The 137,522-nt window shown below is 37.7% G+C and overlaps 8 protein-coding genes and 1 long non-coding RNA gene across 28 annotated transcripts; 5 read left to right on the top strand and 4 right to left on the bottom strand.

The window, feature by feature from the left end:
* Positions 1 to 2,938: 2,938 nt before the first annotated feature.
* Positions 2,939 to 9,926, bottom strand: lgi1a (leucine-rich, glioma inactivated 1a). Its single transcript, XM_027174575.2, has 8 exons — positions 9,438 to 9,926; positions 9,094 to 9,165; positions 7,858 to 7,929; positions 7,666 to 7,737; positions 5,120 to 5,191; positions 4,857 to 5,026; positions 4,592 to 4,756; positions 2,939 to 4,449 (listed from the first exon to the last, which is right to left on the bottom strand). The coding sequence occupies exons 1-8, from the start codon at positions 9,617 to 9,619 to the stop codon at positions 3,632 to 3,634; spliced, it is 1,623 nt and encodes a 540-aa protein (XP_027030376.1). The 5' UTR covers positions 9,620 to 9,926; the 3' UTR covers positions 2,939 to 3,631.
* Positions 9,927 to 16,399: 6,473 nt separating this feature from the next.
* On the bottom strand, positions 16,400 to 18,030 carry LOC125145251 (free fatty acid receptor 4-like). The gene is made up of 3 exons (XM_047816668.1): positions 17,407 to 18,030; positions 17,181 to 17,312; positions 16,400 to 16,756 (listed from the first exon to the last, which is right to left on the bottom strand). Exons 1-3 carry the CDS (start codon positions 17,929 to 17,931, stop codon positions 16,400 to 16,402), a joined length of 1,014 nt encoding a protein of 337 aa, XP_047672624.1. The 5' UTR covers positions 17,932 to 18,030.
* A 711-nt stretch (positions 18,031 to 18,741) lies between these two features.
* LOC113660752 (centrosomal protein of 55 kDa-like) lies at positions 18,742 to 25,000 on the bottom strand. Of its 4 annotated transcripts, none has more exons than XM_027174520.2 (7): positions 24,852 to 25,000; positions 24,435 to 24,599; positions 22,799 to 23,035; positions 21,870 to 22,026; positions 21,265 to 21,416; positions 19,304 to 19,429; positions 18,742 to 19,207 (listed from the first exon to the last, which is right to left on the bottom strand). In XM_027174520.2, the coding sequence occupies exons 2-7, from the start codon at positions 24,588 to 24,590 to the stop codon at positions 18,995 to 18,997; spliced, it is 1,041 nt and encodes a 346-aa protein (XP_027030321.1). In that variant the 5' UTR covers positions 24,591 to 24,599; positions 24,852 to 25,000; the 3' UTR covers positions 18,742 to 18,994. The 4 variants fall into 4 exon arrangements, with proteins under 4 accessions (XP_027030321.1, XP_027030322.1, XP_047672359.1 ...); XM_027174521.2 differs by having other exon boundaries at positions 21,876 to 22,026; XM_047816403.1 differs by lacking the exon at positions 24,852 to 25,000 and adding an exon at positions 24,790 to 24,815.
* Positions 25,001 to 25,092: 92 nt separating this feature from the next.
* LOC113660751 (serine/threonine-protein kinase ICK-like) lies at positions 25,093 to 37,678 on the top strand. Its single transcript, XM_027174517.2, has 14 exons — positions 25,093 to 25,272; positions 25,484 to 25,653; positions 26,699 to 26,940; positions 28,303 to 28,357; positions 29,968 to 30,089; positions 30,182 to 30,261; positions 31,476 to 31,608; positions 31,744 to 31,915; positions 32,030 to 32,197; positions 32,464 to 32,721; positions 34,816 to 35,021; positions 35,451 to 35,593; positions 36,526 to 36,639; positions 37,288 to 37,678. The coding sequence occupies exons 3-14, from the start codon at positions 26,840 to 26,842 to the stop codon at positions 37,443 to 37,445; spliced, it is 1,710 nt and encodes a 569-aa protein (XP_027030318.2). The 5' UTR covers positions 25,093 to 25,272; positions 25,484 to 25,653; positions 26,699 to 26,839; the 3' UTR covers positions 37,446 to 37,678.
* Positions 37,679 to 41,778: 4,100 nt separating this feature from the next.
* Positions 41,779 to 55,196, top strand: LOC113660791 (serine/threonine-protein kinase ICK-like). 4 transcript variants are annotated; one of them, XM_047816400.1, is made up of 15 exons: positions 42,203 to 42,386; positions 43,187 to 43,197; positions 44,019 to 44,194; positions 44,507 to 44,561; positions 45,482 to 45,603; positions 45,686 to 45,765; positions 46,273 to 46,405; positions 46,609 to 46,780; positions 46,873 to 47,040; positions 47,318 to 47,566; positions 50,715 to 50,872; positions 51,114 to 51,262; positions 53,387 to 53,473; positions 53,665 to 53,763; positions 54,784 to 55,196. In XM_047816400.1, exons 3-15 carry the CDS (start codon positions 44,094 to 44,096, stop codon positions 54,939 to 54,941), a joined length of 1,731 nt encoding a protein of 576 aa, XP_047672356.1. In that variant the 5' UTR covers positions 42,203 to 42,386; positions 43,187 to 43,197; positions 44,019 to 44,093; the 3' UTR covers positions 54,942 to 55,196. The 4 variants fall into 4 exon arrangements, with proteins under 4 accessions (XP_047672357.1, XP_047672356.1, XP_027030385.1 ...); XM_047816401.1 differs by lacking the exons at positions 42,203 to 42,386; positions 43,187 to 43,197 and adding an exon at positions 41,779 to 41,802; XM_027174584.2 differs by lacking the exon at positions 43,187 to 43,197 and having other exon boundaries at positions 42,204 to 42,386.
* Positions 55,197 to 80,196: 25,000 nt separating this feature from the next.
* Positions 80,197 to 87,375, top strand: LOC113660677. 2 transcript variants are annotated; one of them, XR_007143412.1, is made up of 4 exons: positions 80,213 to 80,271; positions 81,440 to 81,540; positions 82,381 to 82,536; positions 86,217 to 87,375. It is a non-coding gene; the product is annotated as an uncharacterized LOC113660677 (long non-coding RNA). The 2 variants fall into 2 exon arrangements; XR_003444852.2 differs by lacking the exon at positions 86,217 to 87,375 and having other exon boundaries at positions 80,197 to 80,271; positions 82,381 to 84,568.
* A 5,079-nt stretch (positions 87,376 to 92,454) lies between these two features.
* Positions 92,455 to 118,993, top strand: vit (vitrin). 11 transcript variants are annotated; one of them, XM_027174569.2, is made up of 23 exons: positions 92,455 to 92,525; positions 100,438 to 100,524; positions 100,739 to 100,801; positions 100,906 to 101,062; positions 101,201 to 101,334; positions 101,458 to 101,535; positions 102,034 to 102,180; positions 103,196 to 103,234; positions 104,029 to 104,067; positions 104,154 to 104,207; positions 105,928 to 105,990; positions 107,890 to 107,952; positions 109,526 to 109,600; positions 109,745 to 109,810; positions 111,335 to 111,391; positions 111,988 to 112,050; positions 112,356 to 112,403; positions 112,541 to 112,579; positions 112,946 to 113,093; positions 113,182 to 113,285; positions 115,289 to 115,515; positions 117,017 to 117,530; positions 117,940 to 118,993. In XM_027174569.2, the coding sequence occupies exons 2-23, from the start codon at positions 100,491 to 100,493 to the stop codon at positions 118,116 to 118,118; spliced, it is 2,391 nt and encodes a 796-aa protein (XP_027030370.2). In that variant the 5' UTR covers positions 92,455 to 92,525; positions 100,438 to 100,490; the 3' UTR covers positions 118,119 to 118,993. The 11 variants fall into 11 exon arrangements, with proteins under 11 accessions (XP_027030370.2, XP_027030369.2, XP_047672545.1 ...); XM_027174568.2 differs by having other exon boundaries at positions 92,457 to 92,607; XM_047816589.1 differs by lacking the exon at positions 103,196 to 103,234 and having other exon boundaries at positions 92,457 to 92,607.
* A 2,391-nt stretch (positions 118,994 to 121,384) lies between these two features.
* Positions 121,385 to 126,829, top strand: si:ch1073-291c23.2 (uncharacterized protein LOC799862 homolog). Of its 2 annotated transcripts, XM_027174581.2 has the most exons (7): positions 121,386 to 121,537; positions 123,484 to 123,602; positions 124,027 to 124,137; positions 124,690 to 124,746; positions 124,958 to 125,113; positions 125,318 to 125,431; positions 126,303 to 126,829. In XM_027174581.2, the coding sequence occupies exons 1-7, from the start codon at positions 121,399 to 121,401 to the stop codon at positions 126,339 to 126,341; spliced, it is 735 nt and encodes a 244-aa protein (XP_027030382.2). In that variant the 5' UTR covers positions 121,386 to 121,398; the 3' UTR covers positions 126,342 to 126,829. The 2 variants fall into 2 exon arrangements, with proteins under 2 accessions (XP_027030384.2, XP_027030382.2); XM_027174583.2 differs by lacking the exon at positions 124,958 to 125,113 and having other exon boundaries at positions 121,385 to 121,537.
* A 6,494-nt stretch (positions 126,830 to 133,323) lies between these two features.
* On the bottom strand, positions 133,324 to 137,067 carry LOC113660678 (zinc finger protein 883-like). Of its 2 annotated transcripts, none has more exons than XM_027174349.2 (3): positions 136,895 to 137,067; positions 135,148 to 135,535; positions 133,324 to 134,920 (listed from the first exon to the last, which is right to left on the bottom strand). In XM_027174349.2, exons 1-3 carry the CDS (start codon positions 136,910 to 136,912, stop codon positions 133,725 to 133,727), a joined length of 1,602 nt encoding a protein of 533 aa, XP_027030150.2. In that variant the 5' UTR covers positions 136,913 to 137,067; the 3' UTR covers positions 133,324 to 133,724. The 2 variants fall into 2 exon arrangements, with proteins under 2 accessions (XP_027030150.2, XP_047671614.1); XM_047815658.1 differs by lacking the exon at positions 136,895 to 137,067 and adding an exon at positions 136,652 to 136,735.
* Between the last annotated feature and the right edge of the window lie 455 nt (positions 137,068 to 137,522).

Here is a 137,522-nt window from a genome sequence, read left to right as displayed (position 1 = left end):
GGAATAAAATAAGCATTTTACGGCTGTTAAAATGACATTGAATTTGTAAACTCACACAGGTGAAAAACACCTTATATTTTGGAACTGGGATATTAGAATATATTCGAACAAGTCTGAAGGTTAACTTTGCAAAAAATGTCACAGCCCTATCTGGGTACATCTTTAACAGGTTTGCATATCTGGATCCTGAGATCTTTGACCAAAGTTTTGTTTATTTGCATGAAGATCAGTTTATGGTCATTTTCTTGACATAGATTCTCGATCTGTTTGAATCTGGGATTTGGCTAAGACACTGAGTGGTGTTGAATCTTTCCAGTGTATCCTAGATAAGATGCATTATGTTGTTATCCTGATGGAAGATAGACATCTGCTCCAATCTCGTCTTTTGCAGACAGGTTTTTCTCTAATTTTCAGGTCATTTTTGCCCTTGACCTTGACCACTTTCCCAGTCCCTGCTGAGGAAAAGCATCCCCACATCATCATACTACCACCACCATGCTTCACTGTGTCAATGGTGTTCTCAGGGTAGTGAGCAGTTTCAGGCATCAGCCAAAGACAGCGCTGTGTGTCAAGGCCAGAATGTTTAGATATCATCAAAACAATCTTTTTTTTTTAAATAATCTTTTTCCACAAACTCATGCATGTCTTTTAAGTTACCTGTTACACCCCCCCCCCCACACACACACACACACACACTTTTGTTCTCCTCATTGTGGAGCCCCCGAGGTTTGTTTATCCTGTGAAGAGAATTACTTACACAATCCACTTACTTTTATGCATTTATTTGGAAATGATTGAGTAAATAGTTGAGGCATGGAAAAGATCAAGGCGGGTCACATGTACGCAAGGCATTGTATAGCAAGAGTGTTACGCTCTGTCATCAGAGTTAATAGGTTTGTGTACATTCTGTGCAACAGCCATCTTTAAGGGAACGGGGTATATTACTTTAAGTGTACAAGTAGGAATCTATTAAAATTAAGGCCATAATTAAGATGACAAAGACAAAAAAACTCATTTAAAAAAGTTCAATATTTGTATCCTCGTTTGTAATATACATGACCAAAAATGCCAACATTGCTACACATTAATGAAAGCTAATGGTCACCAGTTAGTATTATGCAAGTTCTCCTGTGCTACTTCATAGCATTTCATCGTTATTAGGCACATTCGCATTTTGACTGCAGGTACATTCCCAAGTTTTATCCACATGTACTAAGGGAATAATGTGCTACATGTTTAATAGCCATTTTAAAGGTTTTCTCTTGTTCACCGAGTTACCAAATAAAGAGGACGGATTTTCAAAATGTACAGTTTAGTACATAGAGAGACACGGCTATTTATTAAAGACTGTATTATACCAATATGCATACGTCGTCCTGCAGGTGTGGTACTGTATGAATGTTCTGAGTGCTGTACAGGATGATGTTTGGGTACATTTTTTATTACATTGAGAAGCCATGGAAGAGAAACTGGGGACTTCATAACAAGGACTTGTTGCACTAAGTATTAAATTGGGTGGTATAAACCCTCTAATTGCACAACCTGTTGACACTGGAGAACTATCGAGAGCTGGAGAAAACATTTGAAACACGTGATCGTATAGTTCATTTTCTTTTGCTCTTTTGTGCTGAATATAACTTAGCCTTTCTTGTATTTACTGTATTCCGTTACACTATGCCTTCTATGTGCTGCTTTGTAGTAGAGAGGCATTTAGTGTTTGATAAAAGAAAAAAAAACGAGAAAGGAATTCTATTTGTTTTTATTTTTGTTTTATGGCTATGCATTGCCACCTGCAATAGTGTACTTTATGTCGGATATTCAGGTTTTGCCATAGATAAGGGGAGAGATTCCAAAAAATTAAGAAAAGGAGAAATGTTTGACATGAAATAGAAAGCAAAAAAGATTGTACTGTTGTTAAGGATTACATTTGAATAAGACGCTTCATAAATGTAGTGAGTAACGCATCAATTTGATCACCTATGGAACCGTGACCAGAACAGTTGACAAGCTGTGTACGTATGTGGATACTGTATCTGTGTCTCATCGACAGTTTGAAATACAGAAACACATAAAAATGGTCTCTGTGTTCTTGCAGCTAGGCACACGCTGGTTTGCAACTAAAAATCTGAAGTGTTAAAAAATACAGTCTGGCATTTGTATGTGCACGGCTCTTGTTTAGGACCATCTGAATCCATTTCACTAGTGCACAATATTAAACTTACTTGAATTAAACGCAATATGAAAGTGTGTCCATGACCATTTTTACTCTATATAAATGCTCCTTGTATGTTAATCACTGCTGCTGACATTCAACAACTGAAAAAAAAAAAAAAAGGTTGAGCCCCATGACTGTTTGATTCAAAATAAAAATTTATCTTGGGACAAATATCTGATGATATACCCAAATTGTACAGAACATACAGAACGTGTGCATACTGGTTGTTGAATGTAGCCCCCAACTGTTTTGTGATGTATTATTATCTGTGAAAATAAGAGATTCCTGCTACACAACAGCAGATGCAGCCCCCTGTTGAGGCAGTTTGGCAAATGCGTTGCTCTGGGCAACATGAAATGAGCTGGAATCCTTCAAAAACATTCAGGCCAGAGCATGGAGCTTTCATGAACTTCTCCTGCCCTGCCAGTGAATCATGGCAACAAAGCCAGTATTGTATGTGCTGATTAACACATGACTATCCAAGGAGTGGCAGGCAAAGCTTCAGAGACACAGGAAAACATTCAGACTTTCCAAGACACAGGAGTTCAAAGCAGACCCTGTCTGTCCAGAAACCCGAAGAGACTGGACAACAAGGAAAGAGGAACAAGGATTAAACAAAAACTCGCACAGTCTTATAAAACAAGACACGCATGACTACCAATCAATCCCCAGTATCATGCTGGCTACCGTTTTTATTTCACAAAGGTAAACGGAAAACACAAGTAATGTGTTGGAATTTTTATTTCAATTTAAAACCATGGCTTCAGTTTACACCTTTGGTTTCAAACAATGCAGGCATAATAAATTGAATGAACGTGAGCGTGGAAAATGATTGTTGGTCCAAATAGAGCAATGTATTATGGTCTGTTAAAAATTTGAAATCACATAACTTTTACTGGAGTTAATTATTAAAACAGTGTCTTTAGTTGCGTTTACATTATCAGATTATACAAACCAACATCAATAAAAAAAATTATTTCAAAATCCTATCAAATTCTTTTGCTGGTTTGGCCCCACATCTTACAAAAGCGTAATACACATTCAGTTTACAAATGGAAAGCAGGGATAAAATGTAAACATAGAATTTAGCGTATTTGCTTGTTTCAGAGAGGATAATAAATAGAATAGAATTAAGGTCTATTTTCAGTAGCTGTGTTTACAATAATCAACAAAATCTGAAATCTTTTAGTTACGATAACAAAACACTCAGTGAAGTGTTAGAGCATGGCTTGGCTGAATAGTATGGATTTCAAGCGATGGTGGACACCTACCTAAAGGCATTGGCATGCATATGTGCTACCCATGTGGTCCGTTCTGAAGCTGGGAGGCATCTCTGTTTTCTCAGCACCTTCTCCGTATTTACCCACAAAGTGGAAAAGTATCACTGGTAACTCGTTCACCCTCCCTTTTCCCCATTCAATCACTTAAGTCAAGAATCAAGTGTTCATATATGCGTGTTTGCCCCTTAAAACTGGAAGCCAGGAGGAACTCTCGATTATCAATGGACACCAGCAAGAAGGCTCGTGGGGCCTGGATGTTGAGCTCTTGGAAATGAATGAACTGGCTTTTCTTGGCATCCCAGCGGTACACCTGAGTGAAGGAGTAGTCGCTGCCTAGGATGGCGTACTGCCAGTCCGCCACAGTGAAGGGCTGGAAGACCATGGAGCCTCGCGATGGCACACTCTGGACCTCTTCAAACATGGTGCCGTCCCATTTCATCACTTTGGAGTCACCAATGAAGCGTGTTAGGCACACATAGAGCTCAGCCTTCACTTGAAAGTGCTTCACGGCATAGACATCCTCCATCTCGGGTATGTCGGTGCGTCTCTCAAACAGCTTGGAGCTCCTGTTCCACTGGTAGATGACAGGCCGCTGCGAGCTGCTGGATAATATCAGGTGTGGCTTGCCAGAAATTTCTAGATATTCAACATCCGTGTCACGGTACCATGGGTGCAGCGACTGGTGTGAGTAAAAGCCGTTGCCGTTCCATTTGTACACAGTGGTAGAACCAGCTTTGGAGCTGTCGGCAATGACAAAGAAGGATTCTCCATCCAAGCGAAACACCTCAACGTCGTTAGGTTTGCGGATTTTTAGGATGTCAATGTCTTGGAGTTTGATGAACTTGTTGGCAGAGATGTCACGCTTATAGATGTGGGAGCCTCCAAAGAGCTGAGCCACTATGACAAACAGCTGCTCATCGATCACCAGAGGTTTGCAAATAACAGTGGAGGTGCCTGTTAGAGAAATAAGCAGTATTCCTAACTTCTCATAATCATTTTGTGTCTAAAGTTGTGCTAATTTTAAAGAATTATCCTGTATATATGTTACATTTATTAAATAAGTCATAGTTGGATAATTTCATTGTAAAGCACATACTTGTTATATTGTCAAAATTCCGAAATTCCATTTGAACATGATCCCATTCCATGAAGCTACATCTTCCGATGAAAGGCTGGGCGAATACCACATACTGGTCACCACCGAAAAGAAAAGCCTCCACTGAAATGGACTGAAACTCGAGAGACTTCAGTAAAGAAAAATCTGCAACAAAAGGCAGGGTTAATTTTGTAATAAAAATCCCAGATCATGGGATACATATTTAACAACTACTAACACCACACATAAAACAATATACACTGACCAGTAGTTATGCAATCAAATGACTGTGGAGTAAGATCGTTGATTTTCTTTCCTTGATAGGCTGGAGGGCTGTTGCAGTATATCTGGTCTACGGTTGCATTCGTGTGGTAAATCCAGTCCACCAGCCACTTCAGTTTGCAATCGCAGGTGAACAGATTTCCACGCAAATCACTGAAGAGCACACAAAAAGTAAGCAGTTTTATCATCAGCTTATACAATAACCTGCTTGTCCAGAGTCAATCTACCTGCTCAATTAATACATACACTTTTGTCAAGGTGTCCACGCCTTTAAAGAGATCTTTTGGAAGAGTTTCCAGATTGTTGAAGGCAAGGCTCCTGTGGAGAAATTGTACACGTTTTTAGCCTCATGAAAATATTTAATTTGTAAAAAGTAAAGCATTTGATATACAAATAAATCGGTCTGAATGACACTGTGGTTCAGCTTGATAGTGAACATGACATGTAAGTGTATATAATCATACCTAAATTACTATTATTTTTAATGCACCAATCTACCAGTCTTTATCAAGAAAGTATTTTTATTCATTATCTGTTACAGTATGTTAGTAATTAGTTTAAATCAACTTAAGGCAGCTCATCAGACCAGAGACCAGCTACAGGGCTAGAGACATTTGTCCATGAGGGAAATCAGGTTCTCATCAGGTTTTCACAGAACTGAAAACATGGGTTGTATTTAAAAAAATCATAAATAAATATACAGAAAAGTATGCATATATTTCTGCTTAAAGTTGCATCCATTGTGCTAGTCAAAAATGGTAGGTTTACCTGCTATAAAACAAAACATAACCACCAGATTGCTGCCATATCCATAGATACAAACCAATCATTACTATAATCTAATAAATCTTTTGAACAACAGTTCTGTTATTTTAAGGAATGTTACGTAATCAGTCGTTAGTAGAACTTTTTTTATAGAAGATATTGTTGATATGCCGATGACTTGCGTTCCCCATGCTTATTGTTAAACACATTCAACAATGAGGCCTTTGCTGTCCAACTCAATCAAGTTTTACACTTCCACTGAATTATTACTGGATAACTACAACCACATGTTGGATCATTGTGCAGTTAATCAGTGTTGCCTCTGTTCTCTCAGACTTTTGAACTAAAATGTCAGATGGGATACTTTAGGCTGTGCTATAAAATGCTACAGGCCAAATCAGACAGGAGGGACATCTTTTTATAAAACCACACATGCTGCTTCTTGTCCAGCTGTTTATCTTTCTCTGAACTGTTATAACATGTTATAAACAGTCCAGCTTCTTTCTTAACACTGATTAAAACCAGAAAGTCAAAACTACAAGGTACACAAGTCATATACTGTAGCACAGTGAGATCTTATTGTCAGTACTGATGGATCAGAAGGTGTTGATATATTTTCCATAATGGCACACGTCAGAACTGTCAGGTTCATGTTGTAATGCAGCCGTGGTAATCATCTATTTCGACAGAAATATATATATATGCTGTACACATGGAATTTTATGGAAGATGCTACGCATGAACGGATTAGATGCTTTGTGTAATTGTTGCCATGGTGCCGTTTTCTGTGAGAAGATTTTATATATCTAACATTTGTGTAAGGAATCTCTAGTCTGTTCCTTTATTAGGTTTTGTGAGAAAGAGGGAGAAACATGCACTGTGGCACTTTTATTGTCAAATTGCTGTGGTATAACAGGAGTAAAACAGTTCAATGTGCTGTTACTGAAAAAATAATCACCAGCCCTCTGTATCCCACCATCCTATTAGATCAAATGGATTGCTATTGATGAGATGAACGTACATCTGCCTACTGATGACTATGTCGTGGGACTAATTGACTAAAAATATCTGCTCTCTTCAGGAATTCATTAAGACATATCTAATAAACATCACACGGTTACACAAATGAATGCAATATAACTGAAAACTTGTTTTTGAGAGTTTGATTTGTACTTCCTGAATATAGAAGAATATACTACCATTAATCTGAAAAGCTGTCTGTTCTTCCTCTAAAGGTGTGTGGGATCTGCAGCAGCCATGCTGATTCTAACTCTCTTAGGTTAGAATATTATTATTATTATTATTATTATTATTATTATTATTATTATTATTATTATTATTATTATTATAGCACAGAATCTTGTAATTATATAGAGTAATCAGGGTGCATTTGGTGATGCAACTCAGCCTTACAGTGTTAAAATGAAACCCAGAAGCCCCTTTCCCAGAACTGGAGAAGGACATCATTGTGAGAACTGTTAAGAACATTTAAATGACTCAGATGATGATTGCTTTAAAGTCTTTTTGTGAAACAGCCCAGACTGAACTGCCTGTCCTCGGCAGAGCACCTCACCCCATCCCCAATGAACACAAGGGAAATTCTGGGATTATTTCAATTCAGTTGAGACCCTGATCACATGACTGTCCTCTCTCTTGCAACAAATCTTTTGAATAATGTGTCAGGCACGAATAAAGAGTTGTTTATTTGTGAAAAGCTGCAATTCTTTCTGAGGACGACAAAACAACCTAATCTGCTAGGGCTTTCACTTGTTGGCAGGCTGAGAGACTAAAACAGCCTTGGTGTGACTGCAACACTCAGTAACACCTTGGGAAGCATTAAACGCCTTGTTTTTGCATCTTACATTTGCAGTTGCAAAATGCTAACTGACCACACAATCGATCTCAAACCCTCTCAGGAAAGAATTAAGCACTCCTTTCAGCTATTTCTGAAAATAAATCCACAAAAACATCTTCAATGGAAAAGAGCTTACAGTTACTGGGCACTTTATACAGATTTCAATACTCACAAGTGTATTAAGGACTTGAGACCTCGGAAGGCAAAAGGTGATATCGAATTGATCTGATTATTTTCAATAAACCTGTAAAAGAAGAAGTAGACAAAATATAACTTCGCTGGACATTTTAGACATCGGGATACAAAACGTACATCCCACTGAATACTTCTAAAATCTTTCAAATCAAAGCCAGTGGATACTTACAGGTATTCCAAATGTGGAAGACCAAGGAAGGCGTCCTCACTGATGGACTCAAACGAATTGGCTGTGAAAAGTCTTCCACAAAGGAAAAGACAAACACTATTACTGATTTGATATGACCTTCTTCAGGAGTTTTACACCTCTGATCATTTCAAAACTCTATTAAACTGGAAGTTTGTGAAATCAATAAATTTAACGTAAACGTTCCTCAGATTTTTATCAGGGCAAGCTACAGTAGATAATAGCTAGTTAAATAGATAAATAATATACTAAAATATTAAAATAATAAACAGAACCCATTTATTGTTATTGAATATTTTGCTTGTTTATTAGAACTTTTAAGGTTTCTATGCCTGAACTTTAGATCCAAAGTTGACATTATTTATAACTAAATAAAAAAGATTTCACCAACCCCTCCTGGCACTGCAACATGACAATCTTAACTCTACTGTTATATATCGATATGACTCTACTGTTACATATCTATATGAGGCTACTGTTATATATCTATATGACTCTACGTTTATTTATTTATATGACTCTACTGTTATATATCTATATGACCTGACTGTTATTAATCTATATGACCACTGCTATATATCTATATGACTCTACTGTTATATATCTGTATGACTCTAGTGCTATATATCTACAGTATATGACTCGACTGTTATATATCTATATGACTCTACTGCTATATATCAAAATGACTCTACTGTTATATATCTATATGACTCTACTGCTATATATCTACAGTATATGACTCTACTGCTATATATCAAAATGACTCTACTGTTATATATCTATATGACTCTACTGCTATATATCTACAGTATATGACTCTACTGTTATATATCTATATGACTCAACTGTTATATAACTATATGACTATACTTTTATATATCTATGACTCGATTGTTACCTATCTATACGACTATAATGTTACATATCTATATGACTTGACTGTTATATGTCTATAAGACTCGACTGTTACATATCTATATGACTCTATTGTTACATATCTATATGACTCGACTGTTACATATCTATATGACTCTACTGTTACATATCTACTGTATATGACTCGACTGTTATATATCTATATGACTCTACTGTTTGGCTACCAATTACATAAGAGCGAACATACTTTACGATACTGAAATGAACAACATTTTTACTTAAATTGCACATTATTGTTATCATCATTAGTAGCAGTTGTATTAATATTATTGATCTTACAGGAGGTGGAGTGCTGGGATGTGAATGAAGCTCTCCTTGGGGATTTCGCTGAAGCTGGACTTCACGAAGGATCTTTATGATGATAAATAAATCAATAATTGGATAAAGAAGCAAAGATGAAGGATTTTACAATGAAAATCATGTGAAGAATAAAAAAAACATTAGAGCGTTAGAAATAAGCAGGGATTCGCCTTATTTATTCTTCCACTGTTTATATTTAACATGAAATGTAAAGTGGTTTTATGTTTATTATAAGGCTGTATGTCAAAGTAAACGCACACGTTTGTTGATCAGTGAGAAGGAAAAAAGAGCTAAAGATAGCCATGTTCTAGTGATGGACTTACAGTGAGATGACGTCGGGAGGGAAGCCGCGCGGAATGGGGGAGCTGCTCGAGCACAGCGCGGTGTCTTTGGTGCACGTGCAGCTCGCGGGACACCGCGTCGTCCGCCTCCTGCCTTCAGCTACAAGCAGCACGAGCGAGACGACGCAGAACAAGCAAAAGCTTCGCGCGCCAACCAGCTCCATGTTAACGCGCCAGCCAGCTTCCGACCCGCGCGCACGATATCCGCGCTCATGAAACGGAGAGAGTTTGGGGAGGGAAAATTAACACCCTGCGCCTGTGTATATCCTCTGTGCAGTCGTGTTTTACCGTGAGATTGCGGCGCAACACGCTCGTTTCCCTCGTTCGCTCGCTTGTCTCTGTCGGTGATGGAGATTGGGGAAAAATTCCGTGTGTAAAGACAGGTGCACGCAGTCGGAGATCAAAACCGCAGAGATGAGCTCTCTCTCTCTCTCTCTCTCTCTCTCTCTCTCTCTCTCTCTCACACACACACACACACACACACGCGCGCGCGCGCGCGCGCACACACACACACAGCCACGCCTTACATGTAACAACGGGTTCCCTCCGGCGTGGTGGGGGTTTGCTGCGTAACGCATGGAGTTATCCACATGATGCGCTCTGAGACGGGTTCTCCTGTGGGTACTGTCCTTGCAACACACACATATATATAACCCATGTATATACATTATATAAAGGGTAATATTTATTTATTGGTATAAATATATATATATATCATTTACCTTTTTTATTTTAATGACTAGGGGGGACGCGCACAACTGCATCGCCGCACCATCACCCTCTGCTTCAACACTGGTGGGCGTTTCTTTCAAGTCTCTATGGAGACAGTGATGGGCGTTGCTATGGAAATCTCAAACACTGTCGAACATGGTGTTTGTACAGCATCGCTGTCTGTACACAGTCTGACCTGATGTTAAGTCTTGGATCTTGAGTCTGGTTTCTTGCCCATTAAAGATCTAAATATAAATCTTACACCTAGATATCTGCATGGATGGATGGATGGATGGATGGATGGATGGATAGATAGATAGATAGATAGATAGATAGATAGATAGATAGATAGATAGATAGATAGATAGATAGATAGATAGAACTTTATTGTCATTGCATATCTACTAGGAGTATATGTACAGCATGTGATATTGCATAGAACTTTTGTTATAATGTTTGTTGTACAGATAAATTATTACTGTCCTGTATTATTACATTTATACTGCAGCAATGTTGAATTCTTGATTGGTCTGACAGCACAAGTAGTTTTCTATAAGAACAGACTTGACAGTATTTTAAGTAAGTATATGTCCTATACATTATATTTGTACTGGGAGATGAAGTTGATTATATAATAGATGATTGCTGCTTGCAATCTGAGCTGAGTTTGTCCAGTGACTTCACCTGGAGTGAATTAGCCATGTTTTATTTTCTGTCAGTTTGAATTTATTCACATAAAGTCAACAAAATCCAGAAGTTAACATACTCAGTTTCTAAAACATAAATAATTAAATAAATACAATAAATGGCTGGATAAAGAGCTTTCACTAACTTTGCAATAGTCAGCAGTTAAGCTATTTTGGTTTTCCACCCCAGGGAAGGCTGGTGAGAAATGATGAGATATTATAGCTGCTTTAACGTAAATGAATTTTTGTGGATGTTTAACAACATTAAATTTAATTAAAAGTGTCATTCTGTAATTAATAGCATTTGTTGACAGACTGCTATGGTATAAGGGGAATAAAACACTACAGGGTGTGCTATTATAGGAAAATAATCAAGTGGTAATAATAATATAGTGGTAACGACCTCCCAGCAACTCCAAACTTATAAGCAAAAGCTTATCTTATAACAGGATGCCTTGTCATGTTTTATTCCTAAATGACATTGAAGACAAGAATAATAATAACCTGTGAGGGTCTTTTCAGTTGGGCGTTCAAGTGGGGACCCTTAAGAATTAAGTAGAAGCCAGAATTAGTGGTTTTTCATTAGAAAGGCCCACTTTTTGAATACTAAAAAAATTTAATTATCCAACAAACCATTAAAGACCCAATACTGAAGCCTTTTCTGAGAATATACTGACAGAAAGATAGTTTTTACCATACTTTAGGTAAAGTATTTTAAGTATTAATTTTTTATATACATCCATTCATTATTTAGCTGAACAGATTTGATTACACACTTTACACCATATCATCTCTATTTAGTACAGACCAGAAAATGGTCTATTATGTAATTGTCTATGGGCAATAAAAATAAAAATATTTTCAGAAGGGAATTTTATTTCTATGATGATTGTTTTTCTCTTTTTTTTTTCTATTCATGGGAAGGAGGTACGGGCTTTAGATCAGTTTACAGTACTTACTATTTTATAAACACTTCAGGCAAGACATGTTTCTTACTGCAGTGCTGTTATACACAGTAGAGGAAGCAAAAATAGAGAGCGGTTGAGGTTGTTTGCAATAAATGTGGGCTGTAATTTCACTAGTTTTACCAATACATTGGTGCTCCATTCGGCTGCATAGAAACAGACTTTTGGGATTTTTTCCATATTCTGTTTTTACCTAGTAGACTTGGTAAAAACAGAAATTACATTACGTTTTACATTTTCAGTATTTGCCATTATCTCATTTTTATACAACTGAGTAATTGAGGGTCAAGGGCCTTTCTCAGGGGCCCAACCGTGGCAGCTGGGTGGACCTGGGATCGAACACACAACCTCCCGATTGGTATCATCTACAACACACCACACACAATACGTATGAAAAATTACAAATTCCTAATTTTCTACTTTCATATAAACTACTGACCACCACTGTGGAGTGTGTTTTTTTTTTTTGTAACTCAGTTATTGTTATTCATTCATTTATTTTTTCACACTCTCACACACTCACACACTATGGACAATTTTCCAGAGATGCCAATCAACCTACCATGCATGTCTTTGGACCAGGTGAGGAAACCGGAGTACCCGAGAGGAAACCCCCGAGGCACGGGGAGAACATGCAAACTCCACACACACAAGGCGGAGGTGGGAATCGAACCCCCAACACTGGAGGTGTGAAGCAAACATGCTAACCACTAAGCGAACGCCCCCACCCCCACGCCTATCCAGTTTTCATTTTTAAAAATTATTATCTGAATAAAATACTTCTTGAAAGAAAACACAGACCAGTAAAAAAAACACTGCTCAGACTGCACAGGAACAATGAGAGGTAATGCATAGAGGCATAGAGATATTACAGATGTGGAGGCCTGTTGTTTTTGCAGCCGCTGCTGACATAGTTACTGCGAAACCCAGCTCATAGTTTGCTGGTTATGCAATTTTTCTAAATAAACAAGCATATACATTTTTCTGAGCTTCACATCCAGAAACCAAAACCTGTAATATCTCTGTTTTATTTTGTGATCGACAGAGGGGTAAGCATGCCTATTGGTCCAACCACAAATTATACATGTTTTTAATGTGACCAGGATGAATTAAATAAAAAAACAGACATTTGTTGGTTGCATAAATATTTAGCCCCCAGGGTCAGTAATTTGGTTGCAGTAATTAGGGTTGTAGCTTTTCTGTGATCTTTCTGTCTGCTTTGTATATTTAGATCTTGATCTGTCTAAAAGCTCTGTCAGACTGGATGGAAACAGTTTCTTAGTTACGGGGTGTACTGTAACTGGGCCATTCCAACATATTTATGTTCTTGATTTGGAATCACTCTAGTTGGATAAGTAATTTGTAATTGTGATCTTGAGCAGTATTTTTTATAGGGTTGTCCTGCAGTTGTCTCCATAAATATTTCGTTCCAGATTCCCAGTCACTGGTATTTCCCAGTCACCGGTAGAGTCACTGGGATTCCCAGTTACAATGAAAAGCATCCCCACAATGCAATGCTATTGACACAATGCTTAACCAAATATAGGAATCTCTGTCTTGTCTTTGTATGGCTTTTTTCAAATGGTATCATTCTTCTCACCAGTCTTTAATCAATTCCAGCTCTGTGGAGTGTCTGGGCTATCGTTGTCCCTCCCCATTGTCGAAGAGCCACGTATATGCTAGTTTTAGGGAGTGTAGTCTCAGGAGTCAGATTTCTAACTTATGCACTGGGAGCCATGGGCAGTGGTTCTGATGATGATGATGATAGAAGTAGGTGTGTTCACACATGTTCCTGATTAAAGCTAAATGGAAGGGAGAGGGGGAAGATAGTAATTCATTTAAAAAGTTAATTGAAAACAGTTATTTGACACCAAAGCCTAATTAAAGGTAATGCACTGGCACCTTTAAACACCTGACAGTGATTCTGTTTGCCTGAAAGCTATAAAAAATCCTTGTAATTAGCCATTTGGAGCTAATTTAAAGCCCGCTACCATCTGCTGTCAATTTACACCTTTATTTTATTTATTTATTTATTTATTTATTTATTTATTTATTTATTTATTTATTATTATTATTATTATTATTATTATTATTATTATTATTATTATTATTATAAAGGCTATATATGTGTTATTTCTGTTATAACAAATAAATCATCGGATAACAAAAGAAGAAAAGAAAATGTGTAAAGGGAAAAAATGCTTTTTAAAAGCACTATAAGTGGTATATTACCAGTTAATCCCACTTTTATTATTATTATTATTATTATTTTAAAAACTGATTATATAAATATTTTCAGTAGATTAAGATGGTTTGTAAACCATTCATAATTAAACTAAAATAATACTAATATAGTTCTCAACAAATTAATTGGATACTAGGTAAAATATATCAGAGAGTTCAGAGCTGGATGGAAGATATTTTAGTATTATAAAAACAATGAAATTGCTCAATTAATAGCAATCAATATATGTGTTATTCTTATTTATAATCAGATAAACATTATCAGATTTCTCAACTTCATGCTTGCCAGATTTAAAGTGAGAACTATCTGAGACAGTGAAACCTGAGACCTTATCCCTAGAGGTTCGAAGCCATCGTGCCCACACGGTGAAGCAGACCAATGAATGTAATCACAGTCTTGTAGTCTGAAAATGTAATACAGAACAGTCAAAGTTTCACAAACAAGTAAGATTAAGACATTCAGTTTTACAGCCATCTTTTTTTTAACATCTTAATCATCCACATACAAACAGAACACAATCTCACATCATTCAAACTTCACTTAGTGATCATAGGGGAGCTAAATTGCCCTATGCTTGTCCGTATACTATATGCACTATATTGTATACATAACTCTTGACCATCACAACAATTTATGCTTTTTGAACATCACATTCAGTAATACAATCAATCCCCTTTTGCTGTTTTATCAATCTTCCAACTTCTCTGAAGGTCTTACAGTAGATGTTGGAATGTGGCTGTGGGAACTGTTCTACTACACCAGGCTTGGCAAACGTTGTCTTCATAGAGCTTGTTTTGTGCACAGGGGCTTTGACGTGCTGGAACATGTATGAGCCCATACAATTTTGTTTCCAAACATTATACAGTACTGTGCAAAAGTTTTAGGCAGATGTGAAAAAATGCTGTAAACAAAGAATGCTTTCAAAAATGGAAGTGTTAAACGTTTATTTTCATAAATGAACAAAATGCAGTGAATGAACAAAAGAGAAATCTAAATCAAATCAATATTTGGTGTGACCTCCCTTTGCCTTCAAAACAGCAGCAATTCTTCTAGGTACACTTGCACAGTTTTTGAAGGAACTCGACTGGCAGGTTGTTCCAAACATCTTAGAGAACTAACCACAGATCTTCTGTGGATGTAGGCTTTCTCACATCCTTCTGTCTCTTCATGTAATCCCAAACACACTCAATGATGTTGAGATCAGGGCTCTGTGGGAGTCGTGCCATCACTTCATGCTGGTTTGAAGGCAAATGGTAGTAACACCAAATATTGATTTGATTTAGATTTTTCTTTTGTTTGCTCACTTTGCATTTTGTAAATTGACAGAAATAAACACTCATTAGTTATATTTCTGAAAGCATTCTTTGTTTACAGCATTTTTTCACACCTGCCAAAAACTTTTGCACAGTACTGTATATGTAATACATAATAGTTTGTGGAAGACCCACATATGGATATGATTTGTCAGGTGTCCACAAACCTTATAGTCATATATTGTACATGATAACTTCCTCGAATGTCAATGACTTTGCAGAACAGATCACGCAATCTCTAAAATAAACTGAAATGGAATTGCTATTTCCTATTATAGGAAAAGTTATTGAGGTAGCTTACTGAGTAATGAAATTACATGCAAATAGACTAATGGAACATCTCTGTCATAATCTATAACTCAAAATGAATTTATTCACAGCTTATAAAATATACCCACTTGTATTATGGACAGAGAAGAAGCATTGCTGCTCTCACTGTACAATACCACCCAACAAGCCAGCCTAATAAATTAGCTTCTTATAAAAGGTTAAAATGTCAACACTTGTCCATAAAACGTTTTGTTTTTTTTTACTAAAATAATCATCAAACACCATCTACGACATCATTTCCGTTTTTCTAATAGCGTGTGACAGATAAGCCAAAGATTGTAACCACAGTTTATGGTGATTTTATTGTTAGAATTTTTTTATTAGACTACAAACTATAGCAAGCTTGTAATTCACAGTTATAGCACGCTACCAACATTTACATAAGCTTATTATTTTCTTTTATTGCACCTTGATAGCACATGTGCTATAATGAAAGGAAAGAAAATGGCATTAACATTACGTATATTAATAATAATGTGAACTTTTTTTTTTTACAAACTGTAGCCATGGGAACATTTTTATTTCTGTTTGGTTAGTTGCTTGGTTCTTGCAGTATGGTTCTTGTTGATCTATGTAAGTACTTCTTATGAGTTGTATATAATAAGAAAAAGAATTGTCACACATTTATTTAATCAAGTTATCCTAAGAATCACTGAATTACAAAAGAAATGACTTAGGCGTAAGATAAGTACAATTATTTCCCTACTGAGTAACAGCTCTTTGACCTGGTGATCGCTGTGGCACAAAAAAGCCTTTGCCATCTGTGCCTCAGCTGGCAAAGGCTGTAGAGGACAGGATTCAGGGCTGAGTTGGCCATGGTGAATGTCAGCACCCAGACAAACATAGAGGAGGTAATAGGAAGATGGACTTGGGTGTTGTGTATGAGAATGAGAAAGGTGAAGATATAGATGGGACTCCACATGATGAAGAAAGATATCATGAGAATAAGGAGTGTACGGAAAAGTTTGTAGTCCTGTTTAGACACTGTGCTTGACTGTGCTTGTCTTTGTGATGTGGTCATGTGAAGTCTTCTTTTGGAACGCCGCTTGATCTGTGTTCAGCAACAATTAAGTGTCATGTATTACTATTATTGTTATTATTATTATTATTAGTAGTATTACTACTACTACATAAAACATTACTTCTCAACTTGAGGCTTTGCAAACCAGTGTTTTGTTTAATTTTGAGTTTATCACTATCACACATTTTCATGACACCCTCTGGTCCCTCTTTAGATAAGAGAAAATAATACAATTATTATTATTAATAATACAATAATAATAAATATATTTTATTAAAATATAAATAAAATAAATTAAATTATTTACAATGTCTTCTACAATGATGATATAAAATCAATGATGAAAACGAATGCTAAAAGTGTTGACTAATATGTTCTTGTCTATACTTCCTGTCAATATTTGATACATATTTAAGTTAAATGGAAGAACTGTTTACCGTACCGTATCTTTTACCTGTAAGATTTGGGTGTAACTGAGAACAATGCTAAAACCCGGTACCAGGAAGCCTAATGCAAGGAAGATGGCATACCACAAAATCTCGACCTTTAAATTCGGCCATATAAGAGCGCATATGGTCATTTCTCCCTGTGAACAAAGACATAGAGCTGTAATACATTCTCAAAACCTGCTAGAGCAACATTTAAAAAAAAAAGAGTAAGAGAGAGAGAACCGTTATAACCTGTTGTGGGGAGATGGCTGTTATCACACTGGAGAACAGTGACAGAGGTAACATTGCAATAGCAGAAATGAACCAGATAAGAAATATCACTCCTTGTGTCCATCTGGGATTTAGACTGTGTGTAGTTTTCATCTTCAATATTGCAAGCAGTCTCTCCATACTGATGGCAGCCAGTGTGGTGCTGGTAACAATACCACTCACGCTGATGAAGTACATGATCAAGTTGCAGGCAGCGGAGCCCAGCTTCCATGCCTTGGTCCACCTCACAGTAATCACAAAAGGAACAGTGCTGACAAACAAAAGATCCGCCAGGAAAAGGTTCATGGTTAAGTTGGTTGTGTTCGCTAGTTGTCTTTCTTGCAAAACCAGGACAAGTGCACCAATGTTGCCAACCACTGAAATTAAAAAGAGGATCAGTAGAACCATGGTCTCCATTACTGGCACAAACCAGTATGAATGATGCAGCTCGGAGAAGAAGGAGAAATGGGAGAAGTTCTGCCCAGGAAGATGGGATGTAGGTTCCATTACGAGTAACGTCGTCCCTCAGTGACACATGGATTATGTCAGCAGAACTGGGATCTTTTGTAGAGTTAATCTCCTTGCGTCATTCCTTTTAGTACTGTATAACCCACAAAAATTACGACTTCCTCGTTCCTGCAGCTGTTTGCGGTGATACAAGACTGTGCCCTGTATCCTATAAACTAATTTCTTCATATATAAAGACTTTACAGCTTTATTTAGGGGGCTGGAGGAAACTAGACTCTCAGTCAAATTTCTGTCATTAACTCTCTGTCTCTGTCTGGCTTAATTATTCACTCACTACTTCCCTTGTAATCTTCTGTGGCATTAATGCCATGAAAACCTCCTTGACAACAGAGGTGTTTAAAAAGTTACTATAACACTTGCCATCTTGGGTAAATACACTAGTCTTCCTGTCCTTTTATTCATTTCATAGTGCTTGCACAATATTTGCGCAAGTCCATTTAGTAATCAGTAAATTTTCCGTTACCAAGAGCTTTATTGAGGAGCTCCATCTACTGACTACATATTTAAAGGTACTCGTTTTTTCAATCTACAAAACCGTACACAGTTCATATTATTGATTGATTCATTGATTCATTCATTTATTTACAAATTGATGTTGGGACAGAACTACAGTACTTTGCTGACAGAACCAGCTCTTTTGTGGTGACAGTTGACAATTCACTTAGTGTTTGGGGTTATGTGAAGCTCACCTGACATCCTCATTTACCTCACTTATCACCATACTTTTCAGAATTTGATATCCATTCATGTGTCTGTGATAGTTTTTAGAAGCCAAACACAAATACCTTGTGACTAAAGTCAGGTTAAACGGTTTATTGGTCATTTTGTCTAAAAACAGACGTTTACAGTAAGTGTTTAATTGAATGAACATGGAAATAGTTAACAAATACAGTACATATAGCAGAGGATATTGAAATATTTAAGCATAACTGAAAACTAGGATTTAGTGAATATGTAATATATCAAAATTCCATTCGGTTTTCTTCAAAAGCCTTTCAGTTGTCTTCAAAATCAAAATGTTGTAAACTTTAATTGGATGATATCAATCTGAACCAAAGCAGTGATCAATATGTACCAGCAGCTCTCTATGGCCATTAGTTGGATATTTAGCTCTACAAACTGGACACTCCAGAAAACTTTTGTCAAGGAGATTGAGACTTCCAGGAGATGATGAAAAGCTCGGAGGACTTTCTTTGGGAACTCTTTCCAGGTCAGCGTAGGCTTTTGACACAGATGATGACGTCTCTCTCTCTTTCTGCAGTCCACAAGGCACAGCATGACTCGACAGTTCAAACTTAATATGCCATGATCTGTGTGGTGGATGTACTGTACTGTGACTTGTGAGTCTTACCTCAGATTCTAATATGACCACTTTTTCCAAAGCCTTTTTCAGCTTCTTTAGAACTCTGTGAAGTTGCAGTTGGAGATGCTGATTTTCATGATTCACGTCTTGAAGGTCTTTGGCAGACAGGTGAATCTGAGGGTGGCCAAAAAAAATATTATTGTTGACCGTGATAACACACTGAATGAATGAATTAATGAACAAAAAATAATGTAAATGTAAATAATGTCCTTTCTACAACAGTTTATAGTCAACCTGAGGAACTAATAGGTCAGTGTAATGTCTGAGTTCATTACAGACTTAACACTAATTCCTTCCCGTTGAAGTCTTCAAATGTTCACCGATGAAGACCATCCGACGCAACGGCAGTTCGACAGTTCAATCGACAGTGTGACAGTCTCCGAGTGGTTCTATTGACTGCAATCCCATGGGTCACAGGCAGTCCATGTAGATCTACAAACACTACTATTTTCCCGTAATGACACTACACTACTCTCGCTATTGCTAACCCTCTCTAGCATTTGGATGCATACCTCTTAAGCTAAAATCTCTGTCAGTAAGCTATCTAACAAATGAATCCGACAACACAAATACTGAGGAAAAAGTGAAAATTAAATGGTAGAATTTAAACGGCAACACAAACATAAAGCTTGATAAAACACAGTATGGACATAAGAAGAACGTTCAGCTAGAACAGTGGTCCCCAACCTTTTTTCTCCGCGGACCGGTCAATGTTTGATAATTTTACCGTGGCCCCCTGGGGGTGGGAGGTGGCGGCTATACAATTAAATTAAAATGAATAATTTTAATTTAATTGTATTTAAACATGCCTTTTTAACTCACTATAACGCTAAATCCATGAGAACCCTGAGCTTGTTTCTTTGCAACGAGACGGTTCCATCTGGGGTAATAGGAGGCAATGACACCCGAAGTGTGTTGCTTATGTCCAGTTTATTCCGTTGTTTTGTTTTGGTTGCTGTAACTGCAGGAAACCCCGCTTCACACAGATAGCATGTCGGAAATGGAAATAGGGATGTAAGGGCTGTGGTGACAATCTCAGGGTATTCCGCCATGACTTTAATCCAGAACACAGGCAGAGTTTCTAACTTTCTAACGACGTCTGTTTCGTGCTCATTTTTGCTAATTTGTGGGTTAAATTTGAGCAAACACAATATACACGTACACCAAGCACTGTTAAACATGAGCAAGTACCGGTGAACAGAGAGAAGAGCGATAAACACCTTCTCTCCACCAAAGCTACAACGCCACTGCCGCAACACCTAAACCCGGCCCGATATCATGATATTTGTTCGGTATTGGTGCGGCTTTAGGTGACGTCTCTCAGCTCCCGGTTAACCTCTCGTTCATGGAAATCCACACAAACCCAAAAGAAATACACCACAGTAAATAAAATGTAAATAATTTAATGTTCCTTGGGCGGCCCAGTACCATTTGGTCCACGGACCGGTACCGGTCCGCGGCCCGGGGGTTGGGGACCACTGAGCTAGAAGAAGTAAAGATTACAACAATTCAAACTTTAAATACACGATAACTACATACTGTATAATTTAACGAATGCAGTAACCAGCATAAACATATGCTCAGACATTTGTCCTAAGTTCTATACCAGCTTAAACTCCACATCTGGCCAGATGCAGTTCCACAATATGTACTACAGATGTACTACTGGGGATGAGGATAATGTTTGAGTGAATCTAAATTTCCTGGTCATTGCCAGATCTCTGGGAAGCATCAAAATATGTCTGCAGACACGAAGCAATCCTTGTCATGGGCTGACAGGATATTTGAAATTGTTGTCCATATTTAGCATTCCCAATACAAATGTAGGTAGGATTTGTTGTTAAAATAGAAGACATTCCCAAATCTTAATTACGCAAAACTGTGTTAGATAATTGCCTATGATTTCAAAAACTTTACTACAATCTGTTAAACCACTGTTAAACCTCTACCTGCTGTTGAAGCTCTGCTGACTTCAGCCTCTCCTCTACCAGTTCCTTTCTGATCTGATGGTGTTCAGTTAGCAGCTGCTGACCCTTTTGTTGTTCTCTCTCGAGCTCGTCTACAAGCTTCTCATAGCACTGCTGTATCTCCAACTCTCGCTCTTTTACCGGAAAAGAAAATAATAATAATGAACTTTGACTGTATTAACAGTAATAATAAAATAGGAATTACATGCAAAACTACACACACTCACACCTCAACTAATGATTGACTGTTTACCACAAAGCTCTGACGTTACAACACTTCTCGCTGAGCAACCAGGCCACCGTTAAGGTAGATAGTTCGATTTTGTTCTAGCACATTATATCAGATTTTCCATTTCTTTAATGTTACCACTTTAAATCAAGTAGCTTGTAAATAGTTCAACTATCAACCAAATTGCAGAGTGACATTAATAAACTGTGCATGGCTTAATTTTTGGTATCGAATATATATATACCTATATCTATATCTATCTATATATATCTATATCTATCTATATATATATATATCTATATATATATATATATATATATATATATATATATATATATATATATATATATGAACACACCTTCACCTTCTGTATCAACCTTTATCTCTTTCTGTAGTAGGGCATTTTTGAACTGATGTAACTCCTGCTCCAGTTGGCACCTTTCTGCTAGCACCACCTTTACATAAGCCTCTCTCTGCTGGTCATACATAAGCCACTGCTCGTTCTTCTCTATGACCTTTTCAACAGCAAACAGAAAGAAGAAGACAACAAACAGTTTCTCTTGCAGATCAAAGATGTCTCAAAGATGATGAGCATGTACCAACAGATCAGTTCAGTCACACTAACAGGATGGCTGCAGTTACGCAAGAGATGGAACGGGTGAGGAAGCACCTTGGGACCATAACATCACACCTATATCTATAAGCTGTTCCTGGATCATCGTGGAGTTCCCGGTGGCAGTTTGACCATCTGCAGTGCTCTGTCTACAAATAAAAGACTGTCTAATCAAACGAGTTCATTTCTTCTATAATCCTAATGACAATATTTGACGTATTGCAATTAAAAAACATTAAATATTATACTGCGGTGGCCAAAAGTTTACATACACCTAGGTTAAAGGCATTTAAGTTGTATTAGCTATACCCAAAGTTTACCCGATGCCCCTGACTGATTTTCCTCCTTTTCTTTTCACAGGAGAAACCCAGGACTCAAACAAAGAGCTGACATTCAGAGCTATTTTAGATGACTATTTATACGAATAAAATTGACAGTGACAGGCTCATATATTGCATGTGGAAAAAAGATTATAGTTCCTTTATGATCTTTATTTACAAATGCTGCCATCTTGGGTGCAAGCTGTGAATTGCAATTGGAAACACAGTAGTGTTGAAAACATGATTTAGATTAGTGTGTGTGTGTGTGTGTGTGTGTGTGTGTGTGTGTGTGTGTGTGTGTGTGTGTGTGTGTGTGTGTGTGTGAGAGAGAGAGAGAGAGAGAGAGAGACCTACTTTACTTGTTTGTTGTAAGACAGCTTCCACTTTTTTCTTCACCTCCTCTGTCTCCTGTTTGAGGCTGTGATAGAGTGTCTCTCTTATTTCAGCCTCTGCTCTCAGCTGGATGATTTGGGTATGAAGGCTGGTCACAGTTTCCGACCTCAGCATCTGCCAAAGGTAGGCGATTTCCTGATCTCTGGCCAGGATCTGCTGTGAGTTTTTCTCCCTCAGCGTCTCCAGCGAAAGGATTCTCTTCAAAGTTAAAACATCATGGGGGAAAAAGAGACCTTTGGAAGGACTGTTGCAGAAAACATTAATATGATCCTTATAACTAACATGTGATTTTGAAATGGTGTCCAAGGTTAATTTGTAATAAAACCTTAATGTATTTCAGTTCAGAATGGATTATGTTTTCTATGTTACCCACAATGGCATTTGATAGTGATGCCAGTGGGAACCTGCCCTCACTTCATCAACTTCACTGATGCAGCAGCACAATTTTTTCCTCACCATAACACTCACATTTTGTCATTTGCTGACTCCAAACCTACTGCAATACATTTCTTAATAATTACATCTAATGTCACTGAAAAATAGTAAGGGAGAAAATATTTTTAGGAGATAACAGTGAACACGAACATTATATATATATATATATATATATATATATATATATATATATATATATATATATATATATATATATATATATTATATATAACTTTTTTTTTTTTTGTTCCTTCATCTTTAGTAATGTTTTTATCCTAATGGTGGCAATGAATCTGGAGCTGTGAGGAAAGCCCAGTGAACATGGTGAAAAAACAGGAAGCACAGCTCTGCAATGAAGTGAGGAGCCTGGAGCTGTGAAGCGAGAACGCTACCCACTGCTTATACTTCTGGTAAAGCAATTTAACCTAAACAGAATATTCCATATATAGAAGTTCAGTAATACCTGCAAATTATATGATTTGAAGTCCAGGTTTATGTTATTTGGTCTCTTACATGTAAGTTCACATGTATAACAAAAATACTGCTATCACATGTGTAGGTGTGCTTACAGATCCCTTTCTTTTGCACAATGGTCCATACAGTTTGTAAACTGGTTGGTGCTATTTTCTCTCCAGACAATAATGCATGCTAAATGGCATTTTGTTGATATGAAACCTGTACTATGCAATGACAAAGCTGTACTGTCCTGACCTCCCCTATCCTGTCCTGTTCCTACCTCACCTGACCTGTCCATTCCTCACCTCCCCTATCCTGTCCTCACCTGACCTGTTTTTACTTCACCTGACCTGTTTTACCTCACCTGTCCTGACCTCACCTGTCCTGTTCTTACCTCACCTGACCTGTTCTTACCTCACCTGTCCTGACCTTACCTCACCTGACCTGTCCTCACCTCACATGACCTCACCTGTCCCATCCTGTCCTCACCTGTCCTGTCCAACCCTCAGCTGTCCTGTCCTCACCTGTCCTGTCTGCACAGTCTTTTGGTTTAGCCATGGCTGTGTTATTTTCTGTAGCTATTTGTTGTCCTTATGTAGCACCATGCTATATAATAACCACATGCTTATAAACTATTTACAAATACATCTGTCTGTATCCAGGTTCATAAATGAGTCTCGATGCTATTACTGAAGTTCCAATTTACCTCTAAATAAACGTGGTTTTCCTGGAAGACGGATGGCGCCCCCTTGTGGTCAGAAACTTCATCAGGAGTCTTTCGTAAAGAAGTATTTTCCTCCCTTCGTTTATTAATGTCCCCTTCGGAATAACTCCTGGAATTTCTAGAAAGTTTAGACGCCATTTTCCAGCCCTACAAAACAGCACAACTTTAGATCAAATCCTTTCAGTCAATTTGTTTGCTAATTTTATATGCTAACGGTTTTAGCCAGAATTAACGTCACTTATAACGGATTGAGCTAATTATAAAAAAATAACACATTCTTGTCTAATCTTCAGCTGTTACGTTTATATGTATGTGACATGAATATATAACTATTAACCTGGCCTTATATCGGTTATAACAACATTATTATTTGGGAAACTTTTTAATTCGCGCGCTTACCTTCGCACGAGCCGTTTATTTATTGGCCACGTCCCAATCTGCATACTTAACGGTAAGTAGTGCACTTAATTTATGACGGTAGCACACAGTTTAAACGCAGCCCTACTCTTCAATCCTTTTCCTATCCGTATTGCAAACATGTAGACATATTGATGTTTGATTGGCCAGTACCGTCGTGTTCTGTGATTTGATTGGTTGGTAGTCAGAGCTTAAGGCAAGGTTTACCCAATCATATCGAAGGGGGCGGGGTTTGTAGGAATACGGGTGGGTCGAGAAAACGGTTTGTTTGTTTTGTACTTGTTTGTTGTGCGATTCACTCGGCAGTTGTTAGGGACAGCTTCATGTTGTTTACACTGAGATGTGCAGATGGGATTAGAGTAAGGTTATAACCACAGACTGGACTGGCTGCGATGTACGACAGGTAAATATCCTGGGGCTTAAGTGTCGCACTAAAGCTTGTGTAGCTACCGTTAGCTTATGGGTGTATTCATAAATCGTAGAAACTCTGAATTAAAGCTAACAACAGTCACACAGCAGTGATGTTAATCACCAAGGTGTTATACAGTCAGGAAATCGATCACATACGTGTTATTATATTTACCACTATATTGTTATTTGTTATTTTTTGATAGCTTTAGCTTAGCTGATAGCTAAGCTGCCCTGACGTCACGAATGGGGGCGTGGACCAATTAGGACCGGATTAGGATTAGTTTATCGTGGTCACGTGATCATATAATCAGACTCCATCCTCAACATGACACACAAGCAACTCGAGCCAACGTTACAGCAACAATCAGAAAAGGTAGTTATAATAATAATAATAATAATAATAATAATAATAATCACAAATCAGGAAGTGTTTCATATCCAGGCAACATCTGCTTCTATGCAGATGTTGCCTGGATATAACATTCTCTGTATTAAGCTTAATCCAGAGAATGTTATAATCTTTTCAAAGGACTTGAAAGCCACCAACATGAGCAATCTGGTCAGAAACTGCACATCCATAACGTAGGACCCCGTGTAGATGTAATCCTTTCTTGATAGAGCTAATGGTGCTTAAAAGCAGAACAAAATGAGGAAAACATTTTTTCCCAAAAAACCGAGGAACGATGACGAAGTCAAAAGTTCACGATGATGTGCTGAGTTACAATAAAGCCCCACTTTGACGAATGAACAACCTGTAAGATGATCAGCATAAATGGTGTTAAGATTTGGAACATGCTTTGTGTGAGGGGGTGAATAGTCTAATATTAATAAAGTGCTGATGCATCGCCCTTTTTAGGTAAAGATGGCGTACGGGTTAAATCCCACTGGCAATAGTATTATAGGGCAGTCACATGGCGCCATGGCTTTATCACATAACCGTATAAGGTCATTAATGCAGGATTTTACTTTAATGGTATTTAAGTTAAAGAATATTTAAAAGTAAAAATGCCTGCAAGTACACAGAGATATTTTTGAGTTTGTAGTCTGCAAGCACTGAGACCTGCATATGACCTTTGCCTGCCACTCTGTGTGTTTATCTATAAAGTAAAAGTTAAAATAGAAAACCTTTATTTTTTAACATTTGACAGCAATTGGCAATTATTATTGTTGTACTCAAAGTGTATACTTTGTAGAAATGGAAAAAAAAAGGTAATCAGAATAAAAGTCCTGGCTTTCATACCATTACGGTCTGCATCCATTTTTTTAATAGTAGTTCTGTCATTTGGATCGTCTCAATTTCAGTCCACTGCAATTGCACAGCTTAAAACTGCTTTAAAGATCGTTTAATTTCAGATTCTGGCATCATTGTGTGTGGAGTTGTTAATAATCTGTTTATGCTGTCATTCTGTTCTTTGTAGGTGGTGGCGTGTACACGAACATCATGACTTCCCAGCCTGTCACTCAACTCCGCTGTAACCACAGACCCTGGCTGCATTTGGGCGGCCATCGTACAGGTGACAGGCGCCACTGTGTGTCATACTAAGAAAGAATAACGCACTATGAACCGATACACTGCCCTACGGCAGCTTGGCGATGGCACCTATGGCTCAGTCACACTGAGCCGCTGCCTGGAGTCTGGTGAGCTAGTTGCTGTCAAGAAGTGAGTCAAGTTGTTGTAAAGCTTTTCTGTGTTTGTAGCGGAATGTGTATGAGGATCATGTAAATATAAGATATGAGATAAATGTAGTTACTTAAGAAACTCAGCTGTAGCTGTGAGACTGCTTAAGTATTGGGCTACAGACTGTGACTAGCCAAGCACATGGCAGCAGACACTGACTAGCCGAGCACAGGGCAGCAGACATTGACTAGCCAAGCACATGGAAGCAGACCGAGGCTAGCCGGGCACACGGCCGCAGACCGAGGCTAGCCGGGCACACGGCCGCAGACCGAGGCTAGCCGGGCACACGGCCGCAGACCGAGGCTAGCCGGGCACAGGGACGCAGACCGAGGCTAGCCGGGCACAGGGACGCAGACCGAGGCTAGCCGGGCACAGGGACGCAGACCGAGGCTAGCCGGGCACAGGGACGCAGACCGAGGCTAGCCGGGCACAGGGACGCAGACCGAGGCTAGCCGGGCACAGGGACGCAGACCGAGGCTAGCCGGGCACAGGGACGCAGACAGAGGCTAGCCGGGCACAGGGACGCAGACCGAGGCTAGCCGAGCACAGAGCTGCAGAACAAGTAACGATATAAGCCAAGTGCAGAGATCAAGCATAAGATCAAGGCTATTGTGTTTGATGTTGACAGGATTTGTGAATTTCTGTGAGGTCATGACTTCAACTCATATCACTTGAAGCATTATGTGTTTGCAATTAAGCAGCTGGTGATTGGCATCGCCTTTTCAGTAAGTGTGTACAACAATGTACAGTATAATGTTCAGACCAGTCACGTAGCCTGTTTCAGCTGCGGTGGATCCCAGGGTATAAAGCCTTCCACTCTGGTGATTATGTAGACATCTGTGAGGCTTCTGAAAGCCACAGTTAATGCATGCTCTATTTTTAACTTGAGCAGGATGTTGTTATGAGAGAGGGGACATTAACAGGAGTGTTTTATTGATTTAAATTAACAACGTATTAAGGAAATTGGTTTGGCAGCACATAGTCATCTAATCTGTAAAGAATGAGCAATCTGTAAGAATTATATAATGAAAAAATACTACTCTGCAAAATGCATCAACAAGGTAATCAGAGCCTTTTTGGTAAACTGTTGAGGTTCATCTGATGTTCATGTCTAAAGACTGCTAAAATCACGGACTGCCAAGCAGCTCCAGAGTTCATGATCCACCACAGGGAGACATACAAGGAAAACACAATCGTGACTATTTGTATTTCTTTTTGTCCTTTCCTGCAGGATTTGTTATTTGCAAATTGTATCCTCATGGTTAATGAATTTACCGTTGTATTTTTAGCGTCACAAATCAGTATGTGTATTTATATTGAATTTTGATTCATTTCCTTACGCAGAATGAAAAGGAAGTTCTATTCCTGGGAGGAGTGCATGAATCTCCGTGAGGTCAAGGTACGCACAGTCGCTGTCATGATAGAAAAGTTTTCATAAAATCATAAAATATCATGCTTTCATCTCTCTTCATGCTCTCTCCCACATAGGGTTGGGTATCAAAAGAAATTTTCCGGTTCCAGTTCTGCCTTACGATTCCCGGTTCTGATTCTGAATCATTAATAAAAGAAATGTGAAAAATAATGCATAATACTTGAAAAATTCCATTTGTGTTTATCAATCACTCTTTAAATATTTTAAACAGAGCATTTCAATTCATATTTGAAATGAATCAATTTAAATAAATCCAACATCAAATTTAACATCCAATTACAACTTAGCAAAACAGTTAGCAATTTTTCTGAAGAAAAATGAACATGTCTGCTTTCTCTGGGAGAAGACGAGACCTTTCCTGGCTTATTGTATCTCCAGCTATGGAGAAAACCCTCTCAGAGGGGGTAGATTTGCTTCATTGTTGTAGCTTTGGAAATGAATCCACACTTTAGACTTTTTTTTTTTAGACATGTTTAACACAAAGCGTACTTCAGCACAGCAGCGCGAGTGACTGATTTCTGTGGTAAGCTGCGTTAATTTGGTTGTGTGACTGTAAACAGTGTAAACAATTAATATTCAAGTTTAAGTTGACCGCTCCCAGCGCTTTGCCCGTCATCGCATCGCATCGGAACCGCGTTTGGAACCGAAACTTAAAAATTCCGGGCGGTTCGGGTTCCTGTTAAAAAACAGAACCGGTTCTGAATAAGAACCGGTTCTCGGTTCCCAACCCTACTCCCACATACAAGTCATTACTTATAAAATATGTTTGGCTTCAGCTGCTCTGAGGGGGGGTGGGGGGTTACATGTCCTTGCATTTCTTATGATTGTTTTGTCACTTTTTTGTCCATAATTGCTGGCATACTTCATTAAAAAAAACTAAAAAAATATTCTGCAGCAGCATTGTGAAGATAGTAGGTGACTCGTGTGTGTGTCTGTCTGTGTCTGTCTTGATATTGCAGTGTTTCTAACTCTACTTGTCCTCTGTTTAAATCCTATTTAAAAATTAAAAGCATGCTATCAAGCAGGAAGCCTACAGTATCAAGTACATTTACTAGATGTTGATGATGATGAATCTTTTCCAATGCATGGAATTATTGAACTGAGAGAGATTAAGAAGTCATTCAAATTTGCAAATCAAATCTGAACTATAAATATGAGAACAAATTCCAAGATATCGTCACACACGTAGTATAGTCGTATATCAGCACATGTCGTCTTACAGATGGTGTTTTTACCCTAACAATATACTCACTGCACACTTTATTCGGAATACCAGTTTTATTACAGAGAACTTAGCTAATAAAATGGCTGACGTGTGTGTTGCCTATTTTAAATCCAGGGCTCAAGCTCTTGTTTACAGGCTCCAAAGGACACACTTCGATTTGATAAAAACATTTAAACAGTTCACCAGCATCAATCATCAGCATCCTGTTGTTGTTGCCCCCCCCCCCCCCCCCCTCTTTTATTTAACCCTACGGCATGTCCATACTAACCTTTATTTTTATTTGAAATAAACTATTCAGATTCAGGAGTTTAAGTTTGTCGGTCGGTAAAACAGTGATTTCTTTCACTCCCAGTCCCTGAAGAAACTCAGCCATGCCAACGTGATCAAGCTGAAGGAGGTCATCCGGGAAAATGACGAACTCTACTTCGTGTTCGAGTATATGAAGGAGAATCTGTACCAGCTAATGAAAGAAAGGTAACCAAGAAAAATGCACTGTGGACCACAGACTGTGAGCTTCATCGCATCCTCAGAGTGTCCTACACACCTGTATATTTATTTTTTTCCAGAACACGCATGTTTCCAGAGTCTGCAGTGAGGAATATTATGTATCAGATTCTTCAGGGACTTGCTTTCATTCACAAACATGGTATATTTTATTTATATGTTTATACTAACAGATAAATAATACTAAAAGATCTGGTCCTGTATTCATTAAAAAGTCTCAGCGCATAGAGTTGCGCCTAGTAAAGAAATTTTTAACTCTAAAATCAGCTCATAAAGCAGAACAGTGTTAGCAGTAGAGAGGAGGACTTTTAAGTGGTGTAAGAGATCCTTTAACAGAGGAGAAAATGACTGAAAGGTGAAGAGGGAGAAGAAATGTATACAATATTTAATAATGATAGTGTTAATACAATGCTACAGCGTAGATTGTGTAGGGATTATTTTCGACCAATCATATTAGCGATACAGCGCCGATATGCTAACATCTCCGAAACAGAGCCAAAATGCCATAGCGCCAGAAATGATCAAATTTGGCGCTATGACATTTCTGAACTGTGTCGGAGTACATATACGTTACAAGGTGACTGTGGCAGATCCAGTTGTTTTCCACTTCTTAAAGATTGCGGATATTCAAAGAGAAGTTACGAACTCCATGTGGTCTCTGAGGACAACAACCTCCTAATCAGTACACAGACTGTATCTGACCGTAGAAAGAATATTATTCTTAACACTCTTTGGTGTTTATAACAGTTTATAATCACACCCTCCAGTGTCATCCAAATGACGATGAGGTTCCCTTTTGAGTCTGGTTCCTCTCAAGGTTTCTAACTCTTCCACCTAAGGGAGTTTTTTCCTCACCACAGTCGCCTCAGGCTTGTTCATTGGGGATGAATACAAACACATTTAAATATAAGTCTCATATATACATCTCTAATATGATCGGTCATGAATGTAATCCCTACATGATATAGCCTCTATTATCTTAACATGGAGACAAAGTGAAGGCTTATATTAGACCAGATTTTAAAGGTGCACCTTTTTTTTTATTAGACAACCAATCAGAGTCTTAAAAAGAATGTGTCATACTTCGCATCAGGGTCAGCCCAGCCTTCTCTCTAAGATAAAAAAATGTGTGTTTTTCTTGCTCATAGCTGCTCTGAGATTGGTCCTCAATCACTCTTAAGCTAAGATTCCTAGTACGAATTTTTAAGCTAAATTAGGAGCTCTTTAATTAGGAGATATGATTAGGAGAATCTTTATAAATCCAGTCTCTGATTGTGTGTGCGTGTGTGTGTGCTATTTGTAGCTTTGTGTTTAATATCCAGAAGTTCCTGCTTAACGATTTTGCCTTTCTTCTAGGTTTTTTTCATAGAGACATGAAACCAGAGAATCTTTTGTGCATGGGTCCTGATCTCGTGAAAATCGCAGACTTTGGACTGGCACGAGAGATCCGATCTTGTCCTCCTTACACTGACTATGTGTCGACAAGATGGTAAAGCCCCCCCCCCCCTCTTTTTTCCTTCTCTTGTGATCATATGAATGATAGTTTGAATAAGGAATGACACAGAATATACAATGCAGAATTGCTGACTCAAGACGTAAATGCCTTTTTCCCTCATGACAAAAGGTACCGAGCTCCAGAAGTACTTCTCAAGTCCACAAGCTACAGCTCACCTATAGACCAGTGGGCCATAGGCTGTATCATGGCTGAACTCTACACGCTCAGGCCGCTGTTTCCTGGCTCCAGTGAGGTGGACACTATTTTCAAGATCTGCCAGGTTTTGGGAACTCCAAAGAAGGTAGTACATAAATAACTATTATTACAGATAGTAAATTAAATGATCTATTTAGCTTGAAGTTAATTTTTTTTTAGTATTTTTGTAAATGTTTGATTGTTTGTCTTGACCATATAGAATGACTGGCCAGAAGGATGCCTGCTGGCAGCTTCCATGGGTTTCCGCTGGCCACAGTGTGTGCCCACTAACCTAGCCACCCTGATCCCCAACGCTAGCTCCGAAGCCATTCAGCTGATGAGAGACCTGCTGCAGTGGGACCCCAAAAAACGGCCAGCAGCCAGCCAGGTAACACAGTTACAAATACTTGTAAATATGTAAAAGGTTTGTGTAAACAAACAGTATTCAAACCTGGCAACCTTAAGAAGTTTCAGAAGATCCACCCCTTCCCCGTCTTACATTAATGGTGTTTTAGCCGGTTCTTCAGCTCGTGCTTCTTCTTCATGGTTGGCAGGTCTGAGTTATAATACTGCAAAACAACAAAAAAAACTGTGACACTAAAATCACCATTCCTCATGTTCTAACCCCGTCTCATGGTACTCTTTGAATCTCAGGCCCTGCGCTATCCCTACTTTCATGTGGGTCAGGTCCTTGGTGCACCACAGCAGATTAAGGACCAAGGAAAAACACAGCCTCCGCAACTCAGGCCAAATCCTTCTCCTCAGATCCCAACCCTCCCTTTACCCGATACAACCTATCAACCTCTACACCTTCCAGAGCCACCGAAAAGGCCAGGAAAGACAGCGGTCAAGACAGACAGAGCGGTGCATAGCCGCTTCCCTCAAATACATGACAAAGGCTTGCAGAGCAAGGTGAGCACTGCCACAGTGTTGTTGTAAAGGTGAAAAAAATCTATTTTCAAAATTGAACACATTCTACACTAAATTGTCATTTTAATTAGAACACCTATACTCCTTCTCATTCATGCTATTATTCAGTTTTCGAATCATGTGACTGCAGTGCACATGATATAGGATTGAATATTCCAGAAATCACGAGATTTTTCACAGTTTCTAGAGTTTGCTCCGACCGGTGCATTGGGTATTGTGGGTCCTGGGCACAGGTTCACGCAAAACTGATCAGTTGAAGATTGGAAATACATCATCTGGCCTTTTTATAAACTTCCCCTAAGCCAGTTTTACATACTCTACCTGATTGAGCCTGTTCTCTCTGAAGCCTGAAGCTCTGATGTGTGTCTACATGATTTTATGCACTTGGGCTGCTGTTGCCACACAACTGCCTTATCGGATAATTGCATGCATTAGAAAATACATTGGTCAGATAGTGTATGATCAAACTATATTGTATATTATATAATTGTTTCAGTTATAGTAACTAACGAATAATAAACAGCTGAATTCATGTGCAGACTGTTAGCATCTTATTCATAGTAGGTTCAACGACCAGACAAAGAAAATAAATTTATTGCTTATTGATCTGCGCCATGTGTTACGCAGGTCCTGTGACATGCCTCAGTGCACTAACTGTAGTCTGTGCTACAAACTAAATCCCCAGCACCTGCTAAACCACAATAAAAACAATGTAATCAGCAGGACAGTATTCTCAGAATTACAAGTACAGTGTTGTGAAAGTGTTGGCCCCCTTCCTGATTTTTTATTATGCCGTTTTTAAATGAAGGTTGAGCAAAAAGAACATAAAGGCTCATCTCATATTTGCCAGAAAACATCTGGATGATCCCCAAGACTTTTGGGAAAATACTCTGTGGACTGACAAGAAAAAAGCTGAAATTTTGGAAGGTGTGTGTTCCATTACATCTGTAAAAGTAACACTGCATTTCAGAAGCAGAACATCATACCAACATTAAAATATGATGGTGGTAGTGTGATGATCTGGGGCTGTTTTGCTGCTTCAGGACCTGGAAGACTTAAATGTGTGCTGTGATAAATGTAACCATGCATTCTGCTGTCTACCAAAAAATCCTGAAGGACAGTGTGTGGCCATCTGTTCGTGACCTTAAGCTGAAGCGGACTTGGGTTCTGCAGCAGGACAATGATCATATACACCAGCAAGTCCACTTCTGAATGGATAAAGAAAAACAAAATGAAGACTTTGGAGTGGCCTAGTCAAAGTCCTGACCTGAATCCTATTGAGATAACCTCAGGCTATTAAAGGCGGTTCATGCTCGAAAACCCTCCAGTGAACCAAAATTCCTTCACAGCTCTGTAACAGACTCATTGTACGTTATCGGAAAGGCTTGATTGCAGTTTTTGCTGCTAAGGGTGGCACAACCAGGTATTAGGTTTATGGGCAAGCAGTTTTTCACACAGGACCATGTACAGTAGGTTTGGATTTTTTTCCCCCTTAATAATAAAAACCTTCATTTAAAAACTGCATGTTGTGTTTACTTGTGTATATTATCTTTGACTAATATGTAAATTAGTTTGATGATTTGAAACATTAAAGTGTGGAAAAACCTGCAGAAAAATAAAAAATCAGGAGGGGGGCCAACAATTTTTCACACCACCGTATGTGGAAATCCTGACAAAACCAAGCAAAATAGTGCAGCACATATAACTCTGATGCTTACCACATGGTCACCTTATGTTTTAACATGTTAATAGTAGCTTTTTATTTTATATGCCAGGAGGGAACACCCCCAATGTGTTTCCAGCCCTGACAAAAAACAGCAGTCGTGTATTTGTTTGTTCTCTTTAGTCTACAATATTGCACTTAGTTAGCTAAAATAAGCTTGCCATATGTTATTACATTATGTTTGCTGCCATTAGGCACACTAAGGTTTTCCTTGAATGCGGGGCAACTATTACATTTGTTTTATTTGCACCCGGTGGAGCAAATAAAATGACTTCGTTTCCAGGTAACATAACATGCTAATCAATATGAAATATCAATTGATGTGTGTGTGTGTGTGTGTGTGTGTGTGGCAGCTAACTCTAGAACCGGAGAATGCAAATTTGTCTAGCAGTTTATCGAAGGCCAAAGGAGGCAGAAGGAGGTGGGGTAATGTGACGGGGGTCTTAAAAGGTGAAGACTGGGATGATTCTGAGGACACAGACTCTACAAACACAACACTGAACAAATCCATTTTCACCAGCAATGAAAAACGGCTACAGGGTGACAGCAGCATGAACAGGTGATTACATTTACAGTATTTGGAAGACGCCCTTATCCAGAGCGACATACAAATGTGCTCTATTATTCTCCATTATTGAATACATTAACTCTGGTTCAATAGGTCACAGACTTAAAATAAGATGAGCCTAAATCACTGTTCAAAGTTTTTTTTTTTTAAATAAACACACAACAAACAGGGGAGAAAGTGCTCGCATGCTAATGTTCTGAAAGAAAATTCTTAATATTTTAAAAACAAGAAACATGATAGTTAGTGTTCATATACTGTAGTTGACTTGCATTCATTTTTTGTGAAGGACTGCATAAAATGTCCTTACAGACACTTTAAAATCTAAAATTGATGCAATGGATCAGCTTTGCAGAGAGATCTGTTTCATTTACTTTCTAGTTTTCATTCTAGTTTTTCTCTTTTATATACTTTTTCGTGCAGGCAGGGAAATGCTTTAGATTTCAGTCTATCCAACGTCAGGAAGGATGGAGTCACAAATATAAACAACACGCTGCCCTTCCAGGAGTCGTCCAGGACAGCATCAGCCAAACAGCATTACTTGAACCAGTCAAGATATTTACCAGGTATTTACACATGCCATCAAAGCTAAAGCATTCAGGATGTTTTTCCAAAATTAAACTCTTACCTGGAAATGTCAAAGAAAATAAATATTTGAAATATTTTATCATATAACTCGGTAATGAAGTTTTCATGTAAAAGTATATGTTTTATATTATGTATATGTTTTAGATAAATGGTTTCAAAATGTAAACTAAACTAAAGTATTGTTTTTATGTCACACTCCACACAGCGGTGGTTAATGGCTCATATGAATATGGAGGCAGGATCCTGTGTTTTCATTGCATTGGCCAGGGTTGGATTTTTTTTAGACAGGGAGCTAACCCAACCACTGAAGCATCAAGTCTCAGTGGTGGTCCCAAACCCAGATAAAACGGAAGGGTTGCAACAAGAAGGGAATCCAGTGTAAAATCTAATATGCAGACCACGTGATCTGCTGTGGCGACCCTGAATGGGGATCAGACAAAAGAACAAAAAAAAAGAGCTTTAAAAATGCTGCCACAATTCAACAACCAGCTATTCTTTTAAATCTCACAGAGGGAATGTCTTTTTAATATCAAATCATAGTCTAATCAGGACAAGGCAGAGAGTGGCATCGCATGGAAGGAACTAAAGTATGAGTTTGTTCAAGTGCGTTTGAGTAAGTAGTCTATATAAAGTATATAGCTAAAGCCAAATAATTTGGCAGCATCTTGGTAGTTATTTACAGACTGTGCTGTAGACGAACTTCATTGTTTTATCATTTATACTGTCTATGAGAGGGTGTTGGTGCTCCATCAGAGAGCCAAAATTGCTCTAATATAAAGCTGAATTGGGCTATAATGTTTGTAACTAAAGTGTTACAATCAGAACAAATAAAAATCCTGATTGTATTTAATTCATCCTCAGATCGTGCTTTATGTAATAAACTTGTGTATGATGTGTTTGCATATGAAAGGGTTAAGCACAAAGAAGAATGTAGCAGTAAACACAGCAAAGGACTACAGTGGAAACCTGTGGGAGGGCAGCAGAGTTCCTGTCGGAGTGACGCTCCCTAACATAGGCAGCCATGGTAAGAGACAAACACTACATTTTTGTCGTACTTGATGTCAGTGAACATAAAATGTTGTTAATAGATAACATCAGGTAACACTCCCAGTCAAATAATAGCCTCATCAGCATTATAAGTAGTTTTAGTACTTTTCTTGGAGTATGTGGCCTTTTTTAAGCTTTTTATGTGGGAAATGTGCTGCAGGTACACGTGCAGGTGGTCGTAAATATTCAGTATCTAAATTCATGCAGATATAAATATAGGCTTCTTCAAAGCTGTGCTCTGACCCAAACACATATATATATATAATGTAAATAACGTTGGGATGTCACTATGCTGTAAATGTATATGTGACAAAAATAAAGGCTTATTCTTCAAATGTAATTAGTTAACAGCTGGAAAAATGTAAATACTTATAAATTATGCAGTGTTTAGTTTTTATTTTTAAATTATTCCAGAGTCATCTAAATAATGTGTAGCCATGCTCTTATCCAAAATTAATCCACACTACAGGATTTGATTTTGTGTTTCTGCACTCTGTCCATATTGATGTCTTTGTGTTGTGTAATTATTGCATTTCTTCCCATATATTCGCATTTATTCGTGTTTCCCCTGGGAGGACTCCAACTGTATTTAATACCTTTTCATGTGAACTTTGTCATTTCCCAGATTATGCACCATGGAAATCAAGCAGGTCAAATAGTCATATGGGCACGTCGTCTTACGTGCCGTCTCCCACCACGAGCACCCACAGCACGCGATCTCGGCCTTCAGTGCAGCCCGTTCACGGCCGCACAGACTGGTCTGCCAAATACGGACGTCGTTAGGCCAAATCCAACACGCTGCTTTCTCTACCCTGTGATTTTTTTTTTTTATTTTAAATCTGTAATTTCTTATACAGCAATAAACTTTTACATTCCTCTGTGTAAACAGTTTGTGTATAGTTTTCATATGGACTTTGCAAAATATGCAGAAGAATCTCAGTGCTAGTGTCAATGTTTCTGTTGTACATTTCTCTTATTCCGCATAATAAAAACAAACAAAACATTTCATGCATTAATATATGTTCATTGGATTTGGTGATGTTACATCCCTAAAGTTGGACTAGAAGTATTAGTGGGACGTAAGCAAAAAAAAAGTGAAAAGAAAGTGCATCAGCAACCACATTATCGTCTACCCTCTTGTGTCTGATTTCAATATTATAATTTTGGACTATCAGAGCCCATCTCATTAGACTTTGATTTTGATTATATATCTGACACAAAAATGTAAGAGGTTTGTGGTCGGTTTATAAAATCACTGGACATGCAGTAGCCCCAACATCTACCTCAAAATTTTCTAGCGCTAGTACTAATGCTAATGCCTCTTTCTCAATTGTAGAATAATTGTAATGGTGTTTAGTAAACTTCTTAAACAAATAACAGATGGGGTGAACAATACCTTCTACATCTTCTTGTAAAAAGACCAGGGCCTACTCCCAACTGCGCTGGCATCCACCTCCAACTTAAATGGTATTGAGAAATTTGGGGCAGACCGAACAGGAGCATTACACAACAACTCCTTAATAGTGAGAAAGGTATTTTGATTATCAGATGACCAAATAAATAGTCAAAATAAGAATGTCCGTCAGGGGCTTTGCAACTACTGAGAAGTTCCTAAAAAACGTCTGTAATAACCTGCCATACCTGAAAATTCATCCTCAGGTCATGCCGAGTCCATGGTTCCCAGGAACTCCTTTATGGCTAGGACTTTAGTGTTCACAGGGCAAACTTGACCTTCCACCACTTGCTTACCTAGACACATCACCGTAGCTTTGCTCACATTTGGCCAAATTCAAAGTCAGTAAAGCCTCAGAAAGTCGCTGAAGGGTAAGAGAGACACATGTTCCGATCAAGTAGACAAATAGACCACTAGGTCATTAAAATAAACACTGCAGTTCTCTAGACCTGCGAGTACAGTATTAACAAATTGCTGAAAAGTTGCCTGTGCATTTCGGGAGTCAAGAAAGCAGATATTTCGGATGCTCGTGGTGTCAATGGCGCTTGCCAATAACCTTATCTAACCTAAACATATCTAATTTGCTAACAAATTCAGCTGGGCCCACATTATCGATGCAGTCCTCCATCTTAGGTAATGGAAAACAGTCACAAAATTAACGTTACTATAATCACTATAATTACTATAATAATAAAAGTTACTATAATTACTATTTCTGAAAAAAAAATCCATCTGATGAACACTTAACATACATCTGATGAACATCTAACATGCACAGAACAAACCCTATTCTTCATTGTTTACACGTACTCATTTATATTTCAATTTGCACATTTTTTGTCACTGTACATACAACTGTCTATTATATATGTGTTAATTTCTTATCATTGCCATTCTGTTTACACTGTGGAGCTCCTGTACTAAAACAAATTCCTCGTATGTGAAAACATACTTAAATAAATAAAGACCTTTCTGATTCTGATTCTTTTTCTGATCAGTACAAAATCGCATCGTACCATCAGCTTTTGCCACCAAAACACACAGAGAACTCCATGGGCTAATACTAGGTTTAGCAAAACCCATCAGAATCAGAAAGTGCTTTATTGCCAAGTATTCTTATGATGAGATTAACAAAAATACACCTGTAAAAAATTAAAAAATAAATAAAAAAATAAATTAATTTTTTGTACAGATGTGCTATAGATGAAAAAATGGAATAGAATAGAATGAGATGCAGGGATGTACTAGGATGAAGGTGGTAACAAATACATTTAAGTATGAGGCTAATATGCATTAGTTATTTATGTACATTAATATAGATTAATTATTTTATGTTTTATTTATGCCACACATGCTCCTCCTCCAAGATTTTTCTCAACATTACTCCCTTCTCTGAGACTGTCAAGTCTCACTCTCACCTACTTAGTTCTCTCAATTATATGTTTAATATACTTCCATATTATTCAAATTAATTGCTTTCAATTGCAGCGTTGGTGGTGGGTAGGAGGACTGGGCATAGCTGTGCCGGCACAGACAGACAAACGGCAGACACAACAGTACACAATATTACAATAGTGTTTCAGAATAATCTACTTTTAGTGACAGGGTGTCCGAGGTCGACTCATACACAAGATCAGTATGTTGCACAGATTGGCCAAAGAGGGAATGAATAGTTTTGTCAATAAGGCTGCGAAGCAGAGGTATGCCACAACACAAAAGCAATCACAACAAGGATAATGAGAGGAATCATGCTTAAGTGCATTTAGCCAGTCACCCAATCGCCTGAAAAAGCCAGTGGTACCATTCAGTTTCAGGTCCAGGGTTATTGTGTACCATCGCGACTAGTTTACATCTGGTCCAGAATGACAGTCAGCAGGCCAAGGTGGCCAGTGTGTAGAGGAATAATAGCATAGCATACAGTTCCAAACAGCTTACATACCCTGTTTTCCGGACTACGCTGGATATCAATGATGAAAAGGATTCTGTACAGTCATAATAGTCATAGCATGGAGTTGTTCGGAAAGTAGGCCAAGCGCAGCTATTGTGTGATTAATAAAGCTTTATTGATTATACCATAAGTAGTTTCATCCATTTCAGGTTACGGTGTATTTGGACACGAGGTACAAGCACTGTGCATGCAAGGGAAGATGACTCCAGTTGAGCCCCATGTTCCTCTGGAATACCTATTGGTTCTCCCTTCCAATCTACATAAACCTTAGCATCGGCACCCCAGTTCGGAAGAACTGATTAGTTTGTAGAGCGTACAGTATGTATTTGGAAATATCGTGGTTTAGGGTAACATGGTCTAAAAGGTGCTCAACATAGTCAAGGTCCAACGCTAATACCGTCAGATGGCCTTCTAGACGTGGGGCACATAGACGTGGGGAAAGTTTTCATTTAGAGTAATGTTACATGCAGTTTTGGGCAGATTACACATTTCTTGTGCTTCGTGTGACTTTTAACAATACGGAAAGTAAGTGTCAGAGCTCATGCAGACCTTAAAATTGGTGTGGAGCATGGTTTGCATGATGAGCTTAGGGTGCTGAGCCAAGCTGAACCATGAATCTTGGCAGCTGAACCTAACAAACACAAAGCAGGGCAAAAATGTGTGCTATTGTACGTAGATTTCTGGCATTCGTCCAAGCCACAAAGAGAAAAAGCTCTGCCCCCTTCTGTAGCCTTTTGTACTTGAGGTACTACCAAATAGCCTGCACCTTTTGATTGAAGTATACATGACAGATCGTAAAAAAACCAAAAGGTCACTCATGTACTGTGGCGCATGATTAGTAAGTGCTTAATAGTTGAGTAATAGTATTTTATAATCAATGATATAATAATCAGTGATATTATCAGTGAGCTTCAAATGAGAGACCAGTATCAATAATCACACCAAGGTCTTTTACTGCTGCACATGATGTAATAGAAAGACCATCCAGAGTTACTCTGTAATCAGAAAGCTTAATTCTGGCTGCCTGTGGTCCTAGTAAAAGCACTTCTGTGTTGTCAGAGTTAAACAGGAGGAAGTTAGTAAGCATCCACTGTCTAATGCCCTTCACACAATTTTTAGTCTTAAGTGACTCACAACTGACAGCTGTAACATATTGCTGCATGTCATCAGCATAACAGTCTAAGCCAATACCATGTTTATGAATAATTGCACTAAGGGGTAGCAATGGGCCTAAGACAGAACCTTGCAGTATTACACGAACCGACACCTTATCTCCCTGTACAAAGCATCGTGTAGTACCACATTGTCCACAAAAGTCGATGCCCACCTGGGTTACATTGCCATTGGCATCTTGCCCAACTAGTATATGCGTATGGGTTAGCTTAGGGGTCATGCCTTGGTATTGGTTTTTACTGCTAGGCCATGGTGTCCCACTATAACGTTCTGGTAAGTGGGGCCGGAAGATTGTGTAAAATCTTTCCTAGCAAAGTTATAGCTGAAAAAGTTTAGAAAGTTTAGACAAGGAACATTACAACTCCAGCATAAAACGTCAAGCATATCAACACGGCCAGAAGGAACTGTTGGGTTAAAATGCATGTGGGGTGCGTCTAGGTCCCCTGGACTGTCTAACGATGGAGGAAGTAACTCTGAAACATTGGGAGTATCAAGAGGCAATAAGTCAGGGTGCGGCAGTGACAAAACTACATCTGGGTCTACTGTAAAGTCTGGAGTATGTCCAGGTGGGTCTAGTGTAAAATCAATATCGGCAGGTGGATCTGGAAATGGCTGTTCAGTGTCTGATTCTAAGTGTCTACATGTCTACATGTCTAAGTGTGCTTTAACTCTCTTTATTTGAATATACTGTCTTCTGGTAAAATAGGATTTTGACTTTTGTGTATTATCTGCTTAACTCACTTTGTTCTAGAGCAGTGTGAATCAGCAGATAGTATAGCACACCTGTACATACAATTTATTTATTTTTCAATGATTTTTTTTTGTCTATTTGTGTTTAGATATGTGTATATTTTTTTAATTCTAACTTTATTTTTATTGTCTGTGCGAACTGGAAGTGTAGGACACAGACAAATTCCATGTAAACTCAAGCATACTTAGCAATAAGTTCTGATTCTGATTCTGATTCTGGTGTACGTAAACGCTATATACTAACTATTAACCTGGTCTTAATTATGCCGACTTCTTTTTTTCGGCATTTGGACATTTTTTCAAATCGCTCGTTTACTTTTACACGAACTGTCGAAAGCTAGTTAATGGCCACGTCCCAATCCGCCTTCTACACACTAAACAGAAGAGTACAAATACAAAGGTAAGGTTGTACAAAACATAGGTACAACTTCTCTTTCTTTTTTTTTTTTTTTATCGTTTTCCTACCTGTAATGAGCGCAAACGCGGATTTGTACGCATTTGCGCTCATTACAGGTAGGAAAACGATAAATCCTAATGTGTTATTATTCAGTACCGTCACATACTTTATTTACATTTGTTAATAGTTAGAGCGTATAGTAACGTTTACACAATCATAATGAAGGTGGTGGGGATTAGGAATACAGGTGGGTCGAGAGAACAGTTTGTTTATTTTTATTTTTGTTTTGTTGACCAAATCACTTCTTGACACTTCTGGGGCAGTGATGTTCATCACCAAGGTGTTATACTGTCAGGAAATCGATCACATACTGTATATGTTATTATATTTATCACAATAAATGTTATTTGTCACTTATATAAATCACTTCTATACGTCCCCTTAATTATATATTTGTGTCATATATACATACATAAATATATGCATAAATATCTCTCTCTCTCTCTCTCTCTCTCTCTCTCTCTCTCTCTCTCTCTCTCTCTCTCTCTCTCTCTATATATATATATATATATATATATATATATATATATATATATATATATATATATATATATATATACTACAACATGATAAAATACACCATGATAAATACTACACCATAAATATATTTCATGTGTTTATTAATGCTGCTCTGAAGCTCCATTACATTATCCCAATTAGGGCCAGATTAGTTTATCAGGGTCATGTGATCATATAATACCAACATGACACCCAAGCTTCTTTTCTCTTTTTCTTCTTTTTAGGTAAAGTTAAGGTAAGGATAAATCCTACTGGTAATAGTATAATAGAACAGGGGGGCATAGAAGCCTTTATTATTGCCACATATACCTTACAGCACAGTGGAATTCTTTTCTTCACATACCCCAATTGAGTAGGTTGGGGTCAGAGTGCAGGGGCAGCTATGATACAGCGCCCCTGGAGCAGGGAGGGTTAAGGGCCTTGCTCAAGGGCCCAGCAGTGGCAGCTTGGCTGTGCCTTGAACCCCTATCCTCCCATCAACAACCCAAAGCCTTAACCAGTTGAGCCACCACTGACCCATATGGCAGTCATAGGGCAGTCATAGGGCAGTCATAGGGCATCATGGCTTCATCACATAATCACATAAAGTCATTAATGCAGGGTTTTTTCTTAAATGTTATTAAAGTTAAAAGAGAGAATAATAAAAAAAAACATGACTGCAAGTACACAAACTGCATGAGGGATGTTTAGTTCATGCATGCACTGAGACCCACATATGTCCTTTCCCCTTGCCTGCCACTGAATATAATCTATAAAGTAAAAGTTAAAATAGAAAACCTTTATTTTTGCAATTTTATTACAACGTGCTGTTATTGTTGTTCTTATTAAGTGTATACTTTGTGGAAATGAAAAAAGAAAGGTAACTCAAAATAAAAGTCCTGACTTTTGGCATCCATTTTTTTAAATTGTATGTCTGTCATTTGCATCGTCTCAATTTCAATCCACTGCAGTTACACGGTTTAAACTTAAAAAAAAGGTCATATGATTTCAGATTCTGGCATCATTGAGTGTGAAGTTGTTAATAATCTGTTAATGCTGTCATTCTGTTCTTTCTAGGTGGTGGCATGTACACAAACATCATGACTTCCCAGCCTGCCACTGGCCACTCATACTAAGAAAGAAAAACGCAATATGAACCGATACATTGAACTACGGTACCTTGGCGAGGGCACCTTTGGTTCTGTCACACTGAGACGTTGCCTGGATTCTGGTGAGCTTGTCGCTGTCAAGAAGTGAGTCCAGTTGCACAGATGCACTTTATGTGGCTAGGAATAACTTACTATGTCCTTAGCTCTGTCTTTGTTTTATGTAGCTTCATGGTCCTGGAGAAATGTTGTCTCATTTAACTGTGTACTGCAGCTATATACTGTATGGTTGAAATGACAATAAAAGCTTCTTGACTTGTCTGGACTTGACTTGAAGCTGTTCTAAAACCTTTCTGTGTTTTAGAAAAGTCATAGATTCATGAATAATCTCCTAATCATATAAATTGATTTCATAAATAATTAATTGAATTAAGAAATTGATTCATTTTTTTTACACAGAATGAAAAGGAAATTCTATTCCTGGGAGGAGTGCCTGAATCTCAGAGAGGTCAAGGTACGCACTTCGCTGTCAAGATTTCATAAAATCATAAAATATCATGCTTTCTTCTCTCTTAATGCTCTCACATATACAAGTCATTTCTTATAAAGTATGTTTGGCTTCAGCTGCTCAGTCGGGGTGGGGGTGGGGATTTGGATTGGCTACGTATGTATGAGAGATACATGTCCTTACATTACTTATGATCGTTTTGTCATTTTTTTGTCCATAATTGCTGGCATACTTCATTAAACACACACACAAAAAAAATTCTGCAACACCATAGTGAAGATAGTAGGTTAATAAAAACATGCTATCAAATGATAATGATGATGATGATGAATCCTTTCCAATGCATGGAATTAAAAAGCTTATAAATTGGCACGCGCTAATGTATGATTCTTATGACGTATGTTTGTTTTTTTAAATTGGTTTTCAATTTCATTCCATTAAACTTCAAATTGAACCAAAAGAAAAAATTCCACAGCATTGTGACACACACTGGATACTGAATAGATGTATATTAGCACACGCCTTCTTACAGATAGTGCTTTTACCCTAACAATATACTTCCTGTACACTTTATTAGGAACACCAGTTCATTCGTGCAGTTTTTCTTTCAGCTAATCATGTGGAAGCAACACAGTGCATGAACTCTTACAGCTCCAGCATCCAACCAAGCATTAGTGTGCTGTTCCTAATAAAATGGCTGACACCTGTATGTTGCCTACTTTAATTCTAGGTCTTAATCTTTTGGTTTTAGGCTGCAACGGACACTTCTGTTTGATAAAAGCGGTTAAACGTTTCCCTAATGCATCTTCGGCATCTTGTTTTTCTTTTTGTCTATGATAACTTTTTATCTTTATTTAAAATTTTCCAATTCAGGGGTTTGTTAAAAGTTTGTCGGTCAGTAAAACAGCGATTTCTTTCACTCCCAGTCCTTGAAGACACTCAAACATGCCAACGTGATCATACTGAAGGAGGTCATCCGGGAAAATGACGAACTCTACTTTGTGTTCGAGTATATGAAGGAGAATCTGTACCAGCTAATGAATGAAAGGTAACCTTTCTGTCTCCAAAGCTTCATCGCATCCTCAGAGTGTCATACACACCAGTATATTTTTTTCTATTTATTTTTCCAGAACACACATGTTTCCAGAGTCTGAAGTGAGGAATATTATGTATCAAATTCTACAGGGACTTGCTTTCATTCACAGACATGGTATATTTCTATCTTTTACAAGCATAGCATTTGTGGTCTTATATTTTGGTAACAGAATTATACTATTAGATAATTAATACTAAGAGCTGGTTCTGTATTCATGAAAATTCTTAGTTGTCAGTTTAAAGATAAGATTCTAGTAAAGATAAAAGTTATTCATAAAGTATCTTAGAGCTCCCCAAGTCAAAAAGTGTTAGGAGTAGGGAAAAATGGCTGAAAATAAGGAGAAGAAATGTATACTATATATATATATATATATATATATATATATATATATATATATATATATATATATATATATATATATATTAAACATTTTAAAAGCACACTTTTTTGAATTTTGCTCTGAGACTGAATCACTCTTAACTAAGTTTCCTAGTTAAGCTAAAATAGGAAATCATTCTTAGAATTTTTATTTATACAGGCAGGCCCTGATTGTGTGTGCTATTTGTAGCTTTGCGTTTAATATGCAGAGGTTCCTGTTTGACAATTTTGCATTTCTTCTAGGTTTTTTTCATAGAGACATGAAGCCAGAGAATATTTTGTGCATGGGTCCTGATCTTGTGAAAATCGCAGACTTTGGACTGGCACGAGAGATCCGATCTTGTCCTCCTTACACTAGCTATGTGTCGACAAGATGGTAAAGTTTCTTTTCTTCCTTTTAGAAATCTCTTGTGATTATTTGAACGATATTATGAAAAAGTAATGACACAAAATATACAATGCAGAATTGCTGACTCAAGACACAATTAATTTGGCACAATACATTCATTTCAAATTTCAAATTCATTTCTATTGATGAATTTTTTTTTCTCATAAATGTCTTTTTTCCCATGATAAAAGGTACCGAGCTCCAGAAGTGCTTCTCAGTTCCACAAGGTACAGTTCACCTATAGACCATTGGGCTGTAGGCTGTATCATGGCTGAACTCTACAAACTCAGACCTCTGTTTCCTGGCTCCAGTGAAGTGGACACTATTTTAAAGATCTGCCATGTTTTGGGAACTCCAAAACAGGTAGTAAAGAAAATTATCTATTTTGCTTGAAGTTAAAACATTTTTAGTTGTGCATTTTTGTGAATGTTTGATTGTTTGCCTTGACCATGTAGAATGACTGGCCAGAAGGATGCCTGCTGGCAGCTTCCATGGGTTTCCGCTGGCCACAGTGCGTGCCCACCAACCTAGCCACCCTGATCCCCAACGCTAGCTCCGAAGCCATTCAGCTGATGAGAGACCTGCTACAGTGGGACCCCATTAAACGGCCAGCAGCCAGCCAGGTAACACAGTTACAAATACTTGTAAATATGTAAAAGGTTTGTGTAAACAAACAGTATTCAAACCTGGCAACCTTAAGAAGTTTCAGAAGATCCACCCCTTCCCCGTCTTACATTAATGGTGTTTTATACGGTTCTTCTTCATGGTTGGCAAGTCTGAGTTATAATACTACAAAACACCACTACAGTGTTATGAAAGCTTATTCTCTTTGAAAATGTGACACTAAAATCACCATTCCTCATGTTCTAACCCCGTCTCATGGTACTCTTTGAATCTCAGGCCCTGCGCTATCCCTACTTTTATGTGGGTCAGGTCCTTGGTGCACCACAGCAGATTCAGGACCAAGGAAAAACACAGCCTCCGCAAGTCAGGCCAAATCCTTCTCCTCAGATCCCAAACCTCCCTTTACCTGATAAAGCCCAAAACAGCCCAGAGCAATCTAAAAGGCGGGGAAGGACAGAGGTCAGGACAGACAGAGCAGTGCGCAACCGCTTCCTTCAAATACATGACAAAGGCTTGAAAAGCAAGGTGAGCACTGCCACTGTGTTGTTGGAAAGGTACTTGTTCAAAATTGAACACATTCTACACTTAATTGTCATTTTAATAAGAACACCTATACTCCTGCTCATTCATGCTATTATTCAGTTTTCCAATCATGTGACTGCAGTACACATGATATAGGTTTGAATTTCAGAAACTGTAAAACTCATGCGATTTTTCACAGTTTCTAGAGTTTGCTCTGAATTGTGTGTGTGTGCGTGCTTGCATGCGTGCGTGCGTGTGTGTGTGTGAGAATGTGCATGTGTGTCTTGTACTTTTTGTGTGTGCGCGTGCGCATATGTGTGTGTCTAGTACATTTTGTGTGTGTGAGATGATGATGGATCAGAGGAAAATGGTCAGAATGGTGCAAACTGACAAGACAGGCTAAAGTTTTTCAAATAAAAACTCTTTACAATCATGGCGAGAAAAGCATCTCTCCATGGACAAAGCATTGTCCAACATTATGGCAGACGGGCAAAAGATTACATCGGGTTCCTATTCCTTTAGCCAAGGACAGGAATGTGAGGGTGCACTGGGCACAGGTTCACATGAAACTGATCAGTTGAAGATTGGAAATACATCATCTGGCCTTTTTATAACCTATTAACCCCTAAGCCAGTTTTACATACTCTACCTGATTGAGCCTGTTATCTCTGAAGCCTGAAGCTCTGATGTGTGTCTACATGATTTTATGCACTTGGGCTGCTGTTGCCACACAACTGACTTATCGGATAATTGCATGCAACCTCTTAGGGATCTCGCCCCCTATTGCAGGTTTTTCGCCTACATGACCTACCCAACAAAAAGTGGTACAGCTCCCACATACTTTGACACACAGGGGTGAGTCATTGGAAAGAAGAGATTCTCTAGTTTCAGATACAAGTGTCAGATTGATTCTAGGCCTTACTGGCACAAAGTTACAGAGGCTAGAATGGAAGGTTTTCATTTCCGCCTGAGCTGTTTACCTGATAAACTGATTAATCTTATTTCTCTGGAACATGTTAGGGACCAAATAACAACTGAGGGTCATAGCCACATGTCTTGGCTTTCACCAAAAAAAAAATTCAAGTCAAAAGACCCAAAAATGGCTTCAATAAAAATATTTTTCTACGGACATGTCTGTCCGGTCATGTGTTTCTTGTGTACTTGTTTACTGTATAACTTTGAATTAAAAGACGGCATGCTCAGTTTAAAAGGCCTAAAACACACAGAGCCTCTCTGTGTACAAGTCTGCTGTGAAAAAAGGCCTGTAACCTGACACCCTGAGCTGTGAGAGTGTGAAAAGGTCGAGGATTGCGCAATAAATCCTTTGCGCACCTTTTTCACGCAGCATCAGGCCTCAGAGACGTGGCATATTGCATACCGTTGGAATCGTCTCCTTATTTGCTAAAGAGCTGTAGAGGTCCCCGACCATTTCATTGCTATTGGAAGGAGTAATTGTCAGTCAAAGGCGGGTTCCCAAAAATGATGTCATGACATCATTGGCTTCTCAGCCGTCTATCTCTGCAATACAAGCACCGATTGGCTCAAGTGAGGGCTTGTTTGATTCGTTAGGCCCTGGGCTATATATAACGTAAATTTAGAAATTTAGAATTTTTGAAACCCCCAATGAGAAATTAGAGCCGAAAAACAAGATGGTGGCGCACTACTGTTTCCAGTTTTCGGAACACAAACGGAATATTTGCGAGGCGACCAAAGCGTTTTGGATTAAAAGGCTTACAGATTCCAGTTCCTTGGACCTGTGGGGATTTTTGTGGAATATTTGTTTTGGAAAATATTACCCCAGTGAAGAAAGGGAAGGGTCTAAAGGTAAGGGAAAAACTGGTCTAGTGCCACCTAGGTCAGTTTACTCCAAAATTTTTTTCAAATAGTATGACTATGAATCATATTATGCTTTGTGTGTGGGCTTAAAAAAATCTTGAGAGTATAAACTTTACTAGGTAAATAGGTTTTTTCGTGTTAGAGGATTTAATGCTTTAAAGCTGCAATGAAGCTTGTTTCTGGCTCATCCCCTAGTGGTCACTTTGCACGGCACGGCGATCCGTAAAATACATTGGTCATATAGTGTATGATCAAACTATATGTATATTATATAATTGTTTCAGTTATAGCAACTAACGAATAATAAACAGCTGAATTCATGTCCAGATTGTTAGCATCTAATTCACAGTAGGTTCAACGATCAAACAAAGAAAATACATTTATTGTTTATTGATCTGCAAAAACATATGTTTTCATGTGTTATGCAGGTCCTGTGACATGCCTCAGTGCTCTAACTGTAGTCTGTGCTGCAACCTAAATCCCCAGCACCTGCTAAACCACAATAAAAAAAAAAGTAATCACCTTTGAATGTGAAGGCAATTTTCTCAGAATTACATGTAGGTTGAAACCCTGACAAAACCAAGCAAAATAGTGCAGTGCCTATATTTACAGTGGGACCATTGAGAGCATCCTGAGCAGCTGCATTAATGTTTGGTTTAGGAATTGCTCCATCTTGGATTGCAAAATCCTGGATAATGAGGACAGCTGAGAAGATCATTGGAGTCTCTCTTCCCTCTATTACAGACATTTACACCACATGCTGCATTTGCAAAGCTAACAGCATTGTGGGTGACTAAACACACCCCTCACACACAGTCTTCACCCTTCTGCAGTCTGGAAAAGGGTACCGAAGCATTCGGGCCCTCACAACCAGACTGTGTAACAGTTTCTTTCCACAAGCCATCAAACTTCTCAAACTCAACTGTGTGAACTGCACTGACCTGCACCAACGATACACTCTTCCAACCTACATCCATGTCTACAGCACCACCCATATCAAACTCTTTATGTGCTGTTTTGCACACTGCAGTTGGCACCGCTTTTGTATATTGTTTTTTTGTGTATTGTCTTGCTGTGTTTTGTATTGTTTTTTGCACCAGGTTGCACAGATGCACTTTATGTGGCTAGGACTAACTTACTTTAACTTTACTTTAACTTTAAGTCCTTAGCTCTATGTTACAAATACAGCTACAAAGTGAAATATCACTATGAAAGATTCATATTGTGTTTGTGTGTGTGTGTGTGTGTGTGTGTGTGTGTGTGTGTGTGTGTGTGTGTGTGTGTGTGTGTGTGTGTGTGTGTGTGTGTTCCAAAGCCCAAAGGAGGCAGGAGGAGGTGGGGTAATACGGCGGGGGTCTTAAAATGTGAAGACTGTGATGATTCTGATGACGCAGACTCTACAAACACAACACAGAGCAAACTCTTTTTTACCAGCAATGAAAAACCGCAACAGGGTGACAGCAGTGTGAACAGGTGATCAGGTTTCTGTCTCCAGCAACATTCTGAAAGAAAGATTTTGACATTTTAAAAACAGCAGTCAGATAAATCTGAAACCATGATAGTTCGTGTTCATATATTTGACTTGCATTCATTTTTTGTGAAGGAATAGATTAAGTGTCCTTATAGACACTTTAAAATCTAAAGATGACATAATGGATCAGCTTACAGACAGACTTGGCATTCTAATTTTTCTTTTTTTATACTTTTTATGCAGGCAGGGAAATGCTTTAGATTTAGGTCTATCCAACGTCAGGAATGATGAAGCGATGGAGAGAAATATAAACAACACGCTGCCCTTCCAGGAGTCATCCAGGACAGCATTTGCCAAACAGCATTACTTAAAGCACTCAAGATATTTAACAGGTATTTACACGTGCCATAAAGCTGAAACACTACAAAATTTACCACAAAAACACCACAAAAACACTTACCTTTCTGGAAATGGCAAAAAAAATATTTGAAATATTTCATCATATAACTCAGCCGTATGCCAAAGCTGACAAAGCTTTTGGAAGCTACATGTTGAGAAAAATATAAATCTTTTTACCAGAGGGCGATTTGCAGCTGTATCAGTGATGCCCTTTTTTTATTATCATGTCACACACCACAGTGGTGGTTAATGGTTCATATGAAAATGGAGCTTTAAAGCTTTAAGAATATTTGAACCTCCTGGTGGTCAAGCAGCAGGATCCCTCTCACTGCCATTGCCTGGGTTTCATTTCCAGGCAGGGCGCTAACACAACCACTGAAGAGTTAACTCTCAGTGCCGGGCCCAAGTCCAGATAAAATGGGAAGGTTGCATCAGATCTAATACCTCGTGATCCGCTGTGGTGACCCCGAACAGGAAGCAGCTGAAAGAACGAAAACAAAAACAAAAAAAGATGTTAGAGAATTTGCAGTAATTTCTTTTTTTTTTTTTTCATAGACTACAACTCAAATTCTGGAAATGTTGGGATGTTTTTTGAATTTTAATAAAATGAAAAAAAAACAAAACAAAAAAAACTAAAAGGCTTTCAAATCATGTGAGCCAATATTTTATTCACCATAGAACTTACTGTAGATAATATAACACATATTTAAACTGAGAATTTTAACACCACCAAATTTTAATCCACTAAATGAGCTCATTTCATATTTTGAAAAAGTTGGCACTGGGGCAATAAATGGCTTTGAAAAGATTCAGCTGGGACAGTATCTGCTACTAATAAAGCCAACTAAAGCTCTATCATGCAAAAAAGAAGGCATATGTGAACATAGTCCAGAAGCGCCGGCATGTCCTTTGGAACAGACTCGTTTAAAATAGACTGTTTCAAAGTGGAAAAGTGTTTTATGGTCAGACGAGTACAAATTTGACATTCTTGTTGGAACTAACAGACGCCATGCCCTCTGGGCTGAAGAGAAGGGAAACCTTCCAGCGTGTTTTCAGTGTTCAGTTCGAAAGCCAGCATCTCTCATGGTATGGGGGTGCATAAATGCATGTGGTATGGGCAGCTTTCATGTTTTGGAAGGCATTATGAATAATCAAGGTATATAAAAGTTTTAAAGCAACTCGTGTGCCCCTACAGACAACATCAGTTTCAGGTAAGGCCTGGTTTATTTAAGCAGGACAATGCATCCTAGGCATCAAATTTGAAATGAGCTTATTTAATGAATAAAAGTATAAAATTTCTCATTTTAAACTTTTATGTTATCTATGTTCTATTGTTAAATTTTATTTACATTTTAAAAACATCCCAACGTTTCTGGAATTCGGGTTGTACTGCAGGCAATATTTTCATAGAAAAGCTTACATAGTTTGTTTTTATATCCTCAAATTAAATGCTTAACAAAGTTGTTTTAAAGTAATCCAAACGTTGGGACAAAATGTCTTCAAGACGTCAAATCTTTAATTAAATGTTAGGGAATTTTCACATATGATTTCATAACAGCCGGATGGTTCATGGTAGGATTTGGTGGGGGAAAAACCCTTTGGATTAGGATTTTGGTGGAAAAAATTTTTATTTTAGTCTCTATTTAGAAAATACAGTATTTACTGCTTATTTGGTTCCATACTAAGTGAACCACAATTGGAGCAGCAGCATTATTCTATACCACATTTCAGCCACAGTAACTGCATTAATTCACATACAGTATCACTGAATAAAATACATCTATTATCTCTGTACAATAAAGAAGTATGGGGGAAATCTGTGACATCTTCCAGCCTTGTATTTATAATCTCACTCCCTGGTGTCACCCAAATGATGATGGGTTCCTTTTGAGACTGGTTCCTCTCCAGGTCTCTTCCTCCTATCATCTAAGAGAGTTTTTCCTTGGCACTGTCTCCACAGGTTTGCTCATTAAATAGCAAAGAACTAGGAACAAATAAGCATTAATTCAAGTAAATTTACTTAAATGTAAATTAAAATCTGATTGAAATTAATTCATTCTCAGATCGTGCTTTATGTACTGTCATGAACTTGTATATGATGTGTTTGCACATGAAAGGGTTAAGAATAAAGAAGAATGTAGCAGTAAACGCAGCAAAGGACTACAGTGGAAACCTGTGGGAGGGCGGCAGAGTTCCTGTCGGTGGTAAGAGACAAATTCTGCATTTTTGTGGTGCTTGATGTCAGTGAACATACAGTAACATGATGTTAATAGATAACATCAGACAACATACATAGTGAAATAAAAGCATCATCAGCATTGTTAGTAGTTCACTTTTTTGGAGTATGACGCTTTTCTTAAACTTTTTTATGTGGCAAATGTGAAATGTATCGCAGGTACGCATGTAGGTGGATATGTGCCCTCAGCTAATAAGAAGGAGATTGATTCAGCTGGCCAAAAAGTCCAACTCCGACCAGTTGAATCAACAATGTTGAGTAAGTTTCAGAACTGGATGCTAATTATTTGTTTATGTGAAAATGGTCACATCATTAAGTAAGAAATAAAACATTAGCTTTTTGTCACTATTAGAGAAGAGTAATACTCTTGTACTGAAGAGTTTCAGTTTATTGTTCACGTCAAACATCAGAAGGGGGAGAATGGGATCTCTGGGACTGGAGTGTTTAATGACAGATGGGCTGATTGGAGTATTTCAGAAACAGCCGATCTTCTCACATGCATCTTCAGAGTTTAAAAATAAAAGATGGCGTAAAAAACAGCATTGAGCAAACTTCAGTTCTGTGAGTGAAAACATAGTGTTGATAAGAGAGATCAGAGGAAATGGACAGATTTCTTCACACTGCCCGGGAGGATAAAGTAATTCAAATAATCACTGTTTACAAAACGTGGTGAGCAAAAAGCATCTCAGCATGAACAAAACATGCAGTGGATTCGACTAGTCTGGTCATTCTGCTCTGATTTCTCATCATCAAGGTACTTTAGCCTGCAGACCTCATTTTCTTATTTTAAGGGTCTGGGTTTTTGATCGGAGGGTCAGCCCCAGCATGGCCAAACTGCTGCTTGAATCAGGCCCTTAACCCTCTTTGCTGTAGGGGCATTGCATCATGGCTGACCCTGTGCTCTGACCCCAACGTTTAAAAAAAAAAAAAAAATTTGGGATATCACTGTGCTGTGTATATATATGACAAAAATAAATGCTTCATCTTCAAATGTAATTAATTAACATCTGGAGAAATTATAAATACTTATACATTATGCAGTGTTTAGTTTTTGTATTAAAATAAAAACTAGAGTCATCTAAATAATGTGTGGTCATGCTCTTATCCAAAATTGATCCACACTACAGGATTTCAGTTAGTGTTTCTGCACTTTGTCTATATTAATGTCTTTGCGTTGCATTATTGTATTTATTCCCATGCTCCGAATGTCTCGTGTTTCCCCTGGGAGGACTCCAACTGTATCTAATTCCTTTTCATATGAACTTTGTCATTTCCCAGATTATGCAATGTGGATATCAAGCAGGTCAAATAATCATATGGGTACTTCGCCCTATGTGCCGTCTCCCACCACGAGCACACACGGCATGCAATCTCAGCCTTCAGTGCAGCCCGTTCACGGCCGCACAGACTGGTCTGTCAAATATGGACGCCGCTAGGCCAAATCCAACACAATTTGGCTGATAGCTGCTTTCTCTACCCTGTGTTCTTTTTTCTTATACAGCAATAAACTTTTACATTCCTCTGTGTAAACGGTTTGTGTATAATTTTGATTTTACAATATATGAAGAATAATCAGTGCTGGTGTCAATGTTTCTGTTGCAAATCCTGCATAATAAAAATAAACAAAAAAGTGTACGCATTAATATTTGCTCAATGCATTTGGTGACATTAAAGGTCTTTACATTTCTGGATTTGTGTTTCTGGATTTTTTATCAGCTTTTTCTCCTCAAATTGTTTTTTTCAATAAATCGTATGGTTTTTTTATTATCTTTGTTTTCTGAATTGTTGTTTATATTGGGCAATGTTAGAGATTGTAAGACAGTGTTATTTGATTGATTACTGATGTGCTTGTTACCACAGTAAAAAGATTAAATTTTTAATATATTAAAAAATGTAATGACAATTGTCAGTCATTTTGTATGACCATAGAAACTTTTGAATACCATCATAACGCTGTTGAACATACTGTAAGGTCCTTCTTCCAGGGCACAGCAGTGGAATTTTGGCAATTTTACAATATCTTTTAGTTATTAACACAAAACCAGAAGTAGTATGATGAAGATTGGTTGATGTGCCTGCCAACATGAAACACTCAAGGGTTATGCTATTATAGGAAAATAATTAATGACTGAGTCGTGATACAGGACAGACACTAAGCACAGTTAAGGTTAACAACCCAGAATGGATTATTTTCCGAGAACATGATGTCCCACAGTGTTTCATGTTATACAAAAGACTGACCAATGATTTTTTTTTTACTCAGAAATTGTTCTCTGCATTTGACCCATCCAAAGTGCACACACACAGCAGTGAACACCGTTTATGAGCAGTGGACAGCCATTTATGCTGCGGCGCCCGGGGAGCAGTTGGGGGGTTCGGTGCCTTGCTCAAGGGCACCTCAGTCGTGGTCGGCTCAAACCCACAACCTTTAGGATTACAAGTCAGACTCTCTAACCATTAGGCCACAACTTGAGACATGAGAATCGTCAGTGGGAATTCCATATCGGTCAAGTAACAGATCGGTCAAGGCCCGGGTTAACAACGACCGCCACTGGCACTGTCGACCTACAGTATGCCAAAGGAAATTGGACTACTGTTGTTCGAGGAAGGAGAGGAGGGAGAAGGGTTTATAGACAGAGAGAGAAGAGGATAGGCAGGAGTATAGGTCTGAGAATAGGGACTTGTAACATTGGTTCAATGACAGGGAAAGGTAGAGAGCTGGCGGACATGATGGAGAGAAGGAAGGTAGATATATTGTGCAGGAGACCTGGTGGAAAGGGAGCAAAGCAAGAATGAGATTGTGAGGAATGTTTTAGAGGTGAAAGGAGAGTGAGTTAGAAGAGAAGGAGAGATTCTGGAGTGAGTTAAATGAGGTAATGGAGCGTATTCACAGATGGGAGAGAGTAGCGATTGGAGCAGGTTTCAACGGGTATGTTGGGGAAGGGAGCAGAGGTGATGAGAAGGTGATGGGCAGGTTTGGTGTTAAGAAAAGGAACCTAGAAGGGCAGATGGTGGTGCACTTTGCTAAGCAGATGGAAATGGCTGTAGTTAACACTTATTTCCAGAAGAAAGAGAAACATAGAGTTGCATATAAGAGTTAGGAGTATGCAGGTAGACTACATTCAATGTAGATGAGGCAATCTGAGACAGATTAGTGACTGCAAAGTGGTGGTTGGAGAGAGTGTAGCCAGACAACATTGGATGGCGATGTGCCTTTTTACACCTGGTCACTTCATGTGTTTTCTCTGATCCGATAGCTATCTGATTTGTTAAAACTGTTCCATTTACATCAGGCCACATAAATGCGTCTTGGTGAATCGGATATCAATCCGATCTTTCTACTCCTGCCCAAAATGCAAATATATTTTATCTCATTTCCGGGGTAATTGAAATGGAACACGCTTTTGGCGGCAGCAGTGCATTTTAAGACCAAACGAGACACCTGGGTAAAAGATCGGAGCCAGCACATATTTGTTTCTGGCACAATGCACGACTTGAGAGTCACCTGCGAGTGACGTACTTCCGTTTGGGAGGAGTATAGCGCTGACGTATGTGGCTTGAACAACCACATGCATTTACACCTGTCCAGTTTCATCTGAAATGCGTCCCAGTCCACCTCCTGAAGTGGTTTGAACGATCGGATTTATATCCGTCTCGAAACCGTTTCGGAGGGCATTTACACCTGGTCTTTTTACCATCGGATAGCTATCAGATCACAGAAAACGCATGAAGTGACCAGGTATAAAAAGCCCCTAAGATGTCTCTGTTGGTCAGGAAGAAGAGGAGAGGAAAGATAGAAAATAAGACCAAGCGGTGGAAGTAGTGAGTGGTGAATGTTGTGAGGAATTCAGACAGAAGATGTGACAGGCTTTGGGTGATCAGGAAGAGCTGCCAGATGACTGGGAAACTACAGAGGAAGTGATCAGGGAAACAAGTAGGAGGGTGCTAGGTGTGTCATCTGGAAGAAGAAAAAATAAGGAAACATAGTGGACTGAGGAAGTACAGGACAGCATTCAGAGGAAGAGGCTAGCTAAAAAGAAGTACAGAAGAAAATAGATGGGATTACAAGGAATTGCTGCGCAGAGTGAAGTGGGACGTTCAAAGGCCATAAGAGAAAGCATACGATGAGTTGTATGCCAAGGTAGACCCGAGGGTGGTGAGAAGGACAGATTATCGAGGCAGAGAGATAGAGATGGAAAGGATGTGCAACAGATAAGGGTGATTGAAGATAAAGATGGAAAGGTTCTAACAGGCGAGGAGAATCTGCGGAGAAGATGGAAAGAATATTTTTAGGAGCTGATGAATGAAGATAATGAGAGGGAAAGACAAGAGGAAGTGGTGAATATTGTGGAACAGGAAATAGCAAAGATTAGAAAGGATGAGGTGAGGAAATCTGCATCTGCGTCTTTGTAAATTTAGAGAAAGTGTATGACAGTGTGCCGAGAATGTAGCTCAGAAGTACATCAGAGTTCAGGATATGTATGAGAGGAGTATGACAGCAGTAAAATGTGCTGTAGGTCAGACAGGTGAGTGACCTCGCAGTGGAGGTGGGATCTATTTTAAGGATAAGGAACCCCTTTCTTTGAGTCCCTTCTTGTTTGCTTTGGTGATAGACAGGTTGACAGATGAAGTCAAACAGGAATCTCAGTGGACAATGATGTTTGTGGATAACATTGTGATCTTTAGTGAGTGTAGAGAGTAGGTGAAGGAACACCTGGAGAGAATACACATGTATGACCAAAAGGGAGTGAAGTAGAACAGTGAGGTTCCAGGGGACTGAGGTCACGAAAGTGCAGGAGTTTAAGTATTTGGGTTCAACTGTTCATTGCGAAGGGGAGTGTGGAAAAGAGTTGAAGAAGCGCAGGAGGTGCAGGCAGGTTGGAGTGGGTGGAGAAAAGTGTCCGTAGTCTTGTGTGATAGAAGAGTGTCAGCAAGAATCAAAGGAAAGATGTACAAGAGAGTATTGAGAGCAGATCTGCTGTATGGGTTAGAGACTGTAGCAGAGAGGAAAAGACATGAGGCAGAGATGGAGGTAGCAGAGATGAAGATGTTGAGGTTCCATTTAGGAGTGATGAGGATGGACAGGATTAGGAACAAGCACATCAGAGGGACAGCTCAGGATGGGGACAAGGTTGGTGAGGCGGATTGAGATGGTTTGAACATGTGCAGAGGAGGGAGATGGTAATATTGGTAGAAGGATGTTGGAGATGGAGCTGCCAGGCAAGAGGTCAAGAGGAAGGACAAAGAGGAGATAGATTATTTTGTTAAATGAGGACATGAATGTTATTGGTACAGGAGGAAGAAGAAGAAGAAGCTGATGATATATTTATATTTTCCCAATAAGCATGCTGCCAAAGCAATTTTGACTAACCCCTCTTTCTTGCTCTGTTCACAGGATTGGATCACATGGGATCTACCAAGAAAATGGCAGGAGTAAGCACTTTTACTGTCATACAGACAAGAGTAGGCAGCCAGATATGAAGGTCAAAGAACAGAGAATGTCCACATTCATTAACATTTGTGCATAACGGGATGTACTATGCAGCACTATGTGACATTTATTGTTTGCATTCTTTCAATGAATGCTTTATTCTGGTTAATGTCATGGTTTGAATAACTCATTTCTTTAGATCTTGTGAAAAAGAACCAAATACATTTGCACAGAACATGTACTTAATAAGAGCTATACATTTGATTCTAGAGAAACAAATAAAGAGTAATCTTCAGATGGAGGAACATTAGGTTAGAAATCAAATTAGTTAAGCAAGCACCACTTGAATGAGAGATGAGTGCTTTAAGGAGAATGACCTAAACAAGACTGGCTGGAGAGATGGTGGAGCATTTACATGAGGTCTGTGGTATTCGAGGTCCTTTAAATATGGGGTATGTATCATCCAGGGAGAAGAACATAAAAATCTGGTTTAAATAAATAAAAACTAATATATTAAAAATACACAATACTCAGAACACATCAGCATTTCAGAGAACCCTCAGGATCTGTAATCCAAGTCTATAAATTATTATTATTATTATTATTATTATTATTATTATTATTATTATTATTGTTGTTGTTGTTGTTGTTGTTGTTGTTATTATTATTATTATTATTATTATTATTATTATTATTATTATTATTATTATTAATAATAATAATAACAATAATAATAATTTAGTTTTTGTAATTGATTGATTAATTTATCGATTTCTTTCTTTCTTTCTTTCTTTTTTTTATATTTAACACATTCTATTAATTTACACTAATAAACGTATAGTACAATATGTATAGTTACTTCCTATGTTTTTTTAGGTATAAGAAAGTAAAGAGAAGCTATTCATGTTATTTTAGTTAATACCATTCATTTAAATTATTATAATTAAAGTGAGTAACGAACACATTCCTTTGATTAATCCTATTTAATTAAAGAACATATACAGTGATGAGAAACTGAAACAATCTGTTAGAACAACACATTTGTCCTGTTTCTGTCAGAAAGCTCCTCACCACAGTGCTACGCTATAAGCACAGAAATGCTGAAGCAGTTTAAAAGAAGAGATCAGGATTCAATTCAATTCAGTTTTATTTGTATAGCACTTTAACAAGGGACATTGCCTGAAAGCAGATTTACAGAAAATAAGAAATATAATACAAAAAGTTTAATATTATATAAAGGTTCAAGAGTAATATTATTGACTTATTTTTAAATAATATCCACCTCTTTATCCACCTGACTTTCTATTAACACTAGAAAGTGTCATTTTAATCTCTTTCATTTAAACTGTCATTCAGGGATTCATGTAAAATGATTTGGTAGTAAATTGTGCCATAAATGATTAAATAACTAATCCTTAACGTTCCATCTATCTGTTTAGATAGTTACGAGTTACGAGTCTGACAAGAAAACACATGACATGCTTCTATAGATTGTAAACTGTTCTTCACTTAAAAGAGGTGATCATTTATATGGTCTATTTAAATGGAATGGAATGAATGTATGAATTTGTAATTGAGAGCTTATGGAACAAAAGTATGAGAGCGCATTTTCGCAAAGCTCAAAGCTTTTCATTACTAAATGTATTACTGTATCATCAAAAACCTGAGAGAAAAGTAAACTTGATATTTTCAATTTCTTTGAGTTTCTTAGTATTCTTTCCTCCCCTTGAATGAGTGCACAGTCTCCACATAAAACATGCTGATCTGTTTGAGACCAAATCCCATTGAATTCCGTTTGATCGCACGCTACAGTGGAAAAGGAAGATCAGCCCTTTTGTACCCAGGAGATAAAATGCTCAGTATCACGTATTTATTTATATTAAAACTGGGAACTAGAAATTGTACAACATCTTGAATACTGAAGAGAGAAATTCTTGCACATGTTGTGTTAGACATTTTTTAAAATTTCATTTTAATGGCGCTGTTATAAAAAAATTCCAGATTTTCAATTGGTCTCAAAATGGTCTCGACCCTGCTGTATTTGTACATCCAACTTGACACTGTCACTCTTAAATGAATCAAACTGAGACCAGTCTGTTTAGAATATGACGATGTATATACGTATGTATTAACTGTCCACTTTATTAGGAACACCTTCACATCAGTCTGTCATGTGACTGCACAATGCTGGACACGTGAGCAATGTAAAAGTTTGATTGTTGACATTTTCAAGCCTCAGGGACCTGAGAGATTATTTTCTGCTCACCAAGTGTTTATAGAGTGGTTATTTGACTAACTCTAGACTTCATGTCACCTCTCTCATCCATGGGGCCTTTTCCACGTGCAGAACTAACGGTGTTTGCTATTTTCTGATCCATTCAATGGAAAAAGTTGTGTGTTCAATGTAACTCAGTTAACAAAATAAAAATGTTTGAAAAAAATCACAAATTATATAGGGGATGTATTTAATGTTTTTCCTAAGCCAATCAAAATTCACTAATTCGAAAATTAAGGTGCATTTTCCCACCTCCTGTTGTAAGGTTGAACCGGCACAGTGCTGAAGAGGTTGTGTAAGATTGAAGGAAGTTGCAAGATAAGAGCGCATGTGTGCGTAGGAGAAGTGATAAAAGTTGTTAAAAATTAAAGCGGCCCAGTGTTTGTCTGTTCGCTTATTTTATAAATCAACATCCCTGCATATCTTAGTGAGTTTCTGTTTTGAGTATTTGTCACACTAAGTGATATTTTCTGCTAATTAGTCTAATTTCTTAAAATATGCATCATATTTTAACAGCATACGTTAACAGCAGATCAAAATCACTGTTTCAACCAAGGTCAATCAATTAAACTTGCCATATCTTAATAATCACTTTATCATCAGTAAAATATATATCCTTTGTTTTAGATCATTGAGATTAGTGGGAGAGAACAAGAAGAACCAGATTTTTTAGCCACTAAATTAGTTACTATTCTTAAATTCAGTCCTTAGTCATGAGCATTGTTCTGCTAATGTAGCAGATATTAACATTCATGAAGGTACATGGTGCCGTAACATAATGCATTCCACTAAAAATCTCTTCTATTTGTTTTTTTATTTTTATTTTATGCATAATTACATAAGTGAAAGTTTTAATTTTGTTTTGAATGATATTAGTTGTGTTTTGATGTTTTAAACGTGCTGACATCATGATTTCATTCCCGTTCTCACTTTGATATTTGTTCTTTAAAATCACTGCATCTGATCATTCAATCCATGATAAAATGTACATTTCAAATTGTTAGTTGATAAAACTGAATCAGTTCACTTTATATTGACCTAATCTATGCTCCATTAATCTGCTTTTCAACAGATTTGATGATGTTCCTACACATTCCCCAGGACTCATCTGTCTGCCCACCATCAGCAGCCAACTGATTCTCGGCAGCTCCTCACAGACCCCGTGCCTGCTGTCAGACTTAATCTCTTCCTTACAGGATACTTCACCATCACTGAATCCAGTGGACCTAGCATGTCAGACAATAGTAGCCAACCAGGGTAAGCAGCTAGCAGCATAATAGGAGCAGCTGAAGGCACCAATGCGCATCTTCTCCGGGCCCTGTGATCTTAAATCCTCCAATGGAAAACATAATTGCAAAGGGACTTCAGTTAGTCCATCCAAACTGTTCATTTGCATTCTAGTACCACAGCGTGAAGGCAGTAGGTTCAAAACAAAAAACACCACTCTTCCATTGTTAGGCCTGCTTTTTTTGAGCACTGCCCGGTTTGTGCAGAAGTTACAATTAAAGATGAGTCACCTTTGAAAGTGATTACAGGTTACATTTCATGGAGATGCTGTGTGTCACAGTACAGAGGAATTAAAGAGCAGTTAGAGTTAGAGCTGAACCGTCGCAAGGATGAAACTAAGCAGAAAACAACCCAGAGCAGTGTATCTGTAACCTTTATATAAATTGACAGAACCTGTTTTGGAATCTGATTGCAGATGCAAGTCCAGGAGATTTAAAAGTGATTTTTTGCAAAAGACCCTCATAAACTCCATGTCATTCTCTACTTAACCCCCCACCTGCTTAATCCTACCTGATATCAGAAAATCCTCTCTTCTGCCCTGAATGCGCCTACATTTCACAGTCATGACTCCCCTAGTCATTTGTTGTCGCATTTCTCAACTGTAGCAGCAAAAGAGATTTTATAACTAACCCAGTCTTTCAATCATATCACCTGCTTATTGGATCTACTCCCTTCCCCAATGCTCCAGAACATCTCGCAAGACCTAACATCTTGTCATGTACCAACTTCCTTCAGTAGAGCAAGGGTTCTGAAGAAATCTGCTCTGGATCCATCAGACATCAGTAACTACAGACCGGTATTGCTTTTCTCTTTCAAAAATTCTTGAACACACTGTCTATAATCAACTGTCTGTCTATCTCTCACAAAACGACCTCCAAGATCTCAACCATTCGGGCTTTAAAGAGCATATTCGACAGAGATAGCCCTTTTAGATGTCTCTGAGAACCTACATGCTGCTAGATCAGCCAAGCTGTCATCTGTCCTCATCCTCCTCAACCTTTAAGCAGCGTTTGATACGGTCAAACACAAGACTTTCTTGTCCACCCTCAGGAGTCTTGGAATTTGTGGATCAGCATGGGAATGGTTTGCTTCCTAACTGGAAGGTCACTAATATCAGGTAACATGGAGGGGAGTGACATCTGCTCCATGCAGACACTCCACTGGTGTCCCACAGGGCTCAGTACTTGGTCCTCTCCTTTTCTTTTTGAATAGTCACTGTCTTGGGAAAGTTATTTCCTTACACAGGTTCTCTGACCACTGCTATGCTGATGATACTCAACTTATCTTCTTCTTCCCGCCCTCAAATACCACAGCTTCTATTTGGATCTCAGCATGTCTGGCAAACATGAATGAATGCCAGGCCAGACCTTCTCTACGGCTAACCCATGTGTGCGTGTATAATTTTAATATAACAATAATAATATCTTTATTACCTGTTTCCCATATGCATTTCGTACTCCAGCGTAGACCATGCTGAAGCCTTCTCTTCACAGGACCTCTTCCACAGTGTTCTGTGAATTGAACTCAACACACACTAACATACACTAACACACACACACACACACACACTCACACACGCATGCACACGCACGCACGCACGCGCACACACACATACACATATAATAATTTAGTTAATATGCTGCCATCTCTGTCTCAGAGTCTGGAACTCTGAATGTGAGCCCCCAGAATAAACATTATAGTCTGATATGAACGATGAATCAGGAAGGAAGTTAAGTGTCATTTCAGCCATTTTGTGATAAAGCAGTTATTTTTAAGCTTCTACGCTCTGCTTCTGAAACATCTCCAGATGTTTAAAATCCTTTAAACAAACAAACAAAAAAATATTCTGGATTAACAGTAGCTTGTGTGGATTGTAATGTACTGTAAACCAAAGGGTCGAACACCAGGTCATCTGATTGCACAGACTCTTCTTGCACAAACTTCTTCTGGTCAACAGAAGAGCTACAAGGAGCTGTTCTGTCTTCCAGGAGCTGCTGAAGTTTTGTCATCCACTCTGGTTCTTCTTGTTCTCTCCTTCAAAGCAGCTCCTCAGAAAGCTGCAAGACACACATGGGTGGCATTTCACAAATCAAACTCATTTACTTACCGATATAACCAATTCCACTAAACTGGTTGGGACACGATCAAGGAAATTGAAGACTGCTGTAGCAATGTTTTTGCAGTAATTCAGCACCGGCTCATAGAGTCCAGCCTCGGCTAGCTTGCAGGCGTGAATGTACTTGAATTCTTAAGGAACACAGAGAGCTATTCATTGTCAGTTCCATGTTTTCTTGTCTGATTCTTTCTTTGCCCTGAACCAGAGAAGAGAATTTCCATGCTGGAAGCAGTTCTGGCCGAACCCTGAGGTCAGAGACAGCACATACCTGTAGACTTCAGTTTTCTCAATCATCTCTCTCATGGCTGATTTTTTTTCCCCAGTAAACTGGTATGAAGAAAAAATAAATAAATCTGGGTCAAATAAAGAGACACACACAGCAAATACCTGTTACACCCAATCACTATAAATCTTGGGTGTGAATGCAGGTCCACTTGCTCCACCACAAAACAGAGATGTGCTGCATAGGTCCATCCTCTGTAAGCTGAAGATGAGAAATCAAACATTCTCCTGAGGATCGACTTCCAGCGACTTCATCATATACACCATCCACTTTATTATTCACTGTCATTTAATCAGCCAATGATGTTACTGAAAACATTGCCACAGTTACAGTCACTGATATTTTTCTCCATTCTCATGTTAGATGTGAACATGATTACGGTAGGTGTTCATAATAAAGTGGCAAGTATAGAGTACAATGATGGACAGTGTTGAGAATGTGGTAGCCTAGTGGTTAAGGTGTTGGGCTAACAATCGGAAGGTTGTGAGTTCAATCCCAGGTCCACCAAGCTGCCACAGTTGGGCCCCTGAGCAAGGCCTACGATACGATACGATAATGTAAGTCACTCTGTAAATGTTAATTGCAGAAAAATGCTGTTCCAGTGGAGTGTATATCCATACCAAACTTGTCTCCCATTTTAATAACAGCATCTCTTTTCCTTGCCAGAGTAGCCTCAGTCACCTCAGGCTTGCTCATTGGGGATTAATACAAATACATTTAAAAATGAGTCTTATATTAATCTTACATTTTTCTATTATAGTAAGCTTTGTATAATATTAGACCTTTTGCATTATCTTTCTTATGTTCTGTAAAGCTGCTTAGAGACAATGTCCATTGTTAAAAGTGCTATACAAACAAATTTGAATTGCATTGCATTGAATAAGCGGTAGAAAATGGATGGATGGATGGATGAATTCAGGATACATGGTGCACCTTGGCCCAAATGGGCAAAGAATTCGATTGGTTGAATATACTAATACTTGGCGGTTATGGTACTGTAATTCATCAGGTCTGACGCAGAAACATACAGGCAGCACATGTAGTCGCATAAAAGCTATAAAAGGTTCTGGGATATAAAACAGAATATAGGTGTTTAAAACAGTAGCAGAGTGTACTAATACCTTCATTTACATTTTTGTCAATTTCGTTTTTCTTTTCGAGGTGTTTTTTCATCATCAATCCGAGAAGGGCACAAAAGTCAAGGAAAAGAACAAAAAGCGACTCCCAGTGAACCCAAGAGTCTTTACCCTAATCTTTAACTTTTCTGACCATGAGTGGCAAGAGACTTTGTAAAGGTGGCCTGTAGATTATCTCCAAGTATATACTTGTAACATAGAAATGTTAATGAGTTGTGTTGTAAACACTGGTGCAGTGATAATGATATACTATACTCTGTATGCACGTGTTGTGCCTTATTCTGCTTTAGCAGTGTAAATGTTCATCTTGAGCTTTACTTAACTTCCCAAACTCAGCTTAAGACCTCAATTGGGTAGCAGAAATGTTTTAATTTCTGTCATCTGTATAGTTTGGACTGACTGGTTTTAATTAAACACTGCATACTTCTGTTGAAATATAAGAACAGGAAAACAGTCATATGTTTTGTCTTCTTAAATGCTTGCCAGTCTTTTTTAAAAATTCTTAGGACAATATTGATGTCTGTATTTAATGGATTTAAGCGATTTATCAAGTTGCATAACAGTATGTTTAATAATTTCTAAAAGGAAAAATGTGAATGTTTATCAACTGTACCATATAACTTATATTTCTTGAACCTACAGCTCCCAGAATGTTTTTTTCCCCTGTAGTTTATAGTTTCCTATCTGTTTTGTGAATAAATTAGTTTTTTTGATCATAAATATTACTGTCGTGGTTAGGCACGGTGAGACAAAGGCGAGTGAGGATCCAAATGCAGTTTAAAAGTTTTAATAAACAAAACACAAATGAACAGGCAGGTAACACAAGGCGGAACACGGAACAAAACAGGAAACGGGAATATGGACATGAACACACCACATACCAACAAACGACTAACACCAGGGAAGTGGACAAACAAAGTAGATATAGTGAACAAGAACCAATGACAAAGCAGAGACAATCAGAGACAAAGACAACACACCTGGAGGAAAAGGTTGAGTACAATTAGTGTCCATGGTAACAAATAAGTGGGCGGGGCCAACAATTAACAGCAGGGAATGACAGCAGACAGAAACAAGAAAAACACAGACAGACTCATTACAATTACAACTTAAACCTTTAAATTAGACAGTTCTGAGCAAAAGATTTTTACCATAGAAATTACGATTTATTTGTTACCGTGTACCGCTGGTCTAAAAGAGTCCATTATTTTTAAGCAATACAGTAAGTAAACAACAGTAAGATTTATTCTTGTAATGTGAAGCCCATAATAATTGGACCAATACCTGTTGTTACTGTAGATACAATATCACAGCACTTAAGAATTCACCTGTTGCCTGTTGTTTCCTTTAAATTGTGTGTCTCCCCCTGCTTCTCAAAAAGGTCCTGATAGGTGGATTGGTGACTTTAAATTACTAGCTGTGAAAGAGTGTGTGAATGTTTCTGCAGGACTCCCAGCAATAGACTGCCATGTCATTCAGGGTGTTTTCATGCCTTCCACCCACAGTGTTCCCAAGATAATTGACCCTGTTCAGGATAAAACATGAAAATGAACGAATAAGAAACAATAAAATAGACATCCTTAAAGGATGTAAGAAAATTACTGAGCCTTTACACCAAACTAGCCATAAATGCTATTGCACAAATATGCACACCGGACCACAGTAAACAGAACATCATCTTTGTATTCTGACCCCAATGTAGAAATACCTCACCATGTAAACTACAAGTCTTGCTTGTTCGTATTCCTGTGGCCCATGGGTCTTGATCTGAGAAATAATGTAGTCAGTATAGCCTTTTCTTCCAGCATGCTTAAATTAGACCATAACCTGAGATCAGCTTACAATGTACTTAGGGGTCATAACGTTTATTTAATTTTTTTTTTCAATTATTTTCCTAGTAGGCTGCTTTCACAGTGTAAAGTATATTTTGAGTTAGTTTGCTTTTAATAAAAAGCCCATTCTGAAAGGTGACACAATAAAAAAAGGGTGAATGAAGGAAGGAAACAAAACTGTCTCTGTATACTTAACCATGTTGGTTAAAAGATGAATAGTGACCACTGTATTTAGCACACTTGCCCATTTGGAAATAGTTAACTGGACATAACAGATAAAGTCAAGAGTTTACCAGAATAAATATTGCATACCAGTATTTTGCCTAAAAGTAATTTTCCAAGCTTATAGACAAGAACAATGTCTGAAAGTTATGTGGACCATTAAATGTGGACCAACATCATTACAACAGTGTTAAAAAAATGATGTTACAGTCTAAACATCTTAGAGTACAATATGTCAATACACATACTGCTAACATTCTCTCTGGGTTCATACCTAATCATTCAAATCAGCAGATTTACAAAATATATTATTTAAACAGACATATTCACATAGACTATAATAACAACAGTACACTACCATGGTTATATCAGTTTACCATTCTACCTAGATATGTATAATTACCAAAATTATAATAATACATAAGTCAAAAGATTTGTGAATCAAGACTTTACTGACATTTTTCTTCTGAGGTACACAGTATATTTAAAAATAAAGTGTATTTCTGTCCATGCCTGTTGGCAAAATGTAGTTTCCAAACTTAAATACTCATTTTCCCTGTAAACCTCTGCTCGATGAACACTATTCTTCATACTTATATTTAGTGGATTCCTTAGTGAAGTGGTATGCCCCGGGGTGTGAAAATGTAAACAAGTAACCAACAGTATGGGACTAAAATATGGATATGAGGTGGCACAGTTGCTCCTTTGTGGGAAAAGTGGCTAGTTATTGTGGTTATTTAATGGTAAGGTTTAGACTATTCAGTAAATAATGTTAACAGCAAGGTTCTGACTTGCTTTCATCGTTGTCAGTTGCTTAACTTCCTATTTAACACCACACTGTAAAAATTTCTGTAAATTTAACGATAACATACCGTAGAAATGCTACAGTGTAAAACCATATTTCACAAAATCTGTAATAACCATAGAATTTACGGTACAAACCTGTAATTAAATGCTTGCTAGTCTTTATTAAAAGTTCTTAGGACCACACAGATGTCTAAGTCTTGATGGTTTTGATGGTTTAGATTTTTTGATTCAGGTTTTCAAGTGAAAGAATGTGAATGTTTATAAACTGTACAAGGTAACATATTTCTTATTAATCTTTGTATAGTTGAACTTTTTGTATTATGTTACTTATGTTCTGCTTTGAGACAATGTCCATTGTTAAAAGCACTATACAAATAAATTTGTGAATAAATTTGAATTGAATTGAATCGGATATTTCTTAAACATACCAGCTGGTGTGATAAGATAATGGTTTCACAGAAATTCATAGTGGCTATTTAAAATAAAAAATTGTTAACTGAACTGAACATATTTTACATTGTTTCCTGTAGTTGAAATGGTTTTGTGTCTGTTTTTTGAAGTAATTATAATTTTTAATCAAAATAATTACGACATAAGCCTTTAAATTAGACAGTTCTGAGCTGGTTGGTTATTAGCAGTAATTATGCTAAGATGGTTATTAGCAGTAATTATTACAATATAAATGAGGTTTGACTGGTATAAACTGTATTTATAATAACATAAACATGTAAATTAGACCGTTTTGAACCGTAAAAAGACATTAAAAAAAACAAAATATACAGCAGAGAGGTTGCAATCCTGTATAACCAAAAACTTTGCCAAAGTTGCCAATTTTTACGGTAAAGTTCTGCCAACCAGAGCTGATAGTTTATTAGTGTAAAAATTACGGTTTATTATTTACAATGTACCAAAGAGTTCTGGACTTTCAAAAATGCTAATACTAAGTACTGATTCCAGGCAAGTCTTGTAGACAATATAGTGTGAGTCCATGAAATGCTAGATATGGAAATAAGCCTAGACCTTTAACATTAAGACAGGGTTCTTGTCTAAAAGCTTGAAAAATTACCAGAAAATATAATTTAGTGGATTCAGCAGAGCTGTAGGTAAATTCATGTCCTGTTCACTATTCCCAAATGGGCAAGCGTGCAAAATATGGTGATCACTACTCATCTTTAATCCAACATGGTTAAGTATACAGAGACAGTTTTGTTTCCTTCCTTCATTCCCTTGTATTTAATGTGACACCATGCAGAATATTTTATTTCAATAAATTTTCAATCTGAAAAAAATATAATAGATACAGGAAGTGGGTGCAAAAGCAGGCAGTTTATTAAAGAAAACATACACAAAGAAAACGTCAGAAAAATTATTTTAAACATAACTAAGAACATGAGGCAAGCAAACATGCACATGCTTCGGCAACAACAGATGGCCAAAGTTAAGCAAGAAAATACAAGATCTTAAACGGAGTGATTAATAAGGGAAAACAAGTGCAAGTGATTAGCCAGTTATGTAATTTTTGGATGTACTGGGACACAGGCTACTTTTCCATTTTGTGGCTAAAATCAACACTGTGATAACAAAGAATAAAAATCTATTATTTTTCAGCTCTTATATTCCAACCTTGAAATTATGTTCCTAATGTCTGTGGCAATGATTAAGCACCTGCTATTCAATGAAGGATAAATCCTGAAAAAAAAAAACAGGTAACAAGTGATTTCTGTACACCTATGTGTGGTTACGACTGCATATTTAGGTGATTTTTTTCTTCCAGAATATGTAGCCAAACACCAGATAGAATGAAAAGTGACTGTATCTACTTCATTTCACCTGATCTGAAATTAAGTGTAAAAGTCTGCTGTCTCCAGCATCTTCGTCCTGCGATCTCATTGCCTACTCTATGTACTAGATGTGTCCTGTTCCTATTCAATTAAATTGTTTAGTTAAAGACCATGACGATACGATGAATGAAGCTGCTGAAGATCCATTTATTGCTCGATTTTCTGTACCACTTTTCCTACACACAGTCACAGGGAGCCTATAGTCTATCCCAGGGAACATTAGGTGATAACCACATACACATACACACCCACACTCACACTACAAACAATTTAGCTATGACAATCAGATTACAATGCATGTATTTGGATGAAGGAAGGGAACTGGAGTACACTGAGGAAACCCCAAAAGCACAGGAAGAACATACAAACTCATACATTCTCACACAGGGTGGAGGCAGGAATCAAACCCTCAGAGGTGTAATCCAAAAACCTGTTTATTTGGTATTAGGCCTAATAGAATAAAATCAGACATTTACAGAAACATACAAACAGTAAAGTGTGTATATTTAGTGCTAATTTAAGTGTTTAGTAAAGACAGCCAGATGCTACGACAGACAAGATCCTGAGTGTAGTGAATAGAGTGTCTTGGACCAGATGTTCTTTGTATCACAAGGATGATGCTCAAGTTCAAGAAGGGAATGTGACACTGAGTTAAAATTGATGAGTGATTAAAGGCCTGGTTTGTTTTATGGCTTTACAGGCAAGCATCATTGTTCTAATCCTAATGCAGGCATTAGTTCTTATCCATATTTTAATGCTAATGAAAGGGTTGGGAACAGGTTGTGCAGCTGTATTCTGGATCAGTTACAAGGACTGGTATGCAGTGAAAGACCTGCTAGGAGTGTTGCAAAGTCCAGTCTCTATAAGGCAAGGAACTATAGATTTGAGTGGATTGTGTCATAGGAGTACAAGTGAAGGAACCAAAACTTGCAACATTTTCCATTTATTAAACAATTATGTGAGTGTCCCTGTGAATGTTTTGCTATATAGGAACAATATATTAAAATAAGTTTTTTTTTCTTCTTCAAAATTTCAACGATTATTTGGATTGAATTGAGAGAGCTATAAAGTTTGCCCTAAATTGGGAAGTTTTTTTTTTTTTTACTTTAGTGCTCTTGCAAGAGATTGCAGGAAATAAGCATAGTGTGTTTGGGGCATGTTAGAACTGGGGACACAGCAGGCCCTTGGCACATTCCTCAATTTTCTGTTAGGCTCTTGACAAAACTTCAGAAAAAAAGTACAGTATGATAGAGTAGAGAAGAGTAAATTTAAAAAGAAATTTTGTGTCACAGCAGCTATAACAAAAGAGCAACAAGTAGGACTTTCTCTCTAAGAATTCTTTTGATTTTCACTTCTGGTAGACAGATCTATTTGTCTGTCTTTCTCTGTATGTCTGTCTGTCTCTCTATCTTTCTCTGTCTTTCTGTCTGGTCACAGCTCCTTATAATAAAAGTAAGAACTCCAAATAATTAAACATAAATTAAATTAAACAGTGTTCATTGCTCCATCATTATTGGAATCTATCAAAAAATCTCTGAATCTGATATAACTTCCCTTGGCAGACAAATACACTGTTAAGCATTTCCAGCAGTGGTGCCTGGAAGGTCCACAATGTCCTGCTCTTTTTGGAGCGATGCTATGGCTGAGACTTGTTTTTTTCCTGTCAAGGCTGTCAGAAACACTAAGGCAGAACAGGGTGTTCATAACACATGAACACAGCATTCCTTTTCTTGAATGTGTGTGTGTGTGTGTGTGTGTGTGTGTGTGTGTGTGTGTGTGTGTGTGTGTGTGTGTGTGTGTGTGTGTGTGTGTGTGTGTGTGTGTGTGTGTTTGAGTAACAGCAAAAAGGAAGCTGCAGCTCATAAAATCATGCATTATAAGTGTACCGGCTTTTATATATATATATATATATATATATATATATATATACCAGTTCCAGGGAAACTTTTCATGTACCAAAATGAAAGGTTTGTTTATTGAATTTACAGCCTTACTACATTATTACAACTAGTAATTAGACTTACAATTATGTCTAGTTATTCAGTTATTGTTAATCTGATGGGGTGCTCTAGGAGCACACAATTATGTTCATGATCTATAATTAGATGCAATTAGGAAAAGTAAATACAGGTGTACCACCATTTAACATTTAAATGAACAATAACTTAAACGGCATGCAATGTAGTTTGCAACCGCAAAAATTTCCTCAAAGGAGAAATGGCACACTAGTAAGTTCAACACATTATCTAACCTGACATGGTCAGCAGATGTTTTCTGAGTACACAATAATTTTCTGGCATGGAGGAAAAGCATTTCATCATAAGATTTCTCTTTGTGACACCGATCAGAGTATCTATTTATTATCCTTCACCACATCAATATATGATTTAAAGCCTGTGACAAAGGAGTTTAAAAGAGTTAAAATGACTTAACATAACAGTTTTTATTAACAATTTCCCTCTATTTTTTAAGGTGTCTGTTCCAAATGCATTTAAGTAGATGCAAAGTTCGGAAGTCAGGAATTGCTACTTGCCTGATAAGTCAACACAAGAAATATCAACATTCTGCCTTGATTCCTAGATTAAAATAAATTGCTGGCTCTTTTTCAGAGCGAGGGTCAGACTGCAATGCACACACCCATACAGAGAGAGAGAAAAAGAGAGAGAGAGTTAGAAAGAGAGTCATTTAGTCTTGTGGTAGAAAGCCCCTGAAACATGAACTGCAGGTTTTAGTCTTTACTTAATCCAGTAAGTGCTGGACTGGGTTTAAGTCATGCAGTGGCAGAAGAATATACAGTCTCTACAACATGCTGCACCTATATGCAGTATTAAAAAAACCTTAAATGCATGCTACTGTCTGCTTCCCTATTAATCACTGTAATGTAAACCACTCCTATTCTAACATTTTTAGAATAGTATTAGACAAACATTTCAAAATGAGCAAATTTTTGTCTCATCCTTTTCTCCTTATATAAACAAACGTTTTTGTTTTCTCCTTATAGAAAACAAAAACGATTTAGTGCTGAAAAAAAGTTTAATAAGATACCTCTATAGAATTGATCTCTTGTAATGACTTTATTGACACTGAGGTTTTTTTTTTTTTTAACAATTCTTGGTATCTGTGTGAATTTATCTCCCCAATTTATTTTAAAAAAATATACAGTTTGTTATTTAGAATTTGTTATTAATTCCAACTTATACACAGATGGTTCATTCTGCAATGCTTCACACAAACAGCTACTGTATCCCAATACCAAGCTTAGGGTTAGGATTACATTTCATTTGTGTATGTTCTCCAACATGGTCTATGTCCCCTATGAATGGAGACTTTGTAAAGCATGAGCACCCAAAATCCTTCATGAAAACTCATATTAAGTGCCTCTCAAATGTAAAGTCATGTTTTGACATAGTAATAGTATAATAATCTGTTCTATATGTTTTAGACATGCCAGGCACTCCATGGATCATGGATCAGCATATGACAAATGACCACACTGTGATTACAACCATGCTCTGTTCCTGTTCCAAAGTAAATCAGGCTGTGTCTTGGCAATGCACTCGACTTAAACTTAACTCTGGGGCAGATGTATTCACACTTTTTCCCTAATGAGGCCCACTTCCCAGTTTTTGGATAACTTATCTCCCCAACCAACACAGTAGAGCCAATTAAACAAACTTAATTTTTATTCGCTGACCAATTCACATTTACATTTTTTAAATATGTTTAATTTATAACTTTATTGTAGGTCTATTTAACCTTTTATCAGTCAACATTTTTTGGCTTTGTCAAGAGCAGTTTTTCAGCAGAGAGTGTCAATTAAAATCGGAAAGTCCAAAGACTTAACAAAAATAGTTGTTATTGTTGTTACTGTTGTTATTTTAAAAGACTGCTCTTTTGGCAGTTTTGGTGTTCCAGGATTTACTGTTAAAATGCTGAGTAAAATCTATAAAGCCTAGCTAATGCAGTCTTTTAAATATTTATTTTGTGAATTTTGATCCCACCCCTTGTCAATCCCCACCCCAGTTGAGGTGTGTGCCTTCTGTGTGTCTCTCTTTGCCAACTTTGCTGGTTTTAGGGAAAAGCCCTGCTATTATACTACTGGCCTAGCTTTGTGGCATGAGCAATGAACTCTAACAACTTTGTCCAACTACCAGGTGGAGATCCCTTTGATAGAAAATGAGAGAAAGATACAAAACAAGACATTGAGAAAACCAAGAAATATGCATGTCAGTACTCATACAGTACATGCAACATAAGGGCATTTTCAGAAAGGGAAGCAACAAGCCAAATATCACTCTGACAGAACTCCAGCAGTTCTACATAAAGATGGGAAAACTTGCCAGTGGGACAACAGAGCAACAATCATGCCCTTATGTGGGCCAGACTCCTCATGAAAATAGCTTGCTTAGAGTTTACTGAAAGAAAAATAAACCTAAATGCCATCTTGTTATTTGTCGGAAACAAGATTCTTCTGGTCTGATAAAACCAAGCATTTCAATAAGAGGAAACATGGCACTGCTGTGTGGATATTTTTTCAAAATATTTTTTCAAGATTTTAATTTCAGAAACGTCATTTAGAAACCTCTGTTCAAGAGTACTGAAGACTTCACCCTGGGCTGAAGGGTAAAAATGTCCTTAAATATCCCAGTTAGAGCCAATTGGATATCAGTGTAGAGATGAGAAAATAGCTGTAGAAATTAAGACAGAGCATAGTGTAATACAGAAGATTCCAAAATCCACATACACCAAGCTTGTAGCATCATGTCCAGGAAGAATAATAATCTAGAATTTTTATTCTGTTAATTCTTATTTCTTTTATTATTCGTTATTTCCTTTATCATTAATTATGTTTACCTTCTGCTCTGTGTTTATGTTCTGTAAAGCTGCTTTGAGACAATGTCTATTGTAAAAAGCGCTATACAAATAAACTTGAATTGAACTTGAATTGAATTGAAAGAATTAAGGCAGTTAGTCTCTTCCACAATGCTTTCACAAAATACTTATTAGGGAAGCCCATGACTTTAGGAAATGTTATTGTAATGAGAACCAGAGAGAACACATTCCCAACTTGATAAGCCTCCTTGCCATCGACCCACAGGGGTGGTGGCACAGATGGTTTGGCAGGCCATTCTCGTGCTCCTCCCGGATCACTGGCGGGTTTATGGAGTGAGGCGTTGAACGTCAGAGAGATGCGGTATGACGCGGGCAATGCCAAGCAGTAGGACACCGGGTGTATCCGTTTTATGATCGGCAATGGACCTATGTACCTGGGGCTGAGCTTTCTGCAGGGCAGGTGCAGATGGATGTCCCGAGTCGAGAGCCACACCCACTGCCCCGGCTGATAATTGGGATGAGGTCTGCGGTGCTTGTTGGCCTGGAGCTTTTGCTTACTGATGGCCCTCCGAAGTCCAGGTCCAGGTCTCTTCGCTCCTGCGGAACCAATCATCCACGGCTGGCAGATCTGATGGCTTGCCGGACCACGGAAAGAGAGGTGGTTGATACCCTAGGATACATTGAAACGGCGTAATGCCGGTGGCCGGCTTAGTGAGGGAGTTCTGCGCGTACTCCACCCACATGAGGTACCTGCTCCAGTTGGCTTGATTGTTTGAGCAATATGCGCAGAGGAAGCGGATGAGCTCCTGATTCATGCGTTCGGTCTGGCCGTTGGCTTGTGGGTGGTAACCGGAAGTGAGACTGACATTTACATTTAATTGCTTAAAGAAGGCGGACCAGACTCAGGACGTGAACTGTGGGCCTCGGTCGGAGATGATGTCCTCAGGGAGGTCTCCGCTGTTTTGAATGTGGTGGGCAGTTTGGGCAAAGGTATTAGGCGGCATGCGGTCCACAACCGTGAGGATTACGGTGTAGTTGGACTTCGGCAGATCGGTGATGAAAGCAATTGCTATGTGGGACCAGGGACGTAGTGGGATCGGTAAAGGCTGTAGCAAGCCGGCTGGGAGCTGGTGCGAAGCTTTGGAGGTGTCTCACGAAATCCCTTACGTCTTCGGCTAGCGAGGGCCACCAGAAATTGCGGGAAATTGCGAGCTATGTTGTGGCCGAGATGCCGGGGTGGCCGGAGCTTGAAGAGGCGTGCATGAGGTCTACGAGGGCAGAGCGGAAGTTCTCCAGCACATAGACCTTGGTGGGTGGACAGTCGGCAGGAGGCGGGGCCACCACGTTGGCTTGAGAAATCTCAGTCATTATATCCCATTGAATGGGCGCAACTATCTGAGTCTCGGGGATGATGGGTCCAGCAGGTGAATGTTGTTCGGGCTCATTGTCTAGGCGGGAGAGTGCGTCGGCCTTAGTGTTCTTGGACCCAGGTCTGTAGGTTACGGTGAAGCGGAAGTGCGTAAAAAACATTGCCCATCGCGCCTGGCACGTGTTCATTCGCTTGGCAGAGTGTAGATATTCTAAGTTCTTATGGTCGGTTAGGACCGCGAAGGGGTGCTGGGCACCCTCTAGCCATTGCCGCCATTCCTCGAAAGCTGTCTTCATGCCGAGAGTTTTCGGGAGAAGAAAGCACACGGGAACATTTTGTCGGCCGGTCCCTGGTGTTGTGAGAGGACCGCTCCGATTCCCGTGCTGGAATCGCCTACCTCAACAATGAATGTCTGAGTAGGATCAGGGTAATGGGGAATGGGAGCCGTGGTGAAACGCTCCTTTAAGAGCTGAAAGGTTGCAACTGCCTTGGGTGACCATGTCAGACGGGATGCTGCCTTTTTTGTTATGGAGGTGAGCGGTGCAGCTATAGTGCTGAAACCTCAAATGAAGCGGCGATAGAAATTCGCGAACCCGAGGAACCACTGTAGCTCTTTTTCCCCTTTTCCACCGAGGCAGTTCGAGTGCTGGTTCGGAGCCAGAGCCTAATTTAGAACCAGTTCTTTCTGTTTCGACCGCCAAAGCACCGGCTCCGAACCAGGAAAAGTGGTTCTTAAGTAGCACCAAAACGTTGCTGGTCTAGACTTAAGAACTGCTTGCGTCAGGAGCTGTGGGCAGGGCTACTGTTAGCGCATTTGATAATGAACCTTACATAGAAGTATACTAATGTTTAATACATTTTTACTTTACCACAATATGATACATTATCAGCACACATGATAGTAGGTAGCTACATGCTAAGGCTAACATTTTTCTGAGTTAACGATAAAATAACTATCGATAAAAATTTATCGATTACAACCTCCGTTTATACAGATTACACGGAGCTGCACGTACACGTTTTACTCGCCGCGTTTGGATGCCAATGTAGGTTCGCAAAGCCATGAGCATTAACAGTAAAGCAACATCCGCCATTGTTGTTGTGTTTGCCGCTGCTGTGCTAACGTTGCTGGGACACATGACACGTATACAGTGACGTCACACTCGGCGCTGTGATGGCTCTCTAGCCGGTGGAAAGGCAAACCGGTTCTTAGAAGGTTCGCCAGTGGAACCAACTTTGAACCAGCACTAGCGCTAGCTCTGAACCAGCACCCGGTTCTTTCCGGTGGAAAAGAGGCATTTGAGGGTCTGGGGTCGTGGCCATTTGAGCACCGCTTGCACCTTGGCATCGTCCAATGAGGTGTCGTGAGGCTGAGGATCCATTTGCAGTATTTATTAAACACACTCGTAACAGGCAGGGTAAAACAACGGCAGAGACAGTAACGTAGGCAAGGCAAAGACAGAGTCGAGAATAACAGGCAGAAAGGTCAGGGCAGGTGGCAAACAATCGGGAACAGAGGTACAGAAACAGATCAAAACACAGACAAGTAAACCCGGAAAGAAAATGCTCAGAATGACAGGCCGGAAGAAGTCGTGACTTCGCGCCGAGGTCAAGTTCAAGTTCCTTTAAATAGGAAGTGTGTAATTGGAACCAGGTGGCGGCGTAATCAGTCCCAGGTGGTTATGGGAAGTGTACTGCGGAAGTGATTAATACTCCGGCAAACATTCCCTCTGGTGGCGCTCGGGAGATGCGGCAGGTGCGGTACTAACTTTACTAAACTTTGTAAAAACATATTTTTAAATAAAAGTTTTGATTTTGAAAGCTAGATAAAAAAAAAATATTTTATATTAAATTAGCTTAAAACTTAAAATAATCATTACATTAAAACTAAAATGTAATATATGAGAACATGTGAAAAGGTAAAGGGGATTAATTAAAAATTAAATGATCTCTTTAGACCCTATAGCAAGCCCGTAGGCAGGGAGGGTTCGGTGTTTAATTTTAATAGTTCTTACCAGGTCGAACAAATATGATCATATCATATCATATCATATATGATCATATCATATCATATATGATCATATTATATGATCATTTACATTTACATGTAAATGTAAATGTAAATGATCATATAATCCCAATTTTATCATCTCTTCACTGGATACCTGTTAATTTTACCTGTACTGCTGCTTAAGTAAAAGTGTCTAAATGGATGTATCTGTCAGTGTACGTGGGATTAAAACGGACCCAAACGCAGGACAGCTAAACAAAAACAGGATTTATTAACTAATAAAACACGAAACAGGACAAAGACAAACCAGACGTGAAGACGATAGGATTCCACTCTGCACAAGGCAAAGCGGCTTAAATAAATACTAATAATAATCATGACACATGAGGGGCAGGTGTGCAGAGGCGGGGAGGAAAAGACAAGGGCGGGGCAGACACGTGAACACCGAAACATAAACAAAAAGGCACATGGCCAAAATCCGGGCAGAGTCCTGACAGTATCTAACCATGTCATCTAATGGATGTATGTAATAGATTTCATCTGAAACACTACAATCTGTCACACTCTTTAAGATCACAAAACTCAGGACTTCTGGTAGTTTCCAGAATATCAAAGTCTACTAAAGGTGGTAGAGCATTTTTTTTAATGTAGATTAAAGACCTATCTCTTTTGTCAGGCATACACATAATATTTACACAAAATCTTGTGCTCTAGTAGATCTGATCAAATGCACATTATCACTTTTTGCTTGCTAATATAATGAGCAACAGCTACACTAATTTCTGTCCACTGCTTCTCTTTTTCTACCCATCCCGAGGCATCCAGAGATTGTACCAGCTCAGGTTGTGTTGTGTCATGAAGATTTCGGACCTTCATTGAGATGAAGCCAACTGTGTGAGGATCCTGAGGCATCTAGAGATTGTACCAGCTCAGGTTGGGTTTTGTTTCATGGGGTATTTGGACGTTCAATGAGGAGACACCAACTAGATGTGGTCTTTGAGGACAACAACCTCCTCATCGATACACAATTGTCGGACTGCATCTTTAGTATAGAATAGAATAGAATAGAATAGAATAGAATAGAAGCCTTTTTATTATCGCTACATATACATTACAGCACAGTGGAATTCTTTTCCTCACATACCCCAACTGAGGAGGTTGGGGTCATAGTGCAGGGGCAGCTATGATAGAATGCCCCTGGAGCAGGGAGGGTTGAGGCCCTTGCTCAAGGGCCCAACAGTGGCAGCTTGGCTGTGCTGGGCCTTGAACCCCGGTCCTCCGATGAACAACCCTTAACCAGTTGAGCCAACCAGATTCACCCAAGTAAGGATGAGTTTCCCTTTTGTATCTGGTTACTCTCAAAGTTCCTCTTCCATCTAAGGGAGTTTTTTCCTCACCACAGTCGCCTCAGTTACCTCAGGCTTGATCATGGTGATAAATACAAACACATTAAAATATTAGACTAATAAAAGTCTACTATTAATTTTGAATTTGTGTATTATATTAATTTCTGTATAATATTAACCTTTTTGTGTTATTTTTCTTATGTTCTGTAAAGCTGCTTTGAGACCATGTCCATTGTTAAAAGTGCTAAACAAATAAATGTGAATTGAAATGAATTGAATCAGCTTCCCCATGACCCTCTGGTTCATGAATGCAAAAATCAGGGCATTAAAAAACAGGTCAAATAGTTACATTATAATGATGTAGTACCCAGTGCCCTCTTAGTGCCAATCCCAAATCTGGATAAAATGGGAGGCCTTTCATTATTAAGGATATCCAGCATAAAACATGTGCTGAATCAAATCTGTGAAACAAACCAGATTGAAAGCCTGGGTTACTTACAACCACCACCAGTACTGTTGACTAGCAGTGTCAATGTGAAAACTATTGTTAGTTGAAAAAGGAGAAGGAAGTAGGAAGTCATGTCTAGAGGAGGAATTGTAAGGAGTAGAAGTGACAGTCAGATCTTTTATCTTGGCACTATGACTGCTAGAGGGAAAGGGCTGGCTGATATGATGGAATGGAGAAAATAAGACATACTGTGCTTACAAAAGACTAATTCAGTGGCCAGGCCAGGAGAATTTGAGTTGGGTTCAAACTGTTCTACCATGCAGTGGAAGAGTATTTCTGAGTATTTTAAGAATGTATTAAAGGTGAAGAGTTAAATTACATGAATGGTTATCATTACAAATTGAAACAGAATGCACACATGCACAGTTAACACTGAGGACCAGGTACCAATCGTGTAATATTAGTGTAGATATGTATTCACAATTATCCGTGGTACTATTTGTGCCCTGTTTAAAATTGTTCAGGACACACTATTGATTGAGGCACTATTAGAAGCTATTCAGGGGACTGCTAACTGAACCAAATGTCTGCCTGAACTAAGACTTCATCTCAACAGTATCTCTCTCTCTCTCTCTCTCTCTCTCTCTCTCTCTCTCTCTCTCTCTCTCTCTTTCTCTCTCTTGCACTCCTTATGCAGAGCTCAAGAGATGGGTTGATAAAGAGGAACTGAAACAACAAGGAACCTTGCCTGCCATATCCGGAAAGTCCGGGTAGCTGGTCCGAAACAAGGTGTACACTGTGAGTTCCAAGCCTGCTGCTGGATTCTAATTACCTTAGGGGTTAGAGGGAGGGATTAAAGATTCGTAGAGCAGTGTTGTTTTGAGTCTTGAGAATAGGTGGTCAGAAATGTTGACAGGGAGATGATTAAGTCAGGTTTGGTGCTGCCTTGAGTTTAGCCAGCAGAGTAGCAACATATGACCTCCTACGAATCCTGCAAACTAAAACTCATCTTTAACATTTTTTCTTTAACTGGTTTTGTTGATTCTGTCTTCTAAATATATAATCTGATGCAATTTTATACTTGAAAATAATTTTTCCTGTCTCTAAGTTTAATAATAATAATAAGGATGATGATGATGATAATAATAATAATAATAATAATAATAATAATAATAATAATAATAATAATCTTATTACTCTTCTTGAAAAAGAGTCTGTCGTGCTCAACACTAATACCTGCCTTCATTTCAGTGCTATTCTGGATCTAAGAATAAGTTCAAGGTGTTTAGCAAACCACACAGTCTGTAATGAGTTTGTCCGTGTTCTCCTTTGTTTCTGCCTGTTGTCATTCCCTGCTGTTAATTGTTGACCCCGCCCACCTATTTGTTACCATGGACATTAATTGCACTCAATCTCTTCCCCAGGTGTTTTGTCTTAGTCTTTGTTTGTCTCTGTCTTGTGATTGGTTCTTGTTCACTATATGTAGTCCGCTTTGTTCATTTCCCTGTTTTGAGTCATTGTTAGTATGCGCTGTGCTGTCTATTTATGTCTCTGTTCCTGTTCCCTGTCCTGCTCAGTGTTCTGATCTGTTTTTGCCTGCTTGTTTGTTGTTTGTTTCCTGTTTTTTGCTTATTAAAGGAGGAACTGCAAATGGATCCGCATTCGCCTGTGACTAACCGTGACACAATCTCTATGACTGTGTGATCAACCTACTCTCAAGACCTATATCACTTTCTATATATTAGCATCTATATATTAGCAAGTTATGGTTAATTACATAGACACACTTTTAAGGTAAGGATGCATCAAGCTTCCTTGTCTGTTATCTGCAGCATTTTTATTTATAATCCTAATCTGATCAAATAATGAGTAAAAGCACGGTAAATATGTTGTAATAAGGTCATGTGCTTTGCCTAACAAGTATTTGTTAGAGATTTGCTCAGGGACATTCTGGGAAGGTCATGATCACCTATACAGGCAACATACCCCAGTTCCCTAATCCAAGACATTCATCATGTCAAAAACATCCTACAAATGTTTCTACAGAATAACATAAAAGTTAAAAAAAAAAAAAAGAAAAACCATAAATTTTCTCAATTTTCTTTTTGTTAAAGACTGATTTTTCATCTGCAATGTCAGCTCCATAGCAGCTTTCACATAACCTTTAAAGGGAGGATCAAATAAACTCTTGTCTAACCCCCAAGCAGATCTTCCATACTCTCCCATCAGGCAAATTCCTCCCATTTCCAGTTCTACACATATCCATTGTCTCAACTTGCAATACATTTCATCAAAGATCTGCCATCCTTTGCAAAGCAAGACATCCTACCATACTAGCCAAATAAAGATTCTAGAAGTCCAACCAGCTCATTACACGTCATATCCAATAACCTTTAAAACATTTGTTTCAACATGTCTTTTAATCCCAGACAACATCATATCAGACAGGGGAATAAAGGTCACATACCAGGTCTGGAAAGCATTTATGGAGGCCGAAATTCTCCATACAAAGTTAATTAAGACAAAGTAAATAGACAAGTTAATTTCAGCTTTTATTTACTGTTGCAGATTTCCAGTGTTTCAGTCATTTACATACACTTTGGTAGTATTTGGTGGTAGTATATTGTACCTATGTGGTAGTGGTTAAGGGGAGGAATAATGATCAGAATTTGTGAGTTTGAATGCCAGGTCCACCAAGATGCCTCTGCTGGGCTTCTGAGCAAGGCCCTCAAACCTCAAATGCTCAGTTGATATTTAATTGCTAAAACATGAATCAAGTGCCTTGGGTAGGCATCCACAAACTTTTCAGAATACTTTGCTGGAAGACTTCTTTCTCTTTTTCAGTGTAGTCCAAAAATATTTGATAGGTTTCAGATTTCCTTCATCACGGAAGGTTTTGAAGGTTTTAAACAGCTATGAAAAGTAGATGCCCTAATTGACCTGCCCAAATAAATGTATGGTAACATGAAATGTTTGCAAAAACTGAGATTAAACGTTTAGGTGTATGTTAAACCTTAAGCCCAACTTTTAGAGTGTGAGTAGCTTGACCACTATTTATCAACTGGAGAAAAATCATGGACAAATCAAGAAATCAGTTATTTAGTTTTGAGGAGATGTCAAGGACAACCTTTCCTACACAAGATCTCTTTGATACCTGCATCATATGTTTTCACTCATACCATTCAAACTGTCCAGTCCAAAAAAACCTCAGTTAGCATCTGGAGTGTCTGCGACTCTTGTGTTTTAGACTCCGATTTCTATAATCCCCTGAAGGCAACACTGTCACCTGATCATTTGTCACAAGATCAAACTCTTATCCCAATCCCTTTTCCCTGTAAGGCTTTAAGTGGGCAAATAAGCAGTTGTTGAGCAGATTCATTCATGCCACTTTTATTTAAACTATTTTTTACTCCGATGATGCCAAATAATTACACTGAATGAGATACAACACAGTTTCATATCCTAACAAATGGGGTTGTGAACTTGCAGAATATCTATCTTCATTAACATATTTTATTTAATTTAAATTATCTGACCACATTGAGAAGTTTTGATTTATGTGTGGCTTATCTGCATTTTTAAGCTTGTGTTGGCTTTTGCCAAATGTTCAGAAGGGACATTTCAAGTAGCTTCTCTGTGCAAGAAGTGATACTCCTAGCCAAGAGTTAAGAGTGCTTGGCTAGTAAATATAACTGCCATTCAGTACATTTCTTTTAAGTATTGAAGAGAAACATTAAATATTTGAATTAGGGACAGATAAAACTTCCTGAATTTATGTAAGAAATCAAGTGTTGATGTGGCATTGAAGTAAAAAGGGTTTCCTGTTCATTTTGTTTGGTTCAATTTCCTCTATATTGTGTACAAGCAAACATTGACTCTCTTTTTTAGTTTCCACTATACTGAACTGATATTTTCTGTACTGGAAAAAATGTACCTCAGCACTCCAAATACTGATCTGTTCACATTTTTGAGCCAAATTTCTAAGCTGATATTTTTCCTTGGGTGGAGTGGAAGTGAATTCTCCAGTTGATTTTTGGCATTATACATGAAAATAGCATTAAAAAAATTATTGAATTAAAATCTCCAATTATGACGATACAATTTTGATGCATCTATTTGAGTATTTTCTCAAAAATAGGTAAAAAATTAAGAAGAGACATGAGATTGCAGTTAAGTGTTGTGGCCTGTAGCAAATTATTTATTATATTATATTATATTTTTTCAGTTTAAAAATAATGAAATAGTATGTAACATTAGTTTACACTGGTTACTACTAAATGTGATCACTGTCATAAAAGAATATTCATTCATTCATTCATTCATTTTCTACCGCTTATCCGAACTACTCGGGTCACGGGGAGCCTGTGCCTATCTCAGGCGTCATCGGGCATCAAGGCAGGATACACCCTGGACGGCGTGCCAACCCATCGCAGGGCACACACACTCTCATTCACTCACGCAATCACACACTAAGGACAATTTTCAGAGATGCCAATCAACCTACCATGCATGTCTTTGGACCGGGGGAGGAAACCGGAGTACCCGGAGGAAACCCCCGAGGCACGGGGAGAACATGCAAACTCCACACACACAAGGCGGAGGCGGAAATCGAACCCCCAACTCTGGAGGTGTGAGGCAAACGTGCTAACCACTAAGCCACCGTGGCCCCCTAAAAGAATATTATAATTAATTAAGTTACTCTGAAATAAAAATCAAATGCAGGATGATTGATGAGCAGCTAGCATTCATATGTTGTATCACAGTTCCAGGTCTCTGCATCGAACCCTGATATGGTTAGTATCTGTGTGGAGTTTTGTATGTTATCCCAATGTCCTTTTAGACTTGGGAGTGTGTGTACATGGTACTAACATCCCTTCCAGTGTGTATTCTCTCCTCATGCCCAGTATTTTCAAGATAAGCTGTATCTACCACAACAGTTGTATTGATTCTAATTTAATATATTAATCTATTAAAGCTGTTTAGGTTTAGGTTACAAGTCAATTTAGGAAATACTGGAATGTGACAACTGATTGCTAGATGATAAAATGATAATTAGAAACAGGCATTTTAAATAATATTTATAGCTCCTCCCATACAAAGGGTCTAGCATTTATTCCTTAAGCTATTTATTTATTTTTTAAACTTCTTATTGACAAATTATATCCTGAATAATTTATAGATCTATTATATTGTACAGTAAATTTTAATGAAACCACAAATGTAATTTTAGTTTTACAATATTTGGCATGTTATGAAACACTTTTTGTTTGTATGCTTCAACTGGAATTTACACCTATTTTTTATGCTCTAGGCTAGTTGGCAGTAAGAAATGTACTGCCTTGGAAAAAAAATGTTTGAAAGAAAAAAAAACACTTGCACAATTTTCTCTTTATTTAAATGCAAATTTGAACATGTCTTTGACAGCCATTACTCATGCCATTAAGTCATCTCTCATTTGTTGAAACCCACCTTAGGTCTTCAATGTGGTTGTGGAATCGTGGGGTCAGAATCAGAAACACCTTTAAAGTGAAGTCACAAACTCTACATCCCTCTAAGAAATGGTAGGAAAAGGCGAAGCTAAGAAGGTGAAAGTGAGAATAAAGGATGGAGCTACATGGAATGAATATATGAGAGGCAGTTAGGGAAAAAAAGTTAGCTGAGCTATCAACTCAGGCATGTGAGAAGCATTAACAGATTACTGCATCAGCATGATGGGACATGTGCAGCTACAAGTGGAACAGACAAATTCCAGATTCTGCCTGTAGTTCCATGCACTCCAGCAGGACAGACAAGAGAGAATTAATCAAAAATGTTTAGCAATGTATTTTTATACATGCAGGAAGGCTATTTATAGTTAACAGTTGAGAAAACTAAATTCTCTCTGTCTGAAAACAACTCTAGGAACTCCTTTGTCTTCTGTGTCATACATTGAACCTGCTTTAGATTTTTAAGAAAATTTTATTTTATACATAAGTCTCAGAAGACAATCCTTTATGGAACCCACAACAGGATCAGTATATTTTAATATTATCTTGCAAATGTTACTATACTACATACTATAGTATGTGGTGTCCCAAACATCAAATAAGGTCTTTAGACACCTATGAGTGTAGATCATTGTGAGTAGTGAGAGTTGGTAATTTGGGGGATTGGATGATGTCTTAAGTCAGCGGTGTCCAATCTTATCCGGAAAGAGTCTGTGTGGGTTCAGGTTTTCATTCCAACCAAGCAGAAGCCACACCAGAGTCTACTAAAAGATGGAATGAAAACCTGCACCCACACCAGCCCTTTGTGGATAAGATTGGAGACCACTGGTTTAGGTGCTAAAATGTAAAGCTTTCAATGCTTTGAAGTGAAGCTTTGCAATAATGCAGCTAAGACAGCAACACACACACACACACACACACACACACACACACACACACACACACACACACACACACACACACACACACACACACACACACACACACACACACTCACTTACTCTCTCACATGACTCACACAGGAAGAAGTTTAGAATATATGCCAGAGCCAAAACCAATCTGTACTTGGGAATAAGCATAACAAGGACCTAGGTGACTGATTAATGACAGTATTTTGTAATCACCTGTACATGAAAAAGCGCTTGCTGTGATGATCATTGGCTAATGAGATTCAAATTTTTCAATTCAATTTGTATTTTCATGTGGATGGAGATAATTTGTATTATTAAAATGCTGTTACTGTTGGTGGTATTTGTGTTTATAATTCTCTCACTCTCTCTCTCTCTCTCTCTCTCTCTCTCTCTCTCTCTCTCTCTCTCTCTCTCTCTCTCTCTCTCTCTCTCTATATATATATCTATATATATATATATATATAAATATATATATATATATATATATATATATAAAACAATGCAGTCAGTGATGAGAATTTGTGATCAAATAACGTGGTACCCGAAACATGAGTATCACTAAAACAACACAAGGAGCCATTAGAGCACTATAGTCACTTCAGACTAAAGTGAATACCAACTTTCAAGGAAATAAAGTTTAATGCTTATTGTTCTAATACAATATTTACCTGTAATGAAGAATCTATCAAAATGCCAGCAGCTTGGAATCCCATTTCCTTATTATTTTATGATTGCATACAGTAGTACTGTGTAATTAGTCTATAAATCAAAATGTAGTTGTATTGTGCCAAGTTTTGCTTTGAGCAGCTTTCAAACATTAGGCATTACCAAATGTACAGTATAGTAGAGAACTATAGCAAACAAATGTCTGATTAATTCCTGCACGAAGAGCAAATAACACAAGTTGATTTTTCCTGGCCCTTCACCTCGGAGTAATATGTGCTGTGTGAACAATCCTTCTTTTTAGACAGGCAAAGAAAAGAGCATTCATAACTAACTAACTAACATTTTCTCAGTAGATGTACCTCACTGTGCTTTGACATATAGTATAATGGCATTGGGGATTTCACCCACAGACATTTTCAATTAAATTAAGAGGATATGGTTCATATGTCCCTCAAGGCCTAATTGCTAAGCAAACATTGGCTCATCAGCCAGATTATGAAAGATTCTACATTTATTTTCTTTTGATTCTAAAATACTATATGTTTATTATTTATCTCATGGGATAATGGGATAATTCTCTACATCAGCTTTAGCTTAGGAATGTTCTTCTGGTCTCAGACTCTTCTGGTCTCTAGGCTGGAGGAGTTATACATGTACATGCAATTCATTTCCTACAGTAAAAGGTATGATTGAAATTTGAATTGGACTTATCTGTCAGTGACGCAGGGATAAAAACAGACCCAAATGCAGGATAGCTAAAATAAACTGGATTTATTAACTAAAAAACACAAAACAGGGACAAAGACACGACAAGAGACGAGACCAAGGATGACAAACGATGACAAGGATTCACGGTTAAATACACAAGACAATAAACACATGAGGAACAGTTGTGCAGAGGCGAGGAGGAAGAGACAAGGGCTTGGCAGACATGTGGATCCTGACAGTACCACCCCCCTCGAGCTGAGCAGAAGGGTCGAGCGACTTCTACAACGGAGCAGAAGGGCCAAGCAAAGTCCACGGCCGAGGAGAAGGGCCGAGACACGTCCATAGCTGAGCAGAAGGGCCAAGCGACGTCCACAGCCAAGCAGAAGGGCCGAGCGACGCCCACACCCGAACAGATTGGCCGAGCAATGTCCACAGCCACGCAGAAGGGCCGAGCACAACCCCCGACACACTGCAGCCAGACCTACATCTCGAAAACCAGAATGGGAGGGAGGTCAGGAAAAATCCTCCGCCACGGAGCAAAAAATAAACATCGGGCAAAAACATAAAGGCCTGCAACACCCCCCACAGACAGGAAGTGAGTCGGCATCCTCCACGGGAAACCAGGAAGTGAAGCGACGTCCTTCGACGGACAGGTGCGGGGTGATGTCGCAGGGCACCGAAAAAAACAAAGCAAAACTGGGCTGTGACATCCTTTGCAGGTAGGAAGTGAGGCGACGTCCTCCGCGGGAAACCGGAAGCGGAGCAGCATCCCTCTCCGAACAAAAACGGAGCAATGTCACACAAAAAAAAAGTCCAAGGAAAAACAGGGCAGAAAAACAGTCTGGGAAAAAAAATATTCCAACAAAGCCTGTCCAGGCTGACGTTATCCTGCTAAGTCTTTAAGTGGCAGAAATTAGTGTGGGGATAAATACAGACCCAGGGACAAAGAAACAACAAGGATTCCGTGCCACCATAGGCAATGCTTATGTTAAATATGGTTAATACACAAGGTAATTAACACATGAGGAACAGGTGTGCAGAGGCGGGGAGGAGTAAATAAGGGTGGGGAAGACACGTAAACACCGTACATAAACAACCGCACATGGCCAAAGTCTGGGCTAGATCCTGAAACTATCAGAGGCCTAGATATGAGGTGAATTAGTCCATGCAATTCCTTTACTGTTTCCTTGCTTTCCTTATACATGCAAAATCCCTGCACTGTTCATGCTACAGTGGTAATTGTGATTATTTAATTTTCAACAAAATATAGACATTTAATTCAATTTAACAGAGAAATGAAATCACATCTGAAGAAAATAGGAACTCACTTGTGAAACCTAGACACTTTCATTACATGTAAAATTCAATTAATAATTATGAGAAAGTGAAAATAAAAAATAATGGTATCACAATCAATTTATGTGACTTTTCTGCATTGTTGTAATTCAAATATTATTTTCTGAGGTTTTATTTTGTCTGGATATTTTGTTATTTAAAAAATCTATTGTGTTTTCAAGAGAATCACTACACCTGAAGTTTTAAATTGCATCATACTGTCACACACCTACCTCACACAGAGTAACGTCTACACAATTGGACTGTCTGCTGGTGGGAATTTAATATCGGCTGGTTTTGTTGTGCGCTTGTACAAACAGGTACAAAAGGTAGTATATGGAGAACCATGAAGACAATTATTACTCAGTTATACAGAGCTATGCAACAGTTTCCCTTATCAAGATTGGCTACTATAGAATTACAGCCATTTATTATAACATGGCATCATTCGTGACTGATCAAATCCCTTAAACAAAGCTGGGTGGGACTTCAAGTAAGGGCTATCATTTCCTGGAGCCGAGCTGTAACTTGGTCATCACAAGTCTCAATTTCAAACCATGGCATCTTAAATACAGTTCACAAAATATAAGTGCTTACCAAACCAAAGACTAATCACAAGCTCTCGCATCAAAGCATATAAAGGATATGTTGTAAAACAAAAAGAATCTTTTTTCCAACCCACATAGCCTTGAATTTTAAATTGTTTGGGAACTCGAAGATCTGACGTCATGTGGTGAAAACACCAGGGGCTTGTTCTGGATTGCTCTGGTGGTCATGGGACGCAGTGCAAACAACCCTTTATGACCTTACAGCTGCATGTATTAAAGCAAAACCTTTAGCTGAGGAAACACACAGCAAGTGAGTATGATTGAAAATAGTCACCATAGCTCTAATAGTGAGATAAAGCAGTTTTCATTTGTATATAGTAATATATATATAGTGTACTGTGAAGTCACAATTGTTTGTGAATTAATGATTTGATGGGGAAAAGTGGTATTTAAATGAATCTAAAGTAATTAACTTTTCATAAATCATGTATCAGTAATGGGCAATCTCAGCATCAGCATGGGCAATACAGCATCATCCTCAGGCTCTTCATGGATGTAAAAATGAAACTAAGCTTAAGCTTCTACTTCAAGACAAATATTCGAGGATTAAGAGCTGTCTTTAAACTCAGACCCACCAGTACTTAACATGGGGGTCTTGAAAACACCCCATCATGAAGAATCATTTGTATGAAATAAAGACCATGCAAATCTAACTGGAAGTTTTAAGAAACCAATTTAGAGCTCTGATCCTTTTAACAACTACCACAAATGTAATTATAATAAATGACATCTGTACTATTACTGAAAGATTTCTGCTGATGATGTGAATGTGATCTTTTTTTCACCCCTTAAATGACCAACACACTCAAGCAAACAGTCATTACACTGTTTTTATAAAATAATCTACACCCAAAATATCACCCATGGCTTCTGTGCTTAGAGGGTTTGAGCCAGATGTTGACTTGACTCACTTACTCCAGTACATGGAGCATGAGAAAGTAATTACTGTAACCTGGAGGCACTTTATACCAACTTAGCTCCTAAAGTCACACATGCCCTTTACTGTCACCAGTGAACTGTGCACAATTACCTAAATATTAACCCACCTCAATTTCTTTTGGAGCTTCCTGCCGTGTGCTGTTGCCATAATCACCTACACAATGAACCCATTTAATGGTCTCAAGACCATTAAATCAAACTGTTATGCAGCCACCCACACCACACCCTCAGAGGAACTCCTAGCACTCCTATAAGAACCCCTGTTTGTCCCAGAAGTGTGGTGTGGAGTGAAGTATTGACAAGCCCAAGGCCGAATAGTCACCTGGGAATGTGATGTAGTTGTGTAATGGCCCTTGGCTTCATTCACTAATGAGCCACTTTTTCTCATTGTGTTGTCAGAGGAGAAGACCAAAGCTTTCGATCTGACATTTCCATACACACCCACATGGTACTTTTTTTAAAGCTGCAGGGTGCTAATGGGATACTTCTGCACTGTGACTGATAGAGGACAAAAATCCTAATGCACAATGTCAAAAAGAAATTAACGTAAGGATCTGAAGAAAGGTAATTAAAGAAAGAGGTGCTATCTATCTCTCTCTCTCACTCTTGTTGCTAAGAGAGAGGTTTCCTTTTAGTTTCTGAGCTTAAGCATAAGAGAATTGTGCATCTGGGCATGATATATTTACTAGTATTTTGATGGAGACCCACATAGATAGGATTATAATAATGACAGACTTGACCCTACACTTGACCCTTTTTTATTTGTTTTTTGGTGTTAAGGGTAGTGTTAGAGTTAGAGTTAGGTGAGTTGCTGACCTCATATGGATTAGCTGACTTAACAAGGATAGTAAGCCAAACGCGCGCGCGCGTGCGTGCGAGTGTGTGTGTGTGTGTGTGTGTGTGTGTGTGTGTGTGTGTGTGTGTGTGTGTGTGTGTGTGTGTGTGTGTGTGTGTGTGTGTCAGGAGGGAGGGAGTGAACACTCTCAGAACTCTCTCTTTAATGAGCTGTACTCCTTTTCTTGCACACACACACACACACACACACACACACACACACACACACACACACACACACACACACACACACACACGGGACGCAGAACAGGAGCTGAGCAGCAGGACACGCTCAGGTCGGGATATTTACAGTCATGCTTCTACGCGTGGTTTCCCTTTGAGATAATTCTCTTTATAGGAATATTATTGCCTCTAAGGGTAAGTTAACTCAACTTCATTTCTGCTTAATTATATGGTCTATTTTTTTTATTGTGAATTTAGATGCACTTTTTGAACCTTAGTCGGTCTGATCATCTGTATCTAATTATGATTATGCGTAATTATGCATTCCTACTCGTCTAAATAGAAATACACTAGAATACGCGCATGGACCTGGTGATGATTTGCGGACTTAAGTCATAAACTCTGGCTGTGTTGGGAATGATGATGTGCTAGTATGGACTTGACCCACTCGCCTCGAGCTGTTCTGCTGAAAACTTTCCCTGCCTTTTCTACAGAGGCTCAAATACCCTGGTGTAAAAATAACACCTACAGTGTTGACGTAATTATTGCACGGTATTTTTAAAAATCTGGATGTTGAAACGCAAAATGTGGTTACAAAATTTATTTTAACTCTGACAGTTACGTTTAATAAACAGGTTCAAGTGCTTTTTTAAGTAATAAACCAAAGTGTATCTCACATATATACTGAGATGTATGAGTGGTATATCTAAGGTAGGTATACAGACAGACAGACAGACAGACAGACAGACAGACAGACAGACAGACAGATAGATAGATAGATAGATAGATAGATAGATAGATAGATAGATAGATAGATAGACTGGTGTTATATATTTAAATGGACAGACAGGCACACAGACAGTCAGACAGACAGATAGATAGATAGATAGATAGATAGATAGATAGATAGATAGATAGATAGATAGATAGATAGATAGATAGATATACAGACAGACAGACAGGCAGATAGATAGATAGATAGATAGATAGATAGATAGATAGATAGATAGATAGATAGACAGACAGACAGACAGACAGACAGACAGACAGATAGATAGATAGATAGATAGATAGATAGATAGATAGATGGCTCATCCCCTCAGACTCTCAGCATCAGTTAGCTGTGTTAGCAGTGAACCTGATGAGACTTGTATTGCTTGTCACTGCCAAAGCTTAGCATATCTTGTGAGATGGCTTGTCAACAAAAAGATGTTGCAGTACGTATGTGAAGTTCCATATACTGTATGTAGAAGGAAAAAGTGGCCTTGCAGAGACTTGTTCATTTCTTTCCCCACTTTTAACTTTTGCAGCTGTTCTTTGTTGTATAACCATATTCACCATGTTACTTGTAAATGACAGTGGTGTGTTCCCTAAGTCACAATTTTCAGGTGTCTAATCCTGTTTAACAGACCATTAAATAAGTAAATATGCTATAAAATAGAAACGGGAAATGAATGATTGACTCCATTTAGACCAGGCTTTACAAGGGGCATGCTTTCGAAATATTATTTAGGATTAGGAGATTAGTGCACTGTGACTCTATTGTAAGTGGCCTCGTACATTCAGGTTATGCAGCTCATAAAATGCACCCAAAAATATAAATACTCAAAGACCTTATTCTATTTAACCTCACAAATCAGACTTAATAGGTATACAATATAACAGTTATCCTTATATAAAATTAAACACCAAAATCACCAAATATTTATTTTGTTGTTGCTTTACAGGCCCAACTGAGCCAGTGTTTATTATCAAAACAGCAAGAGATACCACAAGATGTGTTGTGTATGGACAATATGTACAAATAACACAGTCTCTAAGAACCAGAGTTTTTGTCTCAGTGCAGCTGGGACACCTTTTCAGTAATTACTGCTTGGGACTGGTTGGTAATTTTCAGCTTTAATGGTTCGGTCCGATCCTGGAACCTGTGCATTGGCCATTTAGGATTTTGTTGACTGTAGGTGCAGACTTGTATTTTCCAAAAAGGTTTATAAGCTCTGTATAACACTGTGGTTGGCTATGCATACACAAAAGTAGTTTTATGGGCAACACTTAATACTTTACAGCACATGTCTAATACTAAGAGAGCTTGGAGAACAAAGACCTTATTTTGAATTAGAACAATGTTTAATCCGGTGTTTTGTTTAAATGAGGAAGACGGGAAATGGAGTGTTCCTTGTAGTTATTGCTACCCAAAATGGAGTATGGTGAATAAAAATGTCCCACAGCCATTTTAAATCAACAAATATTTACTACATTCAAAGGAGATCATCCTAGATCAGTATATTTAATAATCTGGAGGTTTAGCATATATGCAGTATATTTTATGTTCATATACTGTTAATTTTTTTTTATCTTGTAACTGAAGACAAATAAACGCTAGCGCCCAAAACAATGATTTCTTACTTCCTTTTTAAAGCAAAGTCTGTCCATGGTGCTGAAATCAGCTTGTTCTATAAATAAAGACCATTGTTAGGTGTTGGAAAAGTGTAATAGCTTAAATCATATCAAATAGACATTTATATAAACCACTAATGCCATTCACCATAATAATGATATAACATTTATTTGTAGAGTTATAGCACAGCTCTATTGCTGAGTCCATGTGGATCAGAAGCTGTGAATTAATTTTCTATAATATTTATCTGATTAAAAAATAAAAAAATAAAAATTTGTTTTAGGTTCATGGTATCTTAAGTCTGTAGCCTAGTGAACCAGAGTTAATGTGTTCAAAGATAGAGATTTAAAAGCACTTTTGTACTCGCGCTGGATAAGGGCGTCCGCCAAATGCTGTAAATGTTAATGAAAATATTCAGCATTTAAATTATTTCATGTTACATGCCACAGTGGTGGTTAATGGCTCATATGAAAATAGACAATTAGAACTTTAAAAGTATGAATTTTTCTGTAAGTTTATTTACAACTAACAATGGTTTGGGTTTTTCCACATAACTGTTTCTATCTTGATGGTAAATAAAGATATCGAAGCATTTTTCTCCTCTCCATTGTTAAAATGTAATTGAATTGGTGGACACTGCAAAAACGGCTTACAGTTGTCTGAAATTGTTCGTAGGCTTTTGATGAGGAGACATTTACTTAGGATTTTTATGAAATTTTTCATGATAGGAAAATATGAATGATTAAAGGCTTTATTTTTTATTTTTTTTAAAGCAGTATTATTTTTATTAACAAGTGAACTCTTTATAGCTGTTTTGACCTGAAGTAGGAAGTAACCTCGAGGAAACCAGAGTCAAAAGGAGAACTGGGTTGTTTTAGGTTATACCCGAGAGTGAGTGTATAAATCGTCACTCTTCTACAAACAGTCTGTATGTTTAGCATGTACTCAGGCGATATAAGCTATATGATATGAAATGCAAACAGAAGTAAGGATTGAATCTTGAAGTGTCATACAGGAATGTGCCTAAGTCTGATATGTAGATCCACAATGCGTAGTTCCATAAAGATATCACATGCCAGTGACCACTATATGACCTTTGAAGAGAATGTTTTTGTACTCCATAAGCTTCTTGTATGAACTTTATATAGGTTATGACTTGCCAAAGTTTTGTTTGCTCTGAATGATGCACCTGGATCTAAATGGATCTTTTATGCTTTGGGGTTGTGTGGCAGACTGTGGCACTGGATTTGCACAGAAAGTAAACAAACGTACTAAAATAAACATCGGCAAATTCTGGACACAAGACACAGTCAGTCTAGAAAATGAAGATAAATAAAGGCAGACTTCCACAACAGGAAAATGTTCCAAACATAAAATTCACTTTAACTACCAAAAGAACTGCAACCTGCAGGTTTTGGAATGGCCTTTATAGCCTTTTGACTTTTTAAACATGCAAGACAGCCCAAGAATATCTCTGAGCTCGAAGTGTTCTGCAAGGAAGAGTGGGTGAAAAATCATTAAAACAAGAATAGAAAGGCTCCAAGCTGGCTGCAGAAAGTATGTGCAAGCTGCCAAAGGGTAAGTACGTATTGTGCCATATTGCTAAGTACTGACTAAAATATGCAATTTGGCCAGGGGTGCTGAAACTTTTGCATACAACTGTAACTGTATCTGTGCTACAGACATAATGGGGTCTGTTAAATGTTTCTTACACTTTAAGGGTTTTCAGGCTGAGCAGAAGATCAAATAAATCTTCGGATACATCTGTATTCGTAGCTAACGTGCGTCTCACAGGTGTAATTGCCTGCAGATGCATTTCACACCTACTTCTCCAGTCCAACAAGAGAAAACAGTTCAGATTTGTGTGTGTGTGTGTGTGTGTGTGTGTGTGTGTGTGTGTGTGTGTGTGTGTGTGTGTGTGTGTGTGTGTGTGTGTGTGTGTGTGTGTGTGTGTGTGAGCTTTTTAATGTTTGGGGAGGTTTATTTAATCTTATATAGAATCTTGCAGGCCAAGAGAGACGCAGGTCCTCACAAGCCCTGGGTTCTGTTTAATTTTTTGTTTCTCTACCACACACACTGACTCACACCAGTCCTGCTATTTATTAATCCCTCACAGTGCTTTAACTATTTTACAGCAATGGGTAGAAACTCTCTGATCTCCACTCAGCTCCCTCTGGTTTCAGATTCATAACTAAAAGGAGAATCTAACTACAGTGATCACACTACATGATTTTGTTTTTGGTGATATAATAAAAAGTGAACAGCAAATGACCCAGATTTCCTTTTAAACAAACTGGGACCCAGTGTGGTAGTCTTACCTACAATAAGGCATGTTTGTGTGTTTCTCATCATGCTATATTTCTATTGCTGTTTTTTTATTCCTTATAGCTGTATAGGACAAACAGAGTGACAATACATCCTTTGCCAGGATTATGTTAAAATGCCAGCCTATTTTCTGAAAAAAAAAAAACAAAAAAAAAACATTCCAAATACATTAAGACTTGTTTTCAAATTAGCAGGTCTTTATATTGTAAAATATATTGTAAATTACATAATTCACCCTGCAGTTATTATGAGTATGAACAATAGGGATGGAAAAAGTCAGTAAAATTCTGGAGATTCATCCGGATGGCAACACAGGTGTGAATACAATGTGAAATATATAAATGATGACAAATTGAAGGAAAAAAACAACATAAAGTATCTTAATAAGTTGATAGGACATGACAGTCCACCAGAGAAGCTTTGTGTGTCTTGGCATAGATTCGATTAAAAACTTTTAAACTCTACTGAAGGGATGAACACTGTTTCTTTTTTCTAAGGGGACAAGTGAACCCAAAACCATGCCAGAAAAATTTCCTCTCACAGCAAAACAGAACCAGCAGTTTGTCCATTTGTCACCATACTGTATATGATGACCTGGATATAATCTCTATTATATAACTGTTTTTAATATTCATTCATTTAGGCATGTTTTTCCATAAACAAGCCATGCAAACAAATTAAGGTAGAATAAATGAAATCTTTTCTGGGCCATTTTAGTCTCACAGACAACAAGGGTTAACATTTTGGTCTTAAACAACAGGCTGCTTTATTTTATTTGGCTTGAGATCACAGCTTATCAAATCTGACCATCAGATGACCGAGAGACAGTACAAAAAAGGCCTTTAGTTTGCGTAACTGTAGTAACAAGAACCCAATATGAAGGTCTTTTATCCCCGTAGTGCAACAGGCTTTAACCTTTGTTTGATGTTTGGGAACATAATAATTATCAATATTCATTTTTTTCTTGTGATAGTTTATGGTGCAAAATTATTTAATTGAGAAAGAGAGAAGGAGAGAGAGAGAGAGAGAGAGAGAGAGAGAGAGAGAGAGAGAGAGAGAGAGAATGCCATATTCCAGTTTTCCACTCTATAAATTATACATAAATAAAAGGAAACACTTTAAATTGACATTGCAACCTGGACTGATTCCTGAATTATTACGTAAAATAGCTCATCAATGGTTCAGATTTAAGACATGTACTAATCACAAACTAATGAACAATTAACCCTTACTTCGACATGAGTCTTATGAATTTAATTCTCAATTAAATGTTAGCATATGTTTAGTTATTGTAATGGGCATTTAATTATTGCTTGGGCACTAGGGAAGTGGTAGTGTTTAAGATGTTGATCTAATGCTTGAATGGTTGTGTGTTTAAGTCCCCCCCTTAGCCATCAACCTCTCCTTTACAGAAATGAGATAATGTAAATCTCGCCTTGGAAAAGGATGTCAGCCAATTCAAAATTTAAAATGTTAATAGATAATAGAATCTGATAAATAAATGTTAGGAGCAGAGCCTTGGGCTCGAGTGACCCAGAGCATGAACTAGTGCTACAATGGGATCTGAAGAGAAATGGATGTATGGAACTTTCTGTATAAGAAAGATCATTGTAGATAATATACGTGATCATACGTCATCCAAATGATGTTTGTGTGCATAGCTGAAAATGTCAAACTATGTACATCATTTGAATGAATGCATGTTTCATTCAGGGGCACGGTGGCTTAGTGGTTAGCACGTTTGCCTCACACCTCCATGGTCGGGGTTCGATTCCCGCCTCCGCCTTGTGTGTGTGGAGTTTGCATGTTCTTCCCGTGCCTCAGGGGTTTCCTCCGGGTACTCCGGTTTCCTCCCCCGGTCCAAAGACATGCATGGTAGGTTGATTGGCATCTCTGGAAAATTGTCCGTAGTGTGTGAGTGAATGAGAGTGTGTGTGTGCCCTGTGATGGGTTGGAACTCCGTCCAGAGTGTATCCTGCCTCGATGCCTGATGACGCCTGAGAGAGGCACAGGCCCCGAGAAGTTCGGATAAGTGGCAGAAAATGAATGAATGAATGAATGTTTCATTCATATTCATATATTTGATGTAGTTTAGAACTCAGTGTTAATTGATACTTTAAATAACACACATGCACTTATGACGGTCGTTATTTTGATTAGTACAGTAAATTCAATTCAATACAGTTTAAAATTCAAGTATTACCTTCATATAACTGAAAACAAAATGTAAGGATTTTTGTAAAAAGGCAAGCAGGAAGTAATGAATCGGAAAACTGAAATTGCTGATGGTTTTGACAACACAGACCTGACATCTTATTATCTAATTTGTCTACCTGTTCATCTATCTGTGACTAATTTCTAATAGCTGAAGTGTAAAGATACCATACAGATAGACTCCAGTGCCTTTGGGGTATGTGTTATCAGGTTGATCTTGTCTTACATTTCATATTTTTACATGGGAAAAAGGGGATTTTCACTGTTTACTATTGTGTAGGAAGTAAGATTAGCAACCAGAAGTAAGGATATTGTCTTGGATTTAATCCTGTTGTGTTTTCCAGGAGTGTGATTTTTTTTTAAGCGTTTCAGCATTAGTAAAACAACAAACAGCTAAACAGCTGCATACATTATCTACACTTTCTTTTTCTACAAATTTCTGATTCAGATAAATGTGATTTATCTCCAATTTTCAGGTGCCAGATTTTTTCTAATCATCCAGACAAGCCGATGTTTTTAATTAGGACAATAAAGTAGGAAACTCTGTTTAAAGGTATTGTCAGTGGAAAATATTTCAGAATCGGATAACTACATAGTTCCCTAAAGATATCACAAGTCAGATGCTTTAGATTTGTGTTTGACAATGTGTTTGTACTCCATAAGCTTTGTGTATGAATTTCAAATAGGTTTTGACTTGTCAGCAATTTGTTAGCTCTGAATGATACACCTAGATTTAAATGGATCTTTTGTGCTTTTGGGGTTGTGTAGCAGACTGTGGCACTGGATTTGTACAGGCAGTTCGAAAGAACAGACTAAAGTAAACATCAGCAAATTCTGGATGTAAATCAAGATAAGATAGAGGCAGACTTACACATCAGGACAATGATCCAAAACATACCTTAAAATCCACTTTAACTACCATAAGAACTGTAAGCTGCATGTTTTGGAATGGCCTTTATAGCCTCTTGACTTTTTAAACAGACTAAGAAGAATACTGCAAGAATCGAGGTCAAAATTTTTTTACTGCCTGTGAAATATACCTGTGTGACTTTATTTGCAGTCACTGATATTTACCGTATTTCCTTTAGGTTAAGTAAACAACTGACCAGCATACTTCCTCCTCGCCATTCTGTCCTCCAAGATGTTCAGAGCTCCATTCATCACAGTTTGTGTTGGTACGTTCCTGTACGTTGTTTTTAAATTTTTGTTTGTTTTGGGTGAAGGATTCAGATTTTGAGGATAGAATTGTGTACTGTACATGTCAGTTCAATGTCAATACTTATATAGAGAGCATGTATGATATAATAAATGTTACTATTGAACAAATCGTCAGTTAGTGATAGATAATTCCAAAATTATATAATCTGATTATTTATTTTCTTCTTCTAGGACTCCTTTTTATTTTTAGCAGCAAGGCTAAGCCAAATGGCAAAGACAAGAAGGCAAAACAAGGTACACACATGGATCAACATTATGTCTGCTGTTTCAGAGATATTATTTCTACTGATAACTCTTTATAAGTCTATGTTTTGTGCTTCATGTCTGCATTTCTATAGTTGTGCCAGATATAGAATGCGATGTCCGTGCAGGGAAGGTCACGTTTCCAGAATTCATTGTTCGGTGCCCTTCCAGTTGCCGTGAGTCCAAGGAGAAGGTTTATGGGACAAGTGTCTTTGCCTCCATATCCAGCATCTGCAATGCTGCTATTCACAAGTAGGAATGAACACAGCTCTGAAATATCTGTTTATAATTTTGAAACAATTAAATTCAATGTTGTATTGGCCAAGCGAAAGATTTACAGGCACTTCCTGGTAAGCAGTTTATCGTCCAACTCTGATTGTTGCCCTCCAGTGGGGTTATTACGAATTCTGGAGGAAAGGTGATCGTAAAGAAGATGGCAGGACAAGCTCAGTATAAAGGCAGTTTTGCAAACGGTATCCGTTCACTGTCGCTCCCCACCTGGAGAGAGTCTTTCACTGTTTCAGGTAACAATTTCAACAAAAATTAATGTAGGACTGATGTTTCTGTCTTGTCTGAAAATAACATTTGAATTATCATTTATCATTTGAAGTATTTGAAATATTTTCAAACTTCTGGTATCATTTCAGTGGGCAAACCACAAAAAGGTGTGATCTACCCTTCTACCCTGGAATATTCTTCTTCAAAATCTACCACAGTAACAAACAGTAAGTGTTTTGTCATCTTTACAAAAATGATAATGTTTATAGCAAAATATTTTAAACTGTTGCCAGATGCATGCGTCCGTTCCACACTGTCTTAACTATGTTAGTCGTACCGAGGTTACTGAATAACACAAAGTATGTGTTAACAGATTTAACAGTTGTCTTTTGTTTTAAATACTTTATAGTTATATTGAAACTGTGCAAAATTGTCACCTCTGGCTAGTATGAAATGCAGAAGAGAGGATTGTAGACTACATACACTTTACAGTGACAAAGTCTTTAGAGCAAAAAGGCTAGAAGTGGATTTATTGGCAGTTCTGGCAGTACAGTATCCCAAATGTCACCAAAGTATATTTGTATGTTGTACAGAGAGACTAATGCCTAAGCGTAGGTTCATAAACCTTTGCCTCAGGCTGCGTTGGGCTGACATTGGAATGCAGTTAAACACTACTGTTACTGTACAAATTGTTTTTCCCTTCACGCCCATCTGTCCCTCTAAAGGTCAGCCAGCAACTCCGGAGCCAACGACAACCATTCTCAAGCCAACCACCACTACCACAACCACAACTCCACCTCCAACCACGACCACCACAACTACGACCACCACCACTGCTAAGTCACGGCCAGTATATAGAGTCAGAGATGCCGGTAGGTTTGTGTATTTCTGTTTTATAAAGGTACGGTAAAGAACGGTAAACTGTATCATTGTATCATTGTAACGGTAAGTCAAGTCAAGTCAAGAAACTTTTATTATATAGCTGTTGCTGTACACAGTGAAATGAGACAACGTTTCTCCAGAATCATGGTGCTACAATACATAAAACAAAGACAGGGTTAAGGACATGTAAGTAGTCTTAGCCACATAAAGTGCAACTGTGCAACCTGTTTGGACAAGACAAACAACACAGTGCAGGACAAAAGACAGTGGAGGACAAAAGACAGTGCAGACACAAGTTACAAGACAACACAAAAAAGTACAAAAAATTCAATACACAAACGACAATAAACAGCAACAGAAACAGCGCTGACCGAGCAATTTATATAGTGTATGTGAATACTAAATGTTCAAACAATATTTCGTACAGTAACATTTTGTAAACTGTATCATACCGATTCAGCCCAACATTGTGATGGATTTTGCTTTCAAATTCCAAAAAGATCAACCTAAATGATACAGAATGACTCTAGAAATTACGGAAAAACATCATTCTGCCCAGGTGGTACCAGTATGTATATTTTTATGCTACCCAACACAAGTCATCACACTCCTGACACCTACATGCCTTCAAAAGTCCTAAAGTGACTTTTAACCACAAAATACAAAGGACTTGTAACATTCCTATTCACATTGATGAATTGTTGAATTATTGGACGATTGTGGATCTTTTTCCTGAAAGTAACAGCAAACATTGATCTATTTTTATAAAGGTACAGTACTCTCAACCTCTCAACACTTTACCTTTTAAAATGATCACTTTTTAAAAGCTTCTCTTGTGCTTATACTGTACATTAGACGCATGTGCTTGCATGGTTATCTTTGGCCGTAACATTGGGCCTTTGAGATGATCATTTTAAACTCATTTATAGTTTCTAAAAATTAGATCAGCCTGTTACTCTGTCGCTCTTTCTTTTCCTCTAAAGTATCACTTTCTCTCTAATCCAGGCAACAGTCACCCATACCTTGCTGCAGCAGCTGGTGCAAGTAAGTCCAGTAGCCATGATGTTTAGGTTCAGTAGTGCTTTGAGCTCCATTAATGTATCTAGGATTTTCTTTATAAAAAATGTAAACCATTTTTTTGTTTTGTTTTGTTTTTTATAAAAAATAATCATGCCAACATATTGGCACTTTTACCTCACTTCACGTGTGCATGAATGGATGTAAGTGTAGAAAATGCCATGATGGTATTCATCCAGTGTTTTCTGAGAATGGCTCTATATCCACAAGATAAACCAGTTACAAACCATGAGGGTTTAGTGGTTTAGTCTGTTTACTGTTGTCTTAACCATTAAACCATGTGGCTTATTGGTTAAGACACAGGACTAGTGACTGGAAGTTGAGATCAAATCCTGAAGCTGCCAAATGCTAAAAATAATGAAAATCATGTCTAAAACAGTGTAAATGCTGGTGTTTTTAAAAGCTATTTTAACAGGACTTTAATATACACTTTGGGAGTGTTGTATTTCAACAAACGGCATCCCCTTATATTACTATTGCTATAACTGCTTTAAAAGAATCTCTGCTAATTATGAACATGTAATGACCTACACTTTTCAAGAAAAATTTTGAAGCAGAAACTTTTATAGGACATTTCTTGAATCATCCAAAGAACCTTTAAGGAAAGTTTGTTTATTGTAAAATGCTAAATATCTTTAGCGAAAAGATATAGCATAGAGAATAAGAAATACAGAATAAAGTAATTTATTGCTTCTATCCAATGCTGCCTGGAATGCTCATGTTAAACAACATGAATCATTCTGTCTCAACATTGGCTATAGGACAGACACAGAATGCCCAAGCAAAGGTGCTTTCTCAAGGTAAGTAGATTCATTCAATCACAGAATGAATTTCCTATTTAAATCACATTATTACCCTAAACTCTGAATGTTACATTTCTCCAAAGCATTCAGAGGTGGCTCGACCTTTGCAGGTAGATTCTCACCTCGTACCAATACAGGTAAAAGACATTCTGTCTCATTCTCTTGTATGATTTTTTTTATTTTATTTTAATGATTACTTCAACCAAAATGCTACGTTATTTACAGAAGACAAAAAAAGAGATTTGCATCTGATTTGGTTCAGCATTGAATTTCTTTTTCACGTCACTTTCCACAGTGGTGGTTAATGGCTCATAAGAAAGTTGACACTCGGTGATTTAAGAACTGCTAGTTTTCCTTTTTTATTTTTTTTTTTATTATTATTTTTTACATAGCATACCATAGACAATATATTTTTAGAAAAAAAAATTCTTGTTTTTTCCACACAAATGTTTATATCCTCATAGTAAAAGGTTAATTTAAAACACATTTCTGCTCTCTGAGATTCAACAGGTGTTTCTTCTAAAATTTGAAATTGTTATCTGCTTCTGCTTAAGGTTAACCAAATAAATGTAAAAATGTCTCACACAGTGCTGTGGCAGACTTGCAGTGATATAATAATTAATTTTTCTTATACATGTCTGATATAAGTTGATTTCCATTCCATCAGCAGAATGAACACCAGTGTACTGGTACAAAGGGTTAAATTCCAAATTAAATGAATGAGTTTCCTTCATGCTTAGTATTTTGGTTGAAGTGTGATTATTTTTCCTTTCTTTACAGAATTTGTCATTTCTGTGTTTTGCTAACTAATTACATTCTGTTGCACTACCTAAAGCATATTTATTCTATATTTATTATAGATATGTGTATTGTGAGCTGGCTTTATCACCTTGCATTTCATTCATACATACTTTTAATCCTTCCACCAATCTTTCCTGTGTGTGCCTTCCAATGCAAGTTTTCCAAATCCCTCAAAACCACACAGAGGAAGCAATAAATGGCTACTCACATAGACTACATTAAAGGTCCACATTCACCATGAGCCTAAAAACGAGAGGTTTACTGGTTCTGTGGTTAAAACACTGGACTACTGATCGGACGGTCATAAGTTCATGTTCCACGTTCACATCCAAGTTGCTCCTGCTGGGCATTTAAACACCGAGTTGTATAATGTAGCTTGCTCTGGATAAGTATACCTGCCCAAAGCTGTAAATGAATATGTATACTAACCCTTTATCTGCTCCATGTTATAACCTTGAAATCCTTTTCTGGAAGGTTCTACCATATTTGATTTGGTCTACCAAGTTTGCTTATCATTTTTGTTTTGTTTTTATGTTATGTACTTTTAATATTTTCATACCACAGCAACACATGCCTGTAAAACTGTAAATAATGAAATATGTTAAATGCAAGTAAATGTCAAATATTGGCATAGTTTATCCTGACATCTGTCCAAAGCATCTTGCGAAATTGCCGATCACAACGAAGAAGCAGTAAAAGGCCACACGCATACACTGCGTAATGCTCCCTGAGTGGCTATACTGTACCTCATGTTGTTGAAGTTGTAATGTGGAAATCACGATTAGAGGATTTTATTGGTGCACTTTTAATGGTAAGGTGGGATTTTATTTGATTGGTTTGGAAGCTCGAACTAATTAACTCAACAAATAAGCAAAAAAAGGAGCAAACATTTTTAGTTTTAGTCAAACATTCTCCTTTAGTTTAATCAGAGCATAAATGTGTCTATGAAGATGTACGCACATACTGATTATGTATACTTAAAAGTTACAGTAAGTATGCCCAATACCTTTAATCCAAAGCGCCTGTGTTTAACATAATGTCTTGTTTTGGCTGTAGGTTTACAAAGACCAGGGTCAAGTCCCAGTATTAGGAGACAATCATCAGTTCCTACTAACTCAGGTTTGCACCTTTGTCAAACGGCGCTTGTCAGAATTAACAATGAATACAAAATACATTTACAACAATAAATAATCGTAAAAAATCAATAAACAAACAGTACTTTCTCAATTAGTGAAAGAAACAATATGTATGAAAGCATTAAGCACCAAACCCATTCCTATGTACCTTTCTGTATCATTAAGATCAATTTTAGGGCCAAATGTGTTTTGAACACGTAGAGTTTCTTTTTATTTTCCAATACCGGTGATTACTTAGATCCATATGTGTTATAAATATGTGTTCCATAAAATACCTAAACGTAAATTGTTATATTTATGGAAATATTCATCATCTGATATATATATATATATATATATATATTTACATTTTCTAATGCAAGTATTTACTGTCTTATGCAAAAGTTTAGGAACCCCTGACAATTTCCATGATTTTCATTTAGAAATATTTGGGTGTTTCGATCAGCAATTTCATTTTGATCTATCAAATAAGCAGAACATTGTACTTGTTCCTCCGCGTAAATGCCCGAGTAGATTTTGAGCAGTGTTTTGGGTCGTTGTCTTGTTGAAATATCCAGCCCCGGCGCAACTTTGTGACTGATTCCTCAACATCTGCTAATATTGAGTGGAATCCATGCGACCCTCAACTTTAACCAGATTCCCAGTACCGGCACTGGCCACACAGCCCCACAGCATGATGGAACCTTCACCAAATTTTACTGTGGGTAGCAAGTGTTTTTCTTGGAAGGAATGCTGTGTTCTTTTGCCGCCATGCTTCACTCCCCTTGTTATGACCAAATAACTCAATTGTTTGTGCAGAAAAGGCTTCTTTCGCATCACTCTCCTGTACAGCTTCACCTTGTGCAAAGTGCACTGAATTGTTGAACGATGCACAGTGACACCATCTGCAGCAAGTTGATGTTGTAGGTCTTTGGAGGTGGTCTATGGGCTGTTTTTGACCGTTCTCACCATCCTTCGCCTTTGTCTCTCCAATATTTTATGTGGCCTGTCACCTGTGGCCTTAACAAGAACTGTGCCTTTGGTCTTCCATTTCCTCACTATGTTCCTCACAGTGGACACTGACAGCTTATATCTCTGCGATAACTTTTTTGTAGCCTTCCCCTAAACCATAATGTTGAACAATCTTTGTTTTCAGGTCATTTAAGAGTTGTTTTGAGGCCTCAATGTTGCCTCTCTTCAGAGGCGAGACAAAGACTTGCAATTGGCCACCTTAAATACCTTTTCTCATGATTTGATGCACCTGTCTATGAAGTTCAAGGCTTTATGAGCTCAGCAAACCAATTGTGTGTTCCAATTAATCAGTGCTAAGAAGTTACAGGTATTCAAATCAACAAAATGTTTATATTTATAAATGAAATATTTAGAAATGAAAATCATGGAAATTGTCAGGGGTACCTAAACTTTTGCATACGACTGTAGCTTGAACCCAGTTCTTCAAGTTGAACCAAAAATGTTAATACAGAATGGTCAAACTCGGTTTCTCAAACACATTGATTAGCATGAAAATTAGTACAGGAAAAGTGACTCATTAAACCTACTGATGCGGAAGAAGGTCACAGTCCTACTGGAATGGTAATCAGTTTATTATTGATACAGAAGTATATTCTTTTACCCTACTATAACTTTGGAATGGCTTGGAATGTCTGTGTGATATGTCCTGTTTTCATTCTCCGTTTCTATTTATTCTTTTTAGAGAATGAAAACAGTGAGGAATTTTCAGAGCCTTGTTCTAAGGCCTGCACTTAGCATCTGTCCCGCATGTCTGCTACTGTTTCTCTTTGGCTTTCAATGGCCTCAAAAAAAAAACAAAAAAAAACAGCTGCTGCACAGCTCTGAATTTCCCCTTTTATCCTTTTCTGTCCTCCTTTCTCTTGATGCGCAGCTTTCAGTCGGGTACAGCCGGTCCAGCCAGAGAGGAACCAGCATACTGTCAACACCAATCCTGGTAAGCATCGGCAGCCCTGAATGTGTGTGTGTGTGTGTGTGTGTGTGTGTGTGTGTGTGTGTGTGTGTGTGTGTGTGTGTGTGTGTGTGTGTGTAAGTGTGTATCTCTTTGTGTTGTTTCCCTGTTGACTGCTATATGTCAAGCAGTGCATGTTGCATATTTAAATGTCTGTGAGTGTCTAAAATGACTAGATACAGCTGAACGATTTTAAAACAGTAATCCCTTTTACACCTTGTACAAAGACTTACAAAATGAATATTCTCTGCAAATTAGTCCTGGAATAGACTCATGACTTTGATGACTGAAAGTTCTGTTTTTGATGCCTACCTTTATATTATATATTCCTCGATGCTAAAACATTTATGTGAATTAAAATGAACTTGAATATGAAAATGCACATTATTAAAATAGGATCGTGCCAAATTGTGTTCCCTCACTTCCCAACTTGTTTTGAACCATTGGACTGAATTTGCCTAAAACAGAAGCGTGTCTCATTTGTTTTCAGTTACATTGAATTTTAATGTAAATCCAGGGCCACTAGCACTATGCATTTACTAGCTACATTTTTATGCATTTAAATGCAACAACTGATATGGATTTCTAGAAGGAAGTTAAACGCTTGTGTAGCACAACAAACATGACTTACTTATTTCCTTACTAGAGCTTATTTCCTACTTAAAATAGCCATCTCTTTATGAAATGCAAAAAAATTTAAAATGATGTGAGCTTTAGGTTTATTGTTTGGACCATAACCTAAAGTTAAGAATGTAAAGCATGTGTGTTATCCCAAAAAAAAAAACATTTGTGTAATATATATACTTAATCTGCTCTGACCTTGGCCCGTCTCTCTTCAGGAACAGTACATAAATTCAAGCAGCCACTTACACGTGGAAATTAACCGGTGTCCAACAATATCCACAGCCCATTTTAGATTTAGCGGTTTCAACCACACTTGGTTGGAAATGGACCAGCAACCAGCGGTTCTCCAGATTCATGCTTTCAGAAAATAGCTACAAACCTTTACTGAAACTATATAAACTGAGAGACATGCAAGAATGTGTACATCTGTAAAGCATGCTGGGATGCTTTTTTAAGCTGACACAACAGTTTAAGATTCCCCATGTCCTTAGCCATGGCAATACCAAGCTCTGTCCAAGCAGCTCAGATCTGTTGTCATGTGTGCGGTGGCACAGAAACTATCTGTAGCACTAAGCTGAGGCCCTCAGAATTGGGATGGCGCCAGTGAAGCTCAGTATTTTATTGTGCAGTCAACACAAGAATGAATTGCTAATCTGCCTTTGGGCAGACCTCCATGATTTCTGTTGTATTAAGGTTTACTAATTTGCCCACTATAGAGGGATAAGAAGGGTAGTTTGGGTTGTTTTTTTGCAGGATGAACCAGACTGGGCCGAGTTGGTATAAGGGATTGTTACAGATCAGTCTGGTTCATTGGGTATGCATTTGAGGAATTTGTTTTATTGTGGCTTTAGTGTTATCACACACAGTCAGAAGACAGTAACAGTCAACTGGGAACATTATACATTGTGAGTATCTCTACAATCTTTCCATTTAGTCCTTGCTCGGAGAAAATGGACACATCCTGCCTACGCCCAACCCGATTGGTTTTCTGGTCCAAGGAGACCAACAGGTATCTTGCATAGTGCTTGCAAGTTCTCAATTTCTTTATACAGCACATCTCTGAATGTCATTCACTAACAGTATGTCATGTTCCTGAATGCCAGGAAGAGACACTCTGTAGTTGCAGATTATGATGTTAACTCTCTGTGTTCAGATAGTAGTAACTCTGAGCCAGACACTGGCTACATGTGGGGCAACAGGGACACTGGTGATACTCCAGGTAAGGTGCTATGTCATTCAGGGAATTGGGATAAGAGGCATTAAATTCAACATTTGTCTGCGTTTAATTGACTCAGTGTCTGCATGTCACTTTCGTTAGACTTCATCCATGCAGATATATCTGTTGCTCATTTGGACAGTCATAGCTCTGCTAATGTGCTGCGCATATTTCATACTTCTATATAACATGAGCCATATGGGCTGATTGATTATCTATGTAATAGGAACATGTAAAAAATTAATTTGAAATCCATTTTTAAGGGATTTTTCTAGTGATTGTCCAAAATCTTGTTGGGTCTATTTTTTTTTTATCGTTTTATTGTAACTATTTACAATAAAAAGTCTAATTCTATTTGACTATTTGTTGATGACTATCCCTTTGACAATCATGTATACAACTGTGTGGGAAATAAAGAATGGCATCTGAAAGCTTGAAGATATTAAAAATATAAAAAGATGTTAAAATAGGGCCATTGTAATTGTCCAATTATTGGCTTGATGACTTACTAGCTACATTAGCACATCAGAATACTTACTAAAGCAGACTCCTAATCAGTTGTCAAAATGAATAGACATAAACAGAATGACTATGAGAATTAAATGACTGAATACTACTTCTGAAAAATATTGTTGTAATTTCCCTATCCTTCCTTGTATTGTGCCGCAAAATGCAGTTGTATTGTGCCCCAAAATTTGTATTCAGACACATCTTTTAAGTGTCTTGATCCTCTGGAGGTTTATGCAGAGACAAGTTTACTGACAGGCAGAAACAACAACGTTGTACCCATACTCTCCAATAACTGCTACAGGTGTCAAAGTGACTGGCCGGGATTAAACTGCTTTAAAGTGGTGAGACTAACCTGCTGTAAATAGACTTGGAGGCTATAACCTGCTAACCAGCAGAAAAATGCTGAAGAAGCAGCTGGACAGGATAACATTTTTGAAAAAGTAAATGGGAGGCAATAACCTGATGCAAAAGTGGATAATTTGGACAAACTGTTTATAAATTGAATGGGTGGGGCTGACCTGCCGAAGTGTTGATAGGTGGGACGAACGTGTTTAGTGTAAATGGGTAAATCTCTTGTAGAGGGAATGGGTGGAGCTAATCTGATGTAGAGTCATGGGGTGGGAATAACTTGCACGTGAATGTGGCTAATCTCCTGTAAAGAGAATAGGTGGTGCTAACCTCCTTTAAAGTAAATGAGAGGTGATAACCTCTTGTAAAGTGGATGGGTGGGGACAACCTCCTGTAAAGCAGATGGGTGGGGATAACCTCCTGTAAAATGGATGGGTGGGGATAACCACCTGTAAAGTAAATGGGCGGTAATAATTTGCAGTAGGGTAAATGTTTTTGCAGATTAGTCACAAATCAACCTACACTCTGAAACATGTTTAACAATGTTGTTTGGCAATCTATATTAAGGTCACTACAGATCAATCGTAGATGTTGCATTTTTGTGTATATTTCCCCTATTGCACAAGGCTGAATTTACTGTGTCTGAAATACTTGGCTCTTTCCTTACAGCTCCAGACCTAAGATCAGATATTTCAAAATATGAGTCCTCATACTTTGAACAGACTCGTAAGTGATCTTTCATATTTGAATTTTGAAAACATTTATTTAAGCCATATTTATCATGAAATCCATTTTGGTGTTGAAGCAACTTCAATGTACTGAAAAGGTCATAATGAGGTACATTTTTTGTACAGGCTTAAACATATCCTGTCAACATAAAAACAGTGTTTTCTTGGAATCTTTGATCCAATGTTTTCTTTGATACTGACTTTAAATTAAATGGTGCGTAAATACCCACCCAGCCATATCTATATTTTGATCTGTTTTTTTCCAGCACTTAGTAAACACGCTATAAACAATAAACAAACCATGAATGCACAGTGGCACCAAAAGGCATTGGTAAGACCTCGTAGTGTTTAGTTTTTCTAAATTAAAGGGCATGATGTGCAGCCTTTGCGATACTGCCAAGCCATCTCTAGGCTACCAAGATCTAGGTTTTGGAATAGTAAACACTGGTGCTGTTTTTGTGCACACGCCCCTGAACATCATCTGTTAAATGTATAATAAAAGCAGAGAAATAGCTATCTTGATTCCGTTCAAGAAACAAGACCAAAACCATGTAACACCTGGCATGTTCCTTATGCTGCCATTTCTATTCTCAGCTCCTCGACCATCAGATACAGACAGTGTTTCCAGATACCTCCCTGAAACCCCCCACATGAGAGGTATGCGATTGTGTCACCAAAATTTATAAAACTGGTTTCATTACACATGTACTACTTGCAAGTGAGTGGGGCTAACCTCCTGTAAAGTGAATGAGTGAGGCAAACCTCCTGTAAAGTGAACGAGGGAAGCTAACCTCCAGAAAAGTGGATGGGCAGGATAAGCTCCCGTAAAGTAAATGGGCTGAGATAACCTCTTTTCAAATCAACCTACACTCAATTTTGTTGAGCTATTGAGAGCTCAGTGATAATACTCTCGCTTGGATGCTTGGTGCTATGATGTGATCTGTGTGATGTTAATTTCACAGTAGAGCCAAAGGAAGTGCGGAAGCCAGAAGGGAAGACTTTTGATTTAGGTGAGGCAGTTTGTTTGTTTTGCTCTCTTTTTTCTCGCTCTGCTACTGAAACCTTTTCTTTCTGGAAACACCCAGAGCTGATTCCAGGGATTTCATAGGTTTGTGGTCAAACTCTTAACGTTTCTCCTCCTTTCTAGGCTCCACCCCCAGAGTTCCAGATATACAGGGAGACCCGAGTAGGTTCACTCTAGTTTTTTCAGTATCTCTAAATTTCTTTAACACATGCAAACTTACATGGACTGTCTTTGATGATGACCTTCAGTTTCAAGAGCAAAAAAATATCAAGCACTACAAAGACTACATCACTGTATGATTGGAGTTGTGTATTAACGAAACAGTCTGTAGTACTCTGAAAGCCAAATATCCATCCATCCATCCTTTCAACCATCCATCCATACATACATACATACATACATACATACATTTTCATTACTTTTTGCTATATTTATAAATTTAAGGTTAATCTAAAGGTAGTTTAGATTAACTGCTTCATTGGCTGAATTGTATCATGTATATGGATATGCATGTATCTTTCACTGCAGACTGTAAAGTTGACATCGCCTTCCTCATGGATGGCAGCTGGAGCATCGGAAAACGTCGTTTTAAGATCCAGAAAGACTTCCTGGCTGAGGTTTCCCAAGTCATCAATGCAGGCATAAATGGTCCAATGATGGGGATTATCCAGTACGGGTAAGACATTGTCATTTTGTCTAGAAAGTTAGTGGCAAAGCAACAGAACATACAGTATATGAGTTCCATTTTCTTTTCGGGTCACAAGGGATGAGCCAGTGACTGAGTTCGGTTTGCGCCAGTTCTACAACTCCAAAGAACTCAAGCCTGCCATTGACAAGATTGCTCAGAAAGGCGGGCTCTCCAATGTGGGTAAGTGAAACTTATGTCTGATGCTTCTGGCTGTGATACTTCTGATTGTCCCCAATGTACAACACAGTCTCTCTATCTTCGGTTAGACATCAGCAATTTGGAGAACAGGATTTAATCATGCAACTGCTGCCTTGTGGGATTAATTCATTTATGATGTTTCACACAAAAAGTGACTTACACACACACACACACACACACACACACACACACACACACACACACACACACACACACACACAAACACACACACAAACCTTACTATGCCTGTGGAGACTAAAGAGGAGTTGAATTGAATTAAAGAGCTAAAGATCAGATATTTTCATCGTGTTAGTCCTCACCAAAGCCCTATTCGGACGGGATTAGTTTTACGCGGGGACGTGGAGTAATGCAATTTTACCTCGGGACGTCTGTAATATTAACTGGCCAATTCGCGCGGGACAAGACATCTCAGTAAAACTAGCAGAAGTGGGAGGGGTAACTCGCTTTACGCACCACAGTAACCTTCTTGTTGTCATGTGCGTATTACGTTGCTTCCTGTTTCAAGCGCCTCCATGCTTGCAAAACACACCAAAAACTACTTTTAAACAGGAAATGACAGAATTTTACAATACATATTTACAGCGGGTCTATTCGGACGGGATTAGTATTACCTGAGGTAATTTTTCCGGACCTTTTTACAGAAGGTAAACGTCGCCGTCATCTTTACTGACATTGTCCGTAATGATTACCGAGATGGCACAAAAATGACTAAAATCACAGAGAAGCTCTTGTAATAATTACTTTATCCCCACGTCCCCACGTAAAATTAATCCCGTTCGAATAGGGTTAAAGATATAAAATTATTCTCTCTCTCTCTCTCTCTCTCTCTCTCTCTCTCTCTCTCTCTCTCTCTCTCTCTCTCTCTCTCTCTCTCTCTCTCTCTCTCTCTCTCTCTCTGTGCTTTGTGACCTGCATGAATGTAAAAAAAAAGCCACAATTATCACTTGGATTTCTACGACACTGCCCATATCTACATATGCAAGGTTGACATTAAATCTAAAATTAAAATGTGAACTGTTAAGTAAATTACAGGGCTGCCGCTACACACTGGTGATTTTGTTTCTGTTGGCTGAATGCAGATTTTTCCACTTACTTCTGACACTGTTTCAGAAATTAAATCTCACCTTCATGCAAGCCAATTGTCTGGTAGTTTCTCCTGCAATGACCTGAGGTCTGCTCTAAACTATTAACAAATGCTAAAAAGGAATCAGTCAGACGGAGAGAAAACCTGAAACTGCAGTCTATTAAATGCCTGGAGGGGAATATTATAGATACATGCTTTAGTAATTTCAAGTAGCTGGGAACTGGGAGCCCATTACAGGGTACAATCAGACACACTCAGTTTCGAGAATTGTTTGGACTGCAGAGGAAAGATGATAGAACATGCAAACTACACACACAGTGTGGAGGCAGGAATAAAACCCCAAAACCAGGTGATCTGGGGCAAACTAACCACTAAGCCACTCTAAATTGCCCCTAGCTCTGACTTGAGTCAATGCGTGTGAAAATGAGTGTAAATGTGTGTGTATGGTGTCCTGTGATGGACTGGAATCAAATTCGCAGTATGCTCTTGCCTCACCCAGTGAGCATAGGACAAGCTCAGAATCACCTGAAGATGAATATATTACACATAGTGTAAACTACCTCTAAATAAAAGAAAATACTAAGATGTGTTTCAAATATTTTGTAACTGAATTGCATCTCCAGAATCTTTACACATTTCAATATATCTTACTGTGAAATATAATATTTTGAAAAATCCTTTGCTACTTCTGATTCAGTGCTTCTCTGCTTGTGTTCACTCTCTGTTTGAGTTCATTTTTTTCCAGAGCTCTGGAAACAATCCTAGGGTGGAAAAAAAAACAAATACCTCCATAATGTGACTAGATTTGAAAAAGGAGGTCTGTGTATTCTGTCTAGTATTGTATTAACTGGATCTTTGCTGCCTCCTCGTGGTGATTTAGGGAAAGCCCTCTCTTACATCAACAAGCATTTCTTCAGTGATGCTAATGGAAACCGAGGTGGGGCACCTAATGTTGCTGTGGTGCTGGTGGATGGCTGGCCTACAGACAAAGTAGAGGAAGCTTCAAGACTAGCAAGGGAATCAGGCATCAACATCTTTTTTGTTACCATTGAGGGTCCAGATGATAGCGAGAAGCACAATGTGGTTGAGGCCAATTTTGTGGATAAGGTAATCTACTGTACATCTCTATTAATTAGTGTAATATCTGTGTTTCTATTAAGTTTTAATCCCCAAAACATGAATCTTAGCCACATCAGCTCATAATTGTTCTCATCCAGAGAACATGAACCACTTTTCGTAATCATCTTAAGAAGGTATTTTTGTTTGTACCTTCTTGTTGGTTCTCTATTTGTCATGATGCACACTCGTGGTCTAAACCAGAGTCCATGTATATATTTCTGGCAAGCTTTGTAAACAAAAAGAAGTGAGACTAATTTAAAGATTCATATCTTTATATGCATTTGTATAGAACATCTGGTGGAAAGCCTTCCAAAAAAGAGCAGATTTTATTATAATATAATAGAAAAGGTATTAAATATGATGTTCAGAAAAGACATCTAGTCGTGATGGTCAGGTGATCACAAATATTTTGTCATATACTGTTACATCTCTCATTTATATATCTTCTTATTAGCTACTTTATTAAGTGAAACTAATTTGTAGCTACATTCCCTGGACATTTTAACAGGTACTAAGTGCACTTCAGTGATAATAATTTACCACACGACTGCTGATCAGATTATATTCAAGCCATTCTCACCCCAGCAGTAGTGTGTGTTGTGATAGCAGGCATATCAGTTTTGCTGGGGTTTTTAACACTGCATACATTTACTGGCCTTTTAATAAGTCAAACCTGACTTGATAGTCCACATTGTAGTCATATGCTACAGTTATAGACTATAGCATGTCTCTTTATGGTGCACAATTTGTTTTAATCATCCTGTTGCACCCAGTCTTGGTGGATGGAGGATTCTGTAGTCCGAGAAGCAAGTTGGTGGGCTGAAGTTCATCTTTGTAGATCCCAAAGCCTATTGGAGATTGTACAATGTAACAGTTAGCTAGCCAGCTAACAGAATTTGCTAATGTTACAGATGAAAAAAAGATGTCGCTGTTATGGTATATAGCTGTTTAGGCATATATAGATACTTTTATATGAATTAAAAAAAAAATGCTGTCTGGTTGATCTAAACAGTTTTATGATCTAATGCAGCACTGCACCTACCTGTGAAAATGGTAAGCTAACTTGATACTAGCATGAGACATTTGCAAAATAATATTATCATAGATAGATAGATAGATAGATAGATAGATAGATAGATAGATAGATAGATAGATAGATAGATAGATAGATTTACACCTACATACATAAAAGTCAATTAAACAATGTATTTATCTCAATGTAGTTCCATATTAGAATCAAAATAAAATTAGACTGAAACTGTCCATATTAGGATTATGAAATCTTAAATAAGGATCCTATTTTTGCCCCGATTTCATTGTGGGTTTTTCTTGGTATACACTTTTCAATGCAATTCTATCTTAGCACAGTATAAATTTTCATGTAAGTCTTATTCAGCCATTTGTCTTTAAAAAGAAACTATATTCATCATTTTCATTATACCACAAATTGCTAATGTCATTATTTTTATGTGTACATTTATTCTAACAGGCTGTGTGCAGGACCAATGGATTTTTCTCTCTACCTGTGAACAGCTGGTTTGCTCTGCGTAAAGCAGCACAGCCTCTGGTGAAACGCGTGTGTGACACAGACCGGCTTGTGTGCAGTAAGACATGCCTGAATGCCAACGACATAGCTTTCATCATCGACGGTTCGAGCAGCGTAGGTACCGGCAACTTCCGTACGGTGCTGCAGTTCGTGGCCAACGTGACCCGTGAGTTCGAGATCTCTGACACGGATACACGCATTGGTGCTGTGCAATACACTTATGAGCAGCGACTCGAGTTTGCCTTTGGCCAGCATAACACCAAGGCTGATGTCCTAAATGCCATTCGTCATATTAATTACTGGAGTGGTGGTACGAGTACGGGTGCTGCCATCACTTATGCTGCTGAGAAGCTCTTCAGCAAGTCCAAGCCAAACAAGCGTAAGATCATGATTGTCATCACGGACGGGCGTTCCTACGACGATGTGCGTGCACCTGCTCTGGCAGTACATCGCTCAGGTAAGCATTATACAACACTGTAAGATTTAGAACCTGGGAAATATCTCATAAACCTACTGAAGGTTAGTCACAATTCCTTAAATTTAGGTTAGTCAAGATTCCCGAAAATTTAATTCCCGAATTTTTTTTCAAGTTATCCATAACTTAATCCCATATTGGGCTGGAATAAGCTAGAAGCTTTTAAATTTTTATGATGTTTTTTTAAATGTACTAATTAAGAAAACACCAAGACGTAGAAATTCCAGCATATTTTGTGAATCTCCTGATCTTTACTATACACATTATAGTCTTATTGTTTTTGTCACTGGTATTTATTCGCACATATCAAGCCAATGTTCGATCCGAATTTGTCTGAAAGGCTTTTCTTAATATTAACTAAACATTAAGCATGTTGTAACTCTTTGATCAGGTGTAATTGCTTACTCCATCGGCATTGCCTGGGCTGCACAGGATGAGCTTGAGTACATCGCCACAGACCCAGACAAAGATCACTCCTTCTTTGTGGATGAGTTCGACAACCTCTACAAGTATGTGCCCAAGATCATACAAAACATCTGCAACGAGTTTAACTCACAGCCACGGAATTAAGCCAGACATGGACCAATCGGTTTGGATCATCTAGAAGCCTGAATTCCACCAGACGTGATATATGATGGTACATGCAATAGTTTTAAACACCGATAAGACCTGATTTTTGGTTTTGAAGTGGTTCCTGCATTTTGGAGCTTTTTTATAGCACAAACATTTGGCACAGGTCTTGAAAAGCAAGCTTCTATGTTAAAGTACATAACAATAAGCCATGCAACGAAGTCAGTTGATGTGAGGGGATGTTAGGATGTGGTTGCTGGATAACATACGATAGATTATATATTTAAAAATAACTTGATGCTACACCTCTATGATAAAGGCATACAATAAAAGATTTGCTAGCTTCATATACATAGATCATTTCTGCAAACAAGTTACATATACAAGATTCTTGTCATAAATTTGACATAATGAAAAGTCTTGAGATCTGAGGTTTAAAATGTAAGTATGGGTTTTTGAAAGTTATTTTTGTATTATGTTGTGGCTCTTTCACATGTCTTATCGATGTTTCTGTGTTCAATGCAGTTGCTGGATTTTAATACTTAATGCATGTTAAAGCTGAGCTTCAGGATACATTTCTAAGCACAACATCAACTCGACTAAAATCGATAAGCATTTGATTGAGTGAAGCTAAATGATTGAATTCTAACATTTCTCATTTTACCTGTGTGAACGTACATTGCTCAATCTTGTAATTCAAGCATATAATATCATTTTTGTTTTATTTCATCTAAAGATTTTTACTTTTTACATCTCTGTAATATTTGTTTTATTTGTACATATGCATATTAAAATGAGGCCCATTGCTTTTGACTATGTAAGTGGCAAGAAATTTGTATTTTAATGCAATTTTTAATAAAATATGATACTGAAAACCTGCAAGAGTGACTGTCTCATGTGTACAGTACTGTATTAACACTGACTCAAAAGCTCTTACTTGTGCTAATATTAATGAGATTTATTAGTATTTCTTTTTTTTTTGTCAGCTTTTATAACCGCAAAAAGAATTCCAATTGAATTTGTTTAATAAATCCTTAATACTCTCATCATCAGAATGGGTAATTAATTAATATGATCTTACTGACGATTGTGGGATGATTGTTGGAACCAGATGAGCTGATTTGAGTATTTTAGAAACTGATGATCTCCTAGGAAAAAGGCAATGGTTCTGATAGTTGAAATGCCTTGTTTATAGTGATGATGAGAGGAGAATGACTAGACTGGTTTAAGATGGCAGGAAAGCTACAGTGACACTTTAACATGACTCTGAGCAGAAAATCATCTCGGTTCCATCTGCGAATCTGAGCCTACACTAGGCACAATGTCAACTGATGAAGCCTGGAAAATTCTCCTGGTGGTCCTTTTATGTTGAGAAATATTTAAAGTAACTGAGATTATATTTTCTTCCTAACTTTTTGATATGATCATTAATTGAAGCTCTTGACCTGTATCTACATGAATAAATGTATTACCCTGGTACTACATGATTGATAGCTGCATCAATATTCAGGTGTACATGTGTTAATAATAGGTGTTTATATTGTTAACCAGAAATGGGAGTGTGGAAAAGAGGTGAAGGGGCGAGTGCAGGCGGGTTGGAGTGGGTGACGAAAAGTGTCAGGAGTGTTGTGTGACAGAAGAGTGTAGGCAAGATATAAAGGAAAGGTGTGCAAGACAGTAGACCAGCTATGCTGTATGGGTTAGAGACTTTAGCAGTGAGGAAAAGACATGAGGCAGAGATGGATGTAGCAGGGATGAGGATGTTGAGGTTCTCTATAGGAGTGACGAAGATGGACAGGATTAGGAACGAGCACATCAGAGAGACAGTTCAGGTTGGCTGTTTTGGGGACAAGGACTGAGAAACTAGATTGAGATGGTGTGGACATGTACATAGGAGGGAGATGGTTATATTGGTAGAAGGATGTTGGAGATGGAGCTGCCAGGTAAAAGATCAAGAGGAAGGACAAAGAGGAGATATGGATGGATGCGAGAGTAGAGGATGCCAAGAGGATAGAGCTAGGTGGAAACTGATGATTCGTTGTGGTGACCCTTAAAGGGTATCTATCTATCTATCTATCTATCTATCTATCTATCTATCTATCTATCTATCTATCTATCTATCTATCTATCTATCTATCTATCTATCTATCTATCTATCTATCTATCCACCTACCTACCTACCTACCTACCTACCTACCTACCTACCTACCTACCTACCTACCTACCTACCTACCTACCTACCTATATATATACTTTGTTATTTAACCATTGTCTTTGAGCAAAGGAGAATTATACATTCATTTTGCCCTGGTCAACAGTAGAGACATGACATTTTTCTAGATCTCCACGTCACACTTTTCCAGCATGAATTGTTGTATAAAACATGAGCATATTATAACATCCATTTAAGAGTCAGCCTGAGAACCATCTTTATTCAAATAAATCCAAATCTATATTCAAACCAACTAGCAAGTCCATTCAGAACCTGCTCAAACAATAGAGTTGATAAAAGTTTCCTCTGCAGCTGTGTGCAGTCACTTGGGTGGGATCAGAGGAGAAGCTCCCAGGAAATTTGAGGAATGTTATTTACAGTGAACAAAAAGAGCTCTGTTGAGGGGGGTAGTCAATATCCTCAGTCACACTGAAAAAAAATAGCGTCTTGATTTTACGATTTTATAACCTATAAGGATCATGGGACATGCAGCACTTATTCAGCATTTAAGTCACTTCAAAAAGTTCCTTGTTTTACTTCACAAATCTTCACAAATTTTCATGGACTTTTTTCAAAGATTTGTAAACTTCATTAGTTATTGAAGATAAACTTTAATCATGTATGTATAATCATAAACTGTATTAACTTTTCATTCCGATTACATGATATTATCATTAAGTCCTAGTGGTCAACAAAGCAGAATACTGAACATCTGGAAATCTACATCTGTATCAACTTAAACCATCATAAATGCCTTTGGCTGTGAGAGCCAGCTGTATCGTGTCACTTCACTACTCCAGTGGTTTTGTTTACATCCACTATTCACCCCTTTTCTCTCTCTCTCTCTCTCTCTCTCTTTCTCTCTCTCTCTCTTTCTCTCGCACTCTCTCTCTCTCTCTCCTAACCTTACACCATTTCCTGTTTTCCACATTTAACTGACGTGTGCTACTCTACTCTCTATGTTCATGCAAAGCTTTTGGAATGGCACACACACACACACACACACACACACACACACACACACACACACACACACACACACACACACACACACACACACACACACACATGTACACAATCTCAAACACTCTGTCCCAATCTCCACCCCGTCCTCTACTCGTCCCACTTTTTTACCATCCCCCCTTTCCCTCCTCCCCTCTTTTCTGTTGTGAAACACTAAAATCTACTCACCCACAGAGAGTTGAAGGTATGTTACATTTTGGGGTTTTTTTTGCAAATTTTAGTATATATCACTGCAGTCAGAATGTTCTTGTTGGGATTGTTCAGATGTGTTAGATTTCAAATGTAATGTGTAATGTCCGGTCTGGAGTGTAAGTGAACTCAAAGTTAGAAACATCCTTGAACAGCTCTGAAGCAGAAGACTGAACACATTTGCATGAACATGAAAGTCTTGTAATCATAAACTTTTACTTTTTAAAACTTTGAATTAATTTATTCGATAGCATTTCGTCAAAAGCAGGGAATCTTTAAGATCCCCAGAAATTGGAAAAGAGTTGCAGAATTTTGCATATATATCTTAGCCTTCAGTTTTGGGAATAGCTTTATTACTAAACAGATAAATAGGATTAATGTTTTAAAACAGAAAGATCTGGTAGATACAGTTACAGATTTGAATTGTGCCTTCCTGAGCCAGGAAGTGAGAAAAAGTTCACTAAAAACTTAGGGGAGTTCACTAAAATAGGGGAGTTCACTGCCCTATGCAGAAGATATAGTGTATTCACCTGTCTCAGAGTAACCACATGTCAGGACTCAGACACCTAGAGGTGGGAAATGCAATGAGTATATTGGGGGGGAAAGGATATATACGAGATTGACATTTAATGGATTTGCTAATAAATCACTATTCTGAGTCTAATAAGCCTATCATAAAGCATTTTTAGATTTTGCTGGGAAAAATGAATGAAAGTGAAATCATTCTTCCTGCAAATCCATATGATAATGAACCAGTGAAGTTGTTGTGTACGTTTGTATGTTAGCGAGATAGAACATTGTAACATTTCAGTTGGGCCTGTTAATATAAATAATAATATAACTCTTTATAAACATAAACATTGCTAGCTAGCTAATGCTTTGTTACCTAAGCTAGCTAGACCTTCTTATGAATAAAACATATCAATCAACACAGAATAAGCAAACAACAGCACAGTAAATCATTACACGCTATGCACAACATACACTGCTTCTTACCTAAAAAAAAAACTAATGTTTTGATAGACAATCTAATTACAGCAGCACAGATTAATTAATGATGCAAACATCCAGGCTGGATAGGAGGTAAAAGCGATTGGAGGTAAATGTTTGGTTAAATGTTAAATGATTGTTTTTTTCTTTTCACAGTATGTAGTACCTGATTTTTGTATGTTAGACATGTCAGTTACTGTTCATTATAACTTCATAATGTAGAAAGAGTCTCTGTGACTTTAATTGTGCTATCAATGTTCTTCCCAGATGGACTGGTTAAAATATATTCATAAATTTAATTTAATTATGATGCTATTATGTTATGTTACCTTGGATTTTTACCCAGCACAGTAGGTAGAGTTTACAAAGAATGGTGTGAAAAACAAAAAATATAGAGTGAGCTTCAGTTCTGTGGGTGGAAATAACTCGCTGGTAAGAGAAATCAGAGGAAAATTTTTTATGAGACCATTTATAGTCAATCTTTACAACTGTGGTGAGCAGAAAAGCATGTCAGTGTGAACAAAATATTGAACTTCAGAAGGATGAATTAAGACGGCAGAAGAACATATCGGGTTCAAAGGCAATCATGGGCACATACTCACAGAAACCAGGCAGTTGAAGGTTAGCATAAACATCATTTGGTCTAATATTCAACTGTCCAGTTTGTGTCCAAGTCTATGCTCATGATAGCTTCAGATTCTCGGTCTTGGCTGACGAGTGTGGAACCTGACATCATTTTCTGCTGTTGTAGCTCATCCACCTCAATTTGGAGCATCTTGAAATGATTTTCTACTCACCGTGGCTGTACTATTTGCATATTTCAGTCACTACATCCTTTCTGTCAGCTCAGACCAGTCAAAATGTTTTTTGTTTGTCAGACCATTTCTCAATTTCAATCAGCTCAGCATCTGAAATGTTCTACTCAATTTGTTTTTAACAAAATCTTCACAGAGATGGACACAAATGCAGGTATCGAGCCTATGCGAATGACTGAGGGCCCAAGCACACAAACTGCCGGTGGCACTAAACCTCTACACCGCTTCCTAAGAGGAGAGCCAAAAACAGTTGGGGTGAGAGAGCAAACAGCCACAAAATCCTTATTGTATCAAATTGTAAAAACATAATGAGGTCTGGAGACAAAGAATTGATAGGAATTTAATTTGTGTGATTATGGCGAATTTTACACAAGTGAAGACTTAAGAACATCTTTGCCAAGTAAACCCACCTCCAAGCTATAAACTTTTATTTACACAAAATTATTTGTGCTCAACTTCTTTTTTTTTTAGTAAATGTAAAAGATAAATAATCAGTATAAAACCTCAAAACTTAGTAATCATTCAAAACCTTTCAATAAGAACCGAATAAAATTCGTACACATTTGCAGTTTGGTTGAATTTTATTTGACTCTTCATACAATCATACAAGCTATTAAAAAATCCCCAACATTTTCAGATTTTACCTATATGATGTTTTCCTCTTTTTCTTATCTACAAGATTGTCCTCTTGTTCCTTGGCTTGTGTATGTTCATGTTCGGGATTCCTCTGAATGGGGACGATTTGGATTCATCAACAGATACTTATAGCCCCTATTGGCTGGGCACCATGGTAAATACTTTATTTTGCTTTGCATGGCTGACAAGACAAATTTAAATATCAAATTTTATGTCACATACATGACCAGTCCGACATGGAGTGAAAAGCTTTATTGACTGCCTGCATCATGAAAAAAGAATCCATATAAATAAAAATATACTAAAAATAGAATTTCAATACAATTTTAATTGATAAAAATAATTTACTATGCATATCGGGAAGAAAGGAAATATGTATAATATAATAATAATATAATAATAATAATAATAATAATAATAATAATAATATATATATATACATTAATTATCTCAGGGATGGAGGGAGGCACGGTGGCTTAGTGGTTAGCACGTTCACCTCATACCTCCAGGGTTGGGGGTTCGATTTCCGGGGGTTCGATTCAGCTTCTGCATTATAAATAACATTGTTTTCATTATACATTTAATTTAAAATAGTTCTTTGATAGTGTTACAGCATCATGTTCTTTGTGTTAGAAGAACACACAATCGAAAGCTTATCTGCATGATGTACTTAAACTCTTACTAATGTTTATCTTCTACTTTGCAGTACTTCATTTGCGGTGTTCTCTACATACAGTCAGAACGCAACATCACGAAAAAGATAGTGAGTATATAAGTCTTAATCCCTTAAATTTCCAGAACATGTCTCTGGAGTTGCATTCATCTCTCTCTAAATGACTTTGCTATTAGTTTTTTAATAGTTACAAAATAAAATAAATCAATGTACAGTATAATAATGTAATTTTGTTCATTATGAAATTAATACATTATATTAAGTTTATTCATTTGATTTTTTTCTTTGCTTTTTCTTGCAGGTGACAATAAGTCTTGCATTTAGTATCATCGCAGTACTGGGAACTGTAGTCGGTGCTATAATTTTTATCAAAGTTTTAGTCCTAAACTCTCACATCTATTTTCATCATGTTTATTACCATAATGAAAATGACACTGACCTGGAAATGGAACATTTTGTAAGTTATCAGAAACAATAGACTTATGTAAGAAATAAGACTTACAGTAGAATACGATACTTGTATCTGTAGATGAGAACAGTTTTTTAAAAATCCTTCAAACTTAATTTTGTTTCTTTGTTTGTTTTCATTTTACTCTAATTCTATAGTACTACATACATGAAATTTTACTAATTGAAATTAAACACTGTTCCCATTGCTCAGGTGATGCACTGCAGACTGGAAGCCGTGTTCCTATTCCACAGCTTGGTGGCAGGAGTGATTCTAATCTCCATGTCGGTGTTTGCTCGTCTGGCACTGCGCTCAAGTCAAACAAAGGTTAAGAGGAACTTCCTTAATTCCCTGTCACCTCTCCATCTAATCATTTTCTTTAGCTTAGTTACAGTAGGATGTGGGTAATGCAGTTACAACATTATTAAAATCTATAACAGTTTATAACAAAACATTATAATAATGATGAGTTTCAAGTGTAAATCGTGTGTTTTTGCTGTACATTCTGGAGAAAACAACAAGAAAACTAGGTGATAATACAAGTACTGTATATATTAGTATATGAGTAAAGTAGATAGATATTAGTTAAAGTATATAAGTAGACATATTAAAGTATATAAGTAGAAAAGTACTCTCTACAACATATCTATCTATCTATCTATCTATCTATCTATCTATCTATCTATCTATCTATCTATCTATCTATCTATCTATCTATCTATCTATCTACTGTGCAAAAGTGAAGAAATTGTTATTGTTATTAATTGTTTATTTTTATCTATTTACAAAATGCAGAGTGTGTAAACAGAAGAAAAAAAATTATTAATTTGGTGAAACCACCCTTTGGCTTCAAACTAGCATCTTACACATCTTGTTTACTTTCACAAAGTCCAAGATTTTGTCGTCTCAGTGTCAGGAGTATGATAAAGCAATTATACCAAGCACTTGTTACTGATCATCAATTTCATATGTAGGTTGAAACTCAGTCATTCTACATAATGAGGTAGATATTACTGATACACAGACAAACAAACATAAAGTAGAATTGCTTCAGAATGTGCAAAAATATCATGAGGAATAATAAGATACATTGGTATAACAATCAAAAAACTACATTTTTAAATTGAATAAGGATTTAATATTGAGTGAACCACACACAGTGATATAACCACATCTCTCTCTCTTGCTCTCTCTGTAGATGCTCGTGGTGATGCGTTATCCACCTTCAGCAGAGTGAGATCCCGGTGAACCCCAAACACAAGTCTGTGAATCATATCAGAAATAGAATTCATAGAATTCAGCTCATCAAGTAGCTGTCATCAAGAAAACTTCAAATACCAGGTTATTTGACAGTGACAGTGTAAACAGAAACCAAACTGAAAGTGGTTCAGTTGTTAATTTGTTTAAATTACTCAGATATTCAGGCCTCACTGTATGATTGCGAGAAATAACGACTGTGAAAAAGTCTTGTTAAAATGGCTTTTAGCCTCTGCAATGACCGTGAAGCAAAGTCATATCTTCTGTACTTCTTGGCATTAAAAAAAATTAAACGATTGAAATGCGAGACATTTCACTATAATCTGCACTTAAACACTGTACTAATTCACATATGGATGTGTGTATTGAGCAGTAATCTTTTGTATGAAACGAAACTAACAAAACAATGATGTCATTTTTATGTAGACAGCTGACAAGTATAATAAAAGCATTTTTGTATAATCAGTATATTTGCATTTCCATCTCATGCATTGCTCTCAGTTGTCAAAGAAATAGCTTTAATCAGCGGAACAGCTTTAATCCAATGCTCTTATTTATCTAAGTAAACACTATAACATCAATCAACCTTTCCATGCAACCTAGTGTTATGCTTTTCAGAATTCCATACCTGCTTATAACAGATTTTTTAAAAGATTGACTCTGATATTTAACATTATTGAATGAGGAAAACTGTTGGAATTATCTTAATGTAACACCAGCCCAAGACTATCCCTCTTTACCAGAGGTTGTATTAATTAATCAGCAATTTCCAGCAGCCATCTGGTTTACTTGATAACAGTAAGCTACCTAGTTTGCAACAACTCAATATACAAACAATGTTTATAAGTTGTTTGTACCAAGGTACACCAATGTATGATTTGTAGAAGAGACGTTTATGGGAAAAGTCTATTGTTAGAACAATCCTCTTGATATAACACAAACCCGACATTATGCTTCCTCACCAGCAGAGGTCACAATTTCTAGCTTTCTAGTTCCACTTTCTAATTAGCATAAATTTTATAATGTCATTCCTATTACCATTTAAAGTAATGAACTGTTCTTCATGACTCAGCTTTGTTTTTTAATCAGACTACTCTATGGATTGTCTATGAAATTTGCCTTGTCATGCCTGGGAGTGCTTTGACATTTGCCTGTTTATGATTATTGGACTCTGCTTGTATTAAAAACTCTACACATAGATCATCAATTGAGTTTGCCATGTTACCGTACTTTGTACAATTATAACCAGATGCTTCAGTACAATAATACGAGCTGAAATAAATGTTATTAAATGAAACCACAAAGTAACATCTATTAGCTAAACTCCTGAGCACTAATGGGGATTTGTAGGTTTGTGCTGAGTTGTTTTTACCATCCAAATATGAACAATTAAAAAGTCTTAAAATGTCTTTGACTTGTAGGGTGGTTTTCAAAATGTTCATTTTCATTTCCCAAAACTTTTTGTCGACATGAGGCCAGAACACAAAGAAATTATTATTACATTTTTAGAATACATTTTGGGAAGTTTTTATAGATGCTATATAATAATAAAAATGTAATTACAAAAAAAAAATTTGTTTAGTTTTTGTTGTTTTGGTTTGTTTTTCCACTCATACTGAGAATGAGAGGATACAGTTCAGGTCAGTAGGCTTAAGTAAGCGCAATAGCAAACAGATCCATAAATTTGAGTCAAAAGTCAAAAACAGGCGCTCTGTGATTGGAAACGGGTGTGTGTGGTGTGTAATTAGTAGGACGATGACTTGTAGGTCACGGTATGTTCTGTTATATGGAGTTTGCAGCGTTGATACTGATGCCTACGTGAACAATTAAAGTGACACAAGCACACCCTATGTTTATTGGTAAAATCCTTTAATAAATAAATCATTTATTTTGACAGATTTATTCATATTAAGTACCGCTAATGGAAAAGTGTATTCGTTCTTCCTGTGTCTTCATGTTTTTCCTCTGAATTCTCCGGTTTCATCCACCTCCAAAAATACCTTGGGCTCAGTTTCCCATAATGAAGGACTAACCTGTATTATCAGCTTCATACAGAAAAACACCTACTGTACATTTAATGCATACTTGCTATTATTATTTAATCCCTGGTGATGTCTTAATCTTTGCCCTGTTTAACAGATTACTGTTCAGATTGTCTTGTTTTGTTATGTTGCCTGATCATGTTTTGACCTTTGTCTGTCTCACTTCACTGAAACATCAGTGTGTGTTTCAGCTTTGTTTGCTTGGATTGTATAAGTCTCTCTGCACTTGGATCCTAACTGTCTGACTAAATACACATTTAAAGTGCTAAGCCCTTTAAGACAAAGAGAAATTCCAGTTATTACAAACTTTTTGAAAAAAGCCTATATTTCATTGGGCTTTACAGGGTTCTCTGACACTATAGTATAACATTACAGTGTTAATTTGTATATATTAACACCCCTTTAGTTATACAAAAGCTTCAACACTATTTAATCAAATATTAATTTTATCAGTTACCCTTTTAGCATAGTACTGTAGGGGTTAAATCTCACTGATGGTCGCAAGTACGGAAAAAATGGGAGGGAAGGACAGGAAGGACATCAGGCGTACAACCTGTGCCAAAATCAAATAAATAGATTGTATGATCCACTGTGGTGGCAAACAGGTAGCGACTGAACTATGACAACAACCAATTAATTCTAGCAGAATATAAATTTGATATATTGTAAAACATTATGTGTATATATAAATATATATGTTGTTGTTGCTGGTCTTCTGGCGTCTCCCTGTTCGGGGTCACCACAGCATATCACGTGGTCCACATTATATATCATTGTTATTATTTAGCCAGGCAACAAACACATTCTGTAACATGATGTGGTTTAAGGTGTTGGGAGTTGCCCTGAGAAACTTAAAATAGTATTATACAGCCTTTGCTGTGTCGGGGTGTAGCATCAGAGCTGTCAGATCAGATCAAGACAACAATTGGTAACCGAATACAGGTATGAGTGTTTAAAAGAAATCAAACAAGGGAGTGAGAAAGTAATATACACTATGTGTCCAAATGTTTGCGGATAGTTGACTATCACACCCATATGTGAGCCTTCCTCAAACTGTAGTCACCAAACTATACCACAGAGGACCACACAGCTGAATCGAATGTTTTTGAATACGCTCGCATTATTTCAAAGATGTCCTAGTACAACAATTCCACAGTCAACCTGAACACCTTTGGTTGTGCCCCAGGTCTCAGAATCAGTACCTGAATTTGTTATTGCTCTGGAGGATGATTGGGCAAATTCCCACAGCCATGCTTCAAACTACAGTGGAAGATTTTTTAGAATAGTGGAGATTATCATAACAGCAAAGTGGGGACTAATCAAGGATTTATTTTTTTTAATTCTTTTATTTTTTTTAAAAGAATCTAAATTCTTTCATTTGCTCTTTAAATGATTGGAAAGATAGTGATAGGTATGCAGTCATTGTTTGTCCTTGAAATGTATATTGTTTATTTAGAACACTGATGTCAACTGGGTGTGTGTGTATTTCTGCATTCTTAACATGGTTCTATCGGGTGGAAATTTTCTTCTTTTTTTTTATCCTTAAAGTACAAATGAAATAGTAGCACATAAGTACATCCTCAGATCTGCAAATACTTGGGCCATGTCCCAAACCGCAATATACCAAACAAATTAATTTATCAGTACACAAATGATGTCATTAATATTTACACCATTGACTAATCCCTTTGTGTAATTAATCTGCATAGACTAGAAAGGTGTGACAGAATAATGAAAAATTCTTCTGTTCTTGCAAGAGTGTTTTCTTTTTATCAGAGAGTGTGGAAATAAAAAATATTCCATTAAATCAAAAATATATATAGATTAAATAAATATTGTGAAAATATTCTGACATTAAAGGCAATGTAATTCTTATATCCACAATTTAATACATGTAAAAACACTGGCTGTCGTTCAAGAAAATGTATCCAAGAAATAAACAGAGGGAAGGGAAAAGATATTTCAAGTGATGAGTGAGAGCCTGAAGTTGTCCTGTTTTTTAAGACAGGGAGAAATTAGAATTGTATGTAAACTCTAGACAGATTTTTATTTATTTAAAATGATTAGAATTGTGAGGTTCAAAAGTAATCAAATAAATATGGGTGTGCTGAGAATAAATAGATTTTAAAAAAAACAACAACGACAAACACTGCAAAGCAGAAAATAAATATTAATAATAATTTTTTTAGTGAATCAGATGCTCAGCCAGGGGAAGTTCATTTCACTACCTGGTGATGGCGCAAGACGATTCTTGTTTCAAAGGCAACATGGATTAGAGCCAGTTTTTTTTTTAATACATACTCAGTGTTTTAATACATAACGTCCACATTATATTATTATTATTATTATTATTATTATTATTATTATTATTATTATTATTATTATTATTATTATTATTATTATCACCATAATGGTTGTCAATTTTGGCATTTCAGGAAAGCTTTAACATTTTTAAACCTACAGCTACAGGGAACCAGTGAAAGGAACACAACTATGGTCTAGGAGAACATTTGGTTTTGGTAGTGCACAAAAGCAAACCTGCCCGGAGTTACAGCAGTCCCAGGCTAAAAAGAGCATCAGAGTGAAAAGAATGATATTCTGGAGTAAGAGTATCAATACAAGCAGAGAATAAGAGCTTGTTGTCCAGAATCACACCAAGGTTCCATGCATTATCAGATGGCATGCCTCAAAGGTTTTCCAGGAAGATGACAAGATCTCGCCGTGGCAGTGCATCTCCGTGGGTTGAATAGAATCTCAGTCATGCAGGAATTTAGTTTTCAATCATGTGATCAACCACGTCAGAAGCTGCTGAGAGATCAAGAAGTATCAGTACCGATCATTTGCTAATCTATGTAATTGAATCAGCACTTTCCAAAAGCTGAGTGATTCAAAAGTGAAATGATACTAGTCAGTAGCTGCTGAAGTCTGAGGTATCTAATGCCAATCGCTTGATGTCTTGAAGGCAGTCAACACGGTTTGTGACCGGATATTATGGAGTCATTCACCAATGGAGTGATAAAAACAGAGGAAGGTTAAGGGGTTGGATTGCTAGTGAACCTGAAAATGGTTGTGGATGATCGTTGTGTATGATTTATTAAGTGGTTCAGTGGATGATTAAGTGGTTCAGTGGATGATTAAGTGGTTCAGTGGATGATTAAGTGGTTCAGTGGATGATTTCACTTAATAAATCATCCACAACGATCATCCACAACCATTTTCAGGCTATCCACCTTTCAGCAGCAGCAGTGATTCTCAGGTGTAGGAAGAACTAAGCAGCATCTACAGAAGAAATTCTGCAGCTTCACTAGCAATCCAACTCGGAAGGATCTTGCAGAGAAAGACGCTGTTGCAGCATGATTTTGTCCTTCATTAAACTGCTGAAGAAAAAAAACAGCTCCACGCAGCCATGTCGTGTATATTCACTTCCCAAAATATATATCAGCAATTATTCTAACCATGCTTCACTTGTTATCATCTCCTATGGTTGTGGATGATCGTTGTGGATGATTTATTAAGTGGTTCAGTGGATGATTTTATTACGTGGTTCAGTGGATGATTTCACTTGAATACTATAGATTTAAAGATAAAAACAGGATGCTTGAAATTGAGATTGGGGATACAGTGTGACTATCCACTATCACAAGGAAGAGGATGGATTCCTTTGGATTGTGGCTTAAAAATGGTTATTTCAGGGATTTTTTCTTGCCAGTGTCACCCATGGCTTGTTCATTGGGAAGCTACATCTATGTCTGGATTCCTTTAAATAGGTTTTTGTTTTCTGATGTTAAAAGTGCTCTATTTTTAAAAAAAAAAAAAAAGAAAGAAAAAGAAATTTGTGAGAAAGGTAAAGAAAGAGACGGGTTAAGAAGTGAAGAAAAGCTGTTATGAACATTGTGTGGATTGCACACAGATGTTTCAAGCTTTCCCTTTTTCAGAAAGATGTCTTGAGATAAGTCACATCAGAGAAAAAGAGTAAAGTGAAGGAGATCAGAATCACATTGTGTTTTGTTCACATTTTGTTAATTCTCTCTAATTGTTATGTAGTATGTCTGACAGCCAGGCCTCTTTAAATAGCATAGCTTTGGGGTTTGTCTGTCCAAGACAAATTCAAGTCAATAACTATTAAGATCTACAGCTTTGTCTCTGATTCACACTGACAAATTACATATTAGACCATAAATCTACATATTTAATATAATACTGGGGGGCACGGTGGCTTAGTGGGCCTCACACCTCCAGGGTCGGGGTTCGATTCCCGCCTCCGCCTTGTGTGTGTGGAGTTTGCATGTTCTCCCCGTGCCTCGGGGGTTTCCTCCGGGTACTCCGGTTTCCTCCCCCGGTCCAAAGACATGCATGGTAGATTGATTGGCATCTCTGGAAAATTGTCCGTAGTGTGTGAGTGAATGAGAGTGTGTGTGCCCTGCGATGGGTTGGCACTCCGTCCAGGGTGTATCCTGCCTTGATGCCCGATGACGCCTGAGATAGGCACAGGCTCCCCGTGACCCGAGGTAGTTCGGATAAAGCGGTAGAAAAAATTAATGAATGAATAATATAATACTCTGATACGCACATTTGATACACACATTTATTACGCACAAAATGGATGGCACATCATTATGTGCCATTTTATTCTTACCGATGTCTGAGCTTTGTCTATTTAACCACCAATCAAATAGCTGTTTAAATGTCACTTTCAAATTTACACAAACAGACACACACACACGAAATGATGAAATTGGAAACGGAGGATGAAATCGGCTTTTAATGAATTATGCATAGTAACTGATAAATGGTTTTCTATTGTCTTAAAGTGTTTCACTCATCCTGGACGATTTTAAAAGCTGGTAGCAGCAAATCAAATAAACTGCCTTGATTACATCTAATGTAACCATTAATGACATCTACACATAGCGTTGTGAGTTTTACATGTTCTGCCTATGTTTATCCAGGTTTCCTTCAGGTTAACTGGTTTCCTCCTACTTCCTAAGAACGTCAGCTGGTGGATTGACTAGACAGAGTGAAGTGACTATGTCTGAGCTCCAGACACACCAGGAGGTTACTGATCAGCGGTTACAGAAAATAGTTGAAATCTGCATGAACATTACTACACTATTTATGCCTCGTCTATTCAACAAGCTGATAACCAAGCTTAAATGAGCACATATTAGGTTATATTACAACCAGAAATAATACTCAACTCTGCAGAACATTGCAGCATATTGAACCAGAGTTGGACACAATATTTTGGACAAAAGCTTTGAATATACCAAATTTGAGTAACGCAATAATTTTACGTATAGTATCACCTAAGGACATAAGGATTAAGGTGGGTCCTCACAGCTCCTCTGGTGGACACGCATGTGCTCAGTCACCCTGTACTGTCTGGAAAAAGTCATGGTGCAGAGAGGACAGGAGTAAGGACGAATGCCCAGGTGTGAACGCATGTGTCTATTCAAGGAGCCGCGCTGACTGAAGGCTTTCTCACAGTCTGGCACTGAGCACTGGAACCGATGTGTATTTGATTGATGGTGGGATACAGAATTTAGTCGCTTTCTGGTTGAGAGTAATATCTCTGCCATGTCTATTGTCTCTAGAACATCAGTGCTGCCGTTTAGTTCCGCATTTGGCCCTTGGCATGTCACGTCACTTATTGAATTGTTTAGTTCTGGGAGGAAGTGGTATCTTAAGTGTCCATGATAAGCATTTACACAGTGTTTCCTCAGATTTGAGAATTCACAGCAATCATTATTGCTTTTTAGAGATTCTTCACCCAGTGCAACTTCTTCTGATGTTGGAGCATAATAATGGCCTTTACAAGATATTACATTTGTGTCAGTACTGCTAGAATTTTCAAAATATAAACCGTCTTCTCTTTTTAGACTATTGGTCATATGCTGACTAAAAGCCTGAGATGTGGTCTCAGAGTTGTCATCACTGGTGTTGTATGACTTTTTCTCATAAATTCCTGGCACATGTTTTTCTGATTCAGAAGGATTAAATGACTGGACAACTTCCACATCTGAATCACTATTGTCACTTTTTCTACAGTCATGTTCTGGAGACGAATGTTTACTGCCGGTGTTTTCCCTATGCACACACTGATCTTTATTATCAGTGTTTGAATGGATATGTGTGATGTTCTGAGAGCCACTGGATTGAAATTGTCCACTCTTGCAGGATTTATAAGGCTGTTCAACTTTCTCAGCACCAACACTTGGCATGTCATGATCCCAATTCTCTGTCTTGTCATGTTTTGACTCTGATAGAATTTCTGAGCTCTGAGGTTGTTTGTTGGCCTCTGAGGGTTTATCAATGGTTTGCTCAAGACAGAGGGTTTGTAGTGCAAGATTTTTGTTTCCCGTTGACTTGAGGTGGCATATAACTGGTACAAACTTGTTGTTTGGTGTGGATGATCTTGGCTGGTCTGAGCAGCACGGAACAGTTGATGAAGATACAAGAGTCTTATCTAAAGGCTCATGCTCTGTAAATCCTCTCGTTTTGTTGGCTTGATCATTACCTGGAGAAATAATGTAGAAAAGTTACATATAAAAATGTACAACAGAGTACTAATTTTGCATGCTCTTACATGATGAAAACAAAAAATGTAATGAAAATAAAGTTTCACAAACTTCTTTAGGCAATAAAAAAAGTATTTATAAATAAATGAATTTATTAAAAAAAATAGCATGTGTAATTTAGTTTGATATATTAATATCAAATAGGTTTTTATAAAAAATTAATCACCAGTGTGTGTGAGCTCATTCTCTTTCCTCCTGCAGGTCAGTGCATGCTGTAGTTGCTCCATCTGCAGATGGAAAGCTGCATATATCACTGGCTCTTCATGACTCTTTGGGGGCAATGTGCCTGTGTACATGTAATCCAGAAGGAAAGTCAGGGTTTGTGGGGTGAGCAGAGGGGAATTTAAGTCCATGAAGGAACCATGGTGAGGAAGGAGACAGGCAAACACCGGACTGAAGGCAGCAAGGACACTTTTATGGGCCAAAAATAGCTGATCATGGTGCATATGGAGACGTATCACACAGTCACAGAATGTTCCTGTTCTCCGCTGCAAGTCAAGCTCTTTCAGTAAAGCAAAGCCGTGGGAAGGTTTGGTTATGGCTTCAGTTTTTATCTATTGGCAAAAAAAGAATCATCATTTGCGTTTATTATCCCTTATGTTACATTTGTGTCAAAATCAAACATTTAAGCTTGGGTCATAGCTGACATTTATTATATGTGTAATTATATAACAAACAGATACCAAAGAAGAAGTTTTATATTCATCCATATTCTGTACCACTTATCCAACACAGGGTTGTGTAGAGTCTGGAGCCTATCCTAGAGCACTCAGGGTACAAGTACAAACAAATCTATGTGACCGCGATTACCATTTAAAGTGACCATTTGGTTGATAACAATTGTAACAATACCAAGCCAAGGTGTACGTGACCATGATTAACATTTGCAGACATCCAACTAGACAACAAGGTGTATCCCAACCATTTGGGAGACACTTGGTTCTTACGTTCAATACACATTTCAAAGCGGAACCTCATTTAAATTACCAAAAGGGAAAACAGTATAAAATGCTTGAGCAGGATTTGTCCTGTGTTCTTACTGACTCCAACGGACCCAAAGTACTTCATGTATTTTGTCACTGCTATGCCGGAATAAACTTCTTGTTCTTCATTAAGATTTTCACCCTCATCATTTTATTTTCTTACATTTTTATTTCGTAAAAGAGATACCAATCATCCTATAATGCATGATACAAGATTAAGCACTTAGGGGAAACCTCTGAAGTACAGGGAGAACATAAAAACTCCTCTACCTTTATAAAGGCCACAGTGGGCTTAGTAGGTTGCATATGGACTTGCACACCTGGGGTTGGGAGTTCATTACTCACTTCTTCTCTGTGTGTATATTCACTCCATGATTCGGCGGATATTCTGGTTGCCTCCTCCTGTCCAAAGCCATGCACTGTAGGCTGATTGGCATTTCTAAACTGGCTGTAGTGATTGGTATGTGATCGTGACCTATGAAGGGTTGACATCCGGTCCAGAGTGTCCCTTACCCTGTGACCCTAACTTACATATTTAAATTTACATTTGCAGCATTTAGCAGATGCCCTTATCCAGACCGACTTACATTTTCATCGCATTTTTTATACAACTCAGCAATTGAGGGTTAAGGGCCATGCTCAGGGGCCCAACAATGGCAGCCTGGTGGATATAGGAATCGAACTCACAACCTTCGTAGGTTAAGCAGTAAAGATGTACAGCACGTCTCTTATTCCACCTCCTTTTGTTCCTTTGTGCAACATTTCATGTGTCTAAAATCATGAATTTTTATGTATATTAACCATAAGCATATTTTATCATCCCATATGTACAAAAAAACATGCAATAATCTTATTGTATTTTTTAAATATATGTATAAATCTATATTAGCACAACACAATGCATTAAACATGAATGAAGACGTTACTTACATCCATTGTGATCCCCATAGACAACACTCAGTGCTGATGCGCGCGTTCAGCCCGCGTGCGCGTTCATGTGCAACAACACATCAGAGCGCTTTTTTGTATCGCGAGCGATACGTGACGTCCTGCGGCACCTCAACGTTCTTGTAAGTTAAGCCCCGCCCACCATATAACTCTTAGCCAATAGCCTTTTACGCTGTATCGACGCAACGCTGTTAAAGCGTTTGTTGACAGCTGCTATAAATTCAGCTCAGGATTTTGGCACTTGGATTAAAAACATGTTTGTGTTTTGTGTGAATGCATTAATATCCGATTATTTGCACTAAAAGCAGTTTTTTCCTTAGTTAATTATTCCCCTGACTTCACAACTTGTGCCATTACAAATAAATATTTTTAAAAAATAATAATAAATAATAAATCCCCCAAATAAATAAATAGATAAATAAATAAATAAAATAATAGATACATAAATAATAATAAATAATTTAAAAATAATGAAAAATAAATACAAAAAACTGAAAAAATATAATAATTATAATAATGTCATCACTTCTAATTGAGTGGTAATCTCAAGGACTCATCTTTACCTTTAATACAAATTTAGTTTATACAATAACAGTGCAATATACAATAC

Source organism: Tachysurus fulvidraco, chromosome 7, assembly GCF_022655615.1.
Source record: "Tachysurus fulvidraco isolate hzauxx_2018 chromosome 7, HZAU_PFXX_2.0, whole genome shotgun sequence".
Classification (NCBI taxonomy): Eukaryota; Metazoa; Chordata; class Actinopteri; order Siluriformes; family Bagridae; genus Tachysurus; species Tachysurus fulvidraco.
Note: the sequence above shows the minus strand (reverse complement) of the source record. Positions and strands in the feature narration are given on the sequence as shown.

Coding starts and splice junctions, on each gene's coding strand:
- lgi1a (XM_027174575.2), bottom strand. CDS start 9,619: ATGGAGCTGGTTGGCGCGCGAAGCTTTTGCTTGTTCTGCGTCGTCTCG. Junction 9,166..9,437: donor CCTCCCGACGTCATCTCACT/GTAAGTCCATCA, acceptor ATCATCATAAAG/ATCCTTCGTGAAGTCCAGCT. Junction 7,930..9,093: donor ATCCCAGCACTCCACCTCCT/GTAAGATCAATA, acceptor CCTTTGTGGAAG/ACTTTTCACAGCCAATTCGT.
- LOC125145251 (XM_047816668.1), bottom strand. CDS start 17,931: ATGGAACCTACATCCCATCTTCCTGGGCAGAACTTCTCCCATTTCTCC. Junction 17,313..17,406: donor CAGCCATCTCCCCACAACAG/GTTATAACGGTT, acceptor CTTTGTTCACAG/GGAGAAATGACCATATGCGC. Junction 16,757..17,180: donor GTTACACCCAAATCTTACAG/GTAAAAGATACG, acceptor TGCTGAACACAG/ATCAAGCGGCGTTCCAAAAG.
- LOC113660752 (XM_027174520.2), bottom strand. CDS start 24,590: ATGGCGTCTAAACTTTCTAGAAATTCCAGGAGTTATTCCGAAGGGGAC. Junction 23,036..24,434: donor AAAACCACGTTTATTTAGAG/GTAAATTGGAAC, acceptor TTAACTTTGAAG/AGAATCCTTTCGCTGGAGAC. Junction 22,027..22,798: donor TCTTACAACAAACAAGTAAA/GTAGGTCTCTCT, acceptor GCTGTTGAAAAG/GTCATAGAGAAGAACGAGCA.
- LOC113660751 (XM_027174517.2), top strand. CDS start 26,840: ATGAACCGATACACTGCCCTACGGCAGCTTGGCGATGGCACCTATGGC. Junction 31,916..32,029: donor TTTTGGGAACTCCAAAGAAG/GTAGTACATAAA, acceptor TTGACCATATAG/AATGACTGGCCAGAAGGATG. Junction 35,594..36,525: donor CCAGTCAAGATATTTACCAG/GTATTTACACAT, acceptor TGCATATGAAAG/GGTTAAGCACAAAGAAGAAT.
- LOC113660791 (XM_047816401.1), top strand. CDS start 44,094: ATGAACCGATACATTGAACTACGGTACCTTGGCGAGGGCACCTTTGGT. Junction 45,766..46,272: donor TGCTTTCATTCACAGACATG/GTATATTTCTAT, acceptor CATTTCTTCTAG/GTTTTTTTCATAGAGACATG. Junction 53,474..53,664: donor CGGCAGAGTTCCTGTCGGTG/GTAAGAGACAAA, acceptor AATGTATCGCAG/GTACGCATGTAGGTGGATAT.
- vit (XM_027174569.2), top strand. CDS start 100,491: ATGTTCAGAGCTCCATTCATCACAGTTTGTGTTG. Junction 105,991..107,889: donor ATCAGTTCCTACTAACTCAG/GTTTGCACCTTT, acceptor CTTGATGCGCAG/CTTTCAGTCGGGTACAGCCG. Junction 112,404..112,540: donor AGGGAAGACTTTTGATTTAG/GTGAGGCAGTTT, acceptor CCTCCTTTCTAG/GCTCCACCCCCAGAGTTCCA.
- si:ch1073-291c23.2 (XM_027174581.2), top strand. CDS start 121,399: ATGTACACAATCTCAAACACTCTGTCCCAATCTCCACCCCGTCCTCTA. Junction 123,603..124,026: donor GAGAGCCAAAAACAGTTGGG/GTGAGAGAGCAA, acceptor CTTATCTACAAG/ATTGTCCTCTTGTTCCTTGG. Junction 124,138..124,689: donor CCTATTGGCTGGGCACCATG/GTAAATACTTTA, acceptor TCTACTTTGCAG/TACTTCATTTGCGGTGTTCT.
- LOC113660678 (XM_027174349.2), bottom strand. Junction 134,921..135,147: donor GAATGAGCTCACACACACTG/GTGATTAATTTT, acceptor TTATTTCTCCAG/GTAATGATCAAGCCAACAAA.